The sequence below is a fragment of the Danio aesculapii genome, chromosome 22 (assembly GCF_903798145.1).
Source record: "Danio aesculapii chromosome 22, fDanAes4.1, whole genome shotgun sequence".
Lineage (NCBI taxonomy): Eukaryota > Metazoa > Chordata > Actinopteri > Cypriniformes > Danionidae > Danio > Danio aesculapii.
Window position 1 is genome coordinate 20,573,127 of NC_079456.1, and position 144,179 is coordinate 20,717,305.

Genomic DNA, 144,179 nt, shown 5'->3' on the forward strand with positions numbered 1-144,179 from the left:
AACAATTCATCACAGCATGTTTTAGATTGTTGTTTTTGATTTTGTTAGTCTTGATTGAAGTTGTTTTAATCACAATAAATCCATTAAGATGCAACTTGTAGTAGTGGTGCTCATTTGGTTTTGGTGGGTGCTCCTAATTTTTTTCTGGTGCTGCTTAATATTGAAGTTTGGAGCAGCAGTGCAGCCAAGTAAAAAAAGAAAAAGGTAATTTCGAGCCCTGAGGGGCAAAACATGTCCCTTTAAAGTGACAATTTTTTGGTCTGAAATCTCCCTTTAAAACTAAGAATAAAAGCACTCATCTCTGGCTGATGGAGCTGAAATCAGAAGTTGAAGTCACACAGTGCTGAATCACCTTTGATTTTCTTTTTATGTCTGATTTTCTTATGCTCTACATGCTCCCATCTCCCCCTCTCTCATTTTCTGGCGCCTAAACCTCCCAAAGTTTGCCTCATTAACACTAAAGTTGATTCCACCCTTACATTTTACCTCAACTAGGCACAGACAGATTTCATAATTTATCGTTTCATTGAATTTCAATGATAGAACCGCTTCTCTGAGGACTATAAATTAATTATAGTATAGAATTACATAAAGAAAAAAAGCTGCGAGCAGCTGGTTTAAGATTGTGAAACATATGGATGTGAGTCCTGCTGTGGTCTTCAATGGTGGCACTTCTGAGGTGTCCCGGGGCATCCATTACTGTCCTGAAAACGTAGCCCTATATAAACATTTCTGAAGAGCGCCAAATACGTCCCAGGAGCTATGTTTTTTTTTTTTTTTTTTTTGCAGTTTTTATTTTCGCGAATCCATGAGAGGCCGCTGTGTATGCTTTTCGAGATCTAATATTATTCACACGAGAGCCATTCGTGCCTGCTGTTCTTGTGTAAATCCACCAGAGGCCGCTGTTGACTGACTGACTGACTAACCAACCAACCACTCCCACCATACACCCCCTTCCCTAGACCCAACTGATAGTGTTTTAAAAAGCACAGATTTAACTCATTTAAAAAGTAATCCTGAAAAAGAAAAGCCCTCGCCTGATTTTTACCATGTTTTTAGATTTTACCACATTCTCACCCTGTTATTTACTTGTTTATTTTATTTTTTTGGCTTCTGTTTTTGTCTTGCCTGCTTTCTGGAACCATTCTTCTCTGGACTCAAACCCCATCATCGTGGTTGGCTCCTTTCTGCATCTCAAGTCCACTGACATACATGGCGAGCTACTGAACAAACAGCTAACAGCGTGAAAGCCGCCCATATGGAGGTAAGCGGTCAGCTGCTAGCGTGAAAAAAGGTATGATGTCATACCACCCTGTAGCGTTTGATATAAAGACAAAATGCAGCCATACATACTTTTGGCTACATAATTCACACTCTCCTGAAATGTATATAGGGCTATATTTTCAGAATGAGCCTACATTGCCGGAACCACCAAGATCAAATTAATTATTTAGTTATGCATAAAATAATCTACGTTCAACATATATACAAAAATGTCTACATTGTTGGCGTAGGACAGAGATGGATGTCTGAAATGAGAACTGAAGCCTTTTGCAAATTTATAAACTAGATAGATATGGATTGTTTTTTATGTTTGGTTAATTGAGAAAAGGTGCATGAAATTAAATATGAATATTAATTTAAAACTTATAGAGCCCCTATTATGCATTAAAAAGGTCATATTTTGGTTTGGGGGCTTCCAACAACATTTTAATATGCATGCAAGGTCAAAAAACACTTTCATTGTCTCATAATATGCATTTATTTTTACCTAATTATCCCAATAAATCCCATAAAATTTGTTCAGCGATTCATTTGTTCCCATTTGTTGTTGTGATTGGTCGACTGTATTTAGTGCGCATGAGAGAGAGAGAGAAATGCCCACCACAGCTTATCAACAATGTTGAAGTAATCAGAGTGCAGTGTGTATGTGTGAGGCAAATGCAGAAGCGCATTTAAGCAATGCAGTTAAACATCAGCATATTACTCTATTCTTAACCATGACACACTTTCAGTATTAATTCACACAGTGGCAAAAGCTGAACTGTTTTGAAATTTGACCACCGGATGTGTGTAGGAAAAGCTGACATTGGCCATAGCAATGACAAACGGCATTGCTCACAAATGCATTTAAATCCGCAAACAAAGCTGCACGCGCTGCATTTTCAACATGGTTTAGATGTGATATGTGAATATAAAGAGTTAACTAGATACAATACAAGCCGCGTGGAGCAATTACAAGTAATAAAACACAATTATATACATATTTTGCAAGCTGGAGAAATGGTGAGGCTACCATTTTAATCACACTTACTTACACTTGTGAAATAAAGGAAGAAACTGATCCATGAACTGTGTACTGATAAAGTTAGTGTTAAGCTCTGACAAAGTCCCAATAGTCTTTTCTGATCCTTCCTTTAACAAACGGCCAACGAATCTCCTGTTGCTGGGTAGATTATTGTATTAATGACCCGAACGTTCACACATTAATGTTCCCTCAACTACAGTCATGATCAGTCCCAAACACACCCACACTCTGCTTGTGTTTGAAGAAAAAGGAGCATTCACGTTTTACCAGATCTGGCACAAAACATATTTGGTATTGTTTTGTGTCGACGCCGGTTCAAACAGACAAAAGATCCGGACGAACAACGAATCATTTAAATGACTCTGAGTCGAATCTTTTATTAAAAAATCTATATTTTTAAACTAGATGCACTTTCAGATTTAAACATCAGCTGGATGTTTTCCTTTACTTAGAGCTGTGTTACACACTGCATGAAAGGTCATTTTCAAAAACCTGTAATAGGGGCTCTTACGGTAGCCGAGAGAGCTTAACGCGCTGCAATTTAAGAAAGCATATGCAATTACAAAAAACACCAGCAAATAAAGAAACGATCTTCACCAATTTGACAGCACACGTGTTGCAAATTGGTCACAACACAAACAACTGAAGAAACGTAACACAGCGGAAATGTTTTGAGGGGACCCAAAAACATGACGGACCCTGCCGAGATAAGGATGTGTTATTATGTCGTGTAATCAGGATATTAAAATAAACGAAAAACGACTCACCTTTCACGGCATAATAACACATCCATATCTCAGCAGGGTCCGTCATGTTTTATGGTCCCCTAGAAACATTTCCATTCTGTTACGTGGATATTTGCAAGTGTTGTGACCAATTTGCAGCGTGTTTCTTCAGTTGTTTGTGTTGTGACAGCCTGATCTGACGAGAAAATGTAAGTATTTTACGTTTTGACAGTTTAGTGGCTAATTCGTACAAATTTGTACGAGTTCAGTCGTACAAAATTGTACGATTTTAAAAAGGAGGCGTGGCACCTAACCCCACCCCTAAACCCAACCGTCATTGGGGGATGAGCAAATCGTACGAAAATGTACGAATTAGATCGTACAAATTAGATCGTACGAATTAGCCACTAAATCAAAAAGTTACGAATTGCCGTGAGATTGTGTTGGTTGTGACCAATTTGCAACACGTGTGCTGTCAAATTGATGAAGATCGTTTCTTTATTTGCTGGTGTTTTTTGTAATTGCATGTGCTTTCTTAAATTGCAGCGCGTTAAGCTTTCTCGGCCACCGTAGGCTCTTTAATAAAAAAGTTAACTATAAAAGATAAAAAGCCAATAAACTACAATAGGAGAATTCATTAAAACACTATCATAATCATAGAAATGCAAGAAATTATTAAAAATGACAAATACTTAAAGAATGAAACCAGTAAAAATGTATGATTTACAATTATCTGAATCCATTCCATTGTTACTATTATAGCATATTATTTGCAAACATATATAGTATTTTAATTAGTGTATGTATAAGTTCACATATCTACATTACACATTTTGTTATACTCTAAAACAGTGTTTCCCAACCCTGTTCCTGGAGGCACACCAACAGTACATATTTTGGATGTCTCCCTTTTCTGACCCATTAACTTCAGGTGTTGGAGTCTCTTCTGATGTTATGATAAGTTGATTCAGGTGTGTTTGATTAGGGAGAGGCTGAAAACGTGTACTGTTGGTGTGCCTTCAGGAACAGGGTTGGGAAACACTGCTCTAAAATATAAGTTCAAGTTTATATATATGAAGTATATGTGTATTTTTTAGAATCACTATTTATAAATCCACACTTTTGAGTTGTGTTTAGTATAATCTGACATTCTGTTCAGTTCCGCCGGATAAATTGGTTACTAATTGGACAAAATGACAAAAGGCAGTTGAGATGGAATTACAGTGTGTTTACAGAGGATTATTAAACTGAACATGTGCCACCTAGTGTTCTGACAAACCCAACAGGAAAATAGAGCATACAAATGTTTGAAGATTGACTGCTATTTTTATCTCCCACAGCAGGAACACAAAACAAACTGAAAAAAAAAACGAAAAGCAGTTCAAATACAATGCCAGACTGATACAGAGCGGCGTATATATCATATTTAAAGCTGGGGGACAAAAAAACACACAAACTTTCTGACAATAACAAAAGAGAAGCATGAATCAATCACTTTTTACTTCCAACAGGCAAAATTCAATTCATGAATCAGACGTCAAATCTCTTTCAGGCTCAAACTAGGTGGTCAGGCTACGTGTTTGTAAAGCTAAAAAAAATGTAAAAGCCTGTTGCTAGGAAACAGTTTCGCCAGTCCATCCCATAATAATAGGCTACGCAATTAGCCATGCTTGCAGAGTGTGTAGCCGCTGTCAAAAGAACAGAAAGCCATTATCTCTAACCTCACATCCAGGTTTCACTTTCAGGAGAGAACATTCATTAATTTAAAAGTTTTAAAGTTAAGTGCGCAGGGAGCTTAAGTTCATATTTCACAGACATAAGCCTTAAAGTTAAAAGTTTTAAATACATTTTTATACAAAAATTGGGTAACACTTCACTATAACAGTACATGAATAATGATGTGTTAATATGTAATTTAAACATTATTTATTGTAGACCAATGAGTTAACGCATGCGCTAATCATGAACTAGCTTTAAGTATGAGTCACATAAGTTCATGTGTGTATAACGGCTACCTTATTTACTTTTTATTACATGCTTGTTTGTTGACAAATGTATTAATTACCACATTAATTTATGCTTAATTTAACTATCATGAACTCATATATGTCAATGTATAATTATATCATGACTTTACTTGGAGGGGCACATCTTCATTAACACATTCTTAACTACTCATGAACTCCTTATGCACGTCTGTGTAGTGCTTTACACTGAATAACAATAGAAAAGTGTTCTGTCAACATCAACATATTAAACACAGGAGTTCATGAGTAGTTAAGGATGAGTTAATGATAATGTTCCCCTCTAAGTAAAGTCATGACAATTATACATTAACAGCTCATGAGTTCATGTTAGTTACATTTAGCTTAAACTTACATTAATACATTACTTAACAACATGTACTAACAAGTAATTAAGGTAGCCGTTATTCACACACGAACTCATGTGACTCATGTTGTAGTTAAGGTTAGCACATGATTAGCACACACCTTAACTCATCATTAGTTCATAATAAAGTAATGTTTAGTTTACATATTAATACATCATTATCCATGTACTGTTATTGTAAAGTGTTATCAAAAATTGCATTCACTGACGTTAACTAGCTAGCCATGCTAGCAACACCATCTAGCTTTAGAAAGCAGTTTTATTTTCCAACTGGTTGTCATTCATGATTAATTTCTTTTTAGAAACATGGGAAAAACTTGTTCCTGGAACAACTTACTAATCGTCCAATCAGCCTTGAGGGTGACATGTGTTTAAAGTTAATGTCAAATTTAAGTTTAAAGCAAGGACTTATACAACCTTGTAGCATTGTCCTTTGATTTTTGGCATAAATTGTGGTTTGGGTGCCCTAGGGTTAGGATTATATTTTTGGACAGGAATGTTGCTCCAGGGTCAACAAACGTTGACAAGATGGCCTTCAGGATCATTGCTAACAAAGTATTTTGAGGCTGTTGAATATTTTGTGGTGCGTCATGGTTGTGCAGTGGGTAACACAATCGCCTCACAGCAATAAGGTCGCTGATTCGAACCTCGGCTGGGTCAGATGGCATATTTGCGTAGAGTTTGCATGTTCTCCCCGTGTTCGCGTGGCTTTCCTCCGTGTGCTCCGGTTTCCCCCCACAGTCCAAAGACATGTGCAGTAGGTGAATTGAATAAGCTAAATTGTCCATAGTGTATGTGTGTGAATGAGTGTGTATGGGTGTTTCCCAGTACTGGGCTGCAGCTGGAAGGGCATCCGCTGAAAAATGCTGGATAAGTTGGCAGTTCATTCCACTGTGGTGACCCCTAATTAATAAAGGGACTATGCCGAAAAGAAAATGAATGAATAAATATTTTGTGATGCCTCATGTTGAACGCTATTGTTAATAATAGATGTATACACTTTATACCTGTCAACCTTTTCGTTTATGCTGGGATTCTCCCGTATTTTACCATTCTATCCCGCTATCATCCTATTCAAGTATGTTTCCATATTTCACCAGTATATTTTATCTTTAAATTAGCATAAACTGTTATGAAAATAATCGAATGCTTTCATTATAATCTGTGCATTCTTAAAGTAACGCCTCTGTTATCAAACAAAACAGTATAAAAATGAGAGATTCGCTGCTCTTCACTAAATAACAATAGTAACTTTAATCAATATTTAAATATAGCGAATAAAATATGAATGAGTTTTTTTCTCGCATAATTTCTGTATAGGCCATTGACTTTAATTGACTAATTTTGGTTTTATTTTTACCTTTTATTTTATTTTCAAAAGAAGTTTTCAATTAAAGTATCCCGTATTATCCGTATTATCCAATTAGCTATTATAAGGTGTGTCCAAATTATTATATTTAAGGAGGAACGAACAATGTGATTGTAAAAGAAAAAAAATTGCATTATGAATTGAAATACGAATACAATTCTGTTTGACTGTTTATACCCACTTCATAGTATCTTTCTACTGTTTAAAATATCATTTATCCTGATCTAACAATGATAACTGATGTAATATCATGCAAAACTTTTCAATTATTAGAGTCGTTTCCAAAATATTGTAGCTATACTTAATAAGAGATTTAAATATGATTACTTTGACTCTCTTGTTCGTGTATTTGACTGATACTGCCACCTGGTGTTGTGGATGCAAGATCTTTTCGATTTCCGGTGTCGTTTTAAAAATTCTGTTTCTGTATTTAATTAAAAAATCTTGTTTTTATTTGGGTTTCGGCAGAATGTATCCATAATCAACAAGAGATGTTGGTTTTATTCGATCTAATCAGTTGTTCCTAACAACATAGTAGTCATCTCGCACTGATACTGACACCTAGTGGTGTGGATATAAAATCCCCAACATAGGCTTATTCTGAAAACGTAACTGTATATACATTTCTGGAGATCGCAAATTATGTAGCCAGAGATATGGCTGCATTTCATCTTTAAAATGAAAACTACAGAGCGGTATGACGCCGTTCCTTTTCACGCTTACCAGCTGACCACTTACCTCCGTATAGACGGCTTTTCTGCTGTTACCAGTTTGTCCAGTTAGCTTGCCATGTACGTCGCTGGACTTGAGATGCAGAGAGCAGTAGACCATGACGGTTTGAGTCCTGTGAAGAACGATTTCAAAAAGCGGGTAAAACAAAAACAGAAGCCCAAAAATAAAATGAACAAATAAATAAGGGTGAGACTGTGGTAAAATCTGAAAATGTGTTAAAAATCATGTGAGGGCTTTTCTTTTTCTGGATTGCTTTTTAGAACCGTCGGTTGGAGTTTAGGAAAGGGGGTAGCCGGTCATTCTGTGCTTTTAAAAAACTATTGGTTGAGTTTAGGGAAGGAGGAGGGTGGGTCAGTTGATCGGTCAGTCAGTCTATCATTCAGTCAGTCAGTCAGTCGATGGCGGCCTCTGGTGGATTTACATGAGAACAGCAGGCATGAATGCAATCACAAGAAATTTTGAGAACTCAAAAAGCGTACACAGTGGATTCGTGAAAACAAAACCTACAAAAAACATACCTCCTGGGACGTATTTGGCACTCTCTAGAAATGTATATAGCAGTACATTTTTAGAATGAGCCTGGGTTGAAAATCCCTTTAACAGTTTAACATAATTAATTAATCAACAAGAGATATTCCTGATTCCTTTATGACTTACGTGGTATCACTTAGTTGATATTTACGCATTTACACCTATGATTCAATACTGCATTTTACAATGAAAAACGCTCCTCATCCATACTGATATTTTTATTGTTTCAAAAAAATTATCTCCGTCCAGACTATACAGCCTAAAACGCATCCATTCTCACATTCTCACTGGACATGCCCATATTTTGCAGGCATCCATACTTGTAGTCCATTAGTTGTGTAATTGTCATAAGAGAGGAGCTTGACGAATCACACAATATTTTTTAAATTAACTAATGCTTAACTAAATGCTAAGTTTTGGCATGTCTAATATGCTAGAGTAGTGTTAACACCAGGTGTAACCATAAACATATGCATTTTAATACGAATATGCACCAGTGTAAATGGTAATTTAGACTGATACTGACACCTAGTGGTGTGGATGTACACAATCACTTTCTTTTCATTGACATAATCAACATGATATATTAGTTGTGTTATATGAGTTATGATTGCAGTGTTCAGAAAAAACTATTATCTTCCATTTTTTTTTATGCGTAAACCCTTCTGATTGTGGTCAATTTTGATCACCATTTTCTCCAAATGAATTGCAAGGTTTACTTTTTGTTCAAAATATAGAAAATTGATAGTAGCCTAACATATGTTTTACAAACACTCTTGAATGATATGAATCTTGAATGTGAATGAAATAAATTACACCTTTGGATCGCTAGTTATATCAAAATGTATGCAATGTTTATTTTTCTTTGTTGTAGTTGTTTTTAGTCTACATACATTTTTACAAACAACATAAAAACATTAAAAGTTAATTAAACACTTTATACAGACATTAAAGGAAGTTCAGCAAGCTAAAACACACCCCAAGGGCTTCAATATACTGACAACAAAGCTCAACACTGACTATGAGGTTGGGCCAAAATGTCACCACAAGTAATTATAGAGCCCAGTGACTTCAGATTCAAATCTTTAAATCAGTTTGGCTCATTAATGGTCCCTCGCACCGGCTCATCTGCATGCCCTCAACACCTAGACAGAGAAACTCACAGCCGGGGTGACTCTCTGTTACTGATATAAAGTCTTTATGTATTTATTTATGTTAATAAGTCATAGATTAATAACTGAACTTGTAGCCACAGTTTCCATCAGTGTTTGAGTTGGTGTAACATGCTATTTAATTATCTGTATCATTTTCCAGGCAAATATTGTGAACAGATAACCAAAAAAGTGCATCAGTGTTCCCCTTTAATCATGACCTGGCATTGTCATTGCAGGCATACATCAACGTAGCCTGAATTCATCTGTGGCTCATCTAAAATGGCTCGGTCAGAGGAACATTGTCCTTGAAGAGTTTCAGAAGATTGCAGGACTAATGATTAATGGTGCTAGGCTGAAACTGTTTTACTGTAAAGTATTCCTCTTGCGTGCAAGGCATGTGCAAGTATGCGTATTTGGGGGAACTAAAATTATTTAAGCTTTAAAGCTTCCAACAGTGTCTGTAATGAGTACTGAACAAAAAATAACTGGAAAAAAACTAATTACAATAATTACAAATTAATAATGTTGTTTTTCTGGCACAAAACTGATATAACTAATAATCCCATATAGATTTGTATTCTGTTTGATGGCTTACGGATGGGTTTTACAGTCCAAAAATGATTCATTGTGCGTTCCCAGAAAGATATTTAACGCCAAAGCATTTTTTGATGAGGTCCCTGAGGATGTATTTGATGTAAGACAGCTTTCACCAAACCATTTCTGTTATTATTGATTCCACCTCAAGTCTTTCGAAACCTGCATGAACAAAAGCAGTTTTTTTCCATATAATGGAAGTCAATGGTGACCAAAACTATTATGAGGTTTTTCTGATTTAAATTTCAGGCCGCTCCTCACAGAAAACTTCCATGTGTTTTTTTACATACATTCATGTGATTTTAAATGACACAGCAAACCCAACAGTCAACTTTATCAAATGAAATAAGTGTAGTTAACTCAAAATTTACTGAAAGTTAATTCTACTCATTTGAAAAGAGTTTTGAACTCAGTGTTGAAGGTAAGGAGTTAATTAAATACCTTATTAAATGGAGTAAGTTCACAGTACTCATATAGATTCATTTTTTTAACTCAACAGGTTTGTAGCAATCGGTTTCCTCAAATGGTTTAAGTTGCCTTAACTTATTGGGTTTTACAGTACTCAGTTGGTTTGAGTTCTCTTCATTTATTGGGTTTTACTGTACTCAAATTGCTTCATTTATTCAAATGGATTAAGTTCACAGTACTCATTGGGATTAGTTTTTGAACTTAAAGGATTTGTTGCAATCGGATTCCTCAAATGGTTTGAGTTACCTTTGGGTTTTACAGTGACAGACCCCCATTCACTTTCATTATAACAAGGGGATCAGCTTGGACATTTTGCTAAATATCTTCTGTGTTTTCTAAACATAAAATAGAGTTGAAATTATAAGGCTTTGTAAAAGAATGCTGGGTTGCACTCAATTCCTTCATATAGTCCCAACTCAAATCGATTGAGTTAACTTAATTGTTTTTGCAAATTTAAGTAGATTAAACATTAAACAATTAGGCTGTCCCTTAAAAAAAATCAAGAATTGTGTTGAATCAGGTCATTTTAAAGAAGTAGTTTGAACAACTAGCAAAACTATCTTTTAGGGTGTATACTGTAAAAGAATGCTGGGTTCCACACAATTCCTTAATGTTGTCTTAACACAAATCGATTAAGTTAACTTAATTGTTTTAGCGAATTTAAGTAGATTAAACATAAATCAATTAAGTTGTCCCAAAAAACCCTCAAGAATTATGTTGATTCAGCTCAATTTAAATAAGTAGTTTGAACAACTAGCAACGGGGCTAAAATATGCCATCTCTTGCTGTGAATTTATAACAAAATATAGTTTGAGATCAATTTAATTCTTTGGACAACATCCAGTTGAAAAGGGAAAAAAATGATCAGTTGCACAGTTCGATTGTTCATTCACAAATTTATGATGTTGTTAGTTAGCTACATAGTTTGATAATTTATTCGTTTTATCTTCTTTTGTACAACATAAGACTTAAATACACTGAAAGACAAATTTAGAAAAAAGTGTACACGACTTCAAGTAAATTCATAATTGACAATGTATTAAATGATTGATTGATTAACCAGCAATCCCCTTCACATATTAAACTTTTATATCTCATTAAATAAGAACAGAGCTGAGTCCATCAATATCTCACCAGCTTTCTTTTTTGTCTTTTTTTTCTCTCAAAGCCTGAAAAACACATATAGATAATTTAACTCCCCCTTCAAGCATGTTTCATGGTTTGAAAAAATCCTGCAGCAAAGCAAACAAAGGTGAATGGGTCCTGAATCCCTCAGTGGCTCTTGATGACCGGAGGTGCAAGTGAAAACAGCTGCGCGTCAAAAGGTATGAAGGAAATTGGGAGAGAAAGACAAATGCGCAAAAAGTGCTCAAGAACATGAGGAAGGGAAAGTGGGGCAGCTCCCAAAGGACTCTCCTCACGCCTGATTCGTCCTGTCAATCAAAAAAACAAAGTGAAGAATCAAACATCCATCTGCACAAGAACCAGCACAGGAGGCGCCTCGGCCACCTTGGCTTTACGCGGGAGCAGCCGAGCAAGGCTTCGGTAGGACGGTGTGGCCCTCAGCAAGAGTTCTTTAAGTCCGGCACGAAATTCGCGACGGATCAAACAGTAAAGCACCGGGTTGAGGCAGCTGTTTGTGTGGGCCAAACACACAGTCAGCGGGAAAGCGTATGCCTGCGCATTGTAGAATGCCTTGCTGAAGGGCACGAGGTCGAACTTAATGAGGACGCCCCACAGAGTTAGGGCCTGATTGGGCAGCCAACACAAGAAGAAGGACAGGACGACGACAACAACAGATTTGGTCACTTTCGAGCGACGCTTGTGTCGGCCCTGCTCACTTTCAGAGCCAGCCACACCACTTATCCTGCGACTTAACACGATTCTTAAAAGTAGAAGATAGCATACGGTTATCACCACTAGTGGGATCAGGAAACCAAGTAGGACTTTTTGCAACTGGTACAGTCCTAGTAACAACTGCGGGTCCCAGCTTCCTGTTTCAGGGAAGCGTACTAAACATAGTTCCTCGTCTGTTGCGACCTGTGCAATTGTGGAATAAATGGCATGTGGGAGCGTCGCTATTAGGGATACGACCCAAATGCCCAGGCTGATCCACTTGGCCGCAGCTGCCGCTGCTCTGCGACTGTGCATCTTCAATGAGGACACGATGGAGTAGTACCTTGCCACGCTCATGGCAGTCAGGAAAAACACACTGGCGTACATGTTCATAGTGGTGACAGAGCTGATGATTTTGCACATAACTTTGCCAAAGGGCCAGCGGAAGTCCAGCGCGGTGTCTACAGCCCAGAACGGTAGGGTCAGGACAAACTGCAGGTCTGTTAGAGCCAAACCCATCACAAAACAATTGATGGAAGACTGCTTATGCCGGTAGCGGGAATGTAGCAGGTAGAGCGCAAGAGAGTTGCCTACAAGTCCCAGAGCGCAAACCACTGAATAAATGAGGGCGATCATCACACGCACAGCCAAACTAGACCCATCACCTTGAAGTGTTGAACTAGACTCCTTTGTCAACAAATGCAACCAGCAACGTAAAGACAGGTTTCCAGAGCCTGCGTCTGTGCAGTTGTCCAGCACTGCACTGGTTTCCAGTGTGTGCTCACATTCTCCCAGAGTTTGTGTAGTGTTATTCCTCTCCATTTCAGACTCCCACTCAGTCCGTTGTCATGGTCAAAGGATGTAAACGGAGAAACGAATCCATTCATCTAATTTATCTCAAGTTCATTGTGACCGTCTCACTTTGTCTCCCGGCGGGAAAAATACTTCACCGGCAGCGAGAGCGCGGTTTCATCAGTCTGTCCCTCTCTCACACACACACTCTCGCATCTCTGAGCTCTGCCGCGCGCGCGCATTCTTTTATACTCCGCTGAGCATGACGCGCGCCCGCGCTCCACTCAGGCACGCGCCGCTTTCATGTTAGACACATACAGTCAGTCGGTGCTTTATGAAACACTACGGGTTTTGTTTTTTCACCACATACTAGTGAATTTTAAAGTTTTAAAAGCCAAACGGACGAAGCTACGTAGCTTCAGTCGCATTTTGCGCATTTATTTTGATTTTAACGAATTAGCTTGATTTCCTAAATTAGTAGGTGGGTACTTTTTGCATTATTAAGGTAAAATTACACACAAGGGAGAAGGGTGGAGGTTGTTGTTGTGTGTGTAGGCCTATGTACGCATGTGTGTGTGGTTTAGACTAATTCATTCATTTTCCTTTGGCTTAGTCCTTTATTTATGAGGAGTCGCCACAGCATAATAAACCACAAACTATTTCAGCATATGTTTTACACAGCAAATGCCCTTTTAGCTGCAACCCAGTACTGGGAAATATCCACTCACTCATTCACACACTACCGCCAATTTAGTTCATCCAATTCATCTATACAGCATGTCTTTGGGGGAAACCGGAACACCCAGAGAAAACCCATGCGAACACGGTGAGAACATGCAAACTATATCCACAGAAATGCCAACTGGCCCAGCCGGGACTCGAGCCAGCAACCTTATTGCTCTGAGACGACAGAGCTAACCGTGCCGCCCCAGGTTTAGACTCTTCAGACGTAATAATTTATATAGCCTATTGTTCAAATTGTATATTCCCAAACCCCCACCCCCCACCTAAAATTTCCCTCACAGAAAACTTTTAACGCAAAGTTTAAATTTTAAGTAACACTTTAGTAGCATTTTTATACCTTTTCATTTTTGATAACACATGAAATGTCACCATAAAATGTTTTTTTAATACCCATAAGTCATTATAGAAACATTATCCTCATAAACCACTTCACCAGCAATGACCACGCCACACTTTGAGCTAGACTATATTGTAGGTATGAAAGGAATGGTAAGGGAACAGTGGGATGAAGGGGAAGGGAAGTAAGAGGATAAACAGTGAACAGGTAGGTAGGTTAATCAGGTGTCCTACGATGATGCTCAGAGACTCAGAGTGGGGGTATCGTCTCTGTAATATTTTGGTAGAGTGATTGGACTCCCTGATTCAACCTAGGAGGGAAGAGAGGGTTATACGGATAGTTAATGGGAAGCAAGGAAATAGAGGAAGGGAGAGTGGGTTTGAGAGAATGAGAAGAACAGAGCTAGAGGGCTGGTCTGCCTTAAATAAATTTTAGGGAGCAGGTGATTGGTTAAGGAGGCAAAGTGAGCGGTGGTTCTGCTGCCGAAACTTTGTTAACTCCATATAAACCTGCCCACAAACACATACATATAATTGATAAGAATAATAGTATATATGGAGTTTCTCTTACCAACTATTGTATGCATTTATTTAGTATTTAATAAATATTTAACTCAAAATACTTATTCACCTTAATCAAATATTTATTATTTTTAGAATATTATTTAAAACAAAGATTGCATTTTACACATGTATATAATGTAACCTGTAATTAAAAACAAAATTGTATTAAAATGTTGTTCCCCTTATAACACGCTTTTTTCCTTAATCTCTCGCCGTGCCAATTTATTTAGTCCAATTCCATTACCCAAATTTGTTTCAGACTTTCTCATTTCATGATGACTCAGGTCACATGACGGTTTTTTCCACATTCAGCCACTTTCAATTACAATCCACAGTTCTTGAAAATAACGCAGAAATCCACACAATAACTTATTGATTTCAGACTATTGGTTCTTTCGTTTAGCTGTTGGGTTAATTTAAAAGATTACTGAGCCAAGGATTGCGGTTTTTGCCCTGAGGAGTGAAGAGTCTGAAAATGTATTTGTACAAACTTTGTGCATCGAATCAATGGCAGATTAATCAACTAAAACTGCAGCTCTCTGACAGTCTGTTTAAAGTGAAATAGATGTGCACACTGGAGGTCAGGGGCCCAAGGGAGATGATGGTGGGATGAAAGATTCAAGTTTGTCTCTCTTCGTGATTAAAGAGGCACTGAGTAAGACAGAAACCTTCAGATACAGAGTAATCTTTATTAAAATCTACTGAATTGACTGAAATATGTTATTGTAAGAAAGATTATGCATGATGGTGTATACACTCACCGGCCAATTTATTAGGTGTACCTGCTTGTTAATGCAAATTTCTAATCAGCCAATCACATGGCAGCAACTCAATGCATTTAGGCATGTAGACATGGTCAAGATGATCTGCTGCAATTCAAACCAAGCATCAGAATGGGAAAGAAAGGGATTTGAGTGACATTGAACGTGGCATGGTTGTTGGTGCCAGACAGGCTGGTCTGAGTATTTCAGAAACTGATGATCTTCTGGGATTTTCACACACAACCATCTCTAGGGTTTACAGAGAATGGTCATAAAAAAAGAAAATATCCAAATGCCTTGTTAATGCCAGAGGTTAGAGGAGAATGGCCAGACTGGTTCCAGCTTATAGAAAGGCAATAGTAACTCAAATAACCACTCTTTACAACCGAAGTATGCTAAAGAGCACCTCTGAACTTTGAGGCAGATAGGCTACAGCAGCAGAAGACCACACCGGTGCCACTCCTGTCAGCTAAGAACAGGAAACTGAGGCTACAATTCACACAGGCTCACCAAAATTGGACAATAGAAGATTGGAAAAACATTGCCTGGTCTGATGAGTCTTGATTTCTGCTGGGATATTTGGATGGTAGGGTCAGAATTTGGCATCAACAACATAAAAGCATGGATCTATCCTGCCTTGCATCAATGGTTCAGGGTGGTGATGGTGGTGTAATGGTGTGCATGATATTTTCTTGGCATACTTTGAGCCCATTAGTACCAGTTAAGCATCGTGTCAACACCACAGCCCATCTGAGTATTGTTGCTGACAATGTCCATCCCTTTATGACCACAGTGTATCCATCTTCTGATGGCTACTTCCAGCAGGATAACGCACCATGTCATAAAGCACAAATCATCTCAGACTGGATTCTTGACATGACATGAGTTCACTGTACTCAAATGGCCTCCACAGTCACCAGAACTCAATCCAATAGAGCACCTTTGGGATGTGGTGGAACGCACATCATGGATGTGCAGCCAACAAATCTGCAGCAACTGCGTAATGCTATCATGTCAATATGGAGCAAAATCTCTGAGGAATATTTCCAGTACCTTGTTGAATCTATGCCACAAAGAATTAAGGCAGTTCTGAAGGCAAAAGGAGGTCCAACCAGGTACTAGTAAGGTGTACCTAATAAAGTGGCCAGTAAGTGTACATTTATTGTATTTTCTCAAAGATTGCTTATCTGAAAGGTCTTGAAATACTTCCAAAACTGCATTGTCATTCCTGAGGGGTGAAGTCTATTCACTTTACAGTCCATAAAAAGCTGAAGAAAAACTTGAAGTTGACATTTATGTATTGATTCATTCATGCGCTACACAAGTTATTCATCTGTGCGTACACCATGAAGTGCCTTTACCTTGAAGACGGGTCTATCCACGTGAAAACCTGTATTTGTCAGGGATGATCATATTTGTTTTTACTGAGACGGGTTGTTCACCTGTTCTTCACATCTGCACTGGCCTCATTCTGTCTCTCGTGACATCCAAATTGTGCTGAAAAGCATTTATGTGTTGACGTCAGCCCAGATATGAAGACAGAGAGTTGTCCATTTCATAAAGACACATTTTAAAACATTTATCCGGGGAAAATACATCAACAGTGCAAACCGATAAAGTAGGTCGAAAGACAGTTCAGCACGCTGTGATTTTATTGAAAAAGCACATTTGTTATCAAAAGCAATTTATGCACACCAACTTGTTCTTAGTCCATAAAAAATTTACAACAGCCTTCAGATTAAAACCCAAAAAGCAAAACTGTCTTCAAAGAGAAGACAAACACAAGGCACTCCTTTAGGAAAAATGTGCTAAAGGATTCAAAATGTAAAATTCATGAATGGGAATGACGTGATTCTGTGTTATTTATTCACCTCAGCTTCATTATAAGTGATAAATCCCCACTTCTAGCGATCACAACCTTAATATATACAGTGAGGCCCAAAAGTGATGCACACCTGGGATAAGTTGTTTTTCCAAATTATACAATGGAAACATAAAACAAAGTGAAACAAATATAAAGTTGGTCTATTTAATATCTGGATTACCATGCTAATTCTTTTGTACAAATGGTCAGATTTGCTTGCATTCACCAATTCTTGAAAATCGTACATTTTTAAAATAATCTTCACTCAAATTTCAGTGACTGTATATACACTTTTTACAAGGCAAACTTGAATACCTTATCCTGTCTGGTTAATCACATCATCCAGTGGCCTGATATTAAACATGGCGACCCTGCGTTAATTCTACACATGAATGGTTTGTATGAGGAAAGCGCTTGAAATACTTATAAAATTTCAAGAGTTCACACTTAGCTGATAATCAATAAAGCGTATTTGGCATGCTGTCCCGGGAGAGAGCCCTGAGCTCGTAATATCCTCGAGCCCGGGGCTCCCTCCCGTTAGAAGGGCGAGAGGGGAGTTCGAGCTCAGGTAGGTCTCGAGAACTCCCCTGCTTGTCGCCGCGTGAGAAGTGTAAACTAGGGTTGTTTTCGGTGATAATTTGGTTTAATCTATTGCTATGGTATATGTTTTTTGGACGGTGAGAGGAAACCGGGGGACCCGGGGGAAACCCACGCGAACACGGGGAGAACAGGTAAACTCCGCACAGAAACACCAACCAGCCCGATAGGAGGTTGGACCAGTGGTGTTCTCGCTGTGAGGCAACAGTGCTAGCCACTGGGCCACCGTGTCGCCCTATCGGAAAAAAGAGGGAGGAAGTAGGGGTGGAAGGAGGGGGAAGCTTCAAGACGAAGATAACTGGAGTGAAAAACTCTGGTTATTTATAATGCTTCCGTAATCATCTAATGGGTCACATTACGGAGCTAATGAGGAGCCAACCGTGTTGATCATAAGCACGTGATCCTCTCGAAATTAGTTTATAAATAAACCACACTAAAATCAAGTTTTTTAGCTGTTATTATCTGTATGTTGTCTTAAAAATATAAGCTAGTGTGCTACAAAACTAGCATTTAAACAAAGTTAGCATTTAGAAGATACAAAAAAACTAAGGACAATTCCAAGAACGCAGAGAACGAACTTGCGTTCTTGTGGAGACTGGTCTTGCCAGTTCACCTCAGAAGAACGAACTCGGGAGAGCGCGAAAACAGAGAACTCTTCCTGTGAGAAATGAGATGCTGCATTCTTCCTGATGGTCACGTGACTTTCACGCGTTTATAACTGAAAATTATTTCAACATTACAGCACTCATACAACGATTTATTGTTTTTTCCCTTTTCAATATATGTATAACATGCACAAAAGCTTTACAAATATACTTTGCACAATACAAATAAAACAGATTGTAAAATTAATTTTAGCAAATAAACAACCTTATTGTGTTAATACCTCTATTAAGATTTTCATGGTAATGTTTACTTTCACCGTCTCATTTAGGGAAACTCAAGTCTGCATCAGTGCATCCTCCATATCAACAACACATCTGGGAACATTCACGCATCCTCCGTTCTGGTGGTCTTGAGATTTGGAACTGAACTTTGGCGGTAAATGATGACATTACACGAGAACACAAGAACGCAAGATTGCTGAGGAACGCATATTGAGAAACAGCCTAGGGTTTGCAGTGTCACCTCCACTTACTAAATGGATCAACGATTTTTTGACGTCACCTTATGCTTCAGTTTCTCATCAACTCTTCTGACCAATCAAATGCTCTCTAGGATCTGATATGCCCCGCCCCTTCAAGACACTTTTCGTTTGCTTTTAATTTGATGCAACCACTCTCAATGGCAGAGTAGTGATAAAAAAGAAACATTATTGGTTGTTTTTTAAAAAGTGAAGGAACTTTAGAACACTTCACAAGACTTTTAAGTTACATTTTGGCGGTTGCATTTATATTCTCCTTTCTGTACAATTATATTATATATATATAATATATTATATATATATATATATATATATATATATATATATATATATATATATAGATAGATAGATAGATAGATAGATAGATAGATAGATAGATAGATAGATAGATAGATAGATAGATAGATAGATAGATAGATAGATTATATATATATATATATATATATATATATATATATATATATATATATATACACACACACACACATATTTGTATATTTGTATTATATATCAAATTTGGTCTGTAGCTTATATCACTTTCTTAAAGCATTAAGCCAAACATTATCTTCATATATGAGAAGAAGAAGCTTAATGTAAAAACTAAAGGTTGTCACAATGGTGTCATAATGTTGCCATTTACACAGCCGTTGCTTGGAGAGGGAGACATGGTGCAGTGCAATCTGAGCTGCATCCAATGCTTTTTAATGGGCTTACCTAACCCCACCCCTAACCCTACCGCTCAGTGACATCACTCGCTCCATTTGAGTGCATGACATTGCATCGCTGAGTGATGCAATCTCAGCTTGCATCATAAAGGCTGCATCCAGATACTATAGTTAACAATATATTGGTTGCTTTAGGTTGTGCTTAGGTGGCATGGACGACCACTGTATAACATTTACTCATCATCAATGAATCAGTTTAAATTTCAACAGACCGTTGGGCGTCTCATTAAACAACAACCGAGGAGACGTGAGTATTGCTTCATTTCTCTTGCTAAATAAGTCATCAGGGGGGTCATCTGTGTAGTCCTGTTGTGTCAAGCTCTGATCTGTCCCATCTTGTCCACTACCTAGTTTGGCTTGTGGCTGCTGTGGATCCATCTCTGAACTGGATTCTCTGTTGGATTTGTTTCTTACTCTGACTGCGTTCTCCAAACCAACAACTGCCCCTGTCTGCTATTCTCCATCCAGAGCTTCGATGCCCAGTGTCTGCATTTTAATTTGCTTTCTTGGTTACGTTCTTGTTTGTTTACTTTCTCAATTGACATTTTAATTTAGCCTACCCTTTTAGTTTAATTATATATAGTTAATTATTTCAAATAATATAAACATTACTTTATACTGCTTGCTTATAAATAAATGTGTACTGTATGTATTAAATGTTGTGACATATATAATTAAAAAGTTTGATTATATTCATTTGTGTGGCATTTTTGCACTTAAATTGTTTACATATGCAAATATTAAATTAAAAAGGAAAAATGAATGAACTATTATAAGCAATACTGGAAAGTTATTACTGCTTATATTCTAGCCAATATTGATAAACTGCCAGAAAAAAAACATTAATACATGTAGTAAGAACATCGTTGCTGAATGTTACACGACAACGCTGCTACAGGCTACATTTCTACGTTTTAACAATGTACATAAGTGTCATACGAGTACATAAGCACTTAAGTGGCGACGTTGCCTTTGAAAAAAAATGCAACATTGTACAGACATCGCTACAATGTAGATGTGTTTGTTGGGTGGTTAATTTTTGGAGAAAAAAAAAAGAAAGAAAATGTCGACTTTAAAAAACGAATCAACGGATAAATTGCACTTTTTTCCATCCTAAGTCTGATAATAAAAGCAAATATTTACTTTAGGCCTATCTCTTGAAGAGTTTGCAGAAAGAAGAAGAAAAAAAAGCTTCCGGCAATCTTTGAGCTGGCTCTCGTCTTCAGAAGGCGTTTTGAACAAATCCCCGGTTAAATCCCCCTCCTGCCCATCACATATCATCAGCATGAGGACTATGCCTGGAGCCGCGTCGTGGATTCAAGGTCACCGTCGCTACGTGTCCGGTTATGGGGGTCTCCGTGATGATGCTCGTCATGCTGGTCGAAACTGTGATGTGAGACTCGGGGTCGTACTCGGTGAATTGAGGTTTCCTGTGAAGTCTTCCAGAAGCGACGCAATCTCCTCCATAGTTTTATCCTCGGGAAAGCGCGGGAGAATTTTGGAGTTTTCTGTCACGGAGTACGGATGGTCGAGGGTGCGCAGGACGCGGGAAGACTGGAGGTTGTGCAGTGACCGTGACTGAACTGCAAAAGGTTAAACAAAAGCAAGACAAATACTTTAGAATACTTGTGATGGTGTAGTGGAACTATATGGCACTAAATATTAATTCAAAAAGACAAAATGTGTTTAGGCGGCGCGAAAGTCGCTGGTTCGAGCCTTGGCTGGGTCAGTTAGCATTTCTGTGTGGAGTTTGCATGTTCTCCCCGTGTTCGTGTGGGTTTCCTCCAGGTGCTCCGGTTTCCCCCCAAAGCCCAAAGACATTCACTATAAGTTAATTAGGGAGGCTAAATTATCCATAGTGTAAAGAGAGTGTAGCTTATTCCCAGTGATGGGTTGCAGCTGGAAGGGCATCCGCTGCGTAAAACGTATGCTGGATAAGTTGCCGGTTCATTCCACTGTGGCCACCCCTGATTAATAAAGGGACTAAGTCAAAAATAAAATGAATGAATGAATGAAAATGTGTTTATTTAGGATGTGTTAACCTGCTGAAGAAAAAAACAATAGGCCTTTAGCCTAGCTAAATCATCACATAAGTTCTACTGGTTTTGTAATGTTTTAATAGTCATTATATAAATTCTATTGGCTTGGTTGTATTGGTTCTGTGGGTCTCTACTGTTTTTTACTTATTATTATGATGATTATATTGTTGGTAGCATGTCTATGGTTAAAATTAATTAATCCTAATGCAATATGTCCCAAAACACACTATAAACCATCAAAATGTACTGGTTTTAAATGGTATTGTAGTGGGAATATTAGTAACTTTCATAGCCTATTAATTGTATTGTTTGTTGGTTTTTTGTTAGCAGGGTTGTTACAAACATTCCACATACTTACCACTGGATAACAATAAATTAATTCTCATTACACATAATTAACCCTAAACCTTAGCCTCATCTTAGCCCTAACCAAATATAGTAGTACACTGTAGTTATGGCTGCAATAAGAATTGCAATAAGTCAGTTTCTTGGAATTTTCTTGACAGTTTTAATCTTGATACAACATTTAATGATCAGTTGAAACGTTGGCAACTGAAACAATGATACCCATTAAAGTGTAACCCAACTTTATCTAAATTTAAAGATGTGTTTATAATTAGTTCACCATTTACAGTATATACACTACCTGACAATAGTCTTGTCACCTATCCAAGTTTTAGGAACAAACAAATAATAACTTTTCTAGTTTGATCATTTGGTATCAGAAGTGGCTTATATGAAAGCCAAAGGCCTCTAGATTACACTTATTTTACCAAAATAAAATATGATCATGCCTTGCTTAGACAAAAGTCTTGTCATTTAACAGAAATAATGTACAGTATAGAATACAAAGTCATAGTGTAACGGAAAAATAATTAATATTGTGTATGACTCCCATGAGCTTGGAGGACTGCATCCATACATCTCTGCAATGACTCAACCTATTAATAAAGTCATCTGGAATGGCAAAGAAAGCGTTCTTGCAGGACTTGCAGGACATCAAGATTCTTTGGATTCATCTTCAATGCCCCTTCCTTCATCTTACCCAAGCATTCTCAATAATGTTCATGTCTGGTGACTGGGCTGTCCAATCCTGGAGCACCTTGACCTTCTTTGCTTTCAGGAATTTTGATGTGGAGGCTGAAGTATGAGAAGGAGTGCTAACTGCTGAAGAATTTGCCCTCTCCTGTGGTTTGTTATGTAATGGGCAGCACAAAGTCTTTATAGGCTGTCGAGTTGCCATCCACTCTGCATATCTTCACATGCCCCCATACTGAATTTAAAACCAAACCATGATTTTTCCTTCACCAAACTTGACTGATATCTATGAGAATCTTGGGTGCATGCTGGTTCCACTAGGTCTTTTGCAGTATTTGTGATGATTGTGATGCAGTTCAACAGATGATTCATCTGAAAAATCTACCTTCTGCTACTTTCCCAAATGATCAACTTGATATCAAGTTATTATTTGTTGGTTTTACAACTGGGATCGACGACAAGACTTTTGTCAGGTAGTGTATATTGTTACATCTTAAAGAAAACGACAACTTTGCATCTTGCATAAATAATTAAGTCATCTTAAATAATCTACAAACAATTAAATATAAATGGTACTTAAAAAAGAGCGGGAAGGCTGAAGGTTGTGCAGTGACCGTGACTGAACTGCAAAAGGGTAAAGGAAAAGGTAAGAAAAAAAAGGCTTTAGACTTCCTGTGAAAAGTGTGTCTGTGGTTTCACTCCTTTGAAGGAAATCCCAGTTGATTTGATATTTATTACGGAGTTACTTTCAACACTTTTAGCCCTATGGACTTTTTAGGAAAGTCATATTTCACCCTCGATTTTTTGAAAGTAAATGCCACTTTGTCCCTTTTATATTGTTTTGCATTAAAAATGGAACAGTTCACCCAAAAGAAAAATGATTTATTATTTACTCAAACTCCAAACCGTTACGGTTTCTTTTTTCTTTGAACACAAAATAAGATATTTTGATATACATTAAGTATACTGTAGGTCAGAGTAAGCAGTGTTATTTCATTATTTATAATATGAATCTGTTAAGATAACATAGAGGCATTACTTCATTTAATATGCTTTCTGTGCATATAAAATCACTTTTGCAAATTAATTGAATGCCGAGACTAAAAATGGGACGTCTTGTCTTTGACCCATTAACATATTTTTTTCTGTATAATACATCATTTTTAATATTTCATCACAAGCTATTCAATTACACAACTGTCTTCTTGGTAACTAGGTACATTAATTTTTGACAAACTTTATTGGACGTATGTGTTTGGTGGGGTGGAAATGATACAGTAAGAGGGGCTTGTAAGTGTATTGTGGCTGAGGCTGTCAAACTGACATCAAGAGAGACTGACCACCACTCCAAATGTGGAAGCAAATGATCAGACCTTGAGTGAACAATGTGGGCTAGCAAAATAAACACTGTAATTTATTATTCACACAAAAGTAATTAAAACTATATATACAAATGTAATTTTAAATGTGCACTGTAAAAAGCAATTACTTTACTTAAAGTGAGTAGTCCTGTTGCCCTAAAAGTTCACTCAATTAAAAAGTTAGTAAACCCAATGCAACTTGGAAATGTGATGTTGACTTAATTTTATAATTATGCACATGGTTTATTTCATTAATAATTTATAAGCCAATTGCTTTACTCACTTTTTAAGCAAAATCAACTAATCGCTTTAAAAAGCAACAGGTTTACTCACTTTTTAAGTAAAGGTAACTGACTGCTTTAAAAGCAACAGGTTTACTCACTTTTTAAGTTGAGGCAAATAATAGCTTTAAAAGCAACAGGTTTACTCACTTTTTTTAGTAAAGGCAACTAATCGCTTTAAAAGCAACAGGTTTACTCACTTTTTTGGTTGAGGCAACTAAACGATTTAAAAGCAACAGGTTTACTCACTTTAAGTTGAGGCAACTAATCGATTTAAAAAGCAACAGGTTTACTCACTTTTTAAATAAAGGCAACTAATCGCTTTAAAAGCAACAGGTTTACTCAATTTTTAAGTAAAGGCAAATAATCACTTGAAAAGCAAAAGGTTTACTCCCTTTTTAAGTAAAGTCAACTAACCTCTTTAAAAGCAACAGGTTTACTCACTTTTTAAAATATAGGCAACTAATCACTTTAAAAGCAACAGGTTTACTCACTTTAAGTTGAAGCAAATAATGACTTTAAAAGCAACAGGTTTACTCACTTATTTAAGTTGAGGCAACTAATCACTTTTCAAAGCAACAGGTTTACTCACTTTTTTAAGTTAAGGCAAATAATCGCTTTAAAAACAACAGGTTTACTCACTTTTTTAAGTTGAGGCAACTAATCACTTTTCAAAGCAACAGGTTTACTCAATTTTGTAATTAAAAGCAAATAATCGCTTTAAAAGCAACAGGTTTACTCACTTTTTTAAGTTAAGGCAAATAATCACTTTAAAAGCAACAGGTTTAATCACTTTTGTAATTAACGGCAATTAATCGCTTTTTGCAGTGTAACAAACCTTTTCAAAACTGTTGCAACGTGACTTTCAATAACTAAAATGTTCTTTTTATCAAATCCGGGCACTTTGAAGTAAAAATGGCTCTGGCATCAACCATGACGTCAAAAAACAAATCGATTTGATGTCAAAACCTTCAGTTGATGTCCACACATTGATTCCCTTTTGACCACAATTATTATAATAAAAGTCTTATTTATCTGAAACCTTCCATTCCAAATTTAGACTGGATTTTGTATCCCTACAGTGCATGTAAACCATCTTTATATTAAAATGACATCTAACATTGGCATTAAAAAAATATGTCAAGATGTCAATTTTTGTCATTTTGACATCAAGATAGTCAATTAGCAATGACATACAATGATTAGTATTTTTTTATGTATTTTTGATGTCATTTTCACGTCAAGGTGCCTACTGGATAAATAAAAGCCCCAGATGTTCTGAACGCCACATTCATCAAACTTGTTAATAACAATGTGTTCTTAATTTAAATCCGTGGGTGAAATAAACAGTCAAATCACGTTGTGACATATTTTACCCTGTTCTTTTCTTCTCAAAAATTTAGCTACCCACTTCAAAAAAGGCTGCGTCGGGATGCTAATCGAACAAGACATTTACCAAGTGTGCCAAAATTTACCCATGACCTTCGCTTAGCCTGCGGAATAAGAATTGATTCCCTTCAAAAACACTGACAGCGGTTTGATGAGGACAAATTACAGCTTTTCTTCCATGACGTTGATTCAACGTGTGGGAAACATGACTAAGCTGTTTGCCATTCTTTTACATCTCAGTCCATCCAATAACTGTCATAAGGTTTCAGCCAGAGTCTAATGGCTTGTCAACCAAATGATACATTACACAGATTCAAGAAGCCCTTGTTCTTCAAGCATGACATTTTCCTCTTGAGTTAGTGGTGAGAGGATATAAGGAAGTTCTAATGGCTTTTTCCCCATGAGGACTGGATCGAAGAGACGTTTCTGGCAGAAAATTTACCTCTCATTGGGCTGAAGTCTCCATGTTGGCTGACCTTGGTGTCTGTGAAGGGCTTCAGATTGGGCAGCAGTATCAAGGTGAAGGACAGAAGCAGTACCTGAGGGACAGCATCAGATGGAGAGCTTGAGTTTAGCGGCACAGACGACCATTAGCGAAGGACAAGTTTGCTGTAACATCGGTTCTTGAGGTATGTTCTCTCAAGTAGCTGGAGATTGGAGCTCTTTGCTATGCAATTACTGTGTTCCCTTGCTTCCTTCATGTTGAGGGACACAGATGATTGCTTTGAGAGCATTTGTCAGTCAAGGTTTTAAATTCCACCACAGTGTGAGACTTTAGTTATTCAATTGTACAGAATAGAAATCAACCAGAATTGACATTTTCAATATTAATGTCATGGTTAGGCTTCAGTGTCACGGAATACTTCAGAAATGTTTGTATTATGATTGGTGCTCAAGAAACATGTATTTGCATTACTATTAATTCATTATGATTAAAAAAAGTTGTTTGCTTATTCAGGGTTCTTCGATTAATAAAACAATCAAAGTAATTGTATTATTTGAATTAGAATATAATAGATATGTCTATATTGCCACTTCTGGTCCATTTCATGCTTTATCTTTATCAAAAAATTAAAATTGAAATAAATGAATGAGACAATAATTTTACAGAGGATTATTTGATCAGGTCTTAATGTTAACAATTTGAGATTTTACAGATTGAGACTTAAAGATTAAAGACTTATTTAGAACATATTTTTATATTTGAAATGCAGCTTTCTTGGCAAATCTGAAAATTTGTTGATTTAATTCAATTCAATTCACCTTTATTTGTATAGCGCTTTTACAATGTAGATTGTGTCAAAGCAGCTTCACATAAATAGGAACAGTGTAGTTCAGTTTTTAGTGTTTAAGTTCAGTTCAGTTTAGCTCAGTTCAGTGTGGTTTAATAATCACTACTGAGAGTCCAAACACTGAAGAGCAAATCCCTCGGGGCTCCCTCCCGTTAGAAGGGCGAGAGCGGAGTTTGAGCTTAGGTAGGTCTCGAGGACTCCCCTGCTTGTCGCCGCCTGAGAAGTGTAAACTAGTGTTGTTTTCGGTGATAATTTGGTTTAGTCGATTGGCTATTGTTTATGTTTTTGGACGGTGGGAGGAAACCGGGGGACACGGAGGAAACCCACGCGAACACGGGGAGAACATGTAAACTCTTCACAGAAACACCAACCAGCCCGATAGGAGGTTGGACCAGCGGTGTTCTCTCTGTGAGGCAACAGTGCTAGCCACTGGGCCACCGTGTCGCCCTATCGGAAAAAGGGGGAGGAAGTAGGGGTGGAAGCGGGAGGGGAGCTTCAAGACGAAGATAACTGGAGTGAAAAACTCTGGTTATTTATAATGCTTCCGTAATCCTCTAATGGGTCCGATTACGGAGCTAATGAGGAGCCAGCCGTGTTGATCATAAGCACGTGATCCTCTCGAAATTAGTTTATAATAAACCACACTTATTGATATCTATTCCTTAAATCAGCACCTACGCGTCTCTGCAAACACTTACCTATATCAGCCTGTAAAATTTTTTTTTTTTGTATTTTACATGGTTTTTTTTCTGGCAGCTGGTGTGCCGAAAAAAAGGTAAAAAAACAGCCGTTAAATTACAGACATTTGCCTTAAAATGACAAATGGTAAATTACAGAAAATATTAATTTAAGGAAATTACTGTCATGTAAAGTCTGTTATTTTACTGAAAATGACTGTAAAATAACGGCCATTAAATTACAAACATTTGCCATAAAATAACAAACGATAAATTTCTATAATTTAACGGCCTTTATTTTTACAGGTAAAAAGTAAAATAACTGCTTTTAAATTACAGACATTTTCTGTAAAATAATGGATGTTCAATTACAGAAAATGTAAATTTAAGGAAATTTCGGTAAGTTAACGTCAGTTATTTTACAGTAAATGTCTGTAATTTAACTGCAATTATTTTAGGTTTTTTTTCCGACAGCTAGTAAACATAATATAACAGTTTTTTTTTTACAGTAAACAGAGATCAGGTGCATCTGGAGTTCCTTTTGAACTCTATGGTCTCGTGACTAAAATAATATATTGAACCCAAGATCAACTCAGCAATCAGATGAATGCTGAATTAATAATGATTATTGAGATGACCTTGTGTTCAATATATTATTGTAGTATTGTTTAGATATTCTAATGAGTCACGAGACCATAGTGTTCAAAAGAAACTCCCGATGCACATAATTGCCGTTACCCTAATGAAGGCAAGTGTTTGCCAAAACGCGTAGGTGCAGATTAAAGGAATAGCCATGTCAATAAGTATGGTTTATTTATAAACTAATTTCGAGAGGATCACGTGCTTATGATTGAACACAGCTGGTACCGCATCAGCGCCGTATATTGCACCAAACAGATGAACACTGACACACTATAAATAACCAGAGCTTTCTACTCCAGTCATCTTCGTCTTGAAGAATCCCCCCTTTCACCCTTACTCCTCCCCTTTTTTGATGGGGCGGCACGGTTAGCGCTGTTGCCTTACAGTAAGAACACCGCTAGTTAGTCCTCTCTCTGAGCCGGTTGCCATTTCTGTGCGTAGTTTTCATGTTCTCCCCGTGTTTGTGTGGGTTTTCCCCGGGTTTCCCGGTTTCCTCCCACCATCGAAAGACATACACCATAAGTAAATTGACTACTCCAAAATAGCATCATAAGACAAATCTTAGCCAGATTTATATCAGTATGTTCACAAGCAGGGGAGTTCTCGAGACCTACCTGAGCTCAAACTCTCCTCGCACCCTTCAAATGGGAGGGAGCCCTGGGCTCGAGGATATTCTGAGCTCAGGGCTCTCTCCTGGGACAGCATGCCAAATGTGCTTTATTCTCAATCATCAGCTTAAAGTGAACTCTTGAAAGGCTTTTTTTCCACATTTTTCAAGTGCCTTGGACTGACTTTTGTTGTTTATTCTGATGAATACAAATATCTCTTTATTAATATAATGAAAACGTGAGCAATTAATGAATGAATAAATAAAATGTACCATCAAATCATTGAAATTAATTAATTTAAAAATATTTAATTGCCTTTTATTTTCATTTTGCCTTTTTTATAGTGTATGCTGAGCAAAAAAAACATCAGTACAAATATTTGTTATGCATGTGTGTAGGGTGTGTTTCCAATTGCCCAAATCATAATTACTGTATGACTGTATCTTTCATGTGCTAATATTTGCTGCTTTTAACTCTCACCAGAATACAGGTTCCAGCCTGGACCGGTTTGTTGGATCCGTTCATGACCAGTGCCTGCAGCCGACGCAGTTGTTCCATCAGGGATCTGAAATGGAAAGAGAGAGGGGGTAATAAGTTGATTTTCAGGGGCACATATGGAGTGTGAAGATTCCAAGTAAATGATTCCCTCACATGTTACACTTCTCCAGCTGGAAGACTTTCCTCTGCAGCTCATGGTTGTGTGCGCTGCACGCCGCCATCCTACAAAAAAAAAAAAAAAACAGATTTCCCGTAAGAACCGAGTAAGTAATCAAATCCACTCTCAAACACAGCAGTAAACTTCCACCTGGTATTTTGCCAGGGGGGTTTTGTGTTCAGTAGCTGCAAATTTCATCAGCTCGGATTATGATTTTTGCTCCGTGATTCGACGCACGTATAGCTTCCGCTTTTGCTTCATTTGTTCAAGAACAACAGTCAATACCTGCTCTCCAGGCCGTCGATGTATTCTTTCTTCTTCTTCCTGCTCTCCTGGGCGGACTGCTTGTTGCGGATCTTTCGGCGGATTTTCTTCAGAATCCTCTCCTCATACTTGATCATGGGAGGGAAGCAGAAACTTTAAGCTACAAAGATAAATGAGTGCACTCTACTATTACAGAGTAATTGCCAGCTGAAGGTATACCTTGGTGAGCGGGAACTGATTTGGCAGAGTCATCCCTTCCTTGGCAAGAAGTCGTTTCTCATCCTCTGTGAGAATCAGCTCCTGGTAGGACTGCTGAGACACCTTCACGGCCTGGAATGGCAAAAAGCAACAAATTCAATGAGCATGTTTGTGTGCCTGGACGGTCAGGAACCTATCGAGTTCACCTTTTTTTTGCAGTAAAGTTCACCTTTTCCCTATTCTGCCTTGTGTATTTTAACTAGCTTCACGCCTGAGTGCAAACTCACAGGCTCTGGTGTGCCAGATAGCAGCAGGTCCTTGACAGTTAGGGAGAATCCAGTGGCCGGTTGTGCCTGTGGCGTTTCAGATGCACGTTGCGTCCCTCCGGCCTGGTCTGGGAAGAAGCCAGTCTCCCAGCCATCTGCAAGCACAGATAATACTATTTATCCTCCATTGTTTGTGTTCGGAGATATTCACAAAGCTCTGGAATTGAGCATTTCTTTTGAAAGTGTACCAAAACAACGCACAATCAATAAGTGGGAGGCTAATCATCTGTGTTTACACTGTGAATCAATCTTGAGTCACAAGAAGGTTGGCTTTACAGATACTTCGCACTCACTGAAATCAAACGGGAAGTTGGTGTTGAGACTGTGTTGAGTCTGGGAAACGACAATGCGAGGCTCCATTGGTGGGCTTGCGTTCGGTGGAGGACTGTCGATGTGATCTGAATGAGGGTCTTCGCTGATCCCACTGTCGCTATGAGAGGGCGACCAAACCGGAGATCCAGAAACAGAATCGCTGCCACCTATAAGTGCGTTGAAGAAGTCCTCGTTACCCTGCGCGGGTATCATCATCTGGCAGACAAAAATAGAGGACTGTGAATTATGCCTTATTAAATTCTTCAAAACATTTACAGTTGCTGAGAATTACTTATGTACGTCAATTGGGTCCTATGTTTGGACTTCAATTGTATGGGCAAAATCAACAAAGATCACTTAGTGTATATTACAGCTTATGTCTTATTTCTAGTCCAAATATCTAAAGATTCTTAAATCAAGAAGCATTTTATAAACAAATAAAAACATATTGTCTTGTTTTAAGAAATAAAATGCCAAAAAAAAATAAAAATTCTGTCAATGGGGTAAGCAAAATAAACTTGTTTTGAAAATAAGATTATTGTGCTTACCCTGTTGACAGATTATTTTGCTTTTTTTATGGAAAAACTCACTTTTAATTTCATTCAACCAGCCCCAGGGCCTCTGGTGAATTGTCATCCCATATAAAATTGCAACGTTTAAGAGCTGATTTCTTTAAAAAACAGAGATCTTAACTGCCTGGCTGAGATACAATATAAAGTGGGTATCAGACCAAACTAGAAGCACTGAATTAAATTCTATTTTTCCACGGCATGTCTTAATTTTACCCCAGTATTTTCAATGGAGTTTTTTTGCTCTCCTGCGGCTAATGACGGTGCCTGTGTTTAAACGTTTCATCTTTTTTTATGCTTTAACAACCAAATGAATGCTTAAGTTTATTTAACTGATTATATTTGAATTACATTACAACATTGATGCTGTAAAAGGAACCTTATGAAATTGAGAATAGTCACTAAACCTTTCACTGGAAGTTCATCACAGGCTGGAAAACACTAGCTGTGCAAATAATTCATTTTGGTAGTTTAATTCATAAAACCAGACAATATGTTTTGCTTGTCTAGAAAATCCTTCTTGATTTAAGAATTTTCAGATATTTGGACTTGAAACAAGACAAAAACTCCTTTTTTCCAAGCATTTTTGGAGTGTGTGAACCGTTAATATTAGGTTAGATTTAGGTTGCCAGCATCTAAGGACAATATTATTTTGACGTCCAATAACGACGTCAAATGACGTTGATTTTTGGTTAATTTTATGTTGTGTTGTAAAGTGACCAAAATCTAACGGCGAGCCAACATCTTAAATCAACGTCATATTGATGTCAAATACTGATCGGTATTCGTCAGGTATGGCAGCCAAAATCCAACGTCTGATAGACATCATATTGGTAATGGCCACACAACGTCAAGCTGTAACATCATTGATATTTTGTTGTTTTTAGGTTGCATTGAAAAGTGACCAAAATGCAACGTCTGTCTGACGCTGGATATTGACGTCGGCCTGATGTTGGGTTCTGATGTTAACTCGATTTTCATTTCCAAACAAAATGCAACGTCCCTCGACGATGTGGTGCTACGTCAATCTGATGTCATGATGACGTCCTATGCCTGCTGGGAAGGTAAGTAATTGATGAGTTTTTCATGTTTGACTGAATTATCCATTTTAAGGGATGTTTACACCTGGCATGGTTGGAATAAAACTAATTCTGGGGTTCATTTGAATAAGTGCCTTGATGTGCACCAAACAACACTGAAAAATTAGTCTCAAATGAACTCTAGTATGATTCAACTGCAATATGAAGGCATCACAGACCAAGGACATCTAACTGAACCAAAAACAGGAAATTTTGTCAGAAGATACAACCATAAAATGACAGATTGAGACACAACTAACTTAAATACACACATACAAAAAGTGCTTAACCAGTCCAATCTCACAAGAAAACGTAATTATTTTACGTATTGTCAGAAAAGTGTCTGTTTAGTATAAATTTATACAAATTAATTAGTATGAAAATGTAAATTTTTTATGGAGTCGCACCCTCAAATATCACCCCCCATTGGGGGATCAGCAAATCATTCTAAAATGTACAAATGAGTTCAAATTCATGTGAATTAGCCGCTAAATCAAAAAGTTACAAATTGTCGTCAGATTGCATTGGTTTATCCCTACAGTTTTAGATGTCTGGTAAGTTCTTTTACAAAACGTACAACAAGCCATTTTTTTGTTGTTGTTTGTTGTGTAATTTCAGGTTTCGATCTTAAAAATGACTGTATGAATGCTAAACAAACCAACACTAGCTTTATTAGCAGCCTGGCCTCACGAGAAAAAGTTAGTATTTTACGTTTTGTCAGTTTAGTGGCGTTAGAGTTCAGTTGTGCGAAATGTACGATTTTAAAAAGGAGGCATGGCACCCAACCCCACCCCTAAACCCAAACATCATTGGGGGATGAGCAAATGGTACTAAATTGTACGAATTAGATCATACGAATTCATATGAATTAGCCACTAAATTATTAGTTGGATTATTCCCTTACATACTCTAACCCCAGAGATGGGTTGCACCTGGACGGGCATCAGCTGCGTAAAACATATGCTGGATAAGTTGGCGGTTCATTCCGCTGTGCCGACCCCAGATTAATGGGGTCTAAGCCGAAAAGAAAATGAATGAATGAATACTCTAACCAAGTGTGAATGCACCATTTTTTTGTCACTTAAGAAAAGAATTAAAGTTAGAATTGGTTAACATCGACTTACATGAGGATCTTGAACTGGCCAAAGCTGATTGTTCTGTTGTCCCATATTCTCATAGCGTAAGATGCCATCATTCTTATCGAAGAGCAAATCGAGTAGTTCTATCCCCTCACCGCCCTATGAGACAGTCAATATATTTGCTTTTATTTCACATGCTGTCAGTGGGAATCAATGGAAAATACAAGACAGAAAATGGATGGAAGCTGTGAAAATTGTTGAAAGCGAGCAAAGATTGAAACAAGAAGGAAAGATAACTTTGACATTTTTCTGAACTTTGCTCTGTATGAGATATTACCCAGGCAGGGTAGATAACATACGCTAGATCTAATACACATTTTTTCATCTGAAATGAACGTGAAATTCTGAACATTAGGACTTACCTGATCTGAATAGTGCTCCATTGCTGTGACACTCCAAATAATCCTTGAAAAAAACGTCAAAAATTGGACAAAACCCAAATATCTGTCTTGACTCTGTCTGTGTCCCTCTGCTCACCCAGGACAAAGTACGAACTCCAACGCAACAGTCAGGTCATCATTCTCTGGTCTACTTTTGATTGGCTGTTCTTTGTTAGGATGTAAGATAAAAACATAAATAAAAATGGGAGAACACCATCAAGAATTGGTCTATTTTGAATTTCAACCAAACATTAACACTTCTGTTGTGGTAGTTTGTACTGACTAGTTACCTTCAGCATTCAGATTGTCGACTTTAGTAGTGAGACTCAAGTCAGATGAGGTTAAGTGCATTAAAAGAGTACCCTGAAAATCAAAAAATGATGGCGGAAACTTTTTTGTTTGAACACAGCTAGAACAAGGTATAATTTTTGCAGATTTTATTCTGACAGTCTATGCCATTTCTCCTCTTAGCCTGAGGAAAATCTACCCTCAAAGTCACTTCAACAACGATTCAGTGCACTTCCAAATAAGGGATACAGGTGTTTGTTATGGGACAACACCTAATCCATAGTTCAAAGGTCATATTTTCCTTTTCTGTCTGAGGTAATTTGACCTTTACACAGTTTTGATAATGCTGATGACAATGCAACAATGAATATTGAAATAATGATGATGATTCATTTTAAAATAAATGTTGTGAAATCATTTTTATTTGTCTTTTTACTACTTTTAAAAGCATATTGTTTGTATCCTGTTCTTAACATCTGAGCTTTGAGTCATTTTTATTGTAATATATTTTTACATTACTCTGACTTCATATTAAGGTTAAAATAGTTTTGCACATTAAAATGAGCTTTTATTTTGATATCATTTGAAAATTTGCTGTACATTTCAGTTTAGTTTTAGTTCATTAGTTTTAGTTTTACTTTTTACAAATACTTAGTTTCAGATTTAGTAATTCTCGTTTACCAGAGTTATCAGATCACATTTAGTGTACACCAGAGCAAAGTTTAGTGTTTGCACAGCTTGCAATAACACTTACCTTTTTTTGAACAGACACTGAATCCAAAACCATATACAAATGCAACGAAAAGTAGTCACAATTCAGACAATCTTTTTCATATAAAAGATCATGTATAGGCAATTAAATATGCCAATATTACTTTTTTTGGTTAGAAGTTAGAACACGTTTTATGCTTAAATAGAAAATTGTTTTTGTTGTTTTGACTGATGTGTTTTGCTGTAAAAGCACTATCTACCAAACTTAGTTTAGTATTTGTTTTTAATTATCGTGATTGTTTTATTATTTAAGTTAACAAAAATTAGATTTTTACCAATAGTGTATAATTTTAGCATCAGACTGATTCGGTTTGATTTAGGGTGTTTTCACACCTGCCTTATTTAGTTCGGTTGAATCCAGTGTAGCTAACTTAGCGACTTTTCAGACCCCTTTAAGGACAAATTTTTAAAAAGCGACCAGCGACTTTTTTGTGTTACTGGAGATTTTTAGACTTATGTGTCCATATTACCATTCCTACTCTTCTCAACAAGCTGTGGGTGATGCCGTCGGCCCCTCCCCCACCTTAGAGCCCTGACAGGCGGCCCAGTCCTAGTAAAGCAGTCTCTCCCACCTGCAGATCACCCCTCTGCGTACCGATGGCTAATGATTTAGCACGATGAGTATTTCGCTTGTACAGTCAAAGTGATCTGCCTCTCCTATGTCTTAAATTTAACAATTTAATTTGGCCGTTTATTCTTTTCTTGTTCACAATCACAGATATTTTAGTGACAGTTTTAGGACTTGTCTGAGTTTATTATGTCTGAGAGATTACTGCAAATTCACTACACATCTAAACTGATATACTGTATTCAAAAAGCAATAAAATCTGTCAAATTGACTTGCATACATAAAGCATAGTGCTAATATAAATACCCCTTTATTAACCATAGGCTGTTAAACGGAAATGGCTGGACGTGATGGCATCAGTAAGATGCAAATTGATGTATGACGTAAGATAGCAACTTTTCGGGCAGAGCATAGCGCCTTTTCTTTGAAAATAGTTGGTAACACTGGCTGAATCACACTAGAGTTCGTTTTCCCTCTTGGTGCGGTTCGTTTGGGCAGGTGTAAATATAGTAATCGCATTCGAATGCATACCAAAAGTGTACCAAAAAAGTGTATCGAGACCTCCTTGAAGAGGAGCCAACTGCAAAAAGTACTGCGCCTTTTTGGACTAGTCCAACTGCTGTAGTCCGATGCGCTGTCCCATCTTATGGGCTGTGGAGGAAAAATATTTGTTGACAGTGCTTTACCAGCAATTTTAAACAGAGAGAGAGCAGGAAAAACATTACCTGATGAATCATTGGTAATATTTCTGGAAGATGACCATGTCGCAGTTTAGCTAAATTAATTTACGCCTCCTCCTGAAGTGACTTGCGATGCGCCTTCGCCGTTTGTAATACATTAAAACATTTTCCAGCGGCCAGCCGCACTTCATTCTCGAAATGTATAATTTGTCTAAAGTGATGTATACAAACTATATAGTATACTATGATCAGGGATACAATCAGCCAACGCAGTCGTCCCTCCATAGTAAAAAGCGATATTTTGTGTCTGCTGGTTTGTTTACTTGCAGGAGTTCCATTGGCATTTTCCTGCACGTTAATTCTGACCAATCGAAAAGTTCGTTTCAACTGGTTCACCCAAAGCAATCAGTCTTGTGTGACAAGTACCTAAAAACGGCAGAAAAATGTTAAAATGTATCATTTGTTGCCCTTGATCTGGACCAAATGAACCGAACCACAGATGTCAAAGCACCTTTTCAGATTGATTTCAGTGTAATTATTAAACTAAAGTTTATCCATTACAGTGTCATTACATTACGGTGTTTACCAGACTTCACTGTAACATATGACTTCACTGTATTTATTTCAGAACTATACAGACGTTCGCATCCTGCTCTTGGCGCCAAACGCTGTTTTAAATGAAGCAGGAATCTATCATCTTATAGGGCACATTGTATCTCCTCTTCAAGAAAAACATCACCATCTATTCTTATATTAAGACCTTTTCATCACTTGCCACATAAAACTTTGAGGCTGAACAGTTCCGTCCAACTTTAAAGCTACCGTGATTTACAGATGAATCATCTATTGTGTGGGCTGAGCTTTAGAAAAATATTTTCTCATTCTCAAAGGAATCTATCTTGCACCAACCTGACTTTGTTGAAATTTACTGAAGCCGTTTCTTTGCTTACTGTTCGTAAGCAAGCGCGGTTTCAGTCATCCATTACATTGTGCTGTCATTTGTATGCAGGGAAACTTTAAACAGGCATTAATGGCACCGCTGGATTTAGATAAGTCCACTGTGCTTACTCACCATCAAAGTTAGCAGCGTCAGGCACACGGTTCAAAGCATCAGCTGCCGTTTTACAAAGCAATCACGTACTGCTCCACTAGAGACATAATTAGAAGGCAGGAATTCCAACATGGAGTTTCAATTTCAGGGAATATTTGAAGGAAAACTCAAGGACAGATCGTTATCCTGGATGCTTTCTCCCTCTTTTGCTTTAAAGGGGACCTATTATGCAAAAATCACTTTTATAAGGGGTTTAAATACAGTTGTGTGGCAACACTGTGTGAATATATTCAGCCAATAATGATACAAATTAATCAATTATATTCGTTATAATCACACTTGATTAAAACAGTCTGCAGAAACACTTTGATTGACATTCTCTCTTTGTACGTGTCATCAGAGGGTAAAAGCCTGTTCGTTCTTCCGAGGTAACTTGGCAAGAACGGTGTCCACAAGAACATGAGTCCGTTCTCAGCGTTATTATAATTGTGGAGTTTTAGGATTGCACAACTGAACACTGTAGTCTCCACAGACTGCCTTCTTCTGAGACACCTCTTTCATTTTCACATTTTCAGTCTTCTTTTGAGAATTTTGATATTTATTGACAGATATAAGCGGAGATTTGAAAGGCCTGCAAATTCACAATTGCTATGTTGGAAATAATCTCAATTTAGAGAATGAGTCGGAATTTAGATTCCAAGATTTCAATAAAATTTTAAGTGTATAGACATCACAACTCACAACTTTGATCAATTATGTAATAATTTTGAGGGTTTTTTTCCAAGATTAAAAAGTCACACTTTAATATTGTTATTTAATCCCAAGAGGGAAGCATCCCTTGATGTCTCGGGTGCAGCAGACTCAGCAGGAAAAAAAACTTTGCCATTCCATCCTTCTCTTAGTCACAAACAAAGCCCCAAGAAACTTGAAAACACTACTTGAGCAAAACCCTAACATGCTTACTCCTAATCTTGGGCCAGGACTTTCCTCTAACCTGGAAATGGCAAGCCTCCTTTTTTTGGTTGACCTTGGACTTGGAGGTGCTGATTCTCATTCTTGCCACACTCCTCAGCGTGTACAGGGATCAAGTCTGCCTTATTGCCTTATTGGTCATACAGAGACCAGACAGCCCTTAACAGAGAGTCTTATACCACATATTTACAAAGCACCTGCCACAGAATGTCATGAGGGACACGATTGAATGCCTAGTCAATGAGGCACATGTGGGCTGGTCAAGGGAACTCTCAGAAGCTCTCAAGCACCCTAGAGAGGATATAGAGCTGGTCCAGTGTAAGTCCTGGACAAAAACTAAATTGTTCCTCCTAAAGTTCAACTATCAGCCAGATTCTCCTCTTTAATAGCCTGGCATAGGCCTTTCTAGGGAGGCTGCGGAGTGTAATCCATGTGTAGTTGGAACATGCCTTTCTTAAAAATGGAGACCACCACCCTAATTTCCCAGCCATCATCCTCAATGCCCATGCGATTTTGTAGAGGCGTGTCAACCAAAACAACCCCACCACATCCAGAGATGTGGATCTCAGGGTGGATCTCATCCATACCTTGCTGCCTTGCCACTGCAGAGCTTTATGACTACAGGCCTCAGTATACTTCAAGTTATTTTTCATTCTTTATATGGGGGGTGACTTGGTGTCAGGGGTGAGGTGTGTGAATAACACAGTTGAGAACAGGGTACGTAACTGTATTATGTGTAACCCCGCTGGTCCTACACCACCCAACCCGCTCTGAGCAGGTATTGAACCGGCGACCCTCCGCATGGGATTCAGTTGCTCTACCAAGGAGGCTAAAGATCATTGACTCTAGCGTCTGTCGCTAGAGCACCTTTAGAGGTCAGGGGAGTGAGGTTTACCTGCACAGCACTTACTAGCTGGCCTCCGTTACACTCACCCCCCTAAATCTCACACCCATCCAGGTCATGGCACCAATGAAACCTCACCGGTCCTACACCACCCAACCCGCTCCGAGCTGGTATCGAACTGGCAACCCTCCGCATGGGAGTCGGTTGCTCTACCAAGGAGTCTAAAGACCATGGCCTCTAGCGTCTGTAGCTAGAGCACCTTTAGAGGTCAGAGGAGTGAGTTTAACTTGCACAGCACTTACTAGCTGGCCTCCATTACATATGCACCGGGTTTTGGGCGGCTGCTGCGATCGCATACTATACCAAAGTCAGCGACCCGGGGGTGATCCAGACTGTACCAAAAAGCTTAAGAACTGGGGATGGGGTGTTGGGGGTTGGTGGAGTGAAATTACGGGTATTTTCCAGGAGAAATAACAAAACGGGAGGGTGGCGGGAGATGTGTCAGAAATACGGGAAGCTCTCAGGTAAAACGGGAGTGTTGGCAGGTATCGTTTAGGAGCCAAAAGGAATTCCCACAAAAGTTAGCTTTGGTGAGCTGTTTCAAACGGACAGAAAGAACTCAAAGCAAACTTTGTTTTGTCCAAAAGGAAAGTTAAATTACATAATTTCAGTTTGTTCTTTGGTTTTATTTTTAATACAGTAGTTAGCATTTGAAGTAGATCAAAAAACATTTTTATTTGTCTTAAAACAAGAATAGATGTTATTCAATAGTTTTACAACAGACAAATTTGATGAACAATAATCCACTGCAATTGTTGACTACCAGACCCTTACCTGTGACTTTAGTTTGGGTGATGGACAAAATGCTATTTAATCATAAAAATATAGACATTTATTATAAATACTAGCAGCAGCGGTTTCTAGACAATTACCTCTAATATGCATTAGCAACATTTAGGCATGGGACTAAAAAACAGTTTTTAAGGTATACGTGTTGTGGAAATGTCAAGGATATAAAACCGCCAAAATGTTCTGCTATACCATTCCTACAATACATGTAAGATTTTTTGTTTTTATTTTTAGGACAATAAAGCAGAAAAGATATCCAAAGATGCTATTTAAAATTGTGAAGAAGTCAGTGTTTTTGAAACGAATAAAGACAGCAGAAGTCTACAAGAAGAATAATTTGAATTATTCAGCCTTACATGTTTACTGCTCCAAAATATTTGAAATGTTTCTCAAAATAAAATATATTGTGTTCAATGTGGAAAATTATTGGTTTTTACCTAGACATTTAAAAAAAAAAAACATATTTTAGAGCAGTAATCACAATACTGTGAAACCATATTTTTTATCAAAGATTATCATACTGTCAGAATCCCATACCAGCCCATGCCAAGCAACATTTTAGATTTTACAGATAGAACATGAAGTTAAAACTGTGACTCAAAACTTAATGACTAAAACTGTTTTTTTACCTTTATACTAAACTGACAAACACAAGTAAGTATTAATAAAATGTGCAATGTGTCATACACACAAGTACAAAACATAACTGCACAGTATATTGTATATGACAATAAAAAACACAATTGAATGTACTTTGTTTGCTACTTGATATTATAAGATTATTTAAGGTTTACATTTTCAAGATTAGAAAAAAAGGTTTATATTCATATTTACTATAATATTGCATGAAATCTTCAGTTTTTTCACAGTATGGAACTTACCATTAACCAAGTTTTTTTTTTTTTTCTGTAGCACATCTATAGTCGTTTACTGTCAAAAATCCAACCACTTTTTAAAGTGGAGCACGACAGCACTTATATACCCAGTGGCACTGAAAAGTACTTAACTAAGCTCAAGCGACAGCAGCCAACATGCCTTGAATGCACAGACTGGAAAAAAAATATATATATATTTTTCAGTTCAATTCATTTATTGACTGATACTTTCTTGCCACTCAGACAGAGGTTTGAAGGCTCATGCGCCTGACCAAGTTGCTCTTTTCTGTCAGTTTGATTTCATCGCTAGACAGACTGATGGTGTCCAATTGTGTCACTGTCACAAACCGTCTGTTCTCGGTTCGGTTCAGAATAGTTGTTTTCAATGACCTCGTGACCTTGACTTCGTTTTTTTCCCCGCCGTACATTGTAGTGTAGAGAGCACAAACACCTTTGTGTACCACTGTTCTCCACTTTACATGCAGTCCGCGTGGGCGCCGTAGCCATCTGGATGTACATCGCCTGTAACCTGTTGAGAAAAGCCTGCAAGACAAACAGAAATAGAGCACTAAGTGTTTAGAAATGAAACATTCCCCCTCTGAAGTGCAAAATCTGTCATTATATTTGAGAGCATGCATCAGGCTGCTCTTGTGCCTTTGGCTTCAAATCAAATGCTTGTCCCTTGCCAAACCATGCTGAATCACATATTCAGTCAAAGTCTAACATATTGTTTATCTAGCAGATTTAATGCTTGTAGGATTAGTTATATGGCTGCCACTCAATATGAATCTTGCATCCGCGTTAGTCATTTTAAAGTGATAGAACAAACAATATATTCAAGAATATTAAACGTGCTCATTTAAAAATGTACTCATAATATATTTTCTTTCTGTTGAACACAAAAGAAGATATTTTGAAAAATGTTATAATAATTAAATAAAATACTATGGATGTCAATAGCTACCAGTTTCCAACATTTCTCAAAATATCTTCTTTTGTGTTCACCAGAATAAAGAAACTCAAACAGGTTTGTGACAAGTGAAAGGGTTAGTAAATTATGACAGGTTTTTATTTTTGGGAGAACTATCCCTTAAAATGTGAAAGGAGTGCAATATGCCATAGATATATATATACTAGATATCGCATACGGACCCTGAGCATTCGTCAGTAGCGCCGCCACATTTGTACAGTGCTCCCAGGACAAATGTCATTCAACCGCACTAGTCTACCACAAAGCCAATGTGAAAATGCTGGACTTTGGCGCTGCGTACAGGCAGAACATTCCATAAATCAGATTTCGTTTTTACGTTTTTGTATGTTACAAACTTCTGTGCTCAATAAGTTACGTTACTGTTGATAATACAGTCTCTTACTGCCCTGACCATAAGCAAAGTAGCACCAACTCGCACTAAATACTAGGCTTATGCTAGTTTTGTTGAATAAAATATTGAAGGCTACGTGAACGAGTCGTTCATAACGGGGATTCATTTACTAACGAATCACTCCCTCCGTTAGAATGAGAAGTGAAAGCAGGAGAGGGGGTGTGCTTCAGGACATGGATTAGATCAAATTTAACAGGGAAGGAAAATAATACATTTCCATGCACACAAACGCATGCTCTTTGTCGACAATGTCTGTGCACTCACTTATCCATCAACATAGAAAAGTGATGTAAAATTATAATTTTCGTAATTGAAAAAAATATTTGCATAGTGACCACAAGAAAAACTCCCGATCATGGACATATGCATATATGTGGATCTCAGGCTCTAGATGGCCAGTGCACCTTGGTCCTACATTCATGCGGCTCTATTGACGCATTCGTTCCAATAAACTACAATAGCATAGGTGACGTCTAATGTAAATATTTATGGCAATGTGCAAGTATTTCTAAGATGATTAAATTGTCCAAAAGAATTGCTAAATCTATACCATGACTGTAACATAAACACTCTGAAAAATGATATGGTTGGATTTACATTCAGACATTTTTGTCCATCTGGTCATTGATAAAACGTTCACAGCCAATCAATGCCTATAAAGCACATGCACATGATGTCACCTTTTTCACAAAAATGCATTCTTGTAGTTTATAAAAGATCATAGCCGGATACTAGTATAGTTATCCTTGGTATTTACAGGCATTTGGATATATTTTCATACAAAGCTTTTTCTTTTCATTGTTTACATTTTAAGTTTTCACACTTTTTTTAGAATTCCATGACTAGGCGGCACGGTGGCTTAGTGGTTAGCACTGTCGCCTCACAGCAAGAAGGTTGCTGGTTCGAGTCCCGGCTGGGTTAGATAGCATTTCTGTGCATGTTCTCACTGTGTTTGCGTTGGTTTCCTCCGGGTGCTCCGGTTTCCCCCACAGTCCCAAAGACATGCGCTATAGGTGAATTGAATAAACTAAATTGGCCGTAGTGTATGAGTGCGTGTGTAAATGTGAGAGAGTGTATGGGTGTTTCCGCTGCGCAGAACATATGCTGGAATGGTTCTTTCCGCTGTGGCGACCCCTAATAAATAAGGGACTAAGCTGAAGCAAAATGAATGAATGAATGAAAATTCTATAACTGTCAGTGAGTTTTCATTTCTTACAATGTTTGATCCAAATAGACAGTAATCTTATCATAAACTGGTCTTATGTCTCCAAACTTGCACCAAGTTGTTTGAATTCGGCAACATACTAAGCTTTATGAAGCTTTTGTATACAGTGCTGAAATTGGAGGCATTCAGCTATTATTAGCGGTTTGGGTTCAAAGTGTGCTTTGCAGAATCTTAACAATTTCTATAAATGTCTTATCCTTCGGCTTTAAAGGTTGAACCAAATTTGCAATAGCCCATAAGTGGAAGCACCAACAGTACTTAGCAATTTGACCAATTGCTTTGTATCATCCACATCATTAGCAATCATTAATAATTCCACTCACTCAATATATGCTAGCCAGGACACATTTTCTGCTTTATACTCATCCAATCTTCCGATTTTGGGCCATCTCAACGCAATTCTCCTCGTCGCCAGTTTGTTGTGTATTTACGACGCAAACACCAAGAAATGCCATCAAGCGTGCTTTACTTTACTAGGTATATCAACAGCGTTATCACAACAATACATCACATGGCTTAAATAGATGTCAAGAACCAACCCACATAGCAAATTTCTTTGGCCTAGATCTGGCCCACACAATCAGCTTTTGCTTGGCCCACATGCTGCGTGAATTACGGTACATGACTGGACGAAGTCTGGCTTCTATTTAAGGGCCAAACTTGGACTATATCTGGGCCTAGTCTTAGCCAAGTTAATAACCCATAATTCAACCTGAACATGTTTGGACATTGTCTGGAAGCCATATTTGGTGTGTCATGACTGCAATGAAATTGACAAACCTATGAAGCATTGCTCTTTAGGCGTGTTAATAATGGTAATGGTTAGTAATGGTTAATAATAATATAATTCGCACAATAATAATTTGGTTAAAATATATGTAATATTGGTTAAATTGTGTTATTTTGCAACATACAGGAAACAATACATTAATAAATCTTGTTTCCTGGATTAAAATGAAGGCATTAGAAGATGCAAACAGGAAGATGGAAATGACTTTGTGCATCAAAATATTTCTTCACTCAAAAAATCATTTAAATGCATTTTAAAGTGGGTCAAGATAGGCCAAACATACGTTGCCCACATATCAACGTTTAGCATCTGGGCCAAGACATCTGGCCCATGTCTTGCGTGCTGCCTTAAAGACGGTGCCACCACTGCCAAACCTGGGCTGTGTTTGGACTGTATGCCAGAGCCAGATGAATGCCTGCTGTGCCAGCTTTATGCCAAATCTGGTCCAGAATTCTTTGCTATCTGGGAATGAATTGCCAGACCAACACCCAGATCGTTACAAGCACACTTTATCCCAATACACCACATTTTAAAAATAAAATGAATGAATAAATAAAACAGAAACAACGTTTTATGATAACTCAGCTCTTTTAGTCCATCTATTGTAGGCTATATAACAGTTATAAAAACCATATGTAATTGTGGAAAACCTTAATTAATACGTAATTACCATAGCTACAATTGAAGGCTAACTAAGTTACAATAACCATATTTTTCTTCAGTAAAACCTTGTAAAAGAGTGACGTGGAGTAACAACAAAACAGTTTCAGTCAGTACAAAACGCAGTACTTACTGTGTGATCTGTCAAATATATTTCCCATTTAGCATCCATACCTCCTCTACCCACAATTCCATTCTGTATCACAACTACACTGAAAAAAATCAACAAGTGATTGATAGTGTCAAACCTAAAACAGGTAATAACTGCAAGACTTCACAGAAATTACAAAGGCGTCGTGATTTTAGGGATGAGGCGCCACCTGCTGGCGGAAAAGTAACATTTTTAAAATGCATATATTACTTTGAACTCTCTGTAGATTTCACCGTCAACGTGAGTTCATTTTTTAAAAGACAGACCTTTCTTTCAGAGGTTAATCGACAAATTTTTCACCTTTAAACGTGAACAATGCCCCGACGTCATTACGCACAAAACGTAGAGTGCGCGCTTGGTATATATATTCATGAGCGCAGACGTCATCGGTCTCTTTTTAGCCTGTGTTCCGCCGTGGAAGGTGGCGTGAAAGTGGATTCGCTGTTAAACGAATCCAAAAACATCAGGCAAAATGGTAAGGCGATTTATGAAACTATTTATTGTAAGCGTTATTAACCGTATACAATTAGACATTTTGTTGCGATTTAAGCGTTTAGAGTGGTTAAAATAGACTTTATAACGAGAGTGCCGTACAGGCTATTTCAGAAGTGACTCGTTTGAATAAACTTTTGTCTTTAAAAGTTTTTTTTTTTGAGAATGTTTAAGAGTTTTGCCTGCTGATATTTTAATCCGATATTAGCTTAACATTAGCGTGTAGCAGCTATCGTAAGAGTACTGTAGTCTTGTCAGCTGTATTTATTCTCAGCTTGGTGTTTTTAGAGCTTAATTTTCATGTTCAAAACTTCACCAGTTCTTTGGAAAATATTTAAAAATGCATATTCTCAGTTAATGTTGTAGTAATCAGTAAATGATAATCAAAACACATGATTTGTTTTATTGGAACAGGCCTCATTACGCTGAGCTAATGTGTGAAAATCACAACTTTAATCAAAGAAATCATTATATTTACTCAAAATACTCCAAAAAGTGTTTGTTTATATATATATATATATATATATATATATATATATATATATATATATATATATATATATATATATATATACTTAAAAATTATCTTTGTATATTCATGAATAAATAACAAGCTGTGTCCTGTATATTCTGTGAATGATCAAAAGTTAACTCTCAGCAAAAAGTCCATTTAGACTACTGAAATTGATATGGAAATATTAGTTTTGCTTTTCTATGTTTACAATAAAGTGACAGATCAACCATTTGATTGAGCATGTTATGGCATCATGTAACAAGTTTGCAAAGTTAAGACTCTTAGAGGGTAATATGTAAAAAAAAATATATATATATATATATATATATATATATATATATATATATATATATATATATAATATATATATAATATACGCTTACCTTGCAAATTTTCACCAAAAACAGTTCACATGTCAGGAGTGATTTCCTCGTTTTTGACTTCAATGGTAGAAGCAATGCTGTGATGAGTGCTATTGATCCACAACTAGTGTATTTTTTTTTTTTTTTTGGCATAACATACTTTAACCCAGGGGTGTCCAAACTCGGTCCTGGAGGGCCGGTGTCCTGCAGATTTTAGCTCCAACTTGCCTCAACACACCTGCACGGATGTTTCTAGAAAGCCTAGTAAGTGCTTGATTAGCTAGCCCAGGTGTGTCTGATTGGGGTTGGAACTAAACTTTGCAGGACACCGGCCCTCCAGGACCGAGCTTGGACATGCCTGCTTTAACCAGACGGTAGAGGTGGCTCAATCGGGTTAAGTTAGGAGCTCCTCCCAATAAGATATAGTCAGTCAAAATATGGTCAACCATTTGGTTGAGCAGCCAGTTACAGGGTTAATGTGAAGGTGTTTATCATTTGTTGTCATGGTTATAACCTATGGATAAAATGCCAGAAATTGGCAAGATATGAACCTCTGCGATTCTGCATTTAGTAGTACGTCCAGGCTGATCGATTGGCAGTCATCATGGTGTTGAATAGAGTGTATTGTCTTTATTATAAAAGGTGTAATTCAAATAAATGAAAATTGGCATGATTTACTTGCCCTCATTGAGGGGCATGCAGCATTGTGTACAGTCATAGAAATAGTGCTATTGTTGTTTTCAAGTCATACTTGCATGTTATTTCAGATCTAATATTTAAACTATTATGGATAACAATATAGGGTGTGTCACAAGTTGTCACTAAACGAATGTGTGAATATAAAACCAACTTCACATCTATCTTACCCTCCACTTGTGCTTTACTAAAGTCTCTGCTATGAATGTCAATGGACATCAGCTTTTAACATAAATGAATAAATAAAACTACCAAGTTGAAAGGTTTTTTTTTCTTTTTTAAAGTAATGACTATAAGGATACTAAGTAGCATATTTTAAAACTACTTATATGCCCCCTTTCAAATTTCTCTTAATTTTATTTCTTTAGGAGAACTTCAAAGTAGACCAGATCCGTGCCATCATGGACAAGAAGTCCAACATCCGTAATGTGTCTGTAATAGGACCTTTGATCACGGCAAATCCACTTTGACTGATTGGCTGGTGTCAAAAGCCGGTATCGTCAGCTCAGCTCGTGCTGGAGAAACCCGTTTTATGGATACAAGGCATGATGAGCAGGAACGTTGCATCACCATTAAGTCAACGTGAGTATTAAGGTCAGACTACTACATTTTTCTCAGATTTTGGCCTAATTTGCTTGGCAAAGTGTTGTGGGGATTCGTAAACGACAAATTGGCTCTATAAATGCGAGATTCAATAATTTCTTCTCGTGTAGTGTGTCGTAGTGCACGACAACCGATGCCATGTCTGCGACGCTTCACGACATCATCCTGTCAAGGCTTCAGCCCGGTGAGTACTGGAATTAGCATCTAAACTAACAAACCACTCCATGATGTTCTCGGATGGGGCTGGGCGATATGACATCAACAATATACATCACTATAGATTCAATCAGTTAATATTAATACAGAGTTTTAAATTTATTTGTTAGCCACATTTTAAATTGTCAAAACAAGCCATATAGTGTTTAACAGTGCCTCACCAGCCACTTTATTAAGTACACCTTACTAGTACCAGGCTTAACCCCCTTTTGACTTCTGAATTGCCTTTATTCCTTCGTGGCAAAGATTCAACAAGGTACTGGAAATATTCCTCTGTGATTTTGGTCCATATTGACATGGTAGCATCATGCAGTTGCTTCAGATTTGTCGGCTCCACATCCATGAAGTAAATGGATGGACATGGTTAGCAACAATACTCAGGTAGGCTGTGGCATTGATGCAATGCTCAATTGGTACTAATAGGCCCAAAGTGTGCCAAGAAAATATCCCTCTCACTGTTACACCACCAGCCTGAACCATTGATACCCGGTGAGGTCTTCTGCTGCTGCTGTAGCCCATCTGCCTCAAGGTTTGTGTTGTGCGTTCAGAGCTTGAACCAGTCTGGCCATTCTCCTTTGACCTCTGTCATCAACAAGGGATTTTTGCCCACAGAACTGCCTCACTGGATATTTTCTCTTTTTCAGACCATTCTCTGTAAACCCTAGAGATGGTTGTGTGTTAAAATCCCAGAAGATTAGTTTCTAAAATACTCCGACCAGGCCGTCTGGCACCAACAACATGCCACGCTCTTTGAATTGTAGCAGATCGTCTTGACCATCTATACATGCCTAAATGCATTGAGTTGCTGCCATGAGGTTGGCTGATTAGAAATTTGCATTAAGTTTTTATATATATATATATATATATATATATATATATATATATATATATATATATATATATATATATATATATATATATATATATATATATATATATATATATATATATATATATATATATATATATATATATATGCATGCGTGGTGAGATGTTGTTTGATTTGAATATTTATAATCTTTTTAATAATTTGTTAAAGTGAACATGGTTACCACTGCTGTTTACAAAGATGGAATTTTATTTTTTTTATATATATATATATATATATATATATATATATATATATATATATATATATATATATATATATATATATATATATATATATATATATATATATATATATATATATATATATATATATATATATCGAGCTTTTGAAAGCAGCAGAATTTTAGGTGCACAAGCTTCGCTTTTGTCAATTCCATGACCAACGAAATAGACTGCACCAGTTATGTTTCCACACACAGTAGTTTGCATCAGCAGGAGGAGAACAGATCTCTGTGGGAAAACTGTTGCCCCTGAGCTGCTTTTCTATTACAAGATCAAATTTGTGCGCATATTGAAAAAATGGTCAGGAACAAACTATAAACTTTAGTTACGAGTCAGAACTGACTACTGTACTGAGCCCTGATTACTGTAAAGCATGTATTTTGCAACACCATGAAATAAAGCATAATATGAAATTTATATTGTGGCCTTACGATATATATCGTCATATCGCACAGCCCTAATTTTTTAGAGAGGTTTGGAATTAGCATGTAAACTTATCTTCTCATTCTTTGCGGGTTTCTTTTTTTTTTTTTTTTTTTTTTTTTTTTAATATATGAACATATCTTTAAAGGTAACCAGCTATCTGCCGGAAGTTTCCTAGTCAGTTTGATTTGAAGTAACATTAACGTTTGTGAGCGCATCGCTGATTTATTTACAGCCATCGCTTGAAATCTGCTTCTGCAGCTCCAAAAGCAGCTCTTTCTGCCACAAAATGTATCTACTCTACAGTCTTTGTTCAGAAAGCAAATCTATGTATTGGTAAATAGCTGTCTGTGGGAAACACTTCATAGACTTCATGCGACGATTGACATGTGAACGAACGTGTAGTCTGCCGTATTGGGTACCCACAACACATCAAGATTTTATCTAGACAAGTTTGCATAATCTGACAGTGTGACTATCATAACTTAAAATTACATAGCCTGAATGGGTCTCAAGATGAATTTTATATTGCAACACTGAAATATAAACCTCAAGCCCACAAACATTTTAATGAATGGACTTTCACCACACAGTGCTATCTCCATGTTCTATGAGCTTGCTGATAAGGATTTGGCCTTCATTAAAGAGTGCAAAGATGGCTCCGGCTTCCTCCTCAACCTGATTGACTCCCCTGGACATGTTGACTTCTCTTCAGAAGTTACTGCTGCACTGCGTGTCACAGATGGAGCATTGCTGGTGGTGGATTGTGTGTCAGGTATGTGCGGAAATAGCGGTTGTGATTTTTAAATGACCGTTTTATTAATCAAAGACTTCCTTGATATGGGTTTGATGGTCATGCTTTACCTGTATTCTGTAACTTGATCTATAGTTTTCTGGGAAGCTTATTAAAATGTCAAATTGCTGATCAGCAGGTGTGTGCATCCAGACGGAGACAGTGCTCAGACAGGCCATAGGTGAGAGGATCAAACCAGTTTTGATGATTAACAAAATGGATCGAGCTTTCCTAGAACTACAATTGGGCCCTGAGGAGCTGTACCAGATCTTTCAGCGCATTGTTGAGAAAGTCAACGTGACCATCTCCACTTATGCCGAGGATGAGAAAGGCCCTATGGGCAACATTATGGTAAGTGCCTCAAGGCTCCCGTGTTGGGCCATTTATGTTTTCTGTGTTATCTCTGGGTTTATTTTATTGATATTTATTGTGAATGTTTTTTAACATCACGCTCTTAGATTGATCCTGTTGTTGGTAATCTTGCCTTCGGATCTGGACTGCATGGATGGGCCTTTACTTTGAAGCAGTTTGCTGAGATCTATGTGAATAAGTTCGCTGCCAAAGGTGAAGCTCAGCTGGGACTCGAAGAGTACATCAAGAAGGTGGAGGACATGATGAAGAAGCTTTGGGGCGACAGGTGAGAGGATGTTCCCACACAACAGAATGAATCTAATGTTGCATTTCTGTATGTAACATGTTATGTCCATTGTTTGCAGCTACTTTGACTGTACTACTGGCATGTTCAGCAAGTCTGTGACATCACCAGAAGGCAAGAACCTTCGCAGGACTTTTGTTCATCTAGTCCTGGACCCCATCTTTAAAGTGAGTAAACTAGCAACAATTCTGCTTTTAATGCCAGCCATTGATGATGATTTAAACATTCTTCACTTTGACCTGAATATCTTGTGATGAGAATTTTCAATCTGATATGGAAAATACAAAGTATATTCATTTAACTGCCATGTGCACATGGATTTTACATTGAGATCTTATATTTCCCACTATATAGGTATTTGATGCCATCATGAACTTCAAAAAGGAGGAAACCGCAAAGCTGATTGAGAAGATGGGCATCAAACTAGATGCGGAGGACGAGGAGAAGGAGGGCAAACTCCTGCTGAAGGCTGTGATGCGTTGCTGGATGCCGGCTGGAGAGGCTCTGCTTCAGATGATCACCATCCACCTGCCCTCACCGGTTACTGCTCAGAAGTACCGCTGTGAGCTCCTGTATGAAGGACCTGGAGATGATGAGGCTGCCATGGGTATGTTTTGCTTTTTGAGTATGAAAATTGGAACAAGGAACTGCTTATTTGTTCTGTAAGTGTATTCAGTTTATTGTGCTTGTAGTAAATGCCTAAATATTTATTGTCTTTTCTCAGGCATCAAGAACTGTGACCCTAAAGGACCTCTCATGATGTACATTTCTAAAATGGTACCGACATCTGACAAAGGTTGTTTTTATGCCTTTGGTCGTGTCTTCTCTGGCTGTGTCTCCACTGGCCTAAATGTGCGCATTATGGGGCCAAACTTCACCCCTGGAAAAGAGGAGGATCTTTTCCTGAAACCCATCCAAAGGTCAGTTTTTTTTTTTTTTTATATATATATATATCTTGTTCATAAAGTTGTAAGGTGAATAACCATTTATTTGTGAATTGCCTACATGTTTTTCAGGACCATTCTGATGATGGGTCGCTACGTTGAACCCATTGAAGATGTACCCTGTGGCAATATTGTAGGTCTGGTAGGTGTGGATCAGTTTTTGGTGAAGACCGGAACCATCACTACTTTCACAAAAGCCTACAATATGCGTGTGATGAAGTTCAGCGTCAGTCCTGTGGTGAGAGTGTCAGTGGAGGCCATGGACCCTGCTGACCTTCCTAAACTGGTGGAAGGATTGAAGCATCTGGCCAAGTCAGATCCCATGGTGCAATGCATCATTGAGGATACTGGTGAGCATATCATTGCTGGAGCTGGTGAGCTTCACTTGGAGATTTGCCTCAAGGATCTTGAGGAGGACCATGCCTGCATTCCCTTTAAGGTACCAATAGCTAGTCCAATTGTGCAACACATTAGACTGACTATTACAGTACTCTAACATGCTGTTCTTTACAGAAATCAGATACATTTGCTTCCTACAGAGAGACAGTCAGTGACGGCTCCAAACAAATGTGCCTTGCCAAGACCCCAAACAAGCACAGTCGTCTCTTCATGAAGGCCTCTCCTCTGGCTGATGGTCTTGCAGTAGATATAGATAAGGGTCAGGTCACTGCCAGCCAGGACATGAATGCCCGTGCCCGTTACCTTGCTGAAAACTATAAGTGGGAAGTCACTGAAGCTCGTAAGATCTGGTGCTTTGGCCCTGAGAGAATTGGGCCCAACATCTTGGTAGATTTGACCAAGAGAGTCCAATACTTAAATGAGATCAAGGACAGTGTGATTGCTGGTTTTCAGTGGGCCACTAGAGAGGTATGATTTAAAAGCATAATATTCGCTTTACAACAACTTTAGAGTAAAACATAACACTATAATCTAGAGTGTCCTCTGGATTCTCTAAGGTGAATGCCACCTTGATAGGTTTTGCATCTGTACACCTTTCTGGAATATTCTAAATTGCAAAGACTGATTTGGTTATGTTCAATTCTGATTGGATTAAGATGTCCTTCTATGATTAACTATATACCTTTTGCTTTAGTTTGAGTCACAGCTCTGTTTTATTAAAGTGTTTTGTGACTTTTAGGGAGTCTTGTGCGCAGAGAACATGCGAGGTATTCGCTTTGACATTCATGATGCAACTCTGACTTCTACTACCATTCACCGTGGTCCAGGTCAAATCATTGTTGCAACCCGCAGAGTGCTTTACGGCTGTCAGCTTACAGCTGAACCAAGGCTTTGTGAGCCGGTATACCTGGTGGAGATGCAGGTATGAAGGTAGTCTCATTAAAACTCTGCTCATTGATCTTTTGGTATTTAGTGCCAATCTCTAATTGTACCACACTTTTGAAATCTGCCTACAGTGCCCAGAGTCAGTTATTGGTGATATCTATGCTGTACTGGTCAGGAGGCGTGGATTTGTGTTTTCAGAGTCCCAGGTTACGGGAACTCCTATTTATTTGCTCAAGGCTTACTTGCCTGTCAGTGAGTCATTTGGTGAGTGAAGCAGGAAAATTCTTGGCTTGTCTTCAGTTAATGATTCAAGTTGGTGTAAATGGTGTCTCGTTTTCTGCAGGATTTACAGCTTACATTCGCGCCAACACATCTGGCCAGGCCTTTCCACAGTGCTTGTTTGATCATTGGCAGATCATGCCTGGAGACCCATTGGAAACTACCTCCAAAACTGCTCATATTATGGCTGACATACGAAAGCGCAAGGGCCTCGATGAAGCCATTCCAGCTTTACATTGCTACTTGGACTAATTGTAGGTTTATTTAAGGTTTACAACCTGCACACACCTTAAAGCTTGTATTCAAGCACTTGAACCTTTTTAAGTCTGACGACTCTATAATTAACCTCATATATATATAATCAAACCTACAATTCAACTTGCACATGTATGAAAAATGGCACGAGAATAACCTGAGCATTAACGAAAGGCACTTTCCGAATTAAATTGAGACCAGGCATGACCAAACTATATGTACTAAATGCCAAATTGGTCTTCATTTTGATAGATTATGAAATTTTAAACTCCACTAGATGAAGATTTTATACTAAGAGCACTTTTTAGATGTTTTTAAAAATGTCTTTCCAGGAAGAATTAATGTATCATATATTGAACTGAGAAATTGTATTCAGTTAAGTAACACTAAAATAAAATTTTGATCTTGCCATGAGGCCATAAACAAACTTGAAGGTTTACTCGTACTACTAAATAACTGACTCGTTTGCCTTACGAAGGCACCTATTATCAGGGTTCCCACTCTCATGAAATACAAATTCAAGGACTTAAATCACCATTATTTTAAATCAAGCACCAATAAACGTCATACCCCAGCTAATGTAGCCCCATAAGTTTTTACTGTGCTTAACATTTCCATAACACTTAATATTTACTTTTAAAAATATAATAGTAATGAAAAACAGTCATGTTCAAACAAAGCTTTAATACAATTTGTTAAAATTAACACTGGTAATATTCAAATCATACCTGCCAACACTCCCGTTTTTCCCGGGAGTCTCCCGTATTTCAGACCCATCACCCGCCCACCTCCCATATTGCTCTGTCTCCTGGAAAACTCTCGGAATTCCGCCCCCGCTCCTCACCTTTTTTGGTTCACTCCCCATGCCCATCGAACCCATAGCGCAACCATCTTCTTACCTGGTTCCCAGTTCTTTACCCCCCCCCCCCCCCCCCCTACTCTTCACCTCACACCAGAAATTCAAGCACTTTCAAGGTCTTGCGTTGGGTTTGTAGGTAGGCCTTGAATTCATATGTCTTTCAAGAAGCATGGGAACCTTGTATTATGGAGCAACAGGCTAATGGTGGGATTTCTCAGTTCCTAGTGTAATTTTAAAGTTCATGATTTGTGCTAACTTAAGAATGTAATGAATTGGAGAATGTACTTTTTTTAAATATGCATATACTGAGAACGAATTGATATTTTGTAATTACTGTGATTTTATTAAACGTTAGAAGTCAGCCTCCATGTTAATGCAATACTGGAAGTCTCATTTTTGTAACTCTGAAAAAATAAAATGTAAAACCTATTAATCAGAATGCAATGTCTGCTTTTTCATAGCAATCTACAAAATAGGGAATTAATATAGGCTGTTTAACCTGTTAAATGTACTGTAATTGTATTCCTCCATTGTACTTTCTATTGTGTCTTCTAAAATATGCAGTTTATTCTGTTCCATTAAAGAATATTGATCAATATTGTTACTAATACATAATAAATATGAATTAGAGTATTAAAAATAAACTCTCCTCCTCACACTTAGAAATAAGTGTACTGTGAGAGATTGCTTGGATAACTTTACAAATGATCTGGCTAGAACCCAAGACTTGAGGAAGTTATATGATCTAAGGCAATGGTGTCCAGACTTTTTCCTGGAGGGGCACATGTAATCCATACTTCAATACACCTGCCTGGAAGTTTCAAGTATACCTAGAAAGAGCTTGATTAGCTGGTTCGAGTGTGTCTAATTGGGGTTGGAACTAAACTATGCAGGACACCGGCCCTCCAGGACTCAGTTTGGGCATCCGTAGTCTATGGTTTCAACTAAACTATTTTAGATTTAGTGAAAATGGTATTTGGTTACCAAAACAATACTAGAAGACTACAGGAAGTTATGTGCAATGGCAAGTTGTTTCTTTGCAAAACGAGTCTTTCCATCTACCTATTTTTTATCTACATGGGTCTCAAACTCAATTCCTGGAGGGCCACAGCTCTGCACAGTTTTGCTGCAATCCTAATCAAACACATCTGAAGCAACTAAATAAAGCTATGGTGACACTCGAGTCTCAGCATGCGAAATTCTGTTGTACAGCGCAGCGAAAAGGCACAGGATTAAACAAGATGATTAGACATTTTTTTAAATGCAAGTGATTGCTCCATATTTTCAATTTCTGTCCAGAGACTTCATGTTTTGATCCTCGATTGATCTCACACAATCAAGTGATGTGATTTCGCAGGTCAGAGTTCACGAAGCTTGAACTTTGCAAAGCAGTGAACTGCAAAACTTGCCGTACGAGCTTGCCTTTCGGTCTGACACATTTGCGTGTGTATGAATGGAATTCTATGAGGAGAAAAGTGCAGTGTGACCGCAGCTTTAGGTGTTCAAGTCACTTTTAAACAGCTAGATTATTTGTATCATCTGTGTTTGAAAGGGTTGAAGCAAAACTGCAGAGCTGCAGCCCTCCAGCAATTGAGTTTGAGACCTGAAATCGACATCAGGATTGCTCAACCCTGTTTTTTGGAGATCTACCTTCCTGCAGATTTCAGTTGCAAGCAACCCATATAAAACGCACCTGCCTGTAATTATCAAGTGCTTTTCAGGTCCTAATTAATTGACTCAGGTGTGTTTGATCAGGGTTGGTTCACACATTTTCAAAACGTGCACACAAACTTGTGTGGACAATTGAGTGGGATAAACTTTTTATCTGATAAGAAAAAATGCTAATTAACTACATTAACTTTAGCTTGTGTGATGGACAAATATAATTAATAAAAATATGTTCGTTTATGATAAATGCTGGCAGCAGTGGTTACTAGGAATTTACCTCAAATATGTGTTAGCAACATTTTAAGTTTTACAGATAGAACATGATGTAAAAACTGACTAAAATTAGTTTATATCTTACACTAAATTGACAACCGCAAGTAAATATTAACAATATGCGCATGGTAAAATTCACAGGAATACAAAACATAACTGCAGTTCCATTTTGTATCACAACTACACGAAACAAAAGTCAACAAGTGATTGATACTGTGTAAAACGGATAATAACTGCCAGACTTAACAACAGAAATTGCCACAGAGGCGTCGTGGTTTTAGGGCTGAGAAATATATATTTTTAAATGCTTATATTAGTGATATTATAATGTACTATCTTTAGATTTCACTGTCAACGTGAGTTCATTTTGAAAAGTAATAAACCAAACGTGAACAACGCCCCGACGTCATTACGTACAATACGTAGAGCGCGCGACATCGTCGGTCTCTTCATTGCCTTCGTTCCGCCCTTGTAGGCGGTGTGAAAGTGGATTCACTGTTGAATGAATACAAAAACATCAGGCAAAATGGTAAGTCGATTTATGAAATTATTTATTTTGTGCTTTACTAACCTTATACAGTTTGACATGTTGCGATTTAAGCTCCTAGAGTGGTTAAAATAGACTTTATAATGAGAGTGCCGTACATGCTATTTCAGAAGTGACTCGTTTGAATTAACCTTTGTCTATATAAGTTTCTTCAGACAATATTTTAAAGCGTTTGATCATTTGATATTTTAATCCAGTGTTAGCTCTATGTTAGCGTGTAGCAGCTATCATAATAGCACTTTACTGTCTAAAGTCTTTAATCAGCTGTATTTATTCTCAGCTCGGTGTTTTTAGAGCTTAATTTTTCATGTTCAAAAGTTCTTTAGAAGTCAGAAATATTTAAAAATGCTTATTCCCATAGTTAATATAGTAAGTAGTAATTAAAAGTAATTTATACACATTTTTTTATCAGTACAGACATCACTACTCTGGTTAAAACAAGGTTAATGTGAATGTGTTTGTTGAATATGGTTATAAGCTAATAATAAAATGCCAGAAATTGGCAAGATATGAACCTCTGTGATTCAGCATTTAGTAGTACATCCAGGCTGATTGATTGGTAGTTATCATGGTGTTGAGTAGGGTGCATTGCCTTATTATAAAAGTTATAATTCACACAGAAATAAAAATTGGCATGGTTTACTTGCCCTTATTGAGGTAAAGTTGGTTTTATATTCACATAATCAGACTTTATCCCTAATATAGTTTCAGAAAAGTATTCTTTGCAAATTCTTAATAGTGAAATCGTATTAGCAGCCAATGACTATCAAAATACAACATTGTCCACAATCAGATAATACAACTCATACTTGCATGTGATTTCAGGCCGAATATTTAAGGTATCCTGGTAAACGATATAGGGAGGGTGTCACAAGTTGTCACTGAAGAAATGTGTGAATATAAAACCAACTTTACATCAATCTTATCCTTGTACTTGCCTGTTTGAGTTTTTGCTATGGATGTCAGTGGACATCAGTTTTTAACATAAATTTATAAATGAATGAATAAATAAAACTTTTTTTTAGTAATAAGGATTTTAAAAGGATACCAAGTAGCAAATCCTAAAACTAGAAATATGCCTCCTTTCAAATTTCTCTTAATTTTACTTCTTTAGGAGAACTTCAAAGTAGACCAGATCCGTGCCATCATGGACAAGAAGTCCAACATTCGTAACGTGTCTGTAATAGGACCTTTTGATCACGGCAAGTCCACTTTGACTGATTGGCTGGTGTCAAAAGCCGGTATCGTCAGCTCAGCTCGTGCTGGGGAAACACGTTTTATGGATACAAGGCATGATGAGCAGGAACGTTGCATCACCATTAAGTCAACGTGAGTATTAAGGTCAGACTTCTAAATTTTTCTCTGATTTTGGCCCAATTTGCTTGGCAAAGTGTGGGGATTCGTAAACGACAAATTGGCGCTATAATGCGAGATTCAATCATTTCTTCTCGTGTAGTGTGTCGTAGTGCATGACAACCGATGCCATGTCTGCGACATCAACCCGTCAAGGCTTATGCTGGTGAGTACTGGAATTAGCATCTAAACTAACAAACCACTCCATGATGTTCTTGGATAGGGCTGGGCGATATGACATCTCATATCATGAGATACGATATATATCACTATAATCATTTACTATTATACAGAATTTAAAAGTTATTTGTTAGCCATATATTTTAAATCATCAAAAGCCAAATAGAGTTTATAGTGTGTGTGTGTGTGTGTGTGTGTGTGTGTGTGTGTGTGTGCGTGTGTGTGTGTGTGTGTGCGTGTGTGTGTGTGTGTGTGTTTTATTATTCAGTATAACTTTTCTTTAAAAATATATTGTTTTTTAAATGTAAACTCTTTGTCTTGTATCTATAAATGTATGCACAATAAGCTTTCCAGGTTGAAAGTGCCAGATCACCAGTTAACTATAGATAAATTAAGAGTCTTCTTAAAGGACAAACCATATTAGTAAAAACTCATTTATTTTATGTATATATTTTAAATTTTCACCTTGAATAGTACACAAAATGTGCTCTGTCAGTGAGAATTTTAAATTCTATTAATTACTGTATGCTCCGGTATGAGCTAAGTGAAATGTTCTTTGATTTGGATATTAATAAGCCGTTCAATGATTTGTTAAAGTGAATGTGTACTACTGCTCTTTACAAAAAGACTGAATCATTTTTATATCAAGCTTTTGAAAACAGCAAGACTTTAGGTGCACAAGCATTGCTTTTGTCAATTCCATGACCAACAGAATAGTGCACCAGTTATGTCTCCACACATGGTAGTTTACATCTGCAGAAGGAGAACAGATCTCTGTGGAAAAATGGTAGTCCTCAAGTTGCTTTTTCAATTGTAAGAACACATTTGCAAACTTTAGTGACAAGTCAGCACTGTTTACTGTACTGTACCGAGCCCTGATTGCCATAAACAATGTATTTTGCAGCACCATGAAATAAACAAAAGAGCATAATATGAAACTTTTGTTTTATGTTATGAAAGAGCCATACGATATATATATATTGTCATATCGCACAGCCCTATTTTCGAAATTTCTGAAATTTCGAGTTTCAGAATTAGCATGTAAACTTAACCTCACATTATGTTCTCATTCTCATTGCAATCTAATTAATTTTATATGGATGTATCTTTAAAGGTAACCAGCTATCTATTAAAAGTTTTCTTGTCGGTTTGATTTGAAGTAACATTAACGTTTGTGAGCGCATCGCTGATTTATTGACAGCCATCACTGGAAATCTGCTTCTGCAACTCCAAAAGCAGCTCTTTCTGCCACAGAATGTATCTACTCCTTTACAGTTTTTGTTCAGAAAGCAAATCTATTTATTGGGTAAATAGCTGTCTGTGGGAAACACTTGAATGCACATCATAGACGTCATGCGACGATTGACATGTGAACGAACGTGTAGTCTGCCGTATTGGGTACCCACAACACATCAAGATTTTATCTAGACAAGTTTGCTTGAACTGACAGAGTGACTGTTATAATAAAAATTATGTAGTCTGAACTAGTCCCAAGGCATATTGTATATTGCAAGGCTGAAATATAAACCTTAAGTCCACAAACATTTTAATGAATGGACTTTCACCGTTTGCCCACACAGTGCTATCTCTATGATCTATGAGCTTGCTGATAAGGATTTGGCCTTCATTAAAGAGTGCAAAGATGGCTCCGACTTCCTCCTCAACCTGATTGACTCCCCTGGACATGTTGACTTCTCTTCAGAAGTTACTGCTGCACTGCGTGTCACAGATGGAGCATTGCTGGTGGTGGATTGTGTGTCAGGTATATGCGGAAATAGCGGTTGTGATTTTTAAATGACCGTTTTATTAATCAAAGACTTCCTTGATATGGGTTTGATAGTCATGCTTTACTTGTATTCTGTAACTTGATCTATAATTTTCTGGGAAGCTTATTAAAATGTCAAATTGCTGTTCAGCAGGTGTGTGCATACAGACAGAGACAGTGCTCAGACAGGCTTTAGGTGAGAGGATTAAACCAGTTTTGATGATTAACAAAATGGATCGAGCTTTGCTAGAACTACAGTTGGGCCCTGAAGAGCTGTACCAGATCTTTCAGCGCATTGTTGAGAAAGTCAACGTGACCATCTCCACTTATGCCGAGGATGAGAAAGGCCCTATGGGCAATATTATAGTAAGTGCCTCAAGGCTCCCGTGTTGGGCCAATAATGTTTTCTTTTATCTCTGGGTTTATTTTATTGATATTTATTGTGAATGTTTTTAACATCCTACTCTTAGATTGATCCTATCATTGGTAATCTTTCCTTCGGATCTGGACTGCATGGATGGGCCTTTACTTTGAAGCAGTTTGCTGAGCTCTATGTGAAAAAGTTCGCTGCCAAGGGTGAAGCCCAGCTGGGACTCGAAGAGTACATCAAGAAGGTGGAGGACATGATAAAGAAGCTTTGGGGCGACAGGTGAGAGGATGTTCCCACACAATTGAATTAATGTAATGTTGCATTTCTGTATGTAACATTTTATGTCCATTGTTTGAAGCTACTTTGACTCTACTACTGGCATGTTCAGCAAGTCTGTGACATCCCCAGATGGCAAGAACCTTCGCAGGACTTTTGTTCATCTAGTCCTGGACCCCATCTTCAAAGTGAGTAAACTAGCAACAATTCTGCTTTTAATGCAAGCCATTGATGATGATTTAAACATTCTTCACTTTGACCTGAATATCTTGTGATGAGAATTTTCAATCTGATATGGAAAATACAAAGTATATTCCTTTAACTGCCATGTGCACATGGATATTACATTGAGATCTTATATTTCCTACTATATAGGTATTTGATGCCATCATGAACTTCAAAAAGGAGGAAACCGCAAAGCTGATTGAGAAGATGGGCATTAAGCTAGGTGCGGAGGACGAGGAGAAGGAGGGCAAACTCCTGCTGAAGGCTGTGATGCGTCGCTGGCTGCCGGCTGGAGAGGCTCTGCTTCAGATGATCACCATCCACCTGCCCTCACCGGTTACTGCTCAGAAGTACCGCTGTGAGCTCCTGTATGAAGGACCTGGAGATGATGAGGCTGCCATGGGTATGTTTTGCTTTTTGAGTATGAAAATTGGAACAAGGAACTGCTTATGTTTTGTAAGTGTATTCAGTTTATTGTGCTTGTAGTAAATGCCTAAATATTTATTGTCTTTTCTCAGGCATCAAGAACTGTGACCCTAAAGGACCTCTCATGATGTACATTTCTAAAATGGTACCGACATCTGACAAAGGTTGTTTTTATGCCTTTGGTCGCGTCTTCTCTGGCTGCGTCTCCACTGGCCTAAATGTGCGCATTATGGGACCAAACTTTACGCCTGGAAAAAAGGAGGATCTTTTCCTGAAACCCATCCAAAGGTCAGTTTTTAGTTTTTTTTTTCCATGAAACTTTTAGGTACGGTGAAGGACCATTGATTTGTAAATGGCTTACGTGTTTTTGTGTTTTTCAGGACCATTCTGATGATGGGTCGCTACGTTGAACCCATTGAAGATGTACCCTGTGGCAATATTGTAGGTCTGGTAGGTGTGGATCAGTTTTTGGTAAAGACCGGAACCATCACTACTTTCACAAAAGCCTACAATATGCGTGTGATGAAGTTCAGCGTCAGTCCTGTGGTGAGAGTGTCAGTGGAGGCCATGGACCCTGCTGACCTTCCTAAACTGGTGGAAGGATTGAAGCATCTGGCCAAGTCAGATCCCATGGTGCAATGCATCTTCGAGGATTCTGGTGAACATATTATTGCTGGAGCTGGTGAGCTTCACTTGGAGATTTGCCTTAAGGATCTTGAAGAGGACCATGCCTGCATTCCCATCAAGGTACCAATGGCTAGTCCAATTGTGCAACACATTATACCGACTATTACAGTACTCTAACATGCTGTTCTTTACAGAAATCAGACTCATTTGCTTCCTATAGAGAGACAGTCAGTGATGGCTCCAAAAAAATGTGCCTTGCCAAGACCCCAAACAAGCAAAGCCGTCTCTTCTTTAAAGCCTGTCCTCTGGCTGATGGTCTTGCAGAAGATATCGATAAGGGTCAGGTCACTGCCAGCCAGGAGATGAATGCCTGTGCCCATTACCTTGCTGAAAACTATAAGTGGGAAGTCACTGAAGCTCGTAAGATCTGGTGTTTTGGCCCTGAGGGAACTGGGCCCAACATTCTGGTAGATTTGACCAAGAGAGTCCAATACTTGAATGAGATCAAGGACAGTGTGATTGCTGCATTTCAGTGGGCCACTAGAGAGGTATGATTTAAAAGCATAATATTTATTCATTTTACAACTTGTACTCAATCCATTCAGCTAATCACTTGATCTGGCAGAAAAACGCTTGGCATAAATCATTGAATCAAATTAGACTTTCAACACTAGGGGAGTTGTAAATGTGAATGCCACCTTGACAGATTTTGCATCTGTACAGCTTTCTGGAATATTCTAAATTAATGACTTCTTGTTGTCTGCCTTATAAAGGCACCTATATTATGGAGCAAAAGGCTAATGGTGGGATTTCTCAGTTCCTAGTGTAATTTAAAGATCTTGATCTGTGCTAAAACTTGAAAGAATGTAGTGTTTAAATATACATGTACGAAGTATGGACATATGTTGCTATTACTGTAATATTGTTTAAAATCAACCTTTGTTAAAAATGCATTACTGGAAGTCTCAATTTTGAAACGGTGCAAAACTAAAATGTAAAAGTTATTTGATCAGCAATGCAATGTCTCTGTTTTTAAGGCAATCTAAAGTAGTTCTATTCCTCCCAGTTAAGCTGCAGTCACACTGCACTTTTCTCCCCATGGACTTCCATTCATATGCACACGAATGCGTCAGACCAGAAATGACAGAATTGCGACAGAATTTCCCATGCACAAACTCTAGTAACTCTAATAAATCAGAATTAAGATCTCCTCTTCACACTTAGAAATTAAATGTACTGTGAGAGATGTGCTAAATGATCTGGCTAGAACCCAAGACTTGGAGTTAATATGGTGCAGGTTTCAACTAAAAAACATTTTAGATTTAGTGAAAATGATAATTGGTAACTAAAACAATACTTGACTACAGGAAGTTGTGTGCACTGCAAATTGTTTTACAAAACAACCAGCTACCTATTTTCACATGCATTTTTCCTAATAAATGCACACATTTTCAAAATGTGTATACAAAGTTGTGCAAAATTGAGTAGGGTAAACTATATCCTATAGGAAAAAATGCACGGAATAGATTCGAGCATGTACATAAAGTCATGTGAATTTGAACAGATCATGTGATGATAAAAATGGGTGTGAAAAGATAACATCAAACCATTGTAAGACATCTCAAAAGTTTAGTTTGGTCATTTTAAAATTTCTTTATCAAGGTATCACTTCCCAGAACTGTCTTGAGCAGCTGTTTCACGCCTCCAAAAGCCACGACCATTAATTATGTTCCGTCTTCTGAGGCGCAAGTAATTTAATAAATAAGAAACAAACACTCACATTGACATTCGGCACCAGTTTATCATGATGATTTTGCTTTTTTTTGACTCACTCACTGAATGGAAACGGTGCTTCATGCGAACGTTTTATGCAATATTACAGTAGATTACCATTTTTAGTGTTGTATCATCAACTCGGATTATTTTGGCCATGCTGTCACCCGTATGCAATCTTTTTTCCTATTAGTTTGATTTTGACAATCCTATCCCTATCTCTTTTAAAACTGCTCAGTAATCCAATTTTAAAAATCACTTTGCATAAATTATACAGATAAAAATCTAATTGGTATTAGCGACTATGTTATGTACGCAACATAAATTGTTGAATTGCGAGTCAAACCAGGGGTGCAGACTTTAATTAAACATACAGAAACAAGACAAGGACATTATATTTACAGTGCTTACAAGGTAAGCATTGGTACATTCATGAAGCTGTTTTTCCTGTTCGTCTTCCTTATATCAACATCTCAAAAAAACAGAAATATTCATAATCGGTAACAGAAATGTGTTCAGTAATTCACTGCAGTCAAAACTTTGGAGCTTTTTTTTTTTTTTACATAGTGGCATTGTAAATGCAAGTGCTCTTGTAGTTTAATCGCCATCAACAAGGAGGGCAGCTAAAGTAAAACCGCACCTTATACACGTATACCATTCACATTGCTTTCAAAGAAATCGAGTTTCACCTCTAACAAGGGGTGCAGGCCACTCCAATGGGTACATAACAGTCTTGTTTTACAATGGAAATTATGTCTTAATCAATATGTAGTGTACTTTCTCCAAACTCGCTGTTTTGCCTAGGGCTGAAGTGCATCTATGCCATTTGAAGGACTGATCGTCAGCATTAAACAATCAAGGGTCAAACGTGGGACCAAAGAATCACCAGCATTCCATATTCAAATAAATGGACAAATGGAAGTTACCATCAATCTGTTAAGAGTTCCTGTGCTGTACCTGTAGTAGATCTCTGAAATGAGTTCATTACTGAGCAATGACATTGGCTGGTTGTGACTTCGAGGTGGTACTACAAGGTGCTACTTGGGTAGAAACAAAATCTGACTGTACCCTAAGTACACTTCGAAAGAACTGAATTCTCATGCTTAACAATGAAAGCCTTTAGAAATGAGAGATCAGTATTTGGTCACCAGTCTACACACCGAGACTGGCGAATTGGCCACAAAATGCAATGTAAGAGTCCTCATTGTTTGATGACTCTGCTCGGTCATTATGTGTAGAAGATGACCTCTGGGATTTGTCCATCTTCTACAGAAGTGCCGTTGTTGTTGCCTGCAGCATAGCAGAATGTAAAGCAGGTCTTGGTACCAGTTGCAGGGGCTTCATGGGTGACTTTACGCATCCCCTTGGTTCCATAATGAGAGTCTGGTCCCTGCAAAAGCATCAACCCATCAAAGGTTTATTTGCAAGTAAGTGAAATTTCACAGACATAAGAAGGTCCACTGTCATTAAACACAGCTCACTATGAAGTTCAACCGGACCAAATTTTGTTTGGTTAACATGGCAAGTCTTTTTCCAACTGAAACCTTTTCCAGGGTTAAAATCTTTTGAACTTGTGTGAAATTCCAGATCTCGCAGATTCATATTACAAATTGAATAAAAAATTACTTGATTTCACCAACCAAACATGAATACCCAATAGCCTTCAGTAAGGTGTTAGCACTGTTGCATCACAGCAAGAATGGTTGCTGGTTTGAGTCCCAGCTGGACCAGGTGGCATTTATGTGTGGAGTTTGCATGTTTTTCTTGTGTTCATGCAAATTTCTTCCAGGTGCACCGGTATCCCGGAGAAGTAGTGCAGGGTTGTTGCTAGAAACGCATCCCATAAATCAGGGGCTGAGCCAAAGGGGAAAGTAAGGGTGCACTCACACTATGCTCTCCGAACCATGCCCTGGCGCCTGGTTTGACAAGTGGGAGTGCTCCGAATCAGGCCTAGGCGTGGTTCAGTTGGCCGGCCCTGGCCTGATTGGAAGAGGTGTGACAGAGCACAGTTTGGTTGTAGTGTGAGTGCAAGGTGCCTGAGCCTGAAACTGTCACTTTTAAGGGACTGTTTCATATGCATTTATTAATCATTGTAACATTTCGATGAAAGCAAACTGTCGTAGTTTATTAAAGACGCAAACCCCGCGCTGCACGTCAGCTGCACCTTCAGCAAACCTCCTAATACTTGCAGCATGATGACTTTTATGATAATTTATGAGCATCAAAAGTTGTGGATCTGTTCTGCAAAATATTTGACTGCGTGTCACTGCATCCCAACTGACTAAAACGATAGAACTAAAGAAATCTCCACTGTACTGAGCGAGAACACTTCTCTTTCTATTAAACTGAACAGTCGCATTATCGATGACGCAAGCCTGCTCTGGTTCGATAGGTAAAGATGCAGTGTGAGTGCAGACCGTCAGGGGAGAGGTGAGGGGGGGGACAACCGTTCTTCGGTACGGTTCGAGTCTACTGTGCCTCGTGAGAGTACGCCCTAAGTGAGTGAGGCTTAAGGAAAGCTAATCAAGATTGTGTCGACCGCCAAAAAGCTGCACAAGAACACACCTGATGGCAGCAGACTGAAATGACAGTGTGTTCTGCTCCTACATGAAAAGATGTCTTTCTGCAACCGCAAGTGGCAGTAGTACCATACACAAAGTATTTGTCACTCACCACATAGAGATTTGCTTATGCAAATATGTCTGATAATCTAATAATTTAATTCATTTGCATATATTTGAGAAATGCAAAGAAATAACAGCCAGCTTCTTTGTGTTTCCTTTTGACTTGACTCATTTGCTTGGTTCACTTCAGTTTTTGTTTTTACAGTCTTTACGATTGATTGCTAAATGAATCAGAGAACTATCTTTTATTAATGACCAAGGCCACACCCAGCACTGAGAGTACAACCCTCTTTGCTGGGAAAAGTTTAACCAATTCCCCTATACTGAATGTCTTTGAACTGTGAGGGAAACCGGAGCACCCGGAGGAAACCCATGCGAACACTCCACACAGAAAAGCCTCCTGGTTCAGCTGGGACTCAAACCAGCGAGCTTTTTGCTGTGAAGCAACCATGCTAAACACTCAACCATGTGTCATCCTTGACTGATGGCGAAATACTCTATTAGCACAATTCAAGATGCAATGGACCATGATTTGCTATTTGCCATTGCTTGTCGGTGCCAGATGACATTTATAATGGGAAGTCTGAAAGTCCAATTTTGAGATATATTGTTTACCTTCAGGGTGGCGCAGGCAATGTAATTGACACTTGGAAGAATTTCCACTGGCTCCTTGAACATCACTCTGAATGTGCTGGCTGTTCCATCACAACTGAAGCCTGTATCGTTTTGTCCAAGAACTGTGTTACTGTCTGTGTGTATGATCTACATTAGAAGAAAACATGCGCTATTAATACTAGTGTACATTTTCAAACCGCTACAAAAGGTTGGGTTTTTGCAGCCTATCCTGTTCAAGAACAAATGTTCTATGACAACTATTGAAAGGAGTTGCTTGTCACCTGGATGTTGACCTGATAGTCAGTTGGACCATGTATAGAGCCATAAAGTCCAAATCCCACTACAAATATTCTGCGGTTCACAGAAAACCTGTCAGGAATTCAAGCAGTTAGTATTTCAAATAAATTTGGAGAATAAAATGGCTAGAATAAACTCCACAACTCCACTATCTTCTACTCTCAGCACTTCCTCAATCTATGTCTTTAAAAAATGCACACTTACCGGATACGGTCACTGGTTCCACTGTAGCCCCAGCGGCTCTCCACCTGACTGAAACGCGTGATGCTGCACTCTTTCCCCCGGAGGCAACAGCGGGGCCGGTCAATAAACTCCACATGTGGTTTCGGATTGACGGTAAAATGCAGGAACAGACTGACCACCTCCCGGTCTGTGAGTATACCAGATTGAGCTGGACCTATCGTACACATAAATAAGGTTTATATTTATTGGTAGTGGCACTCAGACTGCGTTTCCATCTCATAACAAACATCCATTGTTAGTGGTCAGCCCAGACGCTATACCATCTCTTATTATTAAAGAGATGGTTTGACGATAAAATGCAGGAATAAACTGACCTCCTCACGGTCTGTGAATATATCAGATTGAGCCGGATCTATCGTAGACATACATAAGATTTAGCTTAATGGCTAGCGGCACTTAGACTATGTTTCCACTTCATAATAAACATCCACTTTAGTGGTCAGCCCAGATGGTATACCATTTCTTATTATTAAAGGGATGGTTCACGCAAAAATTTGAATTCTATCCTCATTTATTCAGTAAATAGTGGGAAAACTTTCATTTTGGGGTGAACTATCCTTAACAAATCCTCAAATGAATGTCTTGTGATCTTTGTGTTTAGATTTTTTTGTCTCTTCCTTCTTAATTCACCACACTCTTACATATAGTTTCTTTTATCTGATAATGCATCCCATAATGATTACATTTTAGGTCATTATGTGGTCTTTTGTGACTGAATCTGAATGCTTTTGACCCCATGAGGGTTGACACTACAAAACCATTTCAATTAAATACATTTTTGACCACCTCTGACATTGATCAAAAGGGGACAAGCTAAAAACATTATAGACCTAATTTAATGTTGAACACTTATTATTAATTAGATCAACAAAACTGCATCGATTAACATGATGTTTTTAAATTACTTTCTGCCTCTCCTGATGCCTCTAATTAAATTTCCCATTTTATAGTTTTTAATGATCAGTTTGACATATCTACCGGTGTTGGCAAGATTCCTGGGAGAAAGATTTAGGCATTCAAATTACCAATGAGGACTGGAAAAAGTCTATCAAAGTCATAAATACATTATCTATTAACTCAAGACACCAACTAATCCAATATAAAGTAGTACATCGGCTTCATTATTGTTGGGTTAAGCTTAATAAATTCTGCCCCTCCATCTCCTCTAAATGTAACAAATGTGAAACTGCGGAAGGCTTTCTAGGACATCTTTTTTTGGTCATGCCCAAAACTTTGAGTTTGGAATGAATTTTTTTACTTTAACGCCCCATTCACACGGGCGTCAGCTTCCCATTCACTTTTAATGAGTGATATCAAGCATTGCTGAACTGCATTGTGGATCCGTCTGCGTCGCTTCAGTGGTGTTGCTCGCTGCACAAGTTGGGACTTTCTCAACTTTTCAGGCACCAACGGAAGCGTCAGCCAATCAGATCGCTGTATGCAAATACCCCAGCTCAAACAGTAGCCGATTGCCAGACGGAATCTGCAGATGTATTTTACGATTTCCGCAGAGAATTTCGGTAAAAATCTGCGGATTTCTGCTGAATTATTTTGGGGGCATCATAACTAAAACCTTAATATATGAAATAAATAATATCATTTTAACTTTTATTTAATGTTTAAAATGCAAATCCAATTATCCAATCTCTTATATAATATATCTACTAAAAGACAGAAAATATTACTGTACAAACTGCATTGTACATAAATGAGATAAACAATTTCATAATAGTCAATAATATTACTATAATTAATTTAAAAAACTGAATAAATACAGATTTACACACATTTACTCAAGTAAATAAACAGAATTAATGATGGGCTAAAAATCTGCAGAAATCTGCATGTGCAGATTCCGTGAGGGTCTACCGATTGCTGACTAATTTCATTGGCTGACGCTGCTATGACGATCACGTCAGTCCCAACTTCAGACATGACCTCTGTCAAGCGTTGACGCTGAAGCCCTATGTAAATCGGGCATAAGGCTCATTCTTGTGACCTCGCCCCCTGATGCAGCAATTGCTGTTTTTAGTTGGTCTGGCTTACTTCGTGGGTTCAGTCATCAAATTAAAAACGCTGTCCAGTACGGAAAGGTGAAAGCTAAAAAGAAATTATTCTTTTTCTATGGAAAAAGGCATCAAAACCACTTTTTAAATCCTGGCTTTCAAAATTTTCTAGCCCTTTACATTTAGAGAGACTTGGACACAATCTATTTGATAACATTGCTGGCTTCAAAGCCACCTGGAAACCTTTTTTTAATTATCTGTCAAATGCCAAGGATAACAGTTTAAAGGTATAACCCTGTTATCGTCTGCAAGATCACCATATTGCCTGTGCCCACTGGCCAAGATATATACGTGTAACATTGTTGATGTATAATGATGGAGGAACTGATGCAATAATGGTTTTAAAAAGTCTTTTGTCCTTTTTTTTGTTTGCATTTCTTTTCTGTCTTTATAAAAGTTGTTGCTTTTTGTGTTGCTTTAAGGTCAAAATAAAAAAATTATATAAAAAATGTATCTAAATACAAACAGACCCACAGTAACTTCTTAGGATGTCAAAGCAAATCAACATCAATAATATGAAGGAAATCACCTGCTGCAAACTCTTCAATTGTCATGAGTGGAAAGCGAATAAGGGCAAGTGCTTTCCCCAACACTCTTCGCTTGTTCTCCGGCGTAGGCTGTAATTGTTGCCTTTGGGCCTCAGCTTCTGCCCAACGAACAGCAGCTCCGAAGAGACGGACTTCCCGTACACCCAGCGTGTCTCTCTCCAGGACTGCCGCGAGGGTATCTGCACAGGACAGAACATAAAACTGTCTATTTCAGTCTCATTTTTTAATGTATTTTGTTGTGATATTGGATCAGTTGATACTCAGGAGCAATACCAAGGTCAACATCCGTGAAGCCCTCAGCAGCGAGTGCATCAGCTGTGTTCTTGTCGATATTTTCTAAGCAGAGACTTGCCAGCTGGGGCTCATCAAAAAGCCGTGCCTGAAAGCAAAAGAACCGTTTTCATTTTTTTTCTTTCTTCTAAATATAATCTATAATAGACTGTCCACAAAAGCAAGCAACAAACACACTCGATAAGCTTGAGGCTCTGTTTGCTAGGATTTGAAAGAGAGCTGTCAAACACAGAAAACTCAAGATGGCTGGGGAACGAACTTGAAACAAAGGTGTTGTTCTGTGTTCAATATGTCAGTTCCCCGTGCCAACATCAAATCTGACCCAACCCCCTGTGATTACCTGGGTAAGCAACATAAATGCGTTGTCAGCACGTAGGTTTTTCTTCAAGAATTCAACGCAGTGGGCCTCAAGCGCAGGTACTGCATACTTTTTGGCTGTGTATAATGTGGTCATAACGGTCTCTGGTCCAATTTGCACTTCATCTGAGTATAAAAATCTGTTGGCAAAGAGGGGGAAACTATTTTAGACTGATTCATAGAAGACAGATAAATAAGTTGTCAACTAGACAAACAGACAGGCCATGAGACAATTTGTCAGACAGACAGTCTGCCAGATAAAATATAGCCTGACTCTAAGTAAGATAGATAGATAGATAGATAGATAGATAGATAGATAGATAGATAGATAGATAGATAGATAGATAGATAGAATCCCTTTATTTATTAGAAAAATTTTTACTTCTGCCAACAATGTCTAGAAGTTGTTTGTTTTCCACTGACAAACATTTACCACGGTCAGTGTTCCCGCCAAAATATCATAGTTAACAGCCGCAACAAACACTGTCTGGTACTATTGTTGATGACAAGCAGAAACAGAAAGTGTATGCTATGTTGGCGGAAAGCACGAATATATACCGCGATAACGGTTTGCAAGGGTCTGCCATATGGATTAAAAATGGCAGAGGGCACCTGAAGGACGTTATGACAACAGGGGTCAACAGACAGAAGAGCAGCACAGAGCATAAAGCGTGCAGCGAAGCTTTACGCGGCCCATTCTTACTTGAGAAGGGCTAGAAATGCAGCCGGTTCCACATCTGGCAGTTCAATTTCGGTCGACGTTGTTGCCATGCCACCGTTGAACATGGCATCAAACACGGCACTTCCCACAGCGAGAGCAAATCTGCGGAGAGCAACGGGAGCGGACTGTAAACACGGCCATTTGAGGAGGAAATATGGATTTATCCTCGCCGAGACAAAAAATGCTTTACTTTTATAAATCAATCGAGCGGGAGAGAGTTTGGCATAAGCTTTGAAATACAGCATTAATTCAAAAAGACTCCAGTAAAACATATAAACATACCGCTATTCATCCCTACCTGTGCGCTGGAATGCGCTGCACTCCCATTCCCTTCCCAACCAAAAAATGGACGTCACTTAGCACTTCGTTGTTAAACAAAAATGCAAACCTTTCTTTCACTGTACTTTTTGTCGCTTGCCAGTTGTAGACCGGCTCTCGATAAACCAAAACCGAAGCCGGGCTGCTGGGAAGCGAGGAGACGGCGGCGGCGGCGGACGCATCGGCGGAGGAAGATGCGGTAGACGCGGATGAGGATGAGGAGGATGATGATGATGATGAAGATGTCGCCGTCATGTTTGACGCAGCGCCTGAAGAGGCTCCGCTCTGGCCGACCGTCTGCCGGGGAGGGTTGTGCGCGCTCGGCGTGCTTCTCACCGCAGACTCGGTGCCTCCGCCGTTCTCCGGGCCCGACTGAGGGTTCGAATTCCCCGCGCTCCGGTTGATCCCCCCGGCTGCACCCCCGGCTCCCCTGTTGCTCGCGGGCGAGGAATGGGCACTGTTGCTCGGCGGTGCATTGCCGAGCGGCCCCGAATTCGACAAGTTTAGACACGAGGATCGGCTATTGCTTTCACCCGCAGCCATCTTGGATGGTGAACACTGCAGGCTTTGCTGGAATAAACATACACAACAGCGCATAACCAGAAATACTGGCCAAATGACTGCCTTCCCACGAGAGACCTCAACATCATCGAGTCGCTTTTAATTAACGGGGCCTTCGTGCCAACGATTAATTTTCGTTTCATGTTCAGAAGATGATTTTTATTCTCTAGTTTATGCTTTTATTTGCAGAGGAGGCAGGTGGTCGGGGATTTTATTTAGTATATATTCTAGAAAGTGAGAATGTAGAAACGAGAAAGCAAGTTTTCCCCCTATTAAAGTAGATCATATCAGAAGTTGCTCGTAAGAATTACAGGTTTTTGATTCAAATCATTTAATAAAACTTTTACATTTAAATATTTTTAACAGATAGTATTGTATGAGGTTTATACTTACAACTTGAGGGGAAATTTGGAAAAATACATAAAGTAACTGGAAATGTTAGACTTTAATACACTTACAATATCATGGGTAAAATACAGATGTATTTTCAAGCATCAGATCGATGCTTGTGATTTTTAATACAATTTTATAATTTCCTTTTATGTCTCTATACAATCATATTTTTCGCACCCACTGTTGTTTCATTTTCTATCACATTAAGTGTTTTGTTTACTATAATTTTACTACGATGTTAAGCAGATTGTATGTAGTTTCACAACAGAAATGGATCATACTGGAAACAGAACACACTAACATTCATTTACATTACAGGAATTTGTATCTTGGAAGAAAAATGTAAATGTACCAAATGATTTCTACATTAAAAGTGCCATTATGACAATGCTGTAAATTACCGAATATCATGTATTTATACTTTTATATGGTTAATATAACTTTGATGGGACAACATAAATTGTGTTGGAAAGACTTTAATATAGCTACTGATTCATAGTATTCACGTTTACTGCAAATTGCTGACCAATTGTAAATAATCCTATAGTCTGCAACAAAAATAAACATAAAATCCTCAGAAATTTAAGTTTAACTTAAAAAGTTTAACTTGAAGCAAAAATTTGACAAATAAATGAAATAACTGGAAATGTTAAACTTTAAAACACTTACAGTGAAATGGGTAAAAATACAGATGTATTTTCAAGAATCCAAAGTGAGGCTTGTTTTCATTTAGATTTTTGTTTAGAATTTTATAATTTCCTTTTATGTCTATACAATAATATATTTTTCACACCTTCTGTTGTTTCATTTTCCATTTTTTATCGCATTATGCGTTCTTTATACTAAAACGTTACTACGAAGTTAAGCAGATTTTATAGTTTGTCGTTTTACAACAGAAATAAATCACACACTGGAAACATCACACTTACGTTTATTTGCATTACAGCAGTTGGTATTTTGGTAAAAATGTAAATGTTCCACATAAAATGATTTCTACATTAAAAGTGCCATCATGAAAACGGTGTAAATTACCGAATATCATGTATTTAACTTTAATATGGTTAAAATTAATTTGATGGGAAAACAAATTGTGCTTGAAAGACTTTAATATAGCTACTGATTCATAGTATTTATATATGTTTACTGCATAATTGCATACCAATTGTAAATAATCCTATAGTCTGCAACAAAAATAAACAAAATCCTCAGAAAACTCTTACATTTAGTTACAACTCTTACATTTAGTAACAACGAGTGGTTACAACCCCTTTCCAGTCATGCGCAACGCAGATGAAGCCAGTTGCAATTCGCCCCGCCTTCCAAGCCCACAAGCCAATCAAACCCACCAAGGATCTGTCAATCAAACCAACGTTTGTCCGCAAGCTAGCCTTTGAGTTAAGAAAACAGGCACAAATACAGGTAAGTGTACATTTTGTTGAGTATGAAACGCACGAGCTGTATATAAATGTCAATAGATTTACACAAATTTATGTCAATAAACTGTCGAAATGAAGACGCGATAAATGTAAGTATTCTGAGGTTCAACTGAGGCTAGTTAGCCAACTATGCTACTTTAGCTAACATTCATAATAACCGGGCTATGCAGGGTACTCTTTATAAACATTTATGCTCTAAAAGCTCCGTGCATGCTTGTTTGCAAATTTGTAATTTACTACATCTTTTATGAAGACAACCCATATAATAAACGGTGGGTTTATTTATTGTCCGTGTTTTCATATCTAGACAGCGTTTTGCAGCTGTAACGTTACAGCCAACATTATTGTTTTAGTGTAATTGAGATACTTTATATTTCTTCTAAATAATATTTGTTTTTAGATTTTTTTTAATTTCTAGGCAAAATTGTTGTGATTTACTGTGATAATTTTAGTATAAGTTAACTTTATTTATTAAACAAATTATCTTTAAATGTCCGTTTTAGTTATTTAAGTAAAGGTCAAACCAAAAGAAGAGAAATGTTGCATGGGCTACTTGCTGAAATAAGATTTTTAATATTATTTAATTTGAGCTGACATAATTTTTTGGTAATTTATAAGGTTTATGTTTCATTAGGTACTACATTTATTTATAGTTTTAGGTCACATTTTTTACCTGCAAAACACATTTTGCAATCAAATGACAGCATTCTCTGCTCACATAATAAGCAAAAATAAATGAAAACCATGTGTAATTCATGATTTTACTGTTTTTCTTAATATCACATATAGTGTTGCACAATACCAAAACTTTGACATCGATATGATACCTAAATTAAATATCATGATACCGATACTAAATCGATATATGCCATCATTTTATTTTCTTTTAAAATATTATTTATTAATAAACACTCAGTGTTTACTGTCAGCTGAAACAGAGTAGAACCATTTTTAAAAAGTAAAACAAATATAGAAATAAAAACTAATTTTGTCAGTAATCCAGCCAAGCTGTTTTAACATAAAATAGTTGCAGCTTTAAAAACAAAACAAAAAAAAACTATAGACAAAAGTGCACACCTTTTTTTGATCTGGTTCTCAAAGAACCTGGAGATGTTGGTCCTCGCTGTACATAACACCGTGATCCTGTCATATTCATATATAATTTCATATTTATATAGTAATATAGGGGTGAAAAAAAGCCATTTTTAATACAAAATCTAAAAAGTTAATATGGAAAAGAAATTGCCCCCACACTGCCCCCTATTGACGAGTACTTGCAGCTACAACTGTCACTCAAAAGTACAGGTACTGTAAAAATGCGGAATTGTATCGTTTTGAAAGCCAGGGTATCGCGGTACTTTTTTAGTATCGTTATATCATACAACACCCATCACATATCTTAGCTTTAAAACCCTATTTTTTATTTTTTTGCTTTTTAAGGTACCAGTCGGGCTGCAACAATGAATAGATTAAAATCGATTACTAAAATCGTTGGCAACGAATATCATAATCGATTTTTGTGTCGCGCGGCGCGGAGATGTTTAATTATAAAAAAAATTTAGTTGAGTTCAGACCGGAGTGAACGCACTCTGCCTCTCTTGCGCACTGATACCAGCAGCGCCTCATAGAAAGGACGGAGCAAAAAACGAGCGGAGGTAACGTTAGAGGAAAGATACATGGCGAAGGCATGTGCGACCCTAGTCATACAAGATGTGGCAGCATTTCACACTAAATAATCAAAAAAGTGTGTTAACGGCCAAATATGCAAAAGTGATGACGGGAGCACCACGGCAATGACCCAGCACCTGAAACGCAAACATGTTGGAGTCGGATGAGGAGGAAGGGAGCAACAGCAGGGTAAATCACTAGAGAATCCTGCTTTTGTACCGTTTTAAAGTGAGGAACGTAATGTCCCTGATCCTGGTGATTACTCGCTATCCAGCTTGACAAGCATAACATAAAACATTCAATCTGAGCTTTGGCGTGTTGGCTGGTGCTGAGCCAGAGAAAGACGTGTCATATTATCACAATTATGCAGTGTTTTAAACCACCCAATGCTTATTTTATGTTTTAGACATGTAAAAACACACAAGCACTACTAAAACAATACATTTAGAGTTTGTAAAACGCACAAGAAAGTATAGAAGTCTAACAATCCATTCAAATATAATTTGCAGATGATGTGTATTATTCATATCAGATACACGTAGTGAAAGTAACAATAAAGTTCAGTCTATACTTCTCCCAGCTGGCCAGCCACCTGCTGCATGCATTTTGGGAGTAACTGATGAATTTACATGCTGATTCCTGCATGTTCTGCTTTTATAAATTAAATATATATTGTATGTATGTAAACATTGGGATGCCTGAATCTTCAGTTTGAGAATGTATCTCATTAAGATTCTTTTTCTTACCCAATTGGCAAATAAGTTTGCCTGTTTTAAGCAAACAATCACTTAATTTTTAGGTGTTTTTTTAGGAAACAAGACATTATTTCTTATGCTATTTTATGTGTCTAGTATGTATCTTGATTTAATATTTCTTTAGATATCTGGATTGAAAACAGGACAAAACTACAGAGTTTTTATTTTTTATTTTATTATTATTATTATAACAGCTCAGGGATGTTCAAGGACAACATGTTTGTGCACTTTCTAAAGATGTTAGTTCTGTATTTGAATAAAGGGTTGGAAATGACGCTTTTTTATTTTGATCAGATTAGTCGATTAATCTGTCAATTATTGTTTGATTAATCGATGTTTAAAATAATCGTTAGTTGCAGCCCTAGGTCCCAGAAATGCTGTTGTCGAAAATGGCATTATGAAAACATACCGTTAGTTAACTATGATAATAACTGTGCTGTCATAATTTGTATTTTAGTATGTACTTCTACATAGAAATCGACTAGTTGTTGGTCCTTCATATTTCCTCTAAATAAATTCTCCTTTTTTTGTCTTCCCAGAATTCCCTGAATCCATGTTATGGGTGGTGTAAAGCAAGAGCAGACTGATGCTCCTGCATCTAAAGACACTCAACTGACTGATTCGCCGCAGGAAGAGGTTAGAGACCGACTCCTTTGACATCATCAATAACACTGTCTATCGCATATCATGCATAACTGAATCATCATAAAAGGTTTTGTGGACGGGTGCACTCATATTTTCCCCATACACTCCTAAATTGAATTCATGTCAATTTGAATTGATTTGTTACAGAACCAATCGACTTCACAGCCGGTAAAGAAGCGAGGTTGGCCAAAAGGAAAGAAGAGAAAGAAGGTATTGCCAAACGGCCCCAAGGCTCCGGTTACCGGTTATGTCCGTTTCTTGAATGAGAGACGGGAGCACATCCGGGCCCTTCATCCAGATCTTCCCTTTCCAGAAATCACCAAGAGACTCGGGGCAGAATGGAGCCGCCTGGCACCTCATGATAAACAGGTATTATTATGGTTATTAAGGAACGACTGGCCAATTGTTTCTTTTTAATATGGAAAAACCTCATTCTGTTTAAATGCAACCGCTTTTTTTTTTTTTAACAGCGTTACCTTGATGAAGCCGAAAGGGACAAAATGCAGTATGCACGAGAGCTCAGGGAGTATCAGAAAAGTGAAGCTTATCAAATCACGTGTGCAAAAGTTCAAGACAAGAGAATTAAGAGAGGTGAAGATTTGTTTTCTTTGACAGTTTTTTTTGGTATAATTTTTTATGCTATCTGTATTTGTCTTTTTGTCCAGTATTCAATAGTGTTGGGATATTTTTTTTCATTTATTACATAATTTATAGATCTCATTTACCTTAACTCATATTAGTAATGGAAGAAACAAAGCTTCGAAACAACTGAACCATTCATTCATTTTCGGCTTAATCCCTTTATCAATCCGGGGTGAAGAATGAACCGCCAATTTATCCAGCACGTTTTTACGCAGCGGATGCCCTTCCAGCCGCAACCCATCTCTGGGAAACATCCACACACACTCATTCACACATACACTCATACACTATGGAAAATTTTGCTTGCCCAATTCACCTGTACTGCATATCTTTGGACTGTGTCATATGGGACTACGTGGAAATGAACTGGCAGATGAATCTGCAAAAAAGGCTATCTCCTTGAATGTGACCGAATGTTTAATTCCTCCTGATGACTTGAAACCCACCATAAATTTGTACATAAACGAAACATGGCAAAGAGAATGGGACAACTGCATCAACAACAAATTATATGAAATTAACCCGAAAATAAATGAAAGACATTTAGCAAATTATAATTTTGAGACCAGGCATGATCAGACGCTCTATACCAGATGTCGAATTGGACATTCTAGGTTGACACATTCATATTTATTAAATAACGAAGAATCACCTAAACGTAATAACTGCCAGACTGCTCTTACCATCAAACATATTTTGTTGGAATGTAGAAGTTTAAATTCTATTAGACAAAATTTTTATAAGGAGAGTACTTTGATGGACTTTTTAAAAAGGTACCACCAGGAAGAGTTTTACATTTTTTTATCAAAAATAGAACAGAAAAACCATATTTAACTTTGAATAAATTATTTTGTAAATTTTATCTATTTATATTTTATATATTTGTCTAAGTAATTTTTTTAATATATAATACGAATTTGTTTTTATCATGTAATATTTTAATGTATATCCATTTGGCCACGAAATAGCCATAAGTTGATGATGTGGCCATAAATATGTAATAAATAAATAAATCTTTGGACTGTGGGGGAAACCGGAGCACCCGGAGGAAACCCAATTGTTGTTGTTATTATTATTATTATTATTAACTATTATTCCTTTTCGTTTTACAAATGTTTCATTAAAAGATGTGCAAACTTGTAAAACTGATTAGAGATCAAATAACTCAAGGAAACGTGTTTAGTAATTCACCACTGGGGGAGCGATCTGAATGGAGCCTCATGATTAATGTGGATTTTATGGTTTTACATAGATCGGCCCAAGCAGAGATGCATTCAAATTTTGAAGTGTTTCAAAACAGTAATAAAGCCCCATTTGCTGAAATCTTGTGGCTTTGGAAATTCAATACACACTCCGAACTACTGATTCGAAAAGATTCTTAACATTTTAGAAGCTTCATAAAGCAGTAATTCTAAAGCAGCCATCACTTACTCGTATAATGCAGAAAAACATAATTATTTTATTAGGGGCTGATCACACCAAACGTGCTTTTTGCATTGAGGGCTGCCTTTTTTGAATGATGTACTAATGGCCCGAGTGTTTTGCACGCTGCTTATGCGCCCTGCACACCTCGCGTTTTAACCACCTGCTGCACCTCGTGTTTCTCACAGTTGAAAAAAGTAAACGGAAAAAGCACGTTATGTCAGGTCGCGTCTTTTTCATTTTTTTAAATAATTGAAAGCAGAGGCAGGGTTTCCGTTGGGATGACTGCAGTGTTTGTGTTGTCAAGACAACTACGAAGACTTTTATAGATGAAGGAGAGATTTGTGGTTGTTGTTTTGAGTTAAATCTTGAATATCACAATATTGTTACATTTTAAAATTCTATTAATATCAACAGCAACACTCTCGCATCATACCAAGCTGATTCAGTCATTGCCTAGTGACATAAAAAGCGCACCGCGCTTTGTTTTCTTGTCAACAAACGCCTCGCGTTTTTAGAACTGAAAAGTGTGTTCGGTGTGATCAGCGCCTTAATGTGGTATAAAACTCAGAAAACTGTAAATAGTAACACTGGTGGCTGATAAGTGTACTGCAGTCAGCTGATTATCGCTTGTACAAATAATGAACATTTTAATCACCCCTAGTGGCAAACGAAGTAAAAAAAAATTGTTAGCAGCGCAGAAACTTCAAATACACCCCAAACAAACCCAAAAGATTCCTTTAGTCTTGCTGAATAAACAGAAGATTTAATTGCTTTCATTGATTTCCCTGTGGAATCAGCTCACAGAATTTATTTCAAACACTCGACTGAAGTTATGAAGTGAGTGTGGAGTAAATACATGTTATTATATGGGATATTTTCACAGAGCCTTTTCTACACATAGCCATAGTTTGTTGACGAGCTACACAAACAGCTGTCATTATCTAGAATGATTTTCCCGATTTATTTCAATAGATTTTTCTCTGTGAATTATGACTTTGTGTATTAAACACTGCTCTATCTGAAAGCACATCCTGAAGATTTACAAGAACAGGCTTTACTGACAAAATGTGCATGACTATCGCCCTAATCTCCCATTTCTACTCGATTTGTTTCGAACCAGTGATTTGATTCATGAAAGTTTTGAAGCATCGGTGTTTTGAAAGCACCCATCACTGGTATGCTACAATTTGCAATGATGCAAGTGTTAATTTTTAGAGCAAAGATTCATTTATCTTTTTATTTTACAGAGGAGTTGACTTCTGTCATTATTAACGCCAACAGTTCAGGATCTACAGGTTTTAAGGTAAGCATACAAAGGCAGAAGTCCTATATTATCCCTGCCTATAGTTCACCCAAAATGAAAACTGAGTCATCTTCAAGTGGTTGCAAACCTTTGAGTTTATATGTTGTATATAGTTTTTATGTTGAACACAAGAGGAGATGTTTTGAAGAATCTTGGAATCAGTACATCCATAGTAAGAAAAAAATACTACGAAATTTTCCACCGTTCTTTAAAATATCTTATTTTGTGTTCAACAGAAGAAAGAAACTAAAACTGGTTTAGAACAAGTGGAGGCTAAGTTTTTATTTTTTGGGGGTGTACTACCCAGTTGATATATAAAAGACTTTCTGTATCTTGACGCATGTGATGGATTTCCTTCAGAACTCAGACTTTACCGCCAGATTTGATGTCCCTATTTTCACAGAAGAATTTTTGGACCAAAACAAAGGTAAATTAGCTGAATTTTTTTTTGTGCTTAATAAAACATAAATATCAACAGAAAAGCTATTTTTCTTAAAATTGCCCATTTTCCAGCGAGAGAAGCAGAGCTGCGGCGTTTGCGCAAGGCTAATGTGGAGTTCGAAGAGCAGAATGCGGTTCTCCAGAAGCACATTGCCGACATGTTCAGTGCTAAAGAGCGACTGGAAGCTGAGCTAGGCCAAGATGAGCTTCGTACACAGGCCCTACAGCGTCACCTACAGGCAATCAAACAGACGCTAGTCAGCAGCTTGGCTACTGTGCCTTTACCAGGTCAGTACAATACAGTGCCTATAATAAAAATACCAAAAGTGATCATTTAACTACTTTGTGTTTTATGTTGTGTGTCAGTACCGATAGCTTAGGGATCATTGGCCAAGTTGTAATAAGTGTCTTACGTTTACAGAAAACTAGAAAGCAATAAATTGCAAAATTGACAGATTTTTCTTAAATGTGTATATGATTAATTTAGCTGCTATGATTAATTTAGAGATGTGGCATTTTCAGTCACAAACTGCTCTCTGCACATCAGCATTTTTAGCTTGTTTGACAGCTGTGCGCTTGTTTTAAATTGTTGCAATTCTTTAAAACATGTCCTGGTAATAAAATAAATGCATCTTATAAATTTTGAGTTACGAAAAAAAAAAAAAAAAAAAAGGTTATTTACAAAAATTGTGGCATATCATGGATGTGATATATTGAATGTGGTATACCGATATCACAATATATCAATATTGAAGGCAAAATTATTGTGATAATATCGTATCGTTAGTTAACCTGTGATTCCCACCCCCTAGCGTCCTTGCTTTGAATTCCTGACTCACAGAACTTTCCAGATATATATATATATATATATATATATATATATATATATATATATATATATATATATATATATATATATATATATATATATATATATATATATATATATATATATATATACATACATACATACATACATACATACATACATACATACATACATACATACATACATACATACATACATACATACATACATACATACATACATACATACATACATACATACATACATACATACATACATATACACATATACACATATACACACACACACACACACACTAGCTGGAAAAAGTCATGTTGTTCATCCCAGTTGTAAGAGCAACAAATAATAACTTCTTGTTGATCATTTGGAAAAGTGGCAGAAGGTAGATTTTTTCCAATGAATCATCTGTTGAACTGCATCCCAATAATCACAAATATTCCAAAAGACCTATTGGAACCCGCATGGACCCAAGATTCTCATAGAAATCAGTCAAGTTTGATGAAGGAGAATCATGGTTTGGGGTTACATTCAGTATGGGGGAGTGGGAGAGATTCCAGTATCAAGACATTTGTGCTGCCCATTACATTACAAACCACAGGAGAGGGCAAATTCGTCAGCAGATAGTGCTCCTCCTCATACTTTAGCCTCCACATCAAAGTTCCTGAAAGCAAAGAAGGTCAAGGTGCTCCAGGATTGGCCTGCCCAGTCACCAGACATGAACATTATTGAGCATTATGGAGGAGGCATTGAAGATGAATCCAAAGAATCTTGATGAACTCCTGGAGTCTTGCAAGAACGCTTTCTTTGCCATTCCAGATGACTTTATGAATAAGTTATTTGAGTCATTGTAGAGTTGTATGGATGCAGTCTTCCAAGTTCATGGGAGTCATACACAATATTAATTCTTTTTCCACTACACCATTAATTTAAATTCTATACTGTACATTATTTCTGTTAACTGAGAAGACTTTTGTCTTAAGTCAGACCTTACTGTCCTAATTAAATAATTAAAAATCAAGGCATGATCATATTTTATTTTGGTAAAATGAGTGTAATCTAGAGGTCTTTGCCTTTCATATAAGCCACCTCTGATACCAAATGATCAACTAGAAGTCAAGTTATTATTTGTTGTTTGTAAAACTTTGATAGGCGACAAGACTTTTGTCAGGTATACACACACACTGTCCTGTGATAATAAAGTGAACATATTATAACATAATTTACTTTGTGTTTTGTTTAGGCACTGGTGAAACACCGTCAATTGGAACGCTGGACTCATACCTGAGTCGCCTGAGCAGTGCTTTAGAGAGCAGGCCTCATGAGCATCGTGCCTTAGTCCTTAAGCTACAAGAGCTCTTAGCTCACCTGGACAGGTAGATAATGTGGTACTATGTGCCATAAAACACAAATATCAAATCCGTTAATAAAATGGTTAATAAAATGCATCTTTTCTCTGACTTACCAGTTAAGTCTGCACACTGAAGTCTGAAATTTTTTTCATAAACAGTGGCATAGTTTTGGTTTTTGCTTGTATCATGGCTCTCAATTGTCAAAACACTGCTTTCTATGGAAGCAAAGAACTGAAAAAATGATACCCAGTCCACATTTTTTCATGATAAATAAAAGTTTCTGAGGCATTGTGTAATAATATATTACACACACACACACACGCGCACACACACACACACATATTAATTCGGTCAAAAAAAATCAGACTCTGTGTGCAACTTTAACTTCAGCATTGCTATATATATGATATATATATATATATATATATTCTGCAAGAAAAATAAATTCATTAAGTACGTTTCAAGCATTTGTATCTAATAGACTTTTTTTTTCTGTCCATGACTGCTTGATATCAGACATATCATGCTAGTTGATTATTTCTGACCCTGTTAGCTTATTATCTGGTTTTCTTCATTTCCACTCCAGTGAGAAGCTTTGATTGGTGGGATCTAAAGGATCCGGCTGACCAAAAGCATTCAGAAGGCTCGGGACCCCAGTGCTCTGCCTCAAATGCCTATAACAAGAGCCAAACGGTTGAATTGGTTATTTTCAGATGGCTTGCTCTACAATAAGCTCATTTCACTGGTAACACTGGTGCTGAAGGATTCTAAACTTATTGACATTAACTTTTATAATGCTGTTTTGACAGTTACAGCCACTCATGGGAAGACTTAAGTCCATTTATATCCACTGAAAGCATGGTTTAAGGATAATGATGTTTGCTAAGATGATTTAATGAAATGTGCATTTACTATTCTTACTATGTCATAATATTTTCTGAATTTAAATTTATTGTTATTTTTGGTCACATTCCCATTTGAACAGTTGGCATTACAAAGGGTGATGAATTCTAGCATTAAAATATTGCAGGTGTCAGAGTTTACACTGCTTTGCTGATGTTTTTGAATTGATTTTTTTTATTATTATTATTATTATTATTATTGTATGAATTATTTTAATACAGAAAGAGAACATGGGGTGTAAAAAAAGATAATAAAATCCAGCATGAATTAGTCTATTTTAAATGATTTCATTATTCAGATATCTAGCTCACTGTATCCAGTAGAGGGTGACACTGACCACACCATGAAACCCAATAATCTGAAAAAAAAACCTCCTGTGTCTTTTGAAATTACATTGTTAGAATATCATAAAACTAAATTTAGCTGTTTTATATTCTCTTTCTGAATGCAGTGACTTATAAGATATATATAATGATTTATAAATGACATTAACCAGCAACATGTGTAGTAATTACCATTATTATCAAAGAGAAATTCCATATTTTAGTAAATGCAGCTAAAAATATGTAAATTAAGAATAAATGATAAATAAATCGTTAGTCTTTACTCCAGTTAGACGGCATAGACTAATTTTCACTGATGTTAAATGTAGTGACGATAAATTAAGGCCATTTCACAGCTTAAAATTATACACTATTATACAACCCCAACAATCAACTTTATCAAACGAAATGTGTAGTTAACTCAATTTACTGAATTCTACTCAAGTTCACAGTACTCCTATAGATTAGTTTTTTTCAACTCAAATGGACTGTTTTAACTTATCGAGTTTTACAGTACCCAATTTGTTGGGTTTTACTGTACTCAGATTGCTTCATTTACTCAAATGGATTAAGTTCACAGTACTCATTAGGATTAGTTTTTGAACTTAAATGGTTTGTTGCAATCTGTTTCCTCAAATGTTTTGAGTTACCTTAACTTTTTGGGTTTTACAGTGCAGCTATAACAACAATGTTGACATCCAGTTTGGTTAAGCTGCTGCAGATACGGTTGTGGTGTGGTGTTTTTTTATATTTTGAATTATTTTTGTAGCTGTATTTTCATGATTATTCTTTACACTGGCTTACACTTTATTTTAATAATCAACAGTTTATTTTGTTAACAGTACACTCTACTGAATTCCATTAACTATTGTCATATACAATAGATACTTGTACAGTCAAACCAAACATTATTCCGACACCTTCAACATTTCTCGCATTATTACAGTTTGCTATAATGTATAAAAATGATCAAATATATTATATAAACTAGGTCAGATACATTTGATAGAAAGGCACAGTATGAATTACTATGAACCAACAATAATTCAGACAGCATTTACTATAATATTTACCCAATTAGCAATACTTTGTTGTCAACCTTTAGCCTCAATGACAGCCTGTAGTCTCTGCTGTCCACAATATTCATCAAACCTGAAACTTTTTCACGTTTTGTTGGTTTGTAGTTCAACCTTATGAATATTTTGGGGGTCTAATATGTCACTGTTTACTTTATTTGCTATACTCACTTACATAAATCACCTGCACTGTCCTGCACCCACTATCTAAAAAATCTAATTGTATGTGGTGTGTGTGAATAATTTAAGGTTTGACTGTACATAAATCCTGTTACACTGGGCCATAATAATTCAGTGACGGAGAATGCATAATGGGCAACATCGTGAGTGCCTTTCACAACCACACATTAATCCTTGACGTCCATTGACTTTCTGTCAGAGTTGGGCAGCAGTCATTCACTGTTAGCAGATACCATTGAAATGAATGAGAAGTGGCGTATGCTGGATTTTACCGTCACAAAATTATCTCAGACATAAGTAATAAAACAGTGATTTTCCCGACGTCAAATAGATCAATTTAAATGTAATGTTTAAGGGCAAAAACAACAAATATTCATTACATACCAGCCCAACTTGTTCATTTTACCTGCATTTTTGGCTTAAGATTGCAGGCTTGCCTGTCTTCAATATTGGAACAGTTAAACCTGGTCCATGAACACTTGAGAATAAGCTGATTGCAACCAAAGTTATACGCATATTTATGTCTAGAAGAAGTTAATGAAATTTTCTTAACTAACATAATACAAATAAGACAAAGGCCTGAGTCACCATTCACTTTCACAGCTTCTTTTTCGAAAAATAACATTGGAGAATAAAGCAGTTATTCTCTCATTATAGAGAATGGGAATCTATGTTATGGTCATGTTTTCAGACACGCTCAGAAGCGCACAATGTAAACTGTGTTAATTTACAATATAAATCCTTCAAATATAAAGGACCAATGTGTAAAAGACATTGTGTGTCTGAGAAATTTAATATATGCATTATCTTATAATCTATCCCCACTAACATTCGTAGGCCTATGAATGAGCTACTGCAGGGGTTTTCAAACTTTTCAACCCGCGACCCCTTAAATAACAACTCCAGTGACTCACTACCCCCACTATGCTTGGAAGTGGTTATAAACATACAAGTATTGCGCACAATGATGCACACACACCAATAGGAACTATATAAACATGAGCATATTGACAACACAAAGTCCACCAGTCTAACAACCATATCATTTTCTATAATCATTATTCATTTAAGTTTAATATTAACCTCACTTAATGAGAATGGTGGGAACAATGTTTACAGCACAAGACTGTTCTTGGTATAATTTTGAGCACCGCCACTTGGAGATCATCCGCCATGTTCAGTCGTGGCCTTTATTTTGAATGAGCGACATAAAGGTGTCGTAGTTTAACATTGTGCTGTAAAATCAATTTGCTGCAACTAACGCTATTGCTGGGATGTTAACCTGGCATGATAACACCAGGGGTCCCAAATCCAATGGAAAAAAAAAATTAAAAGCCTGATTGATTTTTATTTGCATGTTGTTGTTGTTGTTTTGTTTTTTTAATGTAACTATTTAATATCAAGTAGACCATTTCAGTGTGGTCATGTCATTGACATGTAATTTCCTGCTTGTTATCAGACTATTTCATAACTGTAACAAGAGGCAATTTAATCATAACATTATGTATCAATATTTGAAGAGTTCAGATGCAAAAACCTGAAAAAAAAATGCCATCTGATATTTTTCTCTAAAATGAGCGTTTTTATCAGTGTCCTGTGCGTATGTTCAGTAATTTCACTTTTATGGCAAAGAATAATTCCTTTTCATGGTCTTTAAAGTGAAATAACTTGATATAAACAAAGGAGGGTGAGAGAAATGTTTATATTTGATGGAAATTTTAGACTTAGAGGTTTTTGCATCTGAACTCTTCATGTGGCTCTTTTTGGATTCTCGGAAGCTATAGAAATTAATAATGTAAAACAGGAAATATGTTAAGACTATTGTTTTTGTTTACATCCTTCAAAATGGTCAATATATTATATATATTAAAAATTTAAAACTATTTTTATCTTCTGTAGGTTATGCATAAAATATGGTAATTCTAATCATTTAATAACACATGAGATTTTTGAAAATCACCACTTTTAGAACCACTGAGCTACTGCAAGAAAATATTTCTATATGTGCTTTCCTCTTTATGTGTAGTGTGAGCACTCACCATAGTCTATTGCTGATGAAAGTGTGATATAATAAATCAACAGAAAGTAATGGGATCCTGGTTCCAATGTATTCCCATTTCCCAGTATACATTGCACTGTAATGACACATTCCCATTCTTTATAATGCAGTTCTGTCAAACATGTTTACCAGGGAAAAAAACAAAGTAAATCAATGTGGAACATCATAGAAATTAGTTAATATCAAAATTTTTAGTTTCATATATATATATATATATATATATATATATATATATATATATATATATATATATTTGGTGAACTATACCTTTAAATGGGGTTTTCAACCGTTAAATAGCCTACTGAAGTAACGTTATCTCAAAGCTTATCATCTAAAGCTTATCTTATGCTTATTACAGAACTCAGTCCCAGCAAAGTATCAAATGGCAGTATTTTAAATGCTCTCAAACTTAATTTATCTGGTTTAAATAACTAGTCAGGAGCGTAGAGAGGTCCTCGTGCTCTTTCTTCAGCTGTCACATCATCACAGCTCGGGCCGTGACGTCACTGTAGTAGCTCTCCTCGCGGCGGCGGTGCTGAACAAGATGGCTGTGCGTCGAGTAACGGGCGGCTGAAGAAACGGCGCTAATAATCGCACAAATCCCGAATAACAGCGCGTTATATTGCAAGAGGGGGATTGAAACATCCTCGGGTTGAATTAGCCGGAAGAGCAGCTGGAATTCGGAATAGCAGCTGTATTTTTTTCTATTTAGGGGGGTGTAGCTTTGGTAACGGGAAAAAGGGGAGGTTTCTCAACGCATAAAAACCACTAAAAACGTTTTAAAAGCAGTTTATTTTTGTAAAATAACGGGAAAGGGCGCGAAAAATATAAATAAAGAGATGTCACTGCTCTGTGTTGGAGGTAAGTGCATTATTTCATGCATGGATGCGTTACTTGCTGTTGGTTATTGGTGATATATGTTTTACTCAATCCTATATTAAGGGTTAAAATGGCATTTTATTTGGAAAATACCATTTTTAACAGAGCGTCTGATGATGATTGAATGCATACTTGTATACAAGCGCATGCATTATTTTATCTATGACTATATCGCTGATCAAAAATCGATCAAATATTGATCTTATTGTTTTATTTTAAATTATTGGATTGCGTTCACCTAACAGAAAGCTGAACTGTAGATCTGCAAAGTGGCTTCTTTTAGTGTTCAAGTTTAATAATTATGCATTTTAAATATATATGGTTAAATTAAAAAGGCTATTTTGCACGCAAAAATGCAGGAGAAATGTCTCTGAGATGAGTGTGTTGAATCCACCGTGTTTTAAATGCAGTCAGGATTCAGGGGTGTGTTCCCTTGATATTCCAGATGGAGCTTTAGTTTTGCTCAGATGGGATCTGCTTTGATGTATGATACGGCTATTTTTAACTGTGTTTACTGTACAGTGGTTAAATGGGTTTGCAGTTCAAAGCCTTCTTGACTGTGAGAGGTTACAGGTGTTTTATTCTTTGTTGTAATGGCCATCTGTATTTATTTTGCTGTAGAATCAGGTGCAGATATGTTTGGAAAATCCAGTATGTGGTCATAATCGACTAATGAACATAGAGTTGAAGTCAGAATTATTAGCCCTCCCGAATTATTAGCCCCCTGTTTATTTTCCCCCCAATTTCTGTTTAACGGAGAGAAGATTTTTTTTCAACACATTTCTAAACATAATAGTTTTAATAACTCATTTCTAATAACTGATTTATTTTATCTTTGCCATGATGACAGTAAATAATATTTGACTAAATATTTTTCAAGACACTTCTATTCAGCTTAAAGTGACATTTAAAGGCTTAACTAGGTTAATTACGTTAACCTGGCAGGTTAGGGTAATTAGGCAAGTTATTGTATAATGATGGTTTGTTCTGTAGACTATTGAAAAAATATATCTTAAAGGGGCTAATAATTTTGACCATAAAATGGGTTTAAAAAAATTAAAAACTGCTTTTTTTCTAGCCGAAATAAAACAAATAAGACTTTCTTCAGAAGAAAAAATATTATCAGACATACTGTGAAAATTTCTTTGCTCTGTTAAACTAATAATTCTGACTGTATATAATTGAGGGGTCTCTAACCTTTTCAGGTCAATAATTCTTTTGTAGATATATTGGCAACATGTAATGTGTTGTATAATATTGAATTATGTATTTTGATATCAGAATAAAATATTTTATTTACAAAAATAGTAGATTGTTGAAATATAAAGTTTCATATAGGCCTAAGTATATTATTTTTCTTAGCACATTTGAAATAATTTAATATTAAAGTTGACATTTAATACTAAAAAGTTACTGTGAGACATTAAGTTGAACTGAATATTTCTAATTTGATTAGAAATCACTAGAAATCAAAGTGCTGTTTTAGTTCTATTTGAATATTGCAGTTATTTCAATGGGGCATCATGGTGGCGCAGTGGGTAGCACAATCAACTCACAGCAAGAAGGGCGCTAGATAGAGCCTGGCATTTCTGTGTGGAGTTTGCATGTTCTCCCCGTATTCACGTGGGTTTCCTCCAGGTGCTCCGGTTTCCTCCATAGTCCAAAGACATGCGCTATAGATGAATTGGATAAAATAAATAGGCCGTAGTGAATGCTGGACAAGTTGGCGGTTCATTCTGCTGTGGACCCCTGATCAATAAAGGAACTAAGCCGAAAAGAAAATGAATGAATGAGTTATTTCAATGTAAAATGTCTGTTAAAATCATAAATAATTGTAATTTCTTTTGTCTCAGGGAGGAATGTAGCAAAAATGCTTTTCATAACTAATTTTGGTTTACTTAAATTTTTTAAATGAGCATTTTAAATGTTTAATTTATTTATATAATGTAATGGTATTTATTATTGTAATATTTATTATAATTATATAAAAATGAGACAACTATTTGAAAATCAAATATAATATTCCGCCACTTAACAAAAAAAGACAGTGATGCATTTAGTTTAAAATGGGTATTTTTTTATTTGTTTAATTTTAGTTGCTGTTTAATTTATTATTAAAATTAGCTTTAGCTTTAATTAATAGTTTTTTGTAACAATTTTAAAATTGGTTTTATCTGTAGTTGTCATATTTCATATATGTATGTAAACACAAATGCTGTAAATGCTTGTAAGTTAACTATAGCACAAAGCAGTGTCAAAATATACAAGATTTTAGATTTGGTTAAATATCAAGAGCCTGAAAGTATTAACAGGCTCTATAATGATGCAAATCCTTGGCCGGATGTCTTTTGACGTGCACTTATTGTTAGCCTTTTTGGGCTGCAGTTTGCAATGCCCGTTTGCACTTGCCCTTCTCAGTTCCTGATTGCCATTTAATGCAAGATGCCATGCAAATAAGATTGGTGGACAATTCCTCAACAATACTGTAAGCCACGTTTCTTTGAACACATCCCACACAGACATTCTGATCCATGGCACGTCTGCCACCGCTCTGTAATTAAACAGGCAGCGGATTCACAACCAGTGTCCGAAAGTGACAGTGGGTGTGTGGGCGGGTGTCACATAGACTGGCATCATGCTTGGCGCTTGCCTCCGTAACCTGAGCAGATGTACAGTAAGGCTTGCCTAATTCCCCTCGGATGTGTTTTGATCATGTTGAAAGTCTTGAACTCCTCTTACATAACCATTATTTGGTGAATTGTAATGGGGCTTTCTTAAGCGGTGCTTAAAATGCCTGGGTTTTGTTAAAGAAAGCATACTAGCCTGTTATTTAAGCCTGGGAACCATGAATTGAACAAAATTTCATGAGATGATTAAAGTCTGCGTAAACTGGAAGTTTCTAGGACTTTTTTCAGTATGTTGATGTACTTCCATCTAAAACAGAATATTGAATGGGGTGGGACTTTCTTTTAGCGCATCTTTCCTTATAGTAAAGTAATATTAGGAGGGGCGTGGTTAAGAATATTGTTGCTAATGTCATCAAACTGATGTCAACAGAAAAGTCGACCCTCCAAACGATGATGAACAACAAAACATTCTTTGTTTTTGTGGATTAGCTTGCACAAATAAATTATTATAAAGTGTAAACCTATAGAGCAGTGTTTCCCAACCCTGTTCCTGAAGGCACACCAACAGTACACATTTTCAAGCTCTCCCTAATCCAACACACCTGAATCAACTCACCAGAAGATTAGAAGAGACTCCAAAACCTGAAGTGAATGGGTGAGATAAGGGAGACATCCAAAATATGTTCTGTTGGTGTGCCTCCAGGAACAGGGTTGGGAAACACTGCTATAGAATGTGCTCTAGCAAAATAAACATTACAAAATGTCATTTCACACAGAGGATCTCTTATGTCGGAAGTCTTCCGAGAATGTGTTTGTGAGGATTCCATTCAAAATGTTCGTTTATAAGTCTAAACTATAAATGCACTTTTAATCTTTCATTGGAAACAAAAATGTTGTTTTTGTGTGCTTCTTTAAATGTAAATGAGCTGCTACTCCCCACCCCCTTTCCAGAAAAGGGTGGAGCCTTTGCAGTCTGTACCTCAGACACTTCGCCAAAAACAAAACCTGTTTGATTTGATTATGGTGGCTCAGTGGTTAGCACTGTCGCCTCACATCAAGAAGGTCGCTGGTTCAAACCTCGGCTGGGTCAGTTGGCATTTCTATGCGGAGTTTGCATGTTCTTCCTGTATTCGTGTGAGTTTCCTCCAGGTGCTCCGGTTTCCCCCACAGTCCAAACACATGCGCTATAGGTGAATTGAATAAACTAAATTAGTGTACTGTATGTGTGTGAATGAGCATGGAATAGATAAGTTGGCGGTTCATTCCGCTGTGGCGACTCCTGTTGAATAAAGTAACTAAGCCGAAGAAAATTGAATGATTTGATTACATGAGGTTTGTGCCATTTTCAAAATTTTTTTATGCTTAAATTGTCAAGTAAACACAAGATTATGTACACTTCACCTAAACACAGATTTCACCATATTAGGATGTGCGTGTACTCAAAATTCATACAAATGATAAAGTGCAAATATCATTGTTTAAGCTGTTGTTGATTTTAATGTTTACAAATGCACTCCTGGACATTCTTCTAAATATCTATTTTTGTGTTCCACAGAGGAAAGAAAGAGCATATGAAAGATTCTAAGTGTATTTTTTTGCCTTTACAACCAGGCCCATAGCTCATTTTCTTTTTAATAATTCATTTGAACTAAATTGAACTTAAAATATCTAAATATATGACCGAATTGTAGCTAACACTAAACTATTACCATGTCAATTTTATAAAGATAAAAGAAGAAAAACATATGTAAGAATTGAATAGTTAAATAATTTATTTTTACAATATTTCTTTGATATCAAAGTCAAGTCCAAATTCAGCCACCTGTACAGGACATATGAGAATCAAAATTGTGTTACTCTCAGACCCTAGGTGTGCACACCAGAGTTACAAACAGTATATAGTGCAAAAAGCTTGTAAGTATGATAAAGTGACAGTGTCATAATAATATACAGGGAGGTAGTATGAGGTAACAGTCCAATGTTACGCAAAATGACCGATGCAGATGTGTAAGTGTGTTTACATGTGTGTCAAGAGTCCAAAGGTCTGGATCTGCATCGGTCACTTTGTGTAACATTGGACTTCTAGTTACCTCATACTACCTCCCTGTATATTATTTGCATTCAGGAGAAAATAACTACATAATGTGGTCTAATACACCAAACTCTGCAGTACCTCGAGGAATTGCAATGTCTGGTTGTTATATTATTAGTATTTTTTCATCTTATTCAGTAAAATATTGTATTTTGTTGCTTGTTTTAGCCCTTTTTATTGTTAAATAAACCATTCGAAAAAGTTTTTGGTTACTGCAATTAAAAAATATATATATATAATAATAATGTGCATTTAGATGAATATAAAAAACAGTCAAAAGTATAATTCATTTATTATTTTCCTTCGTCTTAATCCCTAATTTATCAGGGGTCACCACAGTGGAATAAACTCCCAACAAATAGTATAATATGATAACTAAATTACTGACATTAAAACTGTAAACAATAAACAAAAATAATAAAGCAAATTCATATTGTTAATATAAATCCATAAAAATAACTCAATAACACTGCCTTACAGCAGTTGGCATTTGATAGACCCCCAATCAAAAAAAAAAGTTTCTTAAAAATCCATATCTCATCTCCTCAGGGAAAATAAGCTTTATCCCCTGTATTCCGACTTCCAGATAATTAGTTTGCATTCTGCAGCTCTGATGGATTGCCTTGAACACCTGCATGGTAAATCCGAGCTCTCTTTGAAGCATGTTTTAATATCATCCCTTTATGCTGAGCTTTTAGCCCCCACCCCGAAATACCCCTTCACTCACATTCACCCTGAAGTGGTTATTTTTAGTGTCAGGATGTAGCTCTCTCTGCCTGCGCTTGGCTACACAGAGAGATTAATGGAGCGCGAGAGGAAGCGGGGAAGAGATAAAGAGGCAGCACACGTGCATGCCAGCCACATGGCAGGAAATGGTGCGTGGGAGCATAAGAGAGGATACCCTGGCAGGGGAAGGCGGAGGCAATGGCAAATCGTGAGCGGGAACTTTGAGCCTATTATCAACAATGTTTTCCTAGCGATCTGAAGATGCATGTCCAGTATGGGGGCAGAATTCTGATCAGTGTCACTTATAGTGATACAGCTGTTCTGCTTTGGACTAGAAATGTTAAATGCATGGCCAGTTTAATCGTCATCTACACATTTGACAGTGTGCATGAATGCTTACGAGTTACGATTGCACAATATACAAAGATTCATTCTTGTCTGGTGATTCATTCATTCATTTTCTTTTCGGCTTAGTCCCTTTATAAATCAGGGGTTGCCACAGCAGAATGAACCACCAACTTATCCAGCATATGTTTTACGCAGCGGATTCCCTTCCAGCTGCAACCCATCACTGGGAAACACTCATACACTCTCATTTGCATACATACATTACGGACAATTTAGCTTACCCAATTCACCTATAGCGCATGTCTTTGGACTTGTGGGGGAAACCGGAGCACCCGGAGGAAACCCACACGAACAAGAGGAGAACATGCAAACTCCACACAGAAATGCCAACTGACCCAGTCGAGGCTCGAACCAGCTACCCACTTCGCTACTACGCCACCCTTGTGTGGTGTTTATCTTTTCAAATAATGTGAACAATACAAATGCCTAAACTGGAGTTGTGGGTATTTTTTAACTGCCTCACATGAATATGAGAATTTGAGGTGGTTATCTCTAGTAGGTGTATTACCCTGTCCCAAATGACACCTTCAGAATCTTCCACACTTGACATGATTCTAATTTGGCTATCTGGTAGAATCTGGCCTTATTTTGTTTGAGTGTCGGCTTGGCAGAAATGTGAGGATATATAGTGGCTGAAAGTCAGTGGTGGAAAGAGTACTGAAAAATCATACTTAAATAAAAGTACCATTACTTGCCTAAAAATGTAGTGCAAGTAGAGTAGAAGTATCTGTTGTAAATATTACTCCGCGTATGAGTAAAAACTAGACCTTTCAAAAGTACTTAAGAGTAGTGATTATTACACTGTAAAAAGCTGATGCATTTACATGTAATTTGTGGATCTGTGTAAACGTAAGATTCTGTAGTGCATTTAGTTATTGCCCAGCAGGCACACAACGTCATAAGATGTTAATATTAGGTTCAATTTAGGTTGTGCTGTCAGGTGACCAAAATTCAATGTCTAGCCAGCGTCTAATGACAATGCTATTTTGATGTCCAATAACAACATCAAATGACGTTGATATTTTGTTGAATTTAGGTTGTTTTAGAAAGTGACCAAAATCCAACATTGAGCCAACATCTTAAACCAACGTATATTGATGTCAAATACTGACATTTATTCGTCAGGAATGGCAACCAAAATCCAACATCTGATTGACGTCATAGTGGTAATGTCCTTACAACATCAAGCTGTTACATCGTTAGATGTTGAAATTTGGTTGATTTTAGGTTGGACGTTGGACATTGACATCGGCCTGATGTTGAATTCTGATGTCAACTTGATTTTCATTTCCAAACAAACTGCAACGTACCTATGACATTGGGGTACAACTTCAATCTGACGTCATGTTGACGTTTTGTGCCTGCTGGGTGTTTAAGGCCATTTCGGTCTTCATACAGCAAACATGTCATTTTTTCATCAGTGACACGCATCTAAACCAGTGGTGCTCAGCCCTGCTCCTGGAGATCAACCTTCCTGCAAAGTTCAGCTCCAACCCTGATCAAACACACCTGAACCAATAAATTAGGACCTGAAAAGCACTTGATAATTACAGGCAGGTGTGTTTGACATGGGTTGCAACTGAAATCTGCAGGATTTGCAGGAACAGGGTAGGTCACCCCTGATCTAAACAGTCTCTGGGTCAATGTGTGTAAAGATTTTGGACATCTCGGACATTTTTAGTGCTTTCAAAGTTTGCTGCAATTATAAATCGTATCTTGAGGTATTTAATTATGATACGATTTACCTCTTCTTCACGAGTTCACACTTGCAACAGTTTCAGAATAAAGCGTATTTGGCGTGCTGTCCGGGGAGAGGGCTCTGAGCTCGGGGAAGACACCTAAACTCGAGTCATTCCTCTTATCAGGAAACAAAGAGGAATAGGGATTCGAGCGAAGTATCTAGCCCGGCCCCAGAACGCTCCCCCCGGGATAGTAATGCTTAAGAGGTGAGGTGACGGGGTGGTGGAGGGATGCTAAAGTCGTAAGATGCTGCAGGTAAGACAGCTTTGGTATATATAGGGGTTTGGTCAAGAACTGATTGGATAATAGAATAATTGTCAATGACGTATTTGATACTGAAACTTCTGCGCGTGCTCCTCCCGAAATTTGTTTATCAAACATCACTTCACGAGTTCACACTTGCAACAGTTTCAGAATAAAGCGTATTTGGCGTGCTGTCCGGGGAGAGGGCTCTGAGCTCGGGGAAGACACCTAAACTCGAGTCATTCCTCTTATCAGGAAACAAAGAGGAATAGGGATTCGAGCGAAGTATCTAGCCCGGCCCCAGAACGCTCCCCAAAAATTGCTTATTTTGTTACAGGACAGCAGCCAGACAAGTGGGTGAGCCCCCCAAAATTAGCTGATCTTTAAAATTTGGAGGGGTGCTGTTAAGCTGATGGTTGTGCTTTGCAAGGTGTGTGTCTCGGGAGGAGGCAGTAACTGTATTGATGGTGATGCGTTAAGTGTCTCCAGCAGGAGTCGTCGCTCCCACGGGAGACGGGCGTCTCCCATAGGAGCGGTCACTGCGCTGGCAGTGGTGGTAAGGTGTACTTCTCCCATGGGAGCTGTCACTGCACTTGCAGTGGTGCATAATTAAGGTGTACGTCTCCCGAGGGAGCTGTCACTGCGCTTGCAGTGGTGCATGATAAGGTGTACGTCTCCCATGGGAGCTGTCACTGCGCTTGCAGTGGTGCATAATTATAAGGTGTACGTCTCCCGTAGGAGCGGTCACTGCGCTTGCAGTGGTGCATAATGAGGTGTACGTCTCCCATGGGAGCGGTCACTGCACTTGCAGTGGTGCAAAATTTTGTAAAGGTGTACGTCTCCCGTAGGAGCGGTCACTGCACTAGCAGTGGTGCATGATAATGAGGTGTACGTCTCCCATGGGAGCTGTCACTGCACTTGCAGTGGTGCGTAATTATAAAGTGTACGTCTCCCGTAGGAGCGGTCACTGCGCTTGCAGTGGTGCATAATGAGGTGTACGTCTCCCATGGGAGCGGTCACTGCACTTGCAGTGGTGCATAATTTATAAAGGTGTACGTCTCCCGTAGGAGCGGTCACTGCGCTTGCAGTGGTGCATAATGAGGTGTACGTCTCCCATGGGAGCGGTCACTGCACATACAGTGGTGCATAATATATAAAGGTGTACGTCTCCCGTAGGAGCGGTCACTGTACTAGCAGTGGTGCATAATAATGAGGTGTGTGTCTCCCGAGGGAGCGGTCACTGCACTTGCAGTGGTGCATAAGATGTACGTCTCCCGTGGGAGCTGTCACCGCACTTGCGGTGGTGCATAATTATAAAGGTGTACGTCTCCCGTAGGAGCGGTCACCGCGCTAGCGGTGGTGCATAAAAAGGTGTACGTCTCCCGTGGGAGCAGTCTCTGCGCTTGCAGTGGTGCATAATAATGAGGTGTGCATCTCCTGTTGGAACGGTTATGCAGATGCTGTATTAGCGTTATTAAAATATATTATGCAAAGTGTATTTCGAAGGAAGTGTCGTGTCAATGAAGGAATGTGTTTTGAATAAGGGTTTGATGGGCTTTTCTAATGTGAGAGCGGTCGGCTCGAATGTAGCACTTAAAGGCCTGTGAGGACCAGCGTCCGAGTGTTTGGATCTGCTGCTCTGATAGACCATTTTGTGCTGCAGTGGTGGCTGCGCCTATTCTGAAGGAATGGCTGGAGAAATTGTCAGCTGGAAAGCCCGACTTAATTAGGACGCATTTAAGATGCTTCTGGAACCAGAAACGAGTGACTGGGCGATTGCTATCGTCTGTAAAAAGGGGGTCTGAAAGGGAAGTGGCTTGTGATCTCCTGATATGTGAAAATGCTAGCAGTGTTTGGTATGGATGAATAGGTGATTGAAGGTTGAAAATGTAAATGTAATGGCCTCTTTTTGCTTGATCAGTTTTGCTTTGTTTAATGAGGAAAGAAATGGTTTCGTTATCCAGCGTTACTAGATCGGATATGGTGGGATGAATGTTTGGGTTGAACCCTGATGTAATGGTGAGTTCTGAACACCATAAAAATCCGAAGAAGGCTAAAATAAACATGGCGTCGAGAGTACGTGCTGTGTGGATTGATTCGTATCCTTTGCGAAGAGTGGATATGCATTTAGTGAGTGTTTTCAGTGTTATGGGTTGTCGGGTGTCATGACGTGTGGGGTGGGTTCTCTGTATGCCTTTCAAGAGAAGAGTTGTTTGCGAATTAGCTATGTGAGGTGCAGGGGAGCCGTAAATTAGTTTGTGGAAAAATTGAATTCCACTCAAATAGCCTTTAATGGAATTGATCTGGAGTTTTTTGATAATTGTGAGGTAGGATATGTAAGATGAAATGGAAAGTAGGGAAAAATCAGGAAACAGTATGTTATAACATGCATGGAATGTTTTAAAGCTTTTCCATGCTGTTAAATATGACTGCAGGGTTCTAGGAGCCACTGCCTGAAGGATAAAGTCGAGAGAGGCTCCAAGCAGGTTTTTTAAAGGATGATCTATGGGAATATCAGCTCTGAATAAGGAGGGACTTGGATTGGAAACTGATCCGCCTCTGGTGCCAAATGTCTGAATTTCTGGAAGGCAAAACGAGAGAGAGAGTCAGCAATTTGATTTTTGGACCCAGAAATGTGATTTGCAGTTAAAATAAACTGGTCACATGCTGAGATCCAAGTTAGGCGTCTTAGTAGGGGAATTAGTGCTAGCGAATTTGAACGGCCTTTATTTATACAGTGAACGGTTGCTTCATTGTCACAGTGAATTATGATGCGGGAAGAGGACCATTCTTTACCCCATAGGGATGCAGCGACGACTAGTGAGTAGAGCTCGAATAGCGCCGATGATTTTTGTGGTTGCGGCAGGTCTAATAGCTGGGGCGGCCAAGTGGACGCGAACCAGCGTCCTTGATAGTAGCCTCCGAATCCGATTGACGGGGCGGCGTCGGTGAATAAATTAATGTCTGCTGGGGAGGATATTAGGTCGCTGTAAAAGAAGGAGAGACCGTTCCATTGTTTGAGGAATAATATCCATAAACGGAGTTCGTTTAGGCTATTGTCATCGATGGATATAATATCCTCTAGACCGTGAGCTGAGGACGCGAGAAATAAGAGATGAGAAATAAACGAGCGGCCTTGGGGAATTATGCGCATTGCGAAATTCAAATGGCCGAGAATTGATAATAGCTCACGCTTAGAACAGAGGGGACTGTCTAATAGGGAGGAAGCTACCAGGATCGTTCGATCAATTTTTTCCTTTGGTAGGGACGCTTGGAATTTATTGGAGTCTAATTTGATGCCCAAGAATTCGATTGAAGTGCTTGGACCGGCGGTTTTTTCCTCGGCGAGGGGAATCCCGAGTTCAGCGAAAACCTTCTGAACTGTCAAAAGGTGCGCGGCTGGTATAGCGTCTGGTGGTGAGATGATTAGGAAATCATCTAGTAGATGTATTAGATGCGGGATTTCGTAGTTATTGCAAAGGATCCAGCAGATTGCTTCCGACAGCGTATCGAAAATCTTTGGACTACTTCTGCAACCAAAGGTTAGGCGGACGGAAAAATAATAATTTTTTCGCCAAAGAATGCCGAAAAGGTGCCAAAAGTCAGGGTGGATGGGCATGACTTTAAAGGCGGACGTTATGTCGACTTTAGCCATCCATGCGCCGCGACCCGCGATTTTAATTAATGAAATAGCTTGGTCGATGTCATGATAAATCATTGAGTACTCTTCCAGAGGGATGAGGCTGTTGATACTAGGAAACGGAGAGTTATGCGGGGAGGGGAGGTCGATTATTAAGCGTTTTTTATCGGAGAATTTCCTAGTGGCGATGCCAATAGGACTGACGCGATAAACTCTGAAAGGAGGTGCGGAGAAAGGACCCATCATGAAATTTTCGTCTACTTCTTTTTTGATTAGACGGTCGACGACGTCGGGTTCGGCGAGAGCGGACTGAAGATTTGGACAAATAAAACTACGGGTGGGTAGGCTAATGACACCTGGATGAAAACCTGAAGACAGACCCGTTAATAGAAATTCGGTGAATTTGGGATCGGGATGTTTGAGCAGTTCCGATTTTAGGCGAGAAGCATTCACAGGAGTCGATAGGTACTTTCTGGTATTTTTATTTACAGATTTTCTCACTGGACATACTGTGCGGGCGTGAGCGCCGCCGCAGAAATTGCAAACATGCAAAAAACGACATTTCTGTCTCCAGCACCTGCCGCTATTGAAGCCGGTGCACGGGCTGGCGGAGGCTGGGACAGAAGAGCTGTGATCAGAAAAAAGGGGCGGAATATTTGGGTTTGAAGGGACGTAACTGGTAGATCTGGGCTGGGCTGGGTCGGGGAGGGGAGGAGGGATGGGATTTATGAATGGGCATGATTCTGTGTGGTGGGTGGTGGATCGACAGACCGCGCAAGATATACTGCGGCAACCGAGAAAGACTTTATTATGGAGATCTGTGTCTATGGCTCCCCAGAATGGGGTCTGGTTCCATTGTGAAATGCGAATGGCGCATTTAGCGGAGAAAAGGCGGTGGTATGTATAGAAATGAGAGCCTCCGTATGAGAGCGCGAGCTCAGCGACTATCGCGAGATAATCATTGAGCTCACGCCTCCTGTGGGGATAGACAGAACAAATGACGTCTGTATATCTTGAAAATGCTATTGTGAATTCTGCGAATGATAAGATGCGTGACTGAATGTTAGCTGTGTTTTTTAAGGTTACTGAAAATTGGCCGCAATCTATCTGGCGGTCTGCCGATGTGGGTGAAATGGGTGAGAGGAGAGAAAAAAGATCAACATCCGAACCTGACAGGATTTGGCTCCTGATGGTGTTGGAGACGGGTGGAGGATCCAGGGCGAGGGCGTTGGGTGGAACAGGTAGAGGCGTGGCTGTGGACAGAGAAAAAGACTTAGTGTGAAGAAGTGGCTGTGGGATGTTGGAGGCTAGAGCCGCTTGCGGAGGCATGCTCGCGCTACTGCTGGCCCTAGGATCACCGGTGGGAGGGAAAGAGAAGAGAGGAGGGGCTGCCGACGTTAGTGACGTCAGCGGAGGCGGCCTCACGCTGGAACTTGCGTCGGGGCCTGGAGGAAAGTTGTAAGCTAGGGCCGCTTGCGGAGGCATGCTCGCGCTGCTGACCCTAGGATCACCGGTGGGAGGAAAAGAGAAGAGAGGAGGCGCTGCCGACGTTAGTGACATCAGCGGAGGCGGCCTCACGCTGGAACTTGCGTCGGGGCCTGAAGGAAAGTTGTAAGCTAGGGCCGCTTGCGGAGGCATGCTCGCGCTGCTGCTGGCCCTAGGATCACCAGTGGGAGGAAAAGAGAAGAGAGGAGGGGCTGCCGACGTTAGTGACATCAGCGGAGGTGGCCTCGCGCTGGAACTTGCGTCGGGGCCTGAGAAAACCTGGGGAAGAAGAGGAGGAATTAGAGGAGCTGGGTTTTGAGCTGGGAGCTGAGGCGGCCTCGCGCTCGCACTGCTCGCGGGAGCTTGGGAGGAATGGGGAGGCAGGATGTGAATTTGGGCCTGTGCTTCCTGTAGCGACCCTGCGCTTGAGTTTGAAGGGGGGGCTGCGGGCCAAGGATATGTTTGAGGATGAGCTTCTGGTGCCGCTAGCGGATTGCAAGCTCACGCTATACTGGCGGCTCGAAGGAACGAGTCCAGAGCCGGCGTGGAGTCCCACTTCCGGGGATTGAGATCCTACGTCCTCTGGACCTTGGGCTCTCCCCAGACTCGCTGACGGCCTGCTGCTGCGTCCGGGTCTGGAAGACTGGTTTCGATCCGGACGCTGGTATGGAGACTTTTGGACCTGACCGGATTTTTTCGTGGCTTTGGAAGGTGGAGTGATGGAAGGAAATGGTGCTCCGGATTGCAAGGCGTTATACATAGCCAGGAGGTCCGCCTTGGTGGTTCGGCGCGGAACGGTGACGCCTGCGCTGGCCAATGCTTGGCGGAGGTCGGAGACGGTGTTTATCCCTGTGGCTGGGACGGAGGACATGGCTGAGGCAAATGATGAGGCTGGAGAGGATTGCCTTCTGGGAGATGGAGATGGTGAGCCCCGTCTTGATCGGACAGCCGTGATTCTGGCTGAACGGCGGCCTCGTGGTGGAGCCGCGGGCTGAGCTGATGCGCTCTGCGGGGCTACGGAGCTTTGGGTACCGGCGGGAGATCTCAGAGGAGCCTCGGCAAGGAAGGCGTCGTCCTCTGCGAAGAGATTAATCTCAGACATTCTGCGTCGAAGTTTGGATGCTAAAGTCGTAAGATGCTGCAGGTAAGACAGCTTTGGTATATATAGGGGTTTGGTCAAGAACTGATTGGATAATAGAATAATTGTCAATGACGTATTTGATACTGAAACTTCTGCGCGTGCTCCTCCCGAAATTTGTTTATCAAACATCACTATGTGAGATTTGATTGAACAGGAATCACAGGACTGATTTTTCCAATCCCCATACACAAGAAAAAATAAAGTAGTTACTGCAGGTTGAAGGAAAATAGCGGAGTAAAAGTACCATTACTGCATTAAAAATGTACTTAAGGGAAAGTAAAAGTACACATTTATAAAATACGTAGTAAATTACAATTCCTGAGAAAAACTACTCAATTACAGTAATTTGAGTATTTGTAATATGTTACTTTACACCACTGCTGAAAGGTTGCATTTGTGAAAGTACCTTTTTGCAAATGGGACATCCTTCTGGGCCTGGATTTAATGTAAAATTAAGACCCATTCCCAATTCTATTTTTTCCTATTATAAAAAAATACAAATTTGTGCATCTCCTGACTTGCTTATGTTTGCTGTTGTAGAAATTTTCATATCCCTTGGTTTTTAGTGTGGTCCTGGAAAATCTCTGTTTTAAGTGCCATCTAGCCCATCCTCTTATCCAAACTCCTTCAAGCTAAAGAGAATTAAAACCACTCATATTGCACCGTCATGTGAAGGGGTAGGCGTGTCCCAATTCTATTTAGCTTGAAGGGGTGAATCTTGACCACCTTGATTATTTGCATCAGCTGTGTTTGATTATTATTGGAGCAAAACTGCGCAGAGCTGCGGCCTTCCAGTTATTGACGATGATACCTATGGGCGAAGGGATAGAATTGGGATTGGGCCTTAGTGTGCCATTGGGGTAACAGTGTCACCAGCTTGTAGCCAAACTAGTCATTGCAAAATTTAAGACACATGTGAGCTGAGCATACATAGTACAACAAAAAAATGGGTTGTGTATGATGCAGAACGTTTTCACGTGCCTTGGTGTGCATGTAAATACTGAAGGATACTTAAAACTGAACCATGCCATTTTGTTGTAGATGTACTTGATTTGATTTATTCCTCCTAAAATAATCATAGCTGTTGGTGACAATAGCCTTGTGGGCAGTGGAATCAGTGGCAATCATAACGCCTATATTTTTTGAACCTGTCACTGTCTGCCATTTTGTTCGAGAGGCATCATAGTAGAATCAATTTGGCGATTAGCATGAAAAATGATGGAATGGTGCTTGTATAGGACATGCATCAGATTAAAGTTAGTAACATTCACCATTTTCTTGGCGAATGCACAAATTGATTGAATAGCACCATGGCTGATGCTAAAAGCTTGACGGACATAGAAAAGTGGGACGGGGCTTTGTGAAGAGTCAATTGCACTTTGGTGTTTTAAGGATTGAATCCCAGCTTGCAGACTTTTCCCGATCCTGTCCCCCTCTCTCGCGCTCTTGCTTTATGTCCTGTCTAACTACTGTCCTATAAACATTGACAAAAGTAAATTCTTGAAAGAAAAAAGTCATTCTCAAATGATTGAACAAAATATACTCTGGATAAACTCTGTTTTCCTCTCTTCTTTCATGCCATATCACTCACATACTCTAAAACAATGGTATCAACCTCAATTCCTGGAGGGTCGCAGCTCGGCATAGTTTAGCTCCAACCACTTCCAACTCACACCTGCTTAATAGCCTCTAGTAGTGTTGAACACCTTGATTAGTTGCGTCAGATGTGTTTGATTAGGGTTGGAGCAAAACGGTGCAGAGCTGCGGCCCTCCAGGAATCCAGTTTGAGACCTATGCTCTAAAAACGAACTGTTCTTCGGTTATTTGTCCTCCTCCCATCAAATTTTCTGCTAGATTATGAAGCAGGTTATCTTTGGTCAGCCTGGCTTACCAGAAAGTTCTTGGTTGTCGACTGGCTTCAATCAATGTTGACAAAGCTGATCTGTCAGGTAGATTACCACCAAACATGGACAAACTTTCTCCATTCTCAGCAGGGAAATGATGTTTGATGTCCCCCAAGCATTCAATTGATGATTTGAAGTGTGCTGGCAAACAGGCAGATTGGTTTGTTTATGGTTTTACCTCTCAATCATATGCTTCAGATACCATATATTAGATCTATTTTCAGGTGTTAGAATTGTCAGTTGGTAAGCGTTTAAGAGGAAGTGAGAAATTCTGCATTAAATTTAGAGAGGAATGCTGACTGTGATGGATTACACTGGAAGGCTGTAAATTATTTTAAGGTCCCCTTAACTCGGGGACGCTTTTACCCACACTGAATAGGGGCGTATGAATTATGAATGGGACCGTTGACGTCACTGGGCTTTAAAAAGGAGCTCAGTTGGAGAACAGTTTTTTTTTTCAGATTTCCCCTAAGCAGAAGTGACAGAGACTGCCTCTCTATTCCTCTCTGCAGTTTCATAACCACTCAATTTGTTCATAATCAGTGCAGGGAAACAGAAGATTTACCTTTATTGTGCTCTTGTTTTTCTTATGTCGCTTAACATGCAGGATTTAAAGCCTTTTTTTAGGTTTAATGAGTAATTATTTTAAACATTTTTGCTGGTACTGACAGTGATTGTGTTGGTAATTTTAGGATTCTTTGATATCACTATATTTTTTGTAGTTATGGAAGAAAATCCTTATCTTTATGTACTCTTCGCATCTACATAGTACTATTTGCACACTCACCGGCCACTTTAATAGGTACACCTTACTAGTACCAGATTGGACCCCTTTTGCCTTCAGAACTGCCTTAATCTATAGTATAGATTCAACAAGGTACTGGAAATATTCCTCAGAGATTTTGGTCCATATTGACATGATGGCATCACGCAGTTGCTGTAGATTTGTCGGCTGCACATCCATGATGCGAATCTCCCGTTCCACCACATCCTAAATGTGCTCTATTGGATTGAGATCTGGTGACTGTGGAGGCCATTTGAGTACAGGGAACTCATGGTCATGTTCAAGAAACCAGTCTGAGATGGTTCACAGTTTATGACATGACGCGTTATCCTGCTGGAAGTAGCCATCAGAAGATGGGTACACTGTGGTCATAAAGGGATGGACATGGTGAGCAACCATAATTAAGTAGGCTGTGGCATTGACACAATGCTCAATTGGTACTAATGGGCCCTAAGTATGCCAAGAAAATATCCACCACACCATTACACCACCACCACCAGGCAGGATGGATCCATGCTTTCATGTTGTTAATGCAAAATTCTGACCCTACAATCCGAATGTCACAGGAAATCGAGACTCATCAGACCAGGCAACATTTTTCCAATCTTTTTGTTTAAGCCTGTGCGAATTGTAGCCTCAGTTTCCTGTTCTCAGCTGACAGGAGTGGCACCCGGTGTGGTCTTCTGCTACTGTAGCCCATTCGCCTCAAGGTTGGACATGTTGTGTGTTCAGAGATGCTCTTCTGTATACCTCGGTTGTAGCGAGTGGTTTTCTTGTAGCGTTGTAGCGAGAGCCTTTCTATCAGCTCGAACCAGTCTGGCCATTCTCCTCTGACCTCTGGCATCAACAAAGCATTTGCACCCACTGAACTGCCGCTCACTGGATGTTTTCTCTTTTTCGGACTATTCTCTGTAAACCCTAGAGATTGTTGTGCGAGAAAATCCCAGTGGATCAGCAGTTTCTGAAATACTCAGACCAGCCCGCCTGGCACCAACAACGTTCAAAGTCACTTAAATCACCTTTCTTACCCATTTTGATGCTGGGTTTGAACTGCAGCAGATCATCTTGACCATGTCTACATGCCTAAATGCAATGAGTTGCTGCCATGTGATTGGCTGGTTAGAAAATTACGTTAACAAGCAGTTGGACAGGTGTACCTAATAAAGTGGCTAGTAAGTGTATGTATGTAAGTGATGGATTCATATTGGTCTGTTAAGCACTGTTGTGTGAGGAGAGAGCGTTAGACTAGAATGCATTTAAGTCTGTATTTTCCCATGAAAAAGCACTCTCTGTTAGAAAATGACCATGAGTCTTGCCATGGTTAGAATATAATGAAAGGAGAGTTTCGCCACAGATAACACCTGCCGGGAAAATGAAAGAGATAATGGTGGCAGCCGGTTAAGAACCACTAAGGAGTACTTTATTTTTTAATATAGTATCAGAAATAGTATCAGTATCAGGATTTGCGTCCTTGATTTGAATTAGTCCGACTGCAGTCAAAGAACTAATTGTAAGTTTTATTGTGGAGACTCTTAGAAGCAGGGAAATAACTCAAGATAAGAACACTGGTGTGGATAGAGGAAACAGAAGAATGTAGGGTTCAGAATGCTTGGGCAGACATCTGATTGTTTGTATCTTGCTGCTGTAGGAATGAATCACTTGATCCTGATACTTGGTAGATCTCAGCTTTATTTTATTTTGAACTTTGAAAATAGTTTCAGATAATTATATACATTTTCCAGGACCTGGTGACACCATGTCCAAAAATTAATAGTAGAACCATGGTAAATTTTTGTCTTGTTCAAACTTTACAGCACGTAAACTGTAGTAGGGGAGAGCAGGGACGAAAGTGACTAAGCAATTTTCTCAAAGCCCTGACAACATTTGCTTTCCAGGCTAAATCAGCACATTCACCATACAAACCTTGATGGAGCTGCCAAGTATCATGTGATTTCGGGATTGTGTCCAGCGGTCAGGTCTCGAATTTCAGTTTTTAAGTTCAGAATGTTAATAAATGTAGAGGATGTTTTTTTCCTTATTACAAGTTGTGTTTCTCTTTTCATTTGCCACACTAATGATCAATCTACAGGTTATTTGCTGCAATAACACATCCTTAAGTTTACAATCTCTGAGTTTTTCAGATTAAAGTTTAAAAGTGGCAAGAATTCCTGTGGTGACGAAAGTGGTAATGTCCCACTGCTAATAGCCATGCCTTATTTTTCACTTCCACATTAGAGTTTTCACTCTTTTAATTATTGTTTTATGAAATTAATGCATACTGCCAATAATATAAAACATCCAAAAATTGTAGAAAATGTTAACATTTTGTATTGTTGGATTGCTTTTGAAACATTTGATGGAACTGAAATTTAAAATGAAAACGCAGTTTTATATATATATATATATTCGCAAAAATAAAGAACAAAATGCAGTTAAAATTAACAAGGTCATCGTCAAATATATTTAAAATATACAAAATTAAGCCAGTAAATCTAGCAAATATTGTTGTGTTACTTTTGACCCACCCATGGGTTATTTTTGTCCCTGCTGAAGGGGTCAAACGTAACAACATGCAACTTATGTTTAAAGTGAAGTTATATTGGAGTTGTTCTGCACTGATACAAAATGACACCTGATTTTGATAGACCACTCTTGTGAGTTAATAAACACAGCAAAAATATATTTCTGCTAAAAAAATTATCTTTTAATATTTGTTTTTTATGAAAAAATTTACTTTCGTTCTAGCTCTCTCCTATTTTTTTCTTGTAAAAATATTTCAGTACACAAAACTGGTATGACTTTGCTCATTCAAACATTGCATTTCCATGGCATTGAGGGTGAAAAACTTTTAACATTCATTGAACATTTTAATATCACAAAATGATCGCTACAATGGAAAAAGTTTCATTAGATTGCTAAAATTTATTTAGACTAAGAAAAAAGGGTTCTTTTCAGAAATATTCACTAAAATGTTGTTTTTAGAACCCAAACTGGTTCTTCCATGGCATCACTGTTAAAATCCTATTTTGTAACTTTTATTTTTAAGAGTGTAATTCCAAAATGTATCTTATAACACTTTCCCTGAAAGAAAATAAATAGCTGCAAAGTAGAGTCTAGAGCCTGGAGGAATTCCTCTTGCACAAATGCAAATATGCTGACATTGAATCTCAAATGCTCTGCCTGATATGTAAAGTGTGATTATTTTTAATGCGTATGTTTATCACTTATTTACATACACGTCTCTCTGTTACAGTGAAGAAAGCCAAGCTCGATGGACCGCAAGGTAAGCCTGGCGTCTCACTGTAACTGATTCTCAAAATATAACCTAAATATCTATTGTGTTTATTCAACTCTATTAAACACCCTGATTTTCCATGCAGAGAAATTCAACACCTACGTGTCACTGAAGGTTCAAAATGTGAAAAGCACCACCATAGCTGTGCGAGGCAGTCAGCCATGTTGGGAACAGGACTTCATGTTGTGAGTTCTTTTTCTCTTTCTTTTTTGCGGTATAAAGAAGGGCCAGAAAAATATTCAAAGAGAGTAAGCAGGCGTTCTTATGTAAATGTTTGGCTGATACATTGCATAGACAGGCTCCTGTTGTGCATACATAATGCTTGTTCCCAAGTGGTAATGCAGTGATCTTGATTTGAATTGTGTTTAGCCACATTCCATTACATTGTGTGAACCTAAGCTCAAGGGCTAGAAACATACATGCATGGAATGTTTTGCACCTTAAGACTCAGCAGATAAAGACATTAATGAAAGGACTTTTTGTGTTTTCTTTTTGTGTATTGAGATTTGCCCTTTCCTAGGTAGCAGTATTCAGGTAGTACCCCTAATGCTTTCACTCTCTAGGGTCCAGATGTTGCCTAGCATTGATTGTGAATAAATCTAAGTCTTATAAACTTGAAATAATGTGTGTTTGGATAGTCCTGAAAGGCTAGATATAGCTGAAAAAGTTGTTCAAAAGCAAAACAAAGCAATTATTATGCTAAGGTTTTGGGTATTCATTTCATAAAGACTGATGAGCAACCTCCCAGTAATGCCCTAGTAACCACCCAGAACCATATCAACCACCTAGAAATGAGTCAGAATAATATAGCAACACATTCACCACTGTCATTGTCCTTTAAATGTAAACATATCATACAGTCAAGCCCAAAATTATTCATACCTCTGGGATATGCTTGACCGTATATCAATTTAGAAGCTTTTGAGACACTGAAAGCTTGAAAAAAATTGACAACATAGAATCTTATAGATTACAGCTGGTTCATGCTGCAAAATTCTTGCCAACCTCAATTTGAGTCATCTTTAAGCCTGATCTGCTTCAGCTCCTCTTTATCTCACTGTGAAATGCCTACGGTACCACCTCCGTCCCCAAGATTAACCCCCATGGTCTGTGAGGGGGATTGGTTTTGATATGAAAGTTGAGGCTTTTATTAGGATTTGATGCAGCTTTAGAAACTGTATTGATGTAAAGCTTCGATTTCAGTGTCACTAGAGATGCCCAAGGCACAAATGGCATTGTTGTCTGCACCCTTTTTGGTTTGACTTTTGATGCTTTTTCAATTCAATTTAATTCAATTCATCTTTACTTCTATAGCACTTTTACAATGTAGATTGTGTTAAATTGTGTCAGTCCAGTTTTCAGAGTTGAAGTTCAGTGTGGTTTAATTTTCACTGCTGAAAGTCCAAACACTGAAGAGCAAATCCATCGATGCACAGCTCCACAAGTCCCAAACCAAGCAAGCCAGTGGTGACAGTGGCGAGGAACAAAACTTTACCAATTGATGAAAGTGAAGGAAAAAAAACCTAAAGAAAAACCAGGCTCAGTTGGGCACAACCATTTCTCCTCTGCCCAAACTTCCTGTGCAGAGCTGCAGTCTAGGCACCATAGGCTGGAGAACACTGGACGTCCATCGTGGAGAACTGAAGGTGTGAGTAGGTCACCGGCGGGTGATCAGGCTGGTCCACGGGATCAATTCAAAGACTCGTCTGTCACTGAGGTCTTTAAAGAATCAGTCTCATGACCACCCCAACATCAGCTCAGGATATGGCCTGGTCCAAGATTATGTATACCTTAGCATCTTCTTGGAAATTTTCCATTTATAATTTGACCGTTAAAAGGAATCTTTGTGTGTTCTTTGCTCGTCTTAACAGAGTATAGTCTCCGTATTAACGTACCAAATATGAATCTCTTAGTCTATTTCTTTCAATGTCACCCTGCACTCTGTCTTCCAGTGAGATTAACAGACTGGATCTGGGCCTGACAGTGGAGGTATGGAACAAAGGACTGATCTGGGACACCATGGTTGGCACATTGTGGATCCCTCTGAGCAGCATTCGCCAGTCCAACGAGGTACAGCCCAGATGGCCAGCCTGGCCCCCAACAGCTTGCAGCTTTTCTCACCCTCTGTAAAGCTATATGTGGAGATTGGTTGCTAATGCCTGGCATTGGTTCTCATTGCAAACATGTTTCAGAAACTATTCCCTGTTGTTACTCTGACTTGAATTGCTTATATTTGTTAGAATTACCATTAGAAATTATTTCTGCAATGTTCTGCAAAGTTGCCTAAAATGCTTGTTGCAGTGATAGTAATTAGTAATTATTTATTAGAGGCATTTAGAACTGGTCTAGTTTTGTACCTCGATAGTTGAGCTAAACCAAAAATGCATACTTCTTTTCCTCTGATTCCAGATATACCATTATTTCTTTTTCTCTTGTGTTGTAGGAAGGTCCAGGGCAATGGCTGACTTTAGATGCCCAGGTCATTATGGCTGAGAATGAAATATGTGGCACCAAAGATCCTACATTCCATCGAGTGCTATTGGATACACGATTCGAACTCCCATTAGGTATCCTTGATTTTGTTTTTTGTTGCTTTCTCTAATATTGTATTTGCTCCACACTTGTCCCAAGTTATACTTTTTGTACTTCCAGATATACCAGAGGAGGAAGCTCGATACTGGGCCAAGAAATTGGAGCAGCTCAATGCCATGAGGGACCAAGATGTGAGTCTCCTCATTCAGCTCTAGTTTTGTTGTGTTTACAGTCCTCCCCAGAGCCTAAGGGCAGAACAGGTATTAATATGAGTCTATCAAAGAAATGCATGAGATCAGAATATAGCATTTTTTTTAATTGCTGACCTATTAAAATGAAGTCTGTCACCTGTTTCTTAGACTCTTTAGATTCCTAGACTTATTAATTTCTGTATTTGCTCATTTTCCAGTACACATTCCAGGAGGAGCACGAGAGACCACTTCCAGTGCCATCAACTCAGTGCTGTAAGCTTTCAGGCACTGCTCACACTCTCACTATAAATTGCATGCCCCCTAGGTAGACTGATGTGTACAGAACCTCATTAAAAGACCAATTGCTTTATCAGTAGGTCCAATATAAGCTTAATCTCTGAGCACTAGATCAATTATTTATCAAGGTGTAAGGAGATTTCCTGGACAGGATTTAGTTATATTTGACACTTGGTTTAGGATGAGTGGAAAGTTTTATATGCCAACAGGCCATTTGTTATTTCTTCAAATAAGAGCTACTAACCATTAGTATATAGAATTCCTGGGCAAGGTCTCTTTCCTGCACTACCAACATCCAAATTTATGCCTGTGTCACACCTGGTAATTTTACAACATAGATTTATAACAAACTGCTTGTCCATGGTCACACAGAAATGTGTTTCATAAAGATTTATTTTCATCACGACTTCTTGGCCTACTTCTGATTTTTGTGTTTATTCTTCTCATAGGTAACTGGAGTCTGTGGGGGGACCAACAAAGTAAGCATGCTTTGTTCCATAGAAAATATGCAAAAAGACTATAATTGATGCTTATTGGAAGACTGAACTGGAACATTCCTATTAACCAATCAGACTATTGGGTTAATCAACACAGTTTACATTTAAAATCTGCACTTGCTCCTCAGATGATGATCCAGACAGTGCTGTGGATGATCGAGACAGTGATTACCGCAGCGAAACCAGCAACAGCATCCCCCCTCCTTTCTACACCACATCTCAACCCAACGCATCCATGCACCAATACCCCATCCGACAAATGCAACATGGATCCCGCTACAACGACATGCAGGACTACGACTATGATAACCAAAGGGCAATTAGGTATATTATCCCAATTCTTAAGTGTGGAGTAGTGTCTAATGCTAGTCACTTTTGCATCTGTAACTTGGTAATAGCATTCACTGTGTTTGTACAACTTTCCTCTGTTCTTACTCCTATGCATTGATGACTGTATACAAGCCTTGGATGAGCAGACATTGTATACACTTCATGGGTTTGGAGCCAACTTGTGTCACACATCTGAATGCATTGTTTTCCCTCAAATTGTTCATTTTGGCCCTGTTCTCTTCAAAACGAGCTTGTATTTCATGTACATTTAGTCTTCCAAAAGTGGTATACTCAACATTCTTGAATTGCATGCTGAAGACTTTGTGCTCTAATCTTTGGCCCTGTCCCAAATGGTTCCTTAAGGCCGGTACACCAAGCTGACGTAAAAAAAACTAGCACAGAAAAAACCCAACCATGTTGTCGCCTCACTCTGGTTTATGTCAGTACTGGGCAGTATCTTTTTTTCGTTCACAATGGGAAACCGGAACTTTTAACATGCATGTGCAAAGTGTAAACAAAGCATGGTTCAGTACAGTTATCACAGTAATTGTCATTCAAAATGAAAGGATTCGCTCCTGCAAATATGTCTGATAATCCAATAATCTGGGCGGCACAATGGCGCAGTGGCTAGCGCTGTCGCCTCACTGCAAGAAGGTCGCTGGTTCAAGCCCCGGCTGGGTCAGTTGGCATTTCTGTTTGGAGTTTGCATGTTCTCCCCGTGTTCGTGTGGGTTTTCACCGGGTGCTCTGGTTTCCCTCACAAGCCCAAATACATGTGCTATAGATAAATTGGGTGAGTTAAAATGTCCGTACTGTATGTGTGTATGTCCTGGTCCCCCAGGTTGGGGGTTGATCATTGGGCTAACAACCCACCTCATAAAAATTAGATGTTACGAAACACCAACATGGTGCGGCTGAATATCAACGTCGATATAAATGGCCCTGGGAGTAAGAGTAAGTAATCTAATAATCCATATCATTTGCAAATATTTGAGAAATGTAGCAAACTTACAGCCGGCCTCTTTTTGTTTCTTTTTGACTCGAATTCTTTACTTGCTAAATCACTTGCTGAATTCGTTGCTGAATAACCGGTCAGAGCGCTTTCTTCAGCTGATGGCCGGCCTCGATTCTACATACTCAATTGGGCCATCAAGCTCCGATATTAACTCAACAAGAGGTTACATGTGGAACACACCAAACCAACTAGACCGTCGGCTTTGTGTGTCTTGGCCTTTAGGCTCTTATGGACCATGCCCAGTTTACCACACTGATTATTGGGTAATATCACTCCTTTATGGGATCCTTTAGGAGGCTTTAAAATAACTCAAGAGGAGCCTTCAAAAAATGTAAATGTCGAAATTAGGGTTATATGGACTTTCAAAGAGGCATGTAAGAGAAGACCATGAGATTGCACCATTTGGGATAGGGCCTGTTCAAACATTTACAAGCCTTTATAAAGACTCATTAATGAACAAATCCTGATCCCAGCTTGATTTGAGTCTCTTGGTTAAACATTGCCTTTAAGTTGGCTCATCTTCCGTCCGATGTGAGCTGATGAGGTGAGATGAAAAACCATTAAAATAGACATTACTCATGCTCCTCCTCTTCCTGCTTCCCCCATCCCCTTCCCTCCCACCAGACGCTATGATAGTTTAGACTCCGCCACCAACGGCCGCAGCGATCTCGATTCGGCTTCTGGCTCAAGCAGGCGGACCAGCCGCCAGTACTCCTTAGACAGTAGGCACTCGCTCTCTGATAGGTGGGTCTTCGTAGCTCCTACACCTCCACCCTCTTCCACCACCTTCTCCTGCTCTTCTTCCTGCTCCAGCCTGTGATTCCGTCCTGCTGTGATGATGTCGTGGAACTGGACTTGTCCTGTGGTCCTCGCTATGCTTGCCATGCATGCGCACCAATCCTTCTTTTACATACATGGTCTATTGATATATATTTACTCTATCTATACCTTTTTGTATATGTATCTATGTCTACTGTATATCATGATTGCTGTTTACCTTTTAATGGTCTGTCACGTGGTATTAGGTAATTGTCTCACAAACTTTTTTATGTGTCTTCTGTACTGTGCAATCAGAATTGGGTGCAACCACCACTAGTTTGAAAAAACAGTTTTTTTTATAAAGTGTGTTATTTGACTGCTTTATGCCTGACAGATTTAGAGAATAATGCTGTAATTTCCAAAGCCTAGTGTGCACTAATTACATAGCCTTTAGACACACTATGCTTTGTGTGGGCAGCAGGCGTGACCATGTCGATGGCTGTGACAGAGACCAGGGAATGTACACACCGCTGATTTACCCTCTCGGTGTCTCATGGACCAAGCTTTTCCAAAAGCTGTTATGTTTTGTGTGGAAAGCCGGAAATAAAGCTGTGTGTGTGTCTTGAGAATTTATGGGTTTGTATGCTAGGGAGTGAGAAAAGGTGACAAGGATATATGACTAACTGGCAGAAAGACTTGACAGACGAGTGATTGTTTGTGTAATTATGTGTGTGTCCCATGGCTCTCGTATTTCTTCCAGTCTGAAGCCCAGGCAGGTTTTGGCTCACAGCCTATTACACACCCCATCGTTATCGCTTCTGATTCTTCATGCATTACTAAATCTTATGTCTCATAATCGATAATGTGTGCGTGTGTGTGTGGCAGCCCGTCTTTTCTTACTCATTCAATTTTCTCAATCTCTCTACACCTAATTGGCTCATTCATCACCAAGGATAAATAGTCTTCCTTTGTTTAAGGTGTCACAGGAAATGCTGCATCCCTTTTTTTCTGTCAGCTTCATGTATCTCTCTCTCTCTCTGTCTTTTCTTTTGTGCGTTGTCCCTTCTTGTCCACCTTTTGTATGCTGACAACTCCTAACACTGCCATTTTACTTTTTGGTCTAACATTGTGAAATCTCCTTTTTAGTCACAACTCTAATGTTTTTAACTAGAGTTAACAACTTTAACAACTGTAGAGTTTTTCCCCTCAAACAAGACCAGGACTTCCTCTTGTTTTCTCTTAACTCCTTACCTGTACTCATACATGCACAAATATGAGGAAATTATTTCAGTGATTAGAAAGTAACATATGAAAGCAACTCTAAATTTTTGCTTGTCTGGCCTGGTTTGGCTGGTCTACCATCTGTACTCCAGTGAGACCATTGAAGTCCAGAAAAACCATCTTTGTCAATTGTCAACTTCAGGCTGATTTCTGCAGATAAAGAGACTTCTATTAGCTGACATGTGTTGTTTTTCTTTGTGCTCGGTGGTTCCTGCTTTCTGTGCCTCAAACTCTCTTTTTACGGCCCATAAACCTGTATATCAGCTGTCATCCTCCATGACTCAATATAACTGGCAACTCTTTGATCCCACAGCCCCACCGGCAGTAGTCGCTATGCCTCATCTGGTGAACTGAGCCGTGGCAGCTCCCAACTCAGTGAGGAGTTTGGCCCGGAGGACGGCGAGAGCTTTCGGGGTTCTGGAGAGTTCTACGACGAGAATGATTCCTACCATTCCTGCCATTCCTCTGTTAGCTATGGCAAAGACTCACCCGGCTGGGACCCAGATGAGCCACAGGGTGTCTACAGTGATGATGGGGAGTACAACAAAGATGGAGGTGAAGAAGGGGCACTCTATGATGAAGAGGGTGAGATCTATGAGCAGGAGGAAGGGGAGTATCCCTATGAAGAGGAAGAGGAAGGAGTGGTGTATGAAGAGGACGAAGACCTTTACCCATTGGATGGTACTCTCAGCGAAGAGCAGGAGCCTCCCTACACTCCTACCCCAACCAGCACTGCCCCAACATTGGCTCCTGATGCCCTCACCAGCCGTCCACCACTGGAGAAACAGGCTTCCATGCACCAGCAACAGCCCCCACAATCCCAAATACCATTCCAGACCATGGAGCCCAAGCGAGAGTCACCACCTCCACAGCAGACACAGGATGTTTTTGCCAAGGTACCTCGTACCTCAACCCCACCACGGATCTCAGACACGGAGCCTGAGAAAATCCCAACGCCACCAGACAATGGGCCAGCCTATGCAGAGGATCTCTTGTCCACATCTGCCACCGAGATCCCACCCAAAGCAGAACAGGAAATGAAAGAGGCTCTACCTGAGAGGTAATCTCCATGTGCAGAGTCCTTGGAAGGTTGAAAAAAAGTGAGGGTTTTCATGCTAAATTCAAGTTACATCTAACAATTTCACCATCTTTTCCTAGCATATCAATTCAGGAACCACCTGTGGACCCTGCAGTAAGGGCCAAAGCCAACTGGCTACGACTTTTCAACAGGGTTCGCCTTCAGCTGCAGGAGGTACGTGTGGTCTGAGTTCTTGACATGTTTGATCAACATCTTCCAAGTGCATAGCAATTAAACCTTTTATATCAAAGTTTGCCAGCTTGCTTATGCGTATTCAGTTTGTTCTCTTGGCAAACACTGGACCACTAGTCTTTGGTTAGTTCTGCCCTTCGTTGTTGTCCTTTTTCTTGCCTGTCTTCTCCATTTCATGTTACGTTTTTGTCACTTACTTTTAAGTTTTACATTTTACTGTTACATATGTTTAAAAAACAACTTTCGTTTTGGGATTTCATACCTTTGCCCCTTTTTGTGTTCCACCCCATTTGTTTTTGTTTTTGTGTGTTTTTTTCTTTCAGTTTTTTGTCATTGCCATAGCGATTATCATGCACTTCCCTGCTTTACCGAAGTTGGACGAGCAGTCTAAAAGGTGGGTGTGGTTATGTGTGGGTCTGATGTAAACACAGCTTCCTAATGGGTGGCTATGGGCGTGCTTTCTCTGAGATGCGCACATGGAGTTGTTATGGCAGAATAATGGAGATAAAGATAATTGACAAATCTGACGTCAGTGAGATCGGCTGTCTCTTTTTGGGTCTTGTCAAAACAGACTTCTTTCTGTAATAGCAATAATATCATTGACATAACATAGTGAGGTTTGCATGTATATTGAAGTGAAGTTAAATTTGGTTTAGTAGATAGTTTGAATTAATATTTATGGATCACTGACTCCTATGTCACTCCCTGTTGCCTACAGGCTCGAGGCGAGACTCCGGGACTTGCGTCACTCTTTTTGCAAGCAGGGTGAGTGTCACCACAGTACAGCAGCTCGTTTGTAGAGGAGAATCGCATCTGAGCTATTCAAACATGCTTTATATAAATAATGTGTATAAACATTTTAGTATTGAAATTCACTTGAAGCAGAACACTCTTTTTGCAAAAGATTATACATTTTTTTTCGTAATCATTTGCCTCAATTAGTTTAATTGAAAATTACACACTGTATGCATGATCAATTACAAACTAAAGAGCTACTTTATATCAATTAGATGCTTTATTTAAGTATCGATTAGGTCTACTTTCAAAACTGCTGTTTAAGAATTTTAAAAAGTTAAAGAAACACTTTTACAACTTTTCTGTTTTAACCATAAAATATACAATGTGATAGTAAAAGTATAGAATATGGATATAAATTTAAATATACTTCCATCCATTTGGTCTGCAGGCCTGGAGGTGCTCTCTACAGCATAGACAGCATGCCTGACCTTCGCAAGAGAAAGGCCATCCCTCTTGTCAGAGACCTGGTGAGTCACACATCCCTGCTTCAGTGCGTCAAAGAGTTGCTGGACGTAACATCACCTTCCCAACTCTTCAAAAGTACCATCCATATGTATCAGCATGGTTATTTTAGGCAGCAGTCTGTCAAGGGTCTGTAGTGCATAGAAGTCTCTATGGCACATCTGTTTGAATCACAGCTACAAAGTTAGACAGTATTAGAGCATTACTCAGCTCCATTCACCCTGTAGACTGATGAATCTCCATGGGTTCAGGCAGCCCCCTGACTGTCTCAATTTGTCCTTTACAGTCCTATTAATTTTGCTCTCTATATTTCCTCAAAGCTGACTTCATTCCCTGTTAACCTTGTTTAATGCCTGTAACCTACTTTGGGAAAACTTGTTGAAATTTCCCACTAATATTTAAAGAAACACTCCTCTAAGGTTAAACAGTTAAGTTGTACCATTTTTCAATCCATTCAGCCGATCTTCCGGTCTGGTGAGAGCTTAGCTTAGTCCCCCCCCCCCTAAAATTTTCACCTTAGGGTTAAAGTGCAATCAGTAACCCTGTTATTGCAAACAGTGAAAATTGAACATAACATAACACAAGTGTTACATCATGCAATTCGATGGATAGGAAGTTCTAATAAAGTGCAAACTAAATATTTAACAGCATTAAATATCAGTGCATAAGATCGTGAGGTGCTTATTTTTTGTGCTGATTTTAGTCTGAACATCCTTTCTTTTTTCTAAAAATTCTAAGCCAGGGAAACAAATCTGTATTTGCGAGTATCTGCCGTATTTTCCACAGTATATGTGGGCACCATGTTTTTTTTAACAGCCTACATTCCGACTGCATCTGTGATTGATTTTCACTAGTCCCCATTTTTCAGAATGTCATAACATTCCTTTTACAGCATCGATAATTTAATCAAAATATAGTCCCTTAAATAGACTATAATAGGCATTCATTTTAAAGTAAAGCGAGATGAAAGGCTGTTTAAACACAAGTACCTTCAGGAGCAGCAGGCAAGCGCAGAAAACCCGCTGAAAATACTGTGGTAAAATAAATGTTCATATTTTAAAGGAACAATGGAATTTATTATGGTGCATGCTGCCATGTTGTTTGTGTATTTCTATCGCAATGATCGGCGCAGGACACTATAGGATCCCAAAAGAGAGTTTGCGGATGTCAGAGTGAAACCGCCGATTTTCATTCAAACAAATCGATGTTAACTGTACAATCGAGTTAATCAATAAAATCAATTTATTATGCCGTACTCTGAAACAAGGTAAGTTGAAATCGAATAAATGCATTTAAATTATGCTAGTAATTAAAAATTTTTCATCTATTGCCAATTTAAATAGTAAAAAATGGGGTAAAATTAAGTTACCACAAGATTCAAGAGCTGTGTCTTGCATTAGCGCATTTTATTTTACTACGTTGAACAAGCTACATAATCCATTTTCGCGATTACTTGTTAGCAACATTTTCTGCAAAACTTCTCATTAGACTGACAGGAGAGTTATTTATTGATTAAACAATATAATGAGAGCCAAATAAAAAAGCGCTCAGTAGCTGACAGCTGTCCTGTAGGTCTGGCTGTACTTATTCAGCCAAGAACGCTCCTGGTGTCATGGATTGGTCAGGCTCTCACGACCCCCACTCACGAAGATCACCATCACCTGACTTCTAATGAGCACACAGCTGCATCACATTCACGAGCACCAGATAAAAGCACAGCACTCCAGTCGCTCATTGTCCGGGCTCGTCTCGACGAAAGCGGACAACTGAGCGACCACTCAGCGTAGTCATCCTCAGCTAAACAAACGATTTACTTACCTGTTCTCTTTGTATTCCTCCTAGTCTTCCTGGTCCTCCCGAATCGTCCTGTCTTCCAGTCCTTCCAAGTCTGTGTCATCCTCTGTCAGCTGTATCTGGTGTGTGCTGTCCATCCTCGTGTATTCCTGTTACCCAGCCACGGAGGAAAAGACCCCAACATCATTCCTGATCCTCCTGGCTATCCTTCATGTGCTCCTTGTTGTCATTCAATAAACACCCTAACGTTTCCTTACCTCTGTCTCCTGTCCGCTTCATAACAGAAGCCCGGACCTATAACGACGACAACATGAGCACCCTCGATCACTTTCAAGAGCTGGTGGACCAGTTGAAGCGGATTCTACAGCCACCAGCTCCACTTTCCAACGCACCACCAGCACCGAGCACTTCCGCCTTCTTAAGAAGGAGTTCACAAGGGCCCCACTCCTGACTCATCCTGACCCAAATCTTCCTTTCGTGGTGGAAGTGGACGCATCCACCACCGGCGTCGGGGCAGTATTATCTCAACATCATGATACACCGCCCCGACTGCATCCCTGTGCCTATTTCTCTCGGAAGTTGAGCCCGGCGGAGCAGAATTACAGCATAGGAGACAGGGAGCTTCTAGCAATCAAGCTAGCCTTGGAGGAGTGGCGTCACTGGTTGGAGGGAGCCAAACATCCGTTCCAGGTGATCACAGATCACAAAAACCTCCAATACATCAAAGAGGCCAAGAGACTATGTCCACGTCAAGCCAGATGGTCACTTTTCTTCTCACGTTTTGATTTCTCCATTTCCTATCGTCCAGGACCCAAGAATCTAAGAGCAGACGCTCTCTCTCGTTTACACGAGCATCACGATCATGAAGAACTCCCAACGAAGATTCTTCCCGAACACATCTCCATTTGTCCGATCACCTGGAACGCTCCTCCAGTCGTTGCCACTCCGGAAGCCCCTGCTCCGCCGGGATGCCCTCCTCATCGGCAGTTCATACCACCTGAACACCGGGTAGATCTGATCCACTCCTTACATACCTCGCTAGGCACTGGACATCCAGGGATCAACAATACTCTCTCGCTAGTATCCCAACGATTCTGGTGGCCAAACATGGCAAGGGATGTGAGGCAATATGTTCAGGGCTGTAAGGACTGTGCCCAATCCAAGAGCCCACGTCATCTACCCGCTGGAAAGCTCCATCCCTTGCCGATTCCGAACCGTCCCTGGTCACACCTAGGAGTGGACTTTATCACTGACCTCCCTTCGTCAGAAGGTAATACCTGTATTCTAGTCATAGTAGATAGATTCTCAAAGTTTGTCAAACTAATCCCTCTGAAAGGTCTTCCCACAGCCTTTGAAACTGCCGACAATATCTTTAATCAAGTCTTCAGGTCATTTGGTATTCCAGAAGATATTGTGTCGGACAGAGGTCCACAGTTCATCTCACGTCTATGGAAAGCCTTCTTCAAGCTCCTAGGTGTGGCCGTCAGCCTCTCTTCTGGATATCATCCCCAAACCAACGGGCAGACAGAGAGGAAGATTCAGGAGGTGGGACGGTTCCTGAGGACCTTCTGCAGTGGTCACCAGAACTCCTGGAGCCAGTATTTGGGCTGGGCAGAATATGCCCAAAATTCACTGCGGCAACCCTCCACCGGACTCACGCCATTCCAGTGCGTCCTGGGCTTCCAACCACCGCTCTTTCCCTGGGATGGCGAACCATCTGATGTCCCCGCAGTGGATCACTGGTTCCGGGAGAGCGAGAGAGTCTGGGACGAGGCTCATCAACATCTGCAGAGGGCAGTCCGTCGAAGCAAGGTAACCGCCGATAGGAGAAGGTCTGAAGAACCCAGATACACACCCGGACAAAAGGTGTGGCTATCCACCCGGGACATACGCATGCGACTGCCCTCTCGCAAGTTAAGTCCCCGATTTGTTGGTCCCTTCACCATCGTGGAACAGGTTAACCCCGTCACCTACAAACTACAATTACCCTCTCACTACCGTATTCACCCTACATTCCACGTATCACTCCTGAAACCCTATCACGATCCTGTTCTTCCCTCCACAGAGCCTGACCACGAAGAGGAACCCCCTCCTCCACTGCTCCTAGAAGAAGGAGCCGTCTACGCAGTGAAGGAGATCTTGCGTTCCCGACGTCGTGGTGGCCAGTTGGAGTACCTGGTGGACTGGGAAGGGTACGGCCCCGAAGAAAGGACATGGGTTCCCAGAGCTGATATTCTCGATCCTAGTCTCATGGTGGAGTTTCATGAGAGCCACCCTGAGTTCCCAGCGCCTAGAGGCAGAGGGAGACCACCACGGCGTCGGAGGTGTCGGCCCTCAGGAGCGGGCCCTGGGGAGGGGGGTACTGTCATGGATTGGTCAGGCTCTCACGACCCCCACTCACGAAGATCACCATCACCTGACTTCTAATGAGCACACAGCTGCATCACATTCACGAGCACCAGATAAAAGCACAGCACTCCAGTCGCTCATTGTCCGGGCTCGTCTCGACGAAAGCGGACAACTGAGCGACCACTCAGCGTAGTCATCCTCAGCTAAACAAACGATTTACTTACCTGTTCTCTTTGTATTCCTCCTAGTCTTCCTGGTCCTCCCGAATCGTCCTGTCTTCCAGTCCTTCCAAGTCTGTGTCATCCTCTGTCAGCTGTATCTGGTGTGTGCTGTCCATCCTCGTGTATTCCTGTTACCCAGCCACGGAGGAAAAGACCCCAACATCATTCCTGATCCTCCTGGCTATCCTTCATGTGCTCCTTGTTGTCATTCAATAAACACCCTAACGTTTCCTTACCTCTGTCTCCTGTCCGCTTCATAACACCTGGCAGCCTTCACTAGAGAGCTGTCAGAGCAGGCAAAGGCACCAGGCTGTCTTTGATGCTGCGGACTGCAAGATGAGGGGAAAATTACCATACAGCACTAAACAGCTCTGCAGTTTGTCGGTTTTAATCCAGTTTACCGCCAACGAAACTGACTCTTAAGTCAGGAGCCGAAGTGCTGACTTGAGCAGAATTCAAAAGCGTGTCAAAAACAATTTAACTGAGAGACAACGTACAGTATCTCCTCCCTCTCTTTTCTTTTCTTTTCTTTTCTCCTTCTATGTTTCAGTTCCTCTCGTGCACTTTTCTTGTGTAATCACTTTTTTGAGGCTAAATACATTAATACTTTTTTTGATTAGGTCATGAGTTTCAGAAAATGTACAACCTGAATTTAGCACTTCTTTTTAAAATGTACAGTGGGTACGGAAAGTATTCAGACCCCCTTAAATGTTTCACTCTTTGCTATATTGCAGCCATTTTCTAAAATCATTTAAGTTCATTTTTTTCCTCATTAAACACACAGCACAGAATTGTTAATATTTTTGCAGATTTATTAAAAAACAAAAGCTGAAATATCACATGGTCCTAAGCATTCAGACCCTTTGACACTCATATATTTACCTCAGAAGTTGCCCTTTTCTTCTTTTCTTCTGATCGCCTTCATTTGAGTCCAGCTGTGTTTGATTATACCGATTAAACTTTATTAGAAAACCACACACCTGTCTATATAAGACCTTACAGCTCACAATGCATGTCAGAGCACAAGAGAATCATAAGGTCAAAGGAACTGCCTGAAGAGCTCAGAGACAGAATGTGGCAAGGCACAGATCTGGCCAAGATTACAAAAAAATTCAGCTACACTTAAGGTTTCCAAGAGCATAGTGGCCTTCCTAATCCTTAAATGGAAGATGTTTGGGATGACCAGAATTCTTCCTAAAGCTGGCTGTCCAGCCAAACCGCTATTGGAGGAGAAAAACCTTGGTGACAGAGATAAAGAAGAACCCAAAGATCTCTGTGGCTGAGCTCTAGAGGTGCAGTCGAGAGGTGGGAGAAAGTTGTAAAAAGTCAACCATCACTGCAGCCCACCACAAGTTGGGACTTTATGGCACAGTGGCCCGACACATGAAAACCTTTATGGAGTTTCCTAAAAAAACAGCTAAAGGACTCCAAGATGGTGAGAAATAAGATTCTCTGGTCTAATGAGACCAAGATAAAACATTTCAGTCTTAATTCCAAGCGGAATGTGTGGAGAAAACCAGGCACTGCTCATCACCTGTCCAATACAGTCCCAACAGTGAAGCATGATAGTGGCAGCATCATACTGTGGGGGGGTTGTTTAGCTGCAGGGACAGGAGGATTGGTTGCAATCGAGGGAAAGATGAATGCGGCCAAGTAGAGGGATATCCTGGATGAAAACCTTCTTCAGAGTGCTCAGGAACTCAGACTGGGTCGAAGGTTTACCTACCAACAAGACAATGACCCTAAGCACACAGCTAAAATAATGAAATAGTGGCTTTACAAAAACTCCATGACTGTTCTTGAATGGCCCAACCAGAGCCCTGACCTAAACCCAACTGAGCATTTCTGGAGAGACCTAAAATGGCTGTCCACTAACGTTTACCATCCAACCTGACAGAACTGGAGAGGATCTGCAAGGAGGAATGGCATCCCCAAATCCAGGTGTGAAAAATGTGTTGCATCTTTCCCAAAAAGACTCATGGCTGTATTAGATCAAAAGTGTGCTTCTATTAAATACTAAGAGTCTGAATACCAGGACCATGTAAAATTTCAGTTTTTCTTTTTTAATAAATCTGCAAAAATGTCAACAATTCTGTCGAAAGTTTTTCTGTCAAGATGGGGTGCTATGTGTACATTAATGAGGGAAAAGCTTAAATGATTTTAGCAAATGGCTGCAATATAACAAAGAGTGAAACATTTAAGGGGTCTGAATACTTTGCGTACCCACTATATAACTCAGGCAACCTTTTGGGCTGCTCTTATAGAGGAGACTTGTAATTATATGTAATTGTAATTGCCAACAATCTTGACAAACATCTAAACTGTTTTTATTTTTTTTTCTGCAATGCCTCACCTCCTCCAGGCAATGGTAAGTTCTTAAAAGTAAATTATTCAGTACTCATTGGTTGAAGTACTTTAATACAAACGTGTTTTTGGCTACAGCTCAACAACAAATACACACAATTTCTCAATTTTCTCCTAAATTTCTGTTTTTTCTCTAGTCTCTAGTACAGAACTCTCGAAAAGCAGGCATAACTTCAGCTATGGCCTCCAGCACACTTAACAATGAAGAATTGGTATGTCAGCAAGTCATTTTTCTTCCTGAACATTCACATTTTACTGCTCAGAGCCATTTCCCGTTTACCTGTTGATTTATCTTGGTCTTGCAGAAGAGTCACGTCTATAAGAAAACCCTGCAAGCTTTGATTTACCCCATCTCCTGTACTACACCGCACAACTTTGAGGTGTGGACGGCTACAACACCCACCTACTGCTACGAGTGTGAGGGGCTTCTGTGGGGCATTGCTCGACAGGGCATGCGCTGCACAGAATGTGGGGTCAAGTGCCATGAGAAGTGTCAAGATTTACTTAATGCCGATTGCCTGCAGAGTAAGAAACTCTTTTTACTTTTCTTTAATTGTTTTTTTATTTTGTCATAAAGTTCCCCTATTATCTTTTATCAGATATAACTTTTCATGCGGTGTGCAATATTGTTGTTTGCAAAGTTTTAAAGATCAAAGTTATAACGCAAGTTATTGTCTTCCAAAACATTGCAACTGATAATGAACTCCCTGGATAAAGACAACATGAATTTCAGACTTACTTCCTGCACAAGCTGTAATAAAGTTTATAGCTGAAGGAACGTTGAGGCGGGTCTCCTGATGGCCAGCAATCGCTCCTCCTCAGTGTTCCCTCACTCTGCCTAATCCTCCACTTCATGATGGGCTTCACCAGGCCTTAGCTTCTGGCCAGCGGCGTCAACTGGTCCGTCCCCTCATGAATGGCAGCTCCATACTCCAGCAGAGAGCAGCGAGTCTGTCCCCCACCCCCAACAACCATTTCAAGTACCAGCGACAAGCATCCATGGTGGCAGACTCTGCATATTCCTTTCTCAGCACTGCAAATCTCCCCCAGGAGCAAGGGCTCTTTGACAGTGTGTCCTTTATTCCTAACAGGCTTCGCCACCAATGTAACAAAGTTTACATCAAGGGGGGGTTAACTTAAACCTTTATCATAAAATAAACATCTAAGTGGAAGTAAGCAGCAGCCCTCGACAACTGACCCACAGAGACTTTACCTTCCTGATCTCCTGCATGGGAATCAAGGCTGGTGTGGAGGACAGTTGTCACCACTCTTTCTACACCCGACTTTCACAGCTCTTGTCTATACCCCACCCCAGCCATTAGATATACCCCCTTACTCTGGCCTCTGGCAAGGGTTTTAACTCCTCAGTCCCCTCACAGCTGGCAGCTGTTCCCTATAAGCTCTTCCAGCATCAAGTGTCCACAACACCAGACTCATGAAAATCCCTGCTCTGCACAGGAATTTCTCCCATTGCCAGGGATCTCTGCATGTCCTTCCATTTTCATGTGTTTCGGCACCAATGTAACAAAGTTTATAGTAGAATTTTTTTACATGAAGTTTAATAATATAATAAACAATAAAATGGTAGTATGCTGCAGTCTGTCATTGACAACTGGCCTAAAACTAAATCATGAACTTTAAAAAAGCATAATGGCGCATTTAAAATAGACCTTATCTGTTTTTCACAGGGGCGGCAGAGAAGAGCTCCAAACATGGAGCTGAAGATCGCACACAGAACATCATTATGGTGCTGAAAGACCGCATGAAGATCCGTGAACGGAACAAGCCTGAGATATTTGAGTTGATCCAGGAAGTGTTTGCAGTCATCAAGGCCACACACGTGGCACAGATGAAGCAGATTAAGCAAAGTGTCCTGGATGGAACATCCAAGTGGTCGGCCAAGATCAGCATCACCGGTAATGATCCACTTCAGCTAGCACATGTTTGTTATGTCATATTATATTTCGTCTTAGTATTAACCCTGTTTCTTTTTTTAGTTTTATGTGCTCAGGGTCTGCAGGCAAAGGATAAGACCGGTTCCAGCGACCCTTATGTTACAGTTCAAGTAGGCAAGACCAAAAAACGAACAAAGACCATTTATGGAAATCTCAACCCTGTATGGGATGAGAGTTTTAATTTGTAAGTGGACTATTTGTTTGAATCGAAACCCAAATTAATTATATCAAGGGTCATTGCTTACTCTGATACACAAACTTCTCAACAGTGAGTGTCACAACTCTTCTGATCGCATCAAAGTTCGTGTTTGGGATGAGGACGATGATATTAAGTCCAGAGTAAAGCAGAAGTTCAAACGAGAGTCTGATGACTTTCTCGGTCAGACCATCATCGAGGTGCGAACTCTGAGCGGAGAAATGGACGTCTGGTACAATCTAGGTGAGTAATAAAATCTGAATAAAGAAATTATTTGATAACACAAAAGTGTAAAGGTAAGGTTGTAATGCAGTTCTAAAATATCAAACAATGATCAACTTTGACCCTATTTGTCAATGACCAATGAAGTGAGGGTAAAGATTATGGAGCATACCATGATGTTTTGTTTTGCAGTGTATCAAATAGATTCAACTTCTTTATAAAACAGGCCTAATACTACTTGTATAATACAATGCAATATAAAAATATATATTTTAACTTTCGGTTATCTGCTTATTGATTGTAAAATCAACTTAATTTTTCTTCTTAATATTCTCTTTCAAATCATTTCTGTATGATTTTCTTTGCTGTATAGTTTTCTTGTATTAAGATTGTTGTGCAATTTAACATTTAATTCAGATTTCATATGATTTTTGTATGCTGATGTTCTCCATATTGTACCCTTTTTTATGTTTCTGTCTTTTGTATGATTTGAATGTTAACCAGCTTCATTTCGCTTCCTCTTAGATAAGCGTACAGACAAGTCTGCCGTGTCTGGAGCCATTCGTATGCACATCAGTGTGGAAATCAAAGGCGAAGAAACCGTAGCTCCGTACCACGTCCAGTACACTTGCTTACACGAGGTCAGTCTGATTCTACCATGGTCATGTTTGTCATTCCCATTTTCCACCCATCAAATTAGTCTGAGTCAAATTGGTTTACATCCTCCCTTCATCTCTCCACAGAACCTTTTCCACTACTTAACAGACATTCAAAATAATGGTGTGGTGAAGATACCAGATGCCAAGGGCGATGATGCATGGAAAGTTTACTTTGAAGAGACGCCACAAGAAATCGTCGATGAGTTTGCCATGCGTTACGGAGTGGAGTCTATTTATCAAGCCATGACGTATGAATGTCCCCAACAGTCTTGCCATTGACCTTTTAGTTGTTTTCTTACAATATATTTGTGCTGTCTTGTTTTTAGACACTTTGCCTGCTTGTCATCGAAGTACATGTGTCCTGGAGTGCCTGCGGTCATGAGCACCTTACTAGCCAACATCAATGCTTACTATGCTCACACAACCCAAGCCACTAACAACGTATCCGCCTCTGACCGCTTCGCTGCCTCCAACTTTGGGGTAAGTTTCTTATTCACTGCAGGCTAAGAGGGTAAAAAATAACTAATGGTTATCACTATATTTACCCACTTTATTGTTTTCTTTAAAAATTGCAAAAAAAGGCATTATTCACCCCTTATGTGCTGTTCGGGATGTTTTCCACCACTCTGGGGTGATTTTGAGTCTTATTTTGGCCACAATTTTTTTTCTGTGTTTTAGAAAATTAAATCATTTTTTGGAACAAATCTTATTTTAACACATATTTGGGGAAATTCTATATATTTTATATATACACAATACACTCTGGCTTAATTGACTAACCTTTTGTTATGTTCAGGGCTGTTTTTGTCCCATTGACTTCTATATAATGACATTTTTTGATTGCAATGCTATGACATTGGTTGTTGCTGGTTTTCCCTGTTGGGAAGAGGTCAGATTTGTAATTTAAACTGTTTATCATCAATTGCAGTGCAAAAAAAGCTTAGTTTCTGGGTTGAAATTCAATAGTTATATGGAGTATAGTATGTGTTTGGGACGTTATGAGGCATTGAACATCGGCAGATTTTGTAAAATTTGAGGGTGATACTACTATGATACTGAATACTACAAACAGCAAAAAAAGAAGTATATTTTCACGAATTATTTCACAATTGTATTGTAATTGTATTTTGCTTAACATCTTGATTATTATTATCAGGCAAGGTATGCACGAACAAATCTCTCAATAAAAACCTTCAGAATACATATATGAATAAAACTGCTATTTGGTGCGTGTAAAGCTGCTGAAAACTCATTTTGAGAAATAAAGCCTTTAAAAATCTGTATTGTAATAGAAATATTGGGCAGAAAATCATAAAGTGTGATGAAAGAAACACTCAAAAGTGTATTTTGGATGTTTCTTAAGAGTAGACCGGAAAAATAGAAAGCCAAAAATCACAAAATCACAAAATTGAGTGTATAAATAATTTTTTTCTGTAGTGTCAAATGAAGATTTCAGTGCTAATACTTTTTTATGTGTGTAATTTTTAGAAAGAACGATTTGTGAAACTTCTGGACCAGCTCCACAACTCTTTGAGGATTGACCTCTCAATGTACAGGGTATTGTGACTTTTTGGTGTTTAAAATGCTTACTGTGGTGTTCCCTAATCAGACAGCTGACAATAACTATATTATAAAAGATTATTACAGCATTAAAACTAGGGATGCACCGAAATGGATTTTTGGCCGATATCGATAACCGATAACTCTTAAGATTTGGAGGCCGATAGCCGATATACTATAGCCGATAAACATAAATATTTCAATTATACAGTGAACAACTAATTTTATTTTTAAAAAACTCACAAAAGTTTGAACTGATCTTATGAACTGAATAGCCTCCTCAAAGCAAAAAAAAAGCAATAATTTCAAAATTGCAAGGTGATTATATAGACCTATATTCATGATTTTACATAAATTAGCATACCAAAAACATGCGCATGGGCGAGGCAAGCAGTTCTGTACAATTAAGTAATTTATTGGCTTAAAAAATTGGCCTAATTTTGACATCGGACCGATAACGATAACATAAAAAATTGCATTTATCGGCCGATAACGATTTCTCCACCGATATATATTCTGCATCCCCAATTAAAACATATATTTTAAGTAGAAAAAGAGTATTGATGACACCATTTCTTGTCTCAGAATAATTTTCCGGCTAGCAGTCCTGAAAGACTACAGGATCTTAAGTCTACGGTGGACCTACTGACCAGTATCACGTTCTTCAGGATGAAGGTTAGTTGATGCTGATGTTAATGGTGTAAGTGCAGTCATAAACTGAGGCTCTACTTGGTGCTTGGTTTCACTTCTGAATGATCTGGACCGTAAATTTGTATCCTCCAGGTCCAGGAGCTTCAGAGTCCTCCTCGTGCCAGTCAGGTGGTGAAGGACTGTGTGAAGGCCTGCCTCAACTCCACCTACGAATACATTTTTAACAACTGCCATGAGCTCTATAGCCGAGAATACCAAACAGACCCAGTGAGTCGATGCACCCCGATCAATCCCAAAAACGCTTTGCCCCACAAGTCATTTTTATCAGAGCAGTTCATCTCGCAGCTTTTGTTTACGCTGCTTTGAAGACTTTACAGACTCCCCTCATAAATATCAAACACTCTCTCTCTGTTGAATTAAACATCCGACCCTGGGCTACTTACTATATTTTGCTGCACAGCTTTGAAGGATTGTTCTATATCTTGTTCCCCTAAAGTCAGTAATATTTTGACTTGTTTGTTGGAAGATTGTAAAAGCACATTCAGTGCTTCAAATGAATTCTTTCTGTGCAGAACAAAAAAGGAGAGGTTCCTCCAGAGGAGCAAGGCCCGAGCATTAAGAACCTGGACTTCTGGTCCAAGCTGATCACTCTTATTGTCTCCATTATTGAAGAAGACAAGAACTCCTACACGCCCTGCCTTAACCAGTGAGTCTGGTATCACAAAACGCCCAAATGCAACTCTTGTTTAGGACCTTAATATAGGCTGTTCTGCTCCACTCAGGTTTCCGCAAGAACTCAATGTTGGGAAGATCAGCGCAGAGGTTATGTGGAACCTGTTTGCCCAAGATATGAAGTACGCAATGGAAGGTGAGTCTAAGTGATTTTCTCAATATTGGTTTACTTATATAACACTTTTGTACAATAGAGATGCTTCAAAGCATTTTTGGGGGTAAAAATTTGAAAATATTGTAATATATTAGATAAATTTAGATTCTATTGTAAAGAACAGTAGTTTGTTCAGTTCAATTCAGCGATCAAACACTTCTACAGAAGACATTAGGGTCATTATTCATCACTGCTGACTTATGTGGACACAATGCAAATGTTCATTAAGTCGATTTAAGATTGATGATGTAAAATCTGATAAAAAATAGCTGTATAGAAAGTAATAGTGTTATTCAGCATCAGTCAGCATCAGTCAATGGCATCTCATTTCAGGTCAGTAATGCTGTTGATGTTGCAAAATATGTCAATTGTGAAAAAATTCTGATAGAACTATGAAGCAAATATTGATTTGATTTAAGTCAGTAACAGTGTCGATGTTGCAAAATTGATAATTTATGAAAGAAATTTGAGGTCTCGGTTCTGTAAAATGATAAATTATAAAACACAATTCAGCCATGAAGAAAAGTTGAATTCAGTAAGCTCTGATGTTGTAAAATGTGTCAATAATTAAGCAAATTTAATTCAATGAGTGTCAGTGATGCACAATTTTTCAATTATGAAACTAATTTTATTGTGCTATAAGGCAAATGTTGATTCAGATCAGTTCAATAACAGTGTTGATGATGCAAAATTTGTCGAATATGAAACAAAGTTTAGTCCTAATGTAGCTTTATAGTGTAGAAAATAGTAATGTTGTTATTCAGTCAGTTCAGTGGTATCTCATTTCAGGTCAGTAACAGTGTTGATGTTGCAAAATATGTCAATTATGAAACAATTCTGACAGAACTATTTAGCAAATATTGTTTTCATTTAAGTCAGTAATTGTCGATGTTGCACAAATGATTAGTTATGAAAGACATTTTAATTTTCTGTCCTGCAAAATAATCAATTATGAAGCACAAGTTGACTTTTTCAAGTTGAAAATAGCTGTATAGAAAGTAATAGTGTTGTTATTCAGCTTCAGTCAGTTCAATGGCATCTAAATTTCTGGTCAGTAACGCTGTTGATATTGCAAAATTTGTCAATAATGAAAGATTTGATTCACGGTGTCAAGGATGCACAATTTTTTTAAATTCTAAAATAAATTTGATTCTGCTTTAAGACAAATGTTGATTCAGATCAGTCCATTAACGGTGTCGATGCAAAATTTGTCAAATATGAAACAGTTCAGTAGCTGTATACTGTAGAAAACAGTAGTTTTGTCATTCCGCTTCAGTCAGTTCAGGTCAGAGACCTTGTGGATGTTGCAAAATTGGTCAGTTATGAAACAAATTTGATTCAGTAAGTGTCCGTACTGCAGAATCTCTCAACTATGAAACAAATGTGATAGAACTATAAATCAAATAATGATTTAATCCAAGTCAGTAACTGTGTCGATGTTGCAAAATTGATCAGTTATGAAACTAATTTGATTCAATAATTTGATTTATTGCTGCAAAATAATTATATTGTAAAACACAAGTTGACTGAGCCATGAAGAAAAATTCAATTTAATAAGTTCTGATGTTACAAACTATGTCAATTATGTAAATGTTGATTCAGATCTGTTCAATAACCATGTTGATACAGTTTAATTCAGTTGTAAAGCAAATGTTGACTTTGCTGATGTTGCAAAATGATAATTAATACAAAAATAATTCAGTAATGTAACAAATATTGATTCAGTACAGTGATAATTTAAATGTTGTCAATTATGAGACACATTTTATTCGACAATTCGATATATATTTGATTATACAGTGCAAAAAGTATTTTTATAAAAACACATAGACTTTGTGCCATTATTTCAAATCTATTCAACTTTTGCTCTCGTCCCACAGTTCCAGTGCAATAATATTACTGAATGTTAAGTGCATTTTAAACTTTTTACTCCAGCAGCTCATGATATTTTTAATTAAAAAGTTTCAACTGTAGCCTTTAATGATCATAACTTGGCTAACAGATGAGATGTGCTCCAATGAAAGTATCTGGAGCACAAGCCTTGCAGGGTTTCTCTCTGACAGCCACTTAAATTTCACACTAGGAGAAAAGTCGACGTGCGGCGCAGCTCTTCTCATCTGCTGGTCCAGTAGGGGTTCTCAGCTCTGCATAGATGTAACTGCTTCACAATAAGCTTTTTTGTCTTCACCTCATGACTTTCAGAGCACGAAAAGAACCGCCTGTGCAAAAGCGCCGATTACATGAACCTTCACTTCAAAGTAAAGTGGCTCTACAATGAGTACTGCAAAGACCTGCCTTTCTTCAAGAGCCGAGTGCCTGAATATCCAACGTGAGTGAAGATCCTGATGCCCTAAATCTCAGAACACACGCAAGTGATTCTATAATTGAAGATATAATAATTATGTGATTACTGGACATAAATTACTTTCCACATTTAACAAAAACAATGTATTAGTATTATTTGTCAACTCTGTTAAATCTACAAGAGTTCGAAGGTAACAGAGTTGATATTTTTCAATCCCACTTGCTAGCATATGTTGGAATATCTAGCCAATTCCGTGCGTGTTCAATAAAAAAGGTCAGGAGAGGGTTTTCTTCAGTGTCAAAAATATTAGTAATTTATTAGATACAAATGAATAATTCGAGGATAGAGCTCTGGGTTACGTTACCCCAATGCAATTCAAGAATTACATTCAGGAGGTTCGCAACTATCTTGCATTTCCCCGACTCCAGCATATATACACAACTGATATTAACAGGTGGAGTTTTGACGTAACGTCACTCATCAGTCATTCTGCAGTCTCTTGGCTGTTGCACCCGAACATACTTCCTCTTTCTGCAACCCTTCTGTGCATACCTGAACTGAACAGTTAAGTGATCTTCAATATATTTCACAACTTCTACAAGCATCCAGCTCGTTGTGACATGTTTAGACTTCTTATTAGACAGAGGTCTGGAGCAATGCCCCCCCGCACTGTATTTATTCTTATTCTGCTATTTCCCTCTTGTCAGCAGTTCCTTCTAAGAAGTATGCAACACAGTAATATAGTATCATACAAAAGAAAAAGATTGATTAATCTGTTGTTAGTCTAAACTTTTTTTTCGAAATAAAAATAAAGATACGAAAAGAATATAAAAATAAATGTATTTTCCCCCACACATGCATAAATGCTAAGAGTAACAGCACTAATGAAATCAGTGATAAATACTTTTGATAAAGTGGTAACAGTTTTGACTTTTTACAAAGAAACTCTTAAATATAAGAATGAATTAGATGGAAATATTTGATGGAAGTATGGAATGGCAACAGAACTGACATGAGATTTCTTACATTTATTACAAGTTAAATATTATTTAAAAACTATTTAAAGTTTTAGAATTGGGAAATTAACTCTTTAGGGCTTTTTAATAGAAGAATGAACGGAATTAAATTAATAATAAAATATTATGAAGGAAAGTAAAATAAAAATGATAGATGATGGTAAAAAAATATATATACTGTCTTATTCAGACAACAACAAATTATGTTTTGCTATGTATAACACTCTGCTGAAAATATTAAAGTGTTTTGGTCGGTAACATTTTTGTGATTCGTGACAAATTATTAAAATAATGAAAAATTGAAGCAAAGCAGAAAGAAATAATGACTTTGCACACCAAACACATCTGCAGTTATAGAATCACAAGCATACTAAATGAGTCAGAATGTCACAGAGTATGCAATGATCGGTAATGGAGCTTTGGTTGATGATGTTGCTTTGCAGATGGTTTGAGCCATTTGTCATCCAGTGGTTGGATGAGAATGAGGAGGTGTCCAGAGACTTTTTGCATGGAGCCCTAGAGCGTGACAAGAAAGATGGGGTGAGAGTTATATCTCCTGTTTTTGTGTGTTTGTGTGGCCTATCTTAAAGTCCTGCTGTCCAGAAATATTCAAACATTGTAAATTGGGGGCGATGCGGTGGCGCAGTGGGTAGCACGTTCACCTCACAGCAAGAAGGTCACTGATTCGAGCCTCGGCTGGGTCATTTGGCGTTTCTGTGTGGAGTTTGCATGCTCTCCCCGTGTTGGCGTGGGTTTCCTCCGGGTGCTCCGGTTTCCCCCACAAGTCCAAAGACATGCGGTTTAGGTGAATTGGGTATGCTAAAATTGACCGTAGTGTATGGGTGTGAGTGAGAGTGTATGGATGTTTCCCAGTGATGGGTTGCAGCTGGAAGGGCATCCGCTGCATAAAACATGTGCTGGATAAGTTGGTGGTTCATTCCACTGTGGTGACCCCAGATTTATTACAAAGGGACTAACCTAAAAAGAAAATGAATGAATGAATGAATGAATATTGTCAATTTTAATAAAGTGAGCTCATCCTTTATTCTACCTCATGTGGTTTTAAACACCAAAGATGGTAGTTTGAAGAATGCTGGTTGCATAATAGGAAAAACATTATTATGGAAGTCAATAAAACCCAACAACCAGCATTTTTCTAAATATCTTCTTTTGTGTTCAACCGAAGAAAGGAACTCTAAAAGGTTTTCAACTAGGAAAAATCAAGTAAACAATGACATTTTCATTTTTGGGTGAACTTTAACTATATGCAGTAATAATTGCAATATTTGCTAGATGTAATTATAATATTTATTAATATTTTATGTTTTTTTCTTCTTTACTGTTGTGACTGAAATAAAGTATGACTTACAATTTTTTTTAATGTTGATTTTTGATATTTATTATCATTTCTTCAAATCGTTGTTAGTATAATAAATTCAATTCAATTAAATTCACCTTTATTTGTATAGCGCTTATACAATGTAGATTGTGTCAAAGCAGCTTCACATAAAAGGTCACAGTAAATAGGAACAGTGTAGTTCAGTTTGTAGTGTTTAAGTTCAGTTCAGTTTAGCTCAGTTCAGTGTGGTTTAATAATCACTACTGAGAGTCCAAATATTGAAGAGCAAATCCAACGATGCGCAGCTCTACAGATCCTGAACCATGCAAGCCAGTGGCGACAGCGGAGAGGGAAAAAAAACTTCACTAAATGGCGAAAGTGAAGAAAAAAAACCTTGAGAGAAACCAGACTCAGTTGGGCACGACCATTTTAATTTCTCCGCTGGCCATAATAAAGTACTTAATGCTTGAAACTTAACAATTATGAATTTTTAAAATATAAAATTGCTAAATGGTTTATCTCAGCTATTATTATTAATAATAATATTGATGTTATTATTATTAGTCTGTTTATATTCATAAAATGCTTTTAAATACTGTTACTTATGTTTCATATTTTTTACAATTGCAACAATTTATCAATTTATTGCTAAAAAGTGTATTTTGCTGAAAATATTTTCAAAGTATGGAATGGCAACAGAGTTTACATGAGATTTATCGACATTTTATAAGAATAATAATTTTTGTAAACAATTTAATGTTTTAGATTTGCGAAAATGACTGTTTAGGGCTTTTATAAATGAAACTAATGAAATTAAATGAAAATGTATTTTATTTTGCATTACCAAATGTTTTAAATGCCACTGAGAAAGAAAGGCTCGAGCAATCTCCTCTTATAAATTGAAATGTAACTTATTGCATTAATAATACAATAAAATAAAGTATTACTAAGAAAAGGTTATAGTAAAACTTTGAAAATGGAGATGGAAATTTACTGTGAAGTTATTCTAACTATTGAGCTTACCAGCTGTGATGAGTTACAGTAGCAGTGGGCCTCCAGCCTGCAGCCAGACATGCCAAAATGTGATGAACGAGTGCCCTCGGAGCACCTCAGCATGTTCCAGAACCAATAATCACGCTCTTTACTTCATTAGTTTCACCGAGCCACCTCTGGGATCCTGCTACAGTCTCACCTCAAACCCAATTATTTCCAGACGAAAGAGCCCACACCTGAAGTCTGGTCGCAAATTGCTTGTGTGGTCTCTCGCTCTTTCTATTCTAGTTTTTCTGACTGCTCGTCTCAAACCTTTTCTTTCCTACAGTACCAGCAAACCTCGGAGCACGCTCTCTTCTCCTGTTCGGTGGTGGACGTCTTCTCACAGCTTAACCAGAGCTTCGAGATTATTAAGAAGCTGGAGTGTCCAGACCCACAGATCGTCGGACACTACATGAAGAGATTTGCCAAGGTCCACAGCTAACAACTTCACATTTGTACCAGATTCATGATCATTTAATTTACTTTCATCAAAGCCTTTAGACAATCTGACAGCTGTAGCCAAGTGCAGACTGTGAGATTTTATTTTTGTCTTTTACTGAAGTTTCTAGTCAAATTGTACAACATAAAAAGTCGAACTGAAATTCTGGTCACCAAGTTTGGTTGCAAACTTTTATTATCGTTTATTGGTTGAAATATAATCCACAACTTTAAAGAATGGAACCGATTTTAGAACATTATGTGTATCCCACTGGTTCTACTAGCCCCCCTTTGAGAAATATTTATGGTAACTTATCTAGTTCACCCCATGTCAGGAAAGATCTGAATCAACGTTTATGGCATGGGGGGCCAGACAAGCTAGATTTATTCACATAACTCTTAATACCTCCTTTATATACCCTGCTTAATTCTCACTCCCATCTGGGTCACGGCACCAATGTGACCCCTCTGATTCTACTCACCTAACTACAAGCTGGTTTTGATAGGAGGCCAGGGGAGTGAGGTTTACTCACACAGCTCCAACTAGCTGGCCTCCTATATACTTACCCACCAAATATCCATCCCATCCGGGTCATGGCACCAATTTATCCCTTCCAGTTTGTTTCGCCCAACACCAAGTGGGATTCATATCGCAATCTCCAGCATAGATTGACACAACTCCTTCTAGCTAACCTCTATTTTACAACTACTGCAGAAATATCATACAGGTTAAGAAAAATAATAATCGTACATTAAACTAGTAAGGATCACACACTGATAAATGATCGGAAATCTACAAACTCACACTTAAACATGCTCCTCATGCTTTATAAATAAAAACAATGTTCTAAAGTTGGCCAAAATAACAGGCATGTTTGATATTTGAATTGGATAGAATCATAAGCCCCTTTCACACAGTAATACCGATAAATATCCGGAAATTTACCGGAATGGCTTTACCGGTAAATTCAAAAAAGCGCTGGTTACACAGGCAGGAATGTTCAGGAATTTTTCCCGAAAAGACCATTCACACATCCATTCCAAAATACTGGTAAATTCTGACATCATTAACCAGAAATGAGCTCTAAACGGCTGCGGTTGTATTTGTAAACAGACGGGGTAAACAAACAGCGCTTTATCATAAGCATTTTATCGATAATTCTTTCCACAGTTGGCATTAAGAAGGAACATAGAAACATTATCTGACTAACATCTAGCAGCTAAATGTGTCTGGAAAAATATTCAAATCTTTTATTTTCGTAAACGGTGCGGATGTGAACGCATCTGAATGTTCTTATTAGCTGGAGTAGACGTCTTACGTCAGCGCGTTCTAATAGTAAACCCGCTCTTTCCAGCAATTTTCCTTCTGCGTTCACAGCATTCTGGCAAATTAGCGGTAATGTTACAACTTCTCTTTCCGGAAAATTTCCTGACCAAATTTACCGGTATTTTCAAAAAGTGCCTGTTCACACATGATCCATTTCCGGAAAATTGCCTGGTGTGTATGTGTGAAATGGGCTATTGTCTAAACCTAAAAAATAAGAGTTTCTATTCATCACACTTCTGAAATCTGTCAACTCCAACTGCGCAAAACCTGCAAACTGGCACTGACTTTGAGAAACTAACATTGGCGCATCCAGATCTGGGCAGACAAAATTGTGCATACTTTGTTTTTGTATATTCTAGCCTTTAGCAACAGTAACATGTGAAGTTGTTTTGCATTTTGGATTCGTTTTTACACGGTTTCTTTCCCCCACAGACCATCAGCAACGTTCTGCTCTCCTATGCGGATATTATCTCCAGAGACTTCCCGAACCACTGCACCAAGGAGAAAGTGGTAATAGTTTAAAAACCAATCGAATTGGGTTCATAATGTTTTAAAATAGATGTTTAAATTTAGAATTTAACCCATTCTGTATGTTACCTTTTCTTTGATCCTAGAATGCAAAGGATGGTGCTGTGAAGGTCTGCATATCTGACTTTTTTATGGAAATAATTGCAATGAGTAAGTTGAATTGGCCTTTTGTTGAGGTTTATGCACTTTAACATTGTTTTTTGCTCTGCACAGCCCTGCATCCTCATCAACAATATTCAGCAGCTCAGGGTACAGCTTGAGAAGATGTTTGAGGCCATGGGAGGTAAAGATGTAAGTAAACCACAAATCGACATTTTGCTTCTTGAGCAAAGACCTTTTGAGAGCCTGATCAAGTTCTGGTGGTTTGACCATTAATGTGCTTTCTAGTTGAATGTTGAAGCTAGCGACATCTTGAAAGAACTTCAAGTGAAGCTCAACAATGTTTTGGACGACCTTGCAAGGATATTTGCCACCAGGTGATGTACCAATAGATCAGGAGGAAGTAGTTTTGCACTGTTTTCATACTAACATCTGTTCTCCATCTCTTTCTCCTGCTAGTTTCCAGCCAAACATTGAAGAAAATGTCAAGCAAATGGGCGATATACTTAGCCAGGTGAAGGGAACGGGAAATGTGCCAGCAAGTGCTTGCAGCAGCGTAGCACAGGATGCTGACAATGTCCTCCAACCCATCATGGACTTTCTTGACAGCAAGTAAGATGCAGATCATTAGATTTCGATGTATTCCTGGCAACTTCCACTTCAATCTGACCTTTTTCCTTGTTAGCCTTACACTATTTGCCAAGATCTGTGAGAAGACAGTCTTGAAGCGAGTGCTGAAGGAGCTTTGGAAGTTGGTCATGAACACAATGGAGAAGACGATTGTTCTGCCACCTCTGACTGACCAAACGGTAATGAGCTGTTTAGAGCTTTGTGTACACATATTTTCTTTAAGATTGTTCACAGCGTTGCATATTCTGCTATGGATCATGAAGACGACTGCAAATGTATCTCCTCATGCCCAACAAAAAAATGTCCCTTTCCCAAATCAAATTCCCTCGGACAAAAAAGACACATCTTTCCACTCTAAAAACATTGGGAGTGCACCATATCATTCAAGCACCTCTTGATGCTGCTCTCTGGTCCTGTAGTCCCACAGTTGCACATTTTGTATAGCAATTTTGACCTAATAAGCTTTGTTAGCTGTATTTCTAGATATTTGAATGCTAGCTAACTTTTGAGAACACTTCTACAGGAACAGAGACAACTTACTGCTTTTAATTTGTCTTGATATAACTGTTGTTCTTTTTGTATTTTTATTTGTATTTGTTTATTTTTGACAAAAGAGACCCATATCAGTTCTTTCAAAGATTATGCATTGGGATGGGAGGCAGCTCCCTGATGGCATAGTTAGCTAATTGCTAATGTTATGCTGATTACAAAAGTAATAATTCACTCAAAAATGTAAAATCTTTCAACGTTTACTCACCCCTTTGTTGTTACAAATTGGTATGACTTTCTTTCATCCTTGGAAGTTTGGTCTTGCTCCTCTTTTTTTTCCTACAACAATGGTTGATTCCAAAAAAAACATGTCGTAAAATTGGCCCATATGACTTCTGTACTTCGAAAAGCTTTGAAATTTACATCTTCATTCATTATAAACACCAACTTTGATTATGCAGAAGTAATAATTGGCATTCACATTTCATGTATTTTTCTCTCACATAGTGATCAGTTGGTTTCAGAACACATATAATATTCAGATTACTGTAGTTTAATATAAGACACAAGTCGCACGGACTGCATTTAATTCCATTTTGTACTTCGACAGCTTCCTATTCACTTTCATTGTATGAAAAAGAACAGCTTGAGCATTCTCCTTTAAAAGGTTCATACAGGGTACTGGAAATCAGCAGAAATGCCTGAATTTAAATCTAGCATATTCAAGGTTTGAGAAGCGTTTAGATTATGGATAAACTGCTAGAAACAGCTTCCTTCGTTTTCTTTACCTGCTTGCTTTCATAATTGATCTTAATTACTTAGTAATTTCCTACTAAAACTTAACAATCTTTCAATTTAATGTATAATTTAAAAAATGACAATTTCAACATTCTGCCATTAAAACAATTAGTCTATATAGTATACAGTGGTCCCTCGTTAATCGCAGGAGTTATGTTGTAAAAATAGCCCACAATAGGTGAAATCCGCAAAGTAGTCCGCTTTATTTTTCACAGTTTTTATAGATGTTTTAACCTCCTAGGGCTTAGTGGCAAATTTTATCTCTTAAGTGGCTATTTAAAATACTTTGAATGTTTTATATTTTGTTACAGACATACAGTGTCATCCTGCAACTGTAATTGTATTATTATTATTATTATTATTATTATTATTATTATTATTAAGTAGGATAATGTTTATTTAATTTTAGAAAAGTTTACTTTTACAATTTGACACATTCAAGCCACTGCAGGAATGTTCTAACAGGTTCATGTCATATACAGATACATTTCTTAATAAATAACCTACTATAAGTTTTAAAGCATTATCGTTTGCTATATATTTTTGTTTACACAAGCTTTGGAGACGTAACGTAAATTCTGCTTTTAAATAATAGGTCACCTGTAGCTTTCGTCATGAGCCACGGCTGTGTTCAAAATGACATCAATGTTTTCAACGAGCACAACGAAGGCAACGCAATTGTCAACATAAAAATTGCTAAGACTGAACTGTAAAATACTTTGAAAGCAAGTTACACCTAAGAGAGATGACTTTAATGTTTTTTTTTTTAAATCATTCTGAGTTTAAATGTTAGAATGTTCTAAATGAATAAAGCATAGGGGGAAAACTGGGAATAGAACACAACCAGGAACTAACTTTAACTACAGCTCTTGAGGTGTAGTTGGAAACGTACAAGTTTGCGAATGTTCGTTGGAACGATGGATTTGGGAAACACTAAATCAACTAACTATGTTTGTAATGACGGAACTTGCGACCTTAGATGGCTAACAATGGTTTTCGGAAACGCACCCCAGTACTCAGAACACAATGCCATGTAAAAAAATAAAATGTAAAAATCATGTCAAATTGCACCAAAAACTCGCGAAACTGCGAGACCTCAAAGATGAACCGCATTATTGCGAGGGACCACTGTACTATAAAATTCTATAACAAATAACATCTGATAAAATATGATGAAGAAGTACTTAAGTGTATGTAAATAAGTAATTTACTACAGTTATAAAGTGCTGGAAGTTTGAAAAATGAACCTGGAAAATACTTGAAAAGTGCTTCAATCTAGCTTTAAAAGTGTAAGAACCCTGCCTTTTGTATTACATGGGTGAAGGAACATCATACAAATTTTGGATCCAAATTAAGGGGTGAGATTTTTTTCATTTTTGGTTGAGTTATTCCTCCAGACTGGGCCTGTTTTGATCCAGACCTCGGGACCATAATATTGTACCCGGCCTGTAGACTGAATGTTAATGTTTCTTTTGATTTGATGTGGGGCTCTTTGTAGCTTCACTGACCCTTCTCTCTGGTTATTACATTCTCGCTCTCCCCCCGCTCCACCTCCACAGATGATAGTAAGTACCAGAGCACTTTTGTCTGTGCGTCTGTGTGTCCCGCAGTCCGTCCACGCCGGGTGAACCCTCTCCCACCACCTCCTTCTGCTCTGTGTGGCTGCCGAGTCCTTTCCTCTTGTCCAATGCATCCTCATTCGTCTGTCACTCTTTCTCCTGCTGTCTCTTTCTTCTCTTCCTCGTACATCTCCTCTCCTTTCCCTGGCCACCTCAGCGCTCTGTAATACCCGAGGTGGCTGCAGCATGGTGCATTTCCTAATTGACTTGGACAAGGCCCTTATTTTTTCTGAGTCCCACCCCAACAAAATGTCCAATCCAAAGTCCCAACCCCTTTCTCCACTCATTCCCCTGAAAGCGACACTATTTTGCTCCCAGTTTAGTGTCTGTGGTGGGTCGGTTATCTGGGTGACGTGAACTGGTTTCAGGTGGTCCACCCTCCCTGTCTCTGTCACCTGTTTGAAACCTCTCTCCTCTGTGGGTTGTTTGCTTGCGTCTGATCTTCACCTCAACTCCTGAGCCTCTCTTTATAGTCTCTGCAGACATTATTCTGTCAATCTGTCCTGGTATTTGCGTGTTGTTGTACCCAAATTGGTCTGATCCAACACTGAGGTTTCATACTGATGTGTCTTCTGTGACAAATTTTTTTTTTGTAGAGAATTGTTTTCTATTCCCAGGCTTGATAATGTTTAGTTCAATAATATTTGTTTGTAAGATGTTTGTAAAAATGTATTATCATTTTATGGTGCAAATAGTTTTGTTTTGCTCTGCATTTTTAATTGATGTTTCAATTCATTTACTTCCACATGAAGATATGATTATCATTTTCTGTTTAGAAATGAAAGAATTTTACCTTTTTTTTCCACTTGTGCCTAGTTTAGTTGACCCCTTAGATTATACAAAATAATGCACAAAAATCGAATACAGCAGTGCATTCGGAAAGTATTCATAGCGCTTCACTTTTTCCACATTTTTTTAAGTTACAGCCTTTTTCCAAAATGGATTAAATTCATTTATTTCCTCAAAATTCTACACACAAACCCCATAATGACAATATGAAAAAAGATTTTTTGAAATGATTGCAAATTTATTAAAAATAAAAAAACTGAAAAATCACATGTATATTAGTATTCACAGCCTTTGCTCAATACTTTGTTGATGCACCTTTGACAGCAATTACAGCCTCAAGTCTTTTTGAATATGATGCCACAAGCTTGGCACACCTGTTTTTGGGAATTTTTGCCCATTCCTCATTGCAGTACAGCTCTAACAGGTTGGATAGGAGGCGACGGTGTACGGCCATTTTCATATCTCTCTAGAGATGTTCAATAGGAT

The 144,179-nt window shown here is 38.5% G+C and overlaps 7 protein-coding genes and 2 non-coding genes across 15 annotated transcripts in view; 6 read left to right on the forward strand and 3 right to left on the reverse strand.

The window, feature by feature from the left end:
* Positions 1-11,057: 11,057 nt before the first annotated feature.
* On the reverse strand, positions 11,058-13,103 carry rxfp3.2b (relaxin family peptide receptor 3.2b). The gene has a single exon (XM_056447992.1). The coding sequence runs from the start codon at positions 12,928-12,930 to the stop codon at positions 11,734-11,736; it is 1,197 nt and encodes a 398-aa protein (XP_056303967.1). The 5' UTR covers positions 12,931-13,103; the 3' UTR covers positions 11,058-11,733.
* A 6,290-nt stretch (positions 13,104-19,393) lies between these two features.
* On the reverse strand, positions 19,394-34,007 carry creb3l3a (cAMP responsive element binding protein 3-like 3a). The gene is given in 13 exon segments (XM_056447991.1): positions 19,394-20,986; positions 20,988-21,028; positions 21,031-21,081; positions 21,084-21,218; positions 26,186-26,282; positions 29,443-29,527; positions 29,614-29,682; positions 29,903-30,009; positions 30,101-30,211; positions 30,367-30,500; positions 30,699-30,933; positions 33,490-33,603; positions 33,867-34,007. Coding segments are annotated over 13 exon segments (1,281 nt in total). The 5' UTR covers positions 33,888-34,007; the 3' UTR covers positions 19,394-20,905.
* A 13,421-nt stretch (positions 34,008-47,428) lies between these two features.
* eef2a.1 (eukaryotic translation elongation factor 2a, tandem duplicate 1) lies at positions 47,429-54,907 on the forward strand. Its single transcript, XM_056447775.1, is given in 13 exon segments — positions 47,429-47,495; positions 47,498-47,636; positions 50,003-50,184; positions 50,342-50,553; positions 50,661-50,839; positions 50,919-51,024; positions 51,212-51,464; positions 51,582-51,777; positions 51,874-52,240; positions 52,315-52,668; positions 52,940-53,122; positions 53,217-53,349; positions 53,429-54,907. Coding segments are annotated over 13 exon segments (2,532 nt in total). The 5' UTR covers positions 47,429-47,455; the 3' UTR covers positions 53,617-54,907.
* LOC130216731 (small nucleolar RNA SNORD37) lies at positions 51,064-51,131 on the forward strand. The gene has a single exon (XR_008835825.1). It is a non-coding gene; the product is annotated as a small nucleolar RNA SNORD37 (small nucleolar RNA).
* A 1,966-nt stretch (positions 54,908-56,873) lies between the features above and the next one.
* Positions 56,874-63,192, forward strand: LOC130215912 (elongation factor 2-like). 4 transcript variants are annotated; one of them, XM_056447771.1, is made up of 10 exons: positions 56,874-56,948; positions 58,081-58,295; positions 60,080-60,261; positions 60,416-60,630; positions 60,735-60,913; positions 60,993-61,098; positions 61,286-61,538; positions 61,654-61,849; positions 61,942-62,308; positions 62,383-63,192. In XM_056447771.1, exons 1-10 carry the CDS (start codon positions 56,922-56,924, stop codon positions 62,740-62,742), a joined length of 2,100 nt encoding a protein of 699 aa, XP_056303746.1. In that variant the 5' UTR covers positions 56,874-56,921; the 3' UTR covers positions 62,743-63,192. The 4 variants fall into 4 exon arrangements, with proteins under 4 accessions (XP_056303746.1, XP_056303747.1, XP_056303749.1 ...); XM_056447772.1 differs by having other exon boundaries at positions 60,419-60,630; XM_056447774.1 differs by having other exon boundaries at positions 62,409-62,524.
* Positions 61,138-61,205, forward strand: LOC130216732 (small nucleolar RNA SNORD37). The gene has a single exon (XR_008835826.1). It is a non-coding gene; the product is annotated as a small nucleolar RNA SNORD37 (small nucleolar RNA).
* A 1,115-nt stretch (positions 63,193-64,307) lies between the features above and the next one.
* Positions 64,308-72,653, reverse strand: btbd2a (BTB (POZ) domain containing 2a). Of its 4 annotated transcripts, none has more exons than XM_056447778.1 (9): positions 72,112-72,653; positions 71,706-71,825; positions 70,986-71,142; positions 70,628-70,733; positions 70,336-70,533; positions 67,702-67,894; positions 67,482-67,569; positions 67,201-67,347; positions 64,308-65,351 (listed from the first exon to the last, which is right to left on the reverse strand). In XM_056447778.1, exons 1-9 carry the CDS (start codon positions 72,636-72,638, stop codon positions 65,190-65,192), a joined length of 1,698 nt encoding a protein of 565 aa, XP_056303753.1. In that variant the 5' UTR covers positions 72,639-72,653; the 3' UTR covers positions 64,308-65,189. The 4 variants fall into 4 exon arrangements, with proteins under 4 accessions (XP_056303753.1, XP_056303751.1, XP_056303754.1 ...); XM_056447776.1 differs by having other exon boundaries at positions 72,022-72,653; XM_056447779.1 differs by lacking the exon at positions 71,706-71,825 and having other exon boundaries at positions 72,022-72,635.
* Positions 72,654-74,327: 1,674 nt separating this feature from the next.
* On the forward strand, positions 74,328-87,320 carry hmg20b (high mobility group 20B). Its single transcript, XM_056448220.1, has 9 exons — positions 74,328-74,414; positions 77,394-77,490; positions 77,647-77,868; positions 77,970-78,090; positions 80,814-80,869; positions 81,230-81,296; positions 81,383-81,598; positions 83,380-83,512; positions 84,075-87,320. Exons 2-9 carry the CDS (start codon positions 77,413-77,415, stop codon positions 84,085-84,087), a joined length of 906 nt encoding a protein of 301 aa, XP_056304195.1. The 5' UTR covers positions 74,328-74,414; positions 77,394-77,412; the 3' UTR covers positions 84,088-87,320.
* A 21,591-nt stretch (positions 87,321-108,911) lies between these two features.
* Positions 108,912-144,179, forward strand: part of unc13a (unc-13 homolog A (C. elegans)) — a 55,289-nt gene continuing 20,021 nt past the window's right edge. The window contains exons 1-35 of the mRNA XM_056447364.1: positions 108,912-108,981; positions 109,079-109,178; positions 110,946-111,063; positions 111,437-111,560; positions 111,646-111,716; positions 111,935-111,989; positions 112,463-112,492; positions 112,639-112,834; positions 116,208-116,954; positions 117,053-117,146; positions 117,883-117,929; positions 118,351-118,429; positions 125,151-125,156; positions 125,290-125,364; positions 125,458-125,677; positions 126,841-127,068; positions 127,150-127,291; positions 127,377-127,546; positions 128,051-128,166; positions 128,269-128,432; positions 128,511-128,664; positions 129,673-129,741; positions 130,330-130,419; positions 130,528-130,662; positions 130,968-131,101; positions 131,178-131,263; positions 133,484-133,610; positions 135,046-135,142; positions 137,263-137,406; positions 139,174-139,251; positions 139,356-139,379; positions 139,483-139,560; positions 139,657-139,745; positions 139,828-139,980; positions 140,054-140,177. Of these exons, the coding sequence (XP_056303339.1) occupies positions 108,912-108,981; positions 109,079-109,178; positions 110,946-111,063; positions 111,437-111,560; positions 111,646-111,716; positions 111,935-111,989; positions 112,463-112,492; positions 112,639-112,834; positions 116,208-116,954; positions 117,053-117,146; positions 117,883-117,929; positions 118,351-118,429; positions 125,151-125,156; positions 125,290-125,364; positions 125,458-125,677; positions 126,841-127,068; positions 127,150-127,291; positions 127,377-127,546; positions 128,051-128,166; positions 128,269-128,432; positions 128,511-128,664; positions 129,673-129,741; positions 130,330-130,419; positions 130,528-130,662; positions 130,968-131,101; positions 131,178-131,263; positions 133,484-133,610; positions 135,046-135,142; positions 137,263-137,406; positions 139,174-139,251; positions 139,356-139,379; positions 139,483-139,560; positions 139,657-139,745; positions 139,828-139,980; positions 140,054-140,177 (4,434 nt within the window). The remainder of the gene's footprint in view (positions 108,982-109,078; positions 109,179-110,945; positions 111,064-111,436; positions 111,561-111,645; positions 111,717-111,934; positions 111,990-112,462; positions 112,493-112,638; positions 112,835-116,207; positions 116,955-117,052; positions 117,147-117,882; positions 117,930-118,350; positions 118,430-125,150; positions 125,157-125,289; positions 125,365-125,457; positions 125,678-126,840; positions 127,069-127,149; positions 127,292-127,376; positions 127,547-128,050; positions 128,167-128,268; positions 128,433-128,510; positions 128,665-129,672; positions 129,742-130,329; positions 130,420-130,527; positions 130,663-130,967; positions 131,102-131,177; positions 131,264-133,483; positions 133,611-135,045; positions 135,143-137,262; positions 137,407-139,173; positions 139,252-139,355; positions 139,380-139,482; positions 139,561-139,656; positions 139,746-139,827; positions 139,981-140,053; positions 140,178-144,179) is intronic.

What these genes read in the sequence shown, in the direction of transcription:
- rxfp3.2b (XM_056447992.1), bottom strand. Translation starts at nt 12,930, where the DNA reads ATGGAGAGGAATAACACTACACAAACTCTGGGAGAATGTGAGCACACA.
- btbd2a (XM_056447776.1), bottom strand. Translation starts at nt 72,638, where the DNA reads ATGCGCTGTTGTGTATGTTTATTCCAGCAAAGCCTGCAGTGTTCACCA. An exon ending in CTTCACGGATGTTGACCTTG is followed by an intron (nt 70,534 to 70,627) that starts GTATTGCTCCTG and finishes TGTCCTGTGCAG; the next exon opens with ATACCCTCGCGGCAGTCCTG. An exon ending in GGAACCAGTGACCGTATCCG is followed by an intron (nt 67,570 to 67,701) that starts GTAAGTGTGCAT and finishes AATTCCTGACAG; the next exon opens with GTTTTCTGTGAACCGCAGAA.
- hmg20b (XM_056448220.1), top strand. Translation starts at nt 77,413, where the DNA reads ATGGGTGGTGTAAAGCAAGAGCAGACTGATGCTCCTGCATCTAAAGAC. An exon ending in CTGATTCGCCGCAGGAAGAG is followed by an intron (nt 77,491 to 77,646) that starts GTTAGAGACCGA and finishes GATTTGTTACAG; the next exon opens with AACCAATCGACTTCACAGCC. An exon ending in AGACAAGAGAATTAAGAGAG is followed by an intron (nt 78,091 to 80,813) that starts GTGAAGATTTGT and finishes TTTATTTTACAG; the next exon opens with AGGAGTTGACTTCTGTCATT.
- LOC130215912 (XM_056447771.1), top strand. Translation starts at nt 56,922, where the DNA reads ATGAATACAAAAACATCAGGCAAAATG. An exon ending in GCCCTATGGGCAATATTATA is followed by an intron (nt 60,631 to 60,734) that starts GTAAGTGCCTCA and finishes TCCTACTCTTAG; the next exon opens with ATTGATCCTATCATTGGTAA. An exon ending in ATGCCTGCATTCCCATCAAG is followed by an intron (nt 62,309 to 62,382) that starts GTACCAATGGCT and finishes TGTTCTTTACAG; the next exon opens with AAATCAGACTCATTTGCTTC.